At 38.5% G+C, this 144,179-nt stretch overlaps 10 protein-coding genes and 2 long non-coding RNA genes across 27 annotated transcripts in view; 3 read left to right on the forward strand and 9 right to left on the reverse strand.

The window, feature by feature from the left end:
- Positions 1-9,258: 9,258 nt before the first annotated feature.
- LOC307167532 (alpha-2-macroglobulin-like) lies at positions 9,259-31,910 on the forward strand. Its single transcript, XM_079886699.1, has 34 exons — positions 9,259-9,400; positions 9,737-9,917; positions 10,024-10,180; positions 11,055-11,107; positions 11,220-11,240; positions 11,430-11,595; positions 14,277-14,361; positions 14,549-14,648; positions 14,748-14,889; positions 15,011-15,120; positions 15,221-15,391; positions 15,479-15,712; positions 15,820-16,032; positions 16,120-16,269; positions 16,514-16,627; positions 16,794-16,857; positions 17,393-17,492; positions 17,716-17,941; positions 18,012-18,138; positions 19,123-19,244; positions 19,324-19,375; positions 19,787-19,870; positions 19,953-20,129; positions 20,241-20,316; positions 20,448-20,604; positions 20,745-20,819; positions 22,254-22,416; positions 28,269-28,462; positions 28,546-28,758; positions 28,872-28,990; positions 29,715-29,796; positions 29,883-29,966; positions 30,056-30,161; positions 30,283-31,910. Exons 1-34 carry the CDS (start codon positions 9,315-9,317, stop codon positions 30,321-30,323), a joined length of 4,245 nt encoding a protein of 1,414 aa, XP_079742825.1. The 5' UTR covers positions 9,259-9,314; the 3' UTR covers positions 30,324-31,910.
- A 7,421-nt stretch (positions 31,911-39,331) lies between these two features.
- LOC307167666 (uncharacterized protein) lies at positions 39,332-41,371 on the reverse strand. Of its 2 annotated transcripts, XM_079886920.1 has the most exons (3): positions 41,200-41,371; positions 40,829-41,048; positions 39,332-40,499 (listed from the first exon to the last, which is right to left on the reverse strand). In XM_079886920.1, exons 2-3 carry the CDS (start codon positions 40,911-40,913, stop codon positions 39,652-39,654), a joined length of 933 nt encoding a protein of 310 aa, XP_079743046.1. In that variant the 5' UTR covers positions 40,914-41,048; positions 41,200-41,371; the 3' UTR covers positions 39,332-39,651. The 2 variants fall into 2 exon arrangements, with proteins under 2 accessions (XP_079743046.1, XP_079743045.1); XM_079886919.1 differs by lacking the exon at positions 41,200-41,371 and having other exon boundaries at positions 40,829-41,062.
- Positions 41,372-43,853: 2,482 nt separating this feature from the next.
- Positions 43,854-52,390, reverse strand: LOC307166593 (uncharacterized protein). Of its 2 annotated transcripts, none has more exons than XM_079885052.1 (3): positions 52,172-52,390; positions 51,808-52,018; positions 43,854-45,616 (listed from the first exon to the last, which is right to left on the reverse strand). In XM_079885052.1, exons 2-3 carry the CDS (start codon positions 51,890-51,892, stop codon positions 44,598-44,600), a joined length of 1,104 nt encoding a protein of 367 aa, XP_079741178.1. In that variant the 5' UTR covers positions 51,893-52,018; positions 52,172-52,390; the 3' UTR covers positions 43,854-44,597. The 2 variants fall into 2 exon arrangements, with proteins under 2 accessions (XP_079741178.1, XP_079741179.1); XM_079885053.1 differs by having other exon boundaries at positions 51,808-52,037.
- A 2,593-nt stretch (positions 52,391-54,983) lies between these two features.
- On the reverse strand, positions 54,984-68,463 carry LOC307167592 (uncharacterized protein). 3 transcript variants are annotated; one of them, XM_079886814.1, is made up of 3 exons: positions 68,324-68,386; positions 67,960-68,195; positions 54,990-56,597 (listed from the first exon to the last, which is right to left on the reverse strand). In XM_079886814.1, exons 2-3 carry the CDS (start codon positions 68,042-68,044, stop codon positions 55,588-55,590), a joined length of 1,095 nt encoding a protein of 364 aa, XP_079742940.1. In that variant the 5' UTR covers positions 68,045-68,195; positions 68,324-68,386; the 3' UTR covers positions 54,990-55,587. The 3 variants fall into 3 exon arrangements, with proteins under 3 accessions (XP_079742939.1, XP_079742940.1, XP_079742938.1); XM_079886812.1 differs by lacking the exon at positions 54,990-56,597 and adding an exon at positions 64,544-67,191 and having other exon boundaries at positions 67,960-68,176; positions 68,324-68,463; XM_079886813.1 differs by lacking the exons at positions 67,960-68,195; positions 68,324-68,386 and adding an exon at positions 58,941-59,094 and having other exon boundaries at positions 54,984-56,597.
- Positions 59,513-62,565, reverse strand: LOC307167591 (uncharacterized protein). Of its 2 annotated transcripts, XM_079886811.1 has the most exons (4): positions 62,252-62,565; positions 61,897-62,104; positions 60,217-61,130; positions 59,513-60,131 (listed from the first exon to the last, which is right to left on the reverse strand). In XM_079886811.1, the coding sequence occupies exons 2-4, from the start codon at positions 61,979-61,981 to the stop codon at positions 60,063-60,065; spliced, it is 1,068 nt and encodes a 355-aa protein (XP_079742937.1). In that variant the 5' UTR covers positions 61,982-62,104; positions 62,252-62,565; the 3' UTR covers positions 59,513-60,062. The 2 variants fall into 2 exon arrangements, with proteins under 2 accessions (XP_079742937.1, XP_079742936.1); XM_079886810.1 differs by having other exon boundaries at positions 59,519-61,130.
- Positions 68,464-70,751: 2,288 nt separating the features above from the next.
- On the reverse strand, positions 70,752-80,859 carry LOC307167603 (uncharacterized protein). Of its 5 annotated transcripts, none has more exons than XM_079886838.1 (4): positions 76,914-76,996; positions 75,508-75,747; positions 72,331-72,367; positions 70,758-72,225 (listed from the first exon to the last, which is right to left on the reverse strand). In XM_079886838.1, exons 2-4 carry the CDS (start codon positions 75,529-75,531, stop codon positions 71,132-71,134), a joined length of 1,155 nt encoding a protein of 384 aa, XP_079742964.1. In that variant the 5' UTR covers positions 75,532-75,747; positions 76,914-76,996; the 3' UTR covers positions 70,758-71,131. The 5 variants fall into 5 exon arrangements, with proteins under 5 accessions (XP_079742961.1, XP_079742962.1, XP_079742964.1 ...); XM_079886839.1 differs by having other exon boundaries at positions 76,887-76,996; XM_079886835.1 differs by lacking the exon at positions 72,331-72,367 and having other exon boundaries at positions 70,752-72,225.
- Positions 80,860-81,792: 933 nt separating this feature from the next.
- On the reverse strand, positions 81,793-84,218 carry LOC307167580 (uncharacterized protein). 2 transcript variants are annotated; one of them, XM_079886791.1, is made up of 2 exons: positions 83,999-84,218; positions 81,793-83,736 (listed from the first exon to the last, which is right to left on the reverse strand). In XM_079886791.1, exons 1-2 carry the CDS (start codon positions 84,081-84,083, stop codon positions 82,283-82,285), a joined length of 1,539 nt encoding a protein of 512 aa, XP_079742917.1. In that variant the 5' UTR covers positions 84,084-84,218; the 3' UTR covers positions 81,793-82,282. The 2 variants fall into 2 exon arrangements, with proteins under 2 accessions (XP_079742917.1, XP_079742916.1); XM_079886790.1 differs by having other exon boundaries at positions 81,796-83,748.
- Positions 84,219-86,104: 1,886 nt separating this feature from the next.
- LOC307167617 (uncharacterized protein) lies at positions 86,105-119,517 on the reverse strand. Of its 4 annotated transcripts, XM_079886867.1 has the most exons (6): positions 119,366-119,495; positions 106,833-107,026; positions 106,256-106,537; positions 95,474-95,593; positions 93,962-94,160; positions 89,859-90,693 (listed from the first exon to the last, which is right to left on the reverse strand). In XM_079886867.1, exons 2-5 carry the CDS (start codon positions 106,915-106,917, stop codon positions 94,033-94,035), a joined length of 615 nt encoding a protein of 204 aa, XP_079742993.1. In that variant the 5' UTR covers positions 106,918-107,026; positions 119,366-119,495; the 3' UTR covers positions 89,859-90,693; positions 93,962-94,032. The 4 variants fall into 4 exon arrangements, 3 of the variants coding, with proteins under 3 accessions (XP_079742991.1, XP_079742992.1, XP_079742993.1); XM_079886865.1 differs by lacking the exons at positions 95,474-95,593; positions 106,256-106,537; positions 106,833-107,026 and adding an exon at positions 86,105-87,128 and having other exon boundaries at positions 89,830-90,693; positions 119,366-119,475; XM_079886866.1 differs by lacking the exons at positions 106,256-106,537; positions 106,833-107,026; positions 119,366-119,495 and adding an exon at positions 86,105-87,128 and having other exon boundaries at positions 89,830-90,693; positions 95,033-95,970.
- Positions 87,122-89,154, forward strand: LOC307167651. The gene is made up of 2 exons (XR_013822835.1): positions 87,122-87,327; positions 87,544-89,154. It is a non-coding gene; the product is annotated as an uncharacterized lncRNA (long non-coding RNA).
- Positions 119,518-120,493: 976 nt separating the features above from the next.
- On the forward strand, positions 120,494-121,990 carry LOC307167737. Its single transcript, XR_013822858.1, has 3 exons — positions 120,494-120,863; positions 120,953-121,027; positions 121,922-121,990. It is a non-coding gene; the product is annotated as an uncharacterized lncRNA (long non-coding RNA).
- A 5,082-nt stretch (positions 121,991-127,072) lies between these two features.
- Positions 127,073-136,935, reverse strand: LOC307167588 (uncharacterized protein). Its single transcript, XM_079886802.1, has 3 exons — positions 136,771-136,935; positions 129,473-129,671; positions 127,073-129,175 (listed from the first exon to the last, which is right to left on the reverse strand). Exons 2-3 carry the CDS (start codon positions 129,555-129,557, stop codon positions 127,902-127,904), a joined length of 1,359 nt encoding a protein of 452 aa, XP_079742928.1. The 5' UTR covers positions 129,558-129,671; positions 136,771-136,935; the 3' UTR covers positions 127,073-127,901.
- Positions 136,936-139,429: 2,494 nt separating this feature from the next.
- LOC307167623 (uncharacterized protein) overlaps positions 139,430-144,179 on the reverse strand; it is a 15,460-nt gene continuing 10,710 nt past the window's right edge. For all 3 annotated transcript variants that reach the window (XM_079886874.1, XM_079886875.1, XM_079886876.1), the window contains 2 exons: positions 143,959-144,157; positions 139,430-143,661 (listed from right to left, as the gene is read on the reverse strand). In XM_079886874.1, coding sequence (XP_079743000.1) covers positions 139,539-140,510 — 972 coding nt within the window. In that variant the 5' untranslated portion in view covers positions 140,511-143,661; positions 143,959-144,157 and the 3' untranslated portion in view covers positions 139,430-139,538. The remainder of the gene's footprint in view (positions 143,662-143,958; positions 144,158-144,179) is intronic.

Raw genomic sequence — 144,179 nt, forward strand, 5'->3', positions numbered from 1 at the left:
CTGGCGCGAGTCTTTCTGTGCGTCGTGTGTGTGAGTGTGTGCGTCAGGACATTCACAGACAGCGCGGTACCTGCTCATTAACTTTCAATGAGGTATTTTTAGTGTGTGCAAGCGATGTTCCTGGACACGGCTGTGTGCATTGACGCAGGCAGGCGCTCCGTGTCCTACTCGGTCCTGCTCCTCTGTGGCGATGACGGCGTGCGGTTAAAAAATCATAACAAACTAACTTGAAAGTGGGGGGGAAACGAACAGGATTTCGAAAAGAGGGGAGGAGGGGGGGCATGTCCCCCCTGTCCCTATAGGAAATTACGCCCGTGAGTGAAAGGCACACCATTGTATTATCTGCTAACCTTGATTCATTGTCATCCAAACTTTCAAACGCGCATCAGTGGCTCCGACTCCGAACCTGTGCTCTGAACTCTCACTGAACTTCTCACACGCAACTGACGTCTCAGGTGCAAGGTTTTCAGCGAATCAACGATCAGAGAATACTGCAGTGAGATCGCTGTTGGCAGATGTTAGCAACCGCTGTTGGCAACCCTGTGTCAGTCAGAAATCATTAACCGCATTTCCCCTGTACAGACCATGGCTGCGTTTCCGATAACATTGTCTCCTAGTGTGCTACGAAGACTCTTAAGGTATAACTTAACTAAAGGGACTCATGGGATATTATACAAAATCCAGCCTAATAGCCTAGCCAACATATTTTAAAATTGTACCATATATTGCTGCCATGATAACCATTTCAGTTTTTAACGTGCTTTCTTCTCTTTCCCATTTTAGTTCGCTGAGGTGGAGCTGCGATGAAATATTGTTCTTGTAAATACTTTCCAGCATTTCAGTAATAAAAGTGTACATCTTACATAGGCCTACGGTGCTCAGCAGTGATCAAAAAGGAATTAAACAGTGAATTTTGAATCTCTTCTTGTAAACTCAGAGGCCGCCGAAGTCTCAGAGTCTGCGCAGTAGTGAGCGTGAAGTGGAGGCGCGATATCAAGGTCCCACCAAAGCCATAGAGACAGACAAAGCATAGAGACAGAGCGACGCATCATAATCTGAAGACCACGCCCACCGGGGGGAAAACAATCCATCCGTCTGCATTGACTTTGCATCGACACAGCCCGTTCGCTAATCTTGAACATGTTTTATGCTAAAAAATACTTTTGATGGGATTGGGAACGATATTTCGATTTTACTATGTTAGGTTATTTTATAAGGAAAGGCAGATAAGGTAATGTCGCGACAGGCAGGACTCATTCACGGCATTATCATAGTATTTAATAGTAATATTCAGTGATATTAAAAAAATATAATTATATTATAATAGTTATATAGTTATATTATATATATATATTATATATATATATATATATATATATATATATATATTATATATATAACTATATATATATATATATATATATATATATATATATATATATATATATATAGTTATATAATATAGTTATATTATATATTATAATATATTATATTAAAGAGTGATATTATATATATTAAAAAAAAAAAGTAAAAATACAGATGTTTTCTTTCTTTGGCTTTTCAGGTTTTACCAGATATGATAAGACTTGAATTGTAATGACTATTATCACTGCATACGGATATGATATGACGCTGACATTATGCACTTTAATAAATAAAGACAAAATGATTAATGTAATTATAAATATTTTGTTATATTGTATGTTGTTTAATTAAAATAAAACATGAAGTATTGTGCCAACTACTGTGTGCCTAATGATGATGATATATCGCTTTTTAATGAATGATGGTAAAAAATACATTTACTTTTAATGATTCAATGATTCAAAACAGTTTGTATATGTCCACAAATGAGTTACTAGGAGTGCTACTTGGGTATTGAGAGTGTGTTCCTCTGGTGCTCTTCAGCTTGGAGATCCAAAATGTTTCCCAAATAAACAGTAGTTCTGAGGCACTCAAAAGGAATATAAGTTTATAAAGCCTTTATTTAAACTTGGCTATCCATTAAAAAACATGCCAACATGTTTCGGCCTCTGTGGCCTTCTTCAGGGCAAATTCAAAATGGCAGTCTGTAGACTGCATGCTGTATATCTGTATGTGGTCACATGACCTAGAAGCACAGGTGCTCATCTGCACAGGTATCACCTGACAGAGAGCAATTACAACAAGTTACTTTAGATAAGACAAGTCACATTTTCAATATTTTACCAATTCCCACATCAGGATAGTTTAAAATATCAATATAAATAGATACAAATAACAAGAGGTTACTTTATATAAGACAAGTTACAGAAAAAGGTTACATTGTGAAAAAGATTTCATTTCATGCTCTAATAAATATGTGCAGTCTCAGATGTTGAATAATTTTACACTTTCTATATTTTACCACTTTCCACATCAAGATACGATTTGAAATATCAATATAGATAGATACATATAGCAAAACATTGACATGTGCATATAGTCAGTTACAAAAAAGGAGAAAAATCAAATTCCAAGTTTAGACCAGGGTATTGATTAGCTTTTAAAGTATAAATCCAAAAGGATTCTCTTTGTAAAAGTTTTTTGAGTCTATCTCCCCCTCTTGGTGATATTTTAACATGTTCTATCCCAAAGATTTTTAGAGTATCGCTTCTTCCGTGGTTCGCCTCTTTGTAATGTAGAGCCATAGGGTATTGGTTGTTGCTTGTTCTTATCGCATATTTGTGCTCTGCTAATCTTTCTTTAAAGCTACACTGTGTAACTTTTTTAGTTGATTCTTAGCAAAAAACACTTAGTTCTTTCAAAAATATATGTGCTCATTAATGTATATTTACTTCTTTCAAGTAATAAAGTATTCTCTTAAGTTTATAATCTGCCATTGAAAGTACATACGGGTGAGGGGTTCGAATGCCGGTCGCCATGTTGCCCCTCCATCTTGAAACTACTTTAGCCAAAGAGGGACATACCTGTAAATTCAAGCTTCGCCTTTTGCGTTTTTCACTCAGTGACACCTGACGAATGCGAGGGGGAGATTACTCGCGAGCTCGCGAGTGCCGGCAGATTTGAAAGATAGTGTGGTGTGTGTGTGTGTGTGTGTGTGTGTGTGTGCGTGCGTGCGTACTCACATTTGAAAGAGAGAATTAAAACGTCAATGCGACAGATAAATCAGCAAGACCATAGTCAATATTGGAGTAACTTTTCCCAGATGGAAAGAGCTCATGAGGAGAAAATATTTTAAAACGGACGCCGAGGTTGCCTGCTTTCTTCTCGACAGGTAATTCAGCCTGTTGTAATTCATTTGTGTAAATTCGAAGTTTTATAGTTGCTTGTCTAACCATAGCATGGTTGTGCATAACGTCAGAACGACCTCTAGTATAACTTCATCCTCGCGTCAATGGTGAAAAAGTATTGTTTACCTTGTAACATAAATCTGTGCTGCGACAGATCACAGGTAATGAATAGTTTTAAAGGCGCAATTTTTTAAGCTATATAAAAAAAGGACACTGTAAATTTTTGTTATTTTTAATTGCTTTTACTTTGTACACATTGTAACGTTAGCCTAATCTGATTATGCTGGGATAGCCGATTCCAAGGGTGACGTTTACCTCCTGACATCTGTCCTGTAGTTTTATTCATTTTAGACATATTGTTTATTATTGTCATGGACGAAGTGATAACTGGAAGCCATGTTAATCTTGGAATAATACGGCCACCGTAGGAGTTAAAACGCTCTCGGAATTGAGAGGAACAGAAACTAATTTTCACTGGGTAGTCATATACAATTTCACCGCTAGATGGGGGTAAAAATCACACAGTGTAGCTTTAAGCTTATGCTTGGTTCTTCCAATATAAAAACAGCCGCAAGGACATTCAAGTCTATAGACAATGAATGATGTATTGCAATTAATAAATGAGTGTATACTGTATTCACGATTTGATGTCACATCTGTCTTGACCATATTGTTACAGTGATTACAGTTTCCACACTTACAGTTACCTCTTTTTGTGCCTAGCCAGGTTTTATTCTGTACAGGATGCATATAGCTTTTCACAAGACTATCTTTTAGAGTAGGAGCTCCTTTAAAGGTGATAGTAGGTACCTCCGGCAGTGCATCTCTCAAGACGGTATCACTTTTTATTATGTCCCAATTCTTCTTGATTATTTGCTTTATCTTATTTGGCTTGACTACTGTATTGTGTAACAAAATAAACTTGGTTTGGCTCTTGTTATCGCCTCTGTTTCTGAACCAACTGCTGTTCCCTACTAATTTCTTTAACTCTATTATAGGCTTTATCTAAGGTCTTGTGTTTATATCCTCTTTTCTTAAACCTTTGAACCATGTTTTGAGCATTTTTATAAAAAACGTCTTCAGAATCACATATACTGTATGCGTTTAATCCATTGAAATTGGCCAAAAGGGATATTCTCTATTAACCAAGGTGGGTGGTAACTTTCAGCCCTCAGTATGGTATTCCGATCAGTGGGTTTTCTAAACACGGACGTGTGCAATTCACCTTTGTCATCTTTTGATATCTCCAGATCTAGGAAATGGATATTTGTTAATGAGAACTCTAGACTCATCTTCGGATTAGTGTTATTAAGATATGCATGAAACTGTAGCAGCTCTTGCTGTGACCCAGACCATATAAGAACGTCGTCAATATACCTACCCCACCATACAATCTTATTAATATATTCATTTAGACTTGAATAGACAAATGTTTCCTCCCTGTCACAACTGGGTTCAAAAAACAAAACTGAGGACTCAATTGCAGAAAACCAAAATGGGATTTTAATAAAATAGAAGCAAAATACAATGATAAACAAAACTCCCACGCGGGGGAAAACACTAGAATAATATAAACAAACCAAAACACTGGGAAACAAACACAAGAACATTAGACAACGTAACAGCACAATACAACAGACACAAGGAGACTAAACAGGGAGGCAAACAAAAGAGGGTAACGATGACAACAGGTGGAAATAATTAAACCAATAACAAGATAACAAGAAGGGCGGGGCTAACAATGAACACGAGCACATGGCTCAACACAAACACCCAAGTGCAAAACAAGACAGGACAAACTTGTGACATAACCCCCTCCTTAAGGAGCGGCTACCAGACGCTCCACTAGGACAGGAGGGACAGACCAGGGCGGGACTGGAGAAACAAACTGTCCATCGGGCGGCCAGGGAGGAGACGACTCCGCCGGCTCAGGAACTGGAACAGACTCCGCCGGCTCAGGAACTGGAACAGACTCCGCCGGCTCAGGAACTGGAACAGACTCCGCCGGCTCAGGAACGGACGCTGGCTCCGGCTCGGGAACAGACACCACCGGCTCGGAAACATACACCGCCGGCTCAGGGACTGGAACAGACACCACCGACTCTGGAACAGACACCACCGGCTCAGAAACAGACACCACCGGCTCAGGAACAGACACCACCGGCTCAGGGACTGGAACAGACACCACCGACTCTGGAACAGACACCACCGGCTCAGAAATAGACACCACCGGCTCAGGAACAGACACCACCGGCTCAGGGACTGGAACAGACACCACCGACTCTGGAACAGACACCACCGGCTCAGAAACAGACACCACCGGCTCAGGAACAGACACCACCGGCTCAGGGACTAGAACCGACATCACCGGCTCAGGAACAGACACCACCGGCTAGGAAACATACACCGCCGGCTCAGGAACAGACACCACCGGCTCAGGGACTGGAACAGACACCACCGACTCTGGAACAGACACCACCGGCTCAGAAATAGACACCACCGGCTCAGGAACAGACACCACCGGCTCAGGGACTGGAACAGACACCACCGACTCTGGAACAGACACCACCGGCTCAGAAATAGACACCACCGGCTCAGGAACAGACACCACCGGCTCAGGGACTGGAAACAGACACCACAGACTCTGGAACAGACACCACCGGCTCAGAAACAGACACCACCGGCTCAGGAACAGACACCACCGGCTCAGGGACTAGAACCGACATCACCGGCTCAGGAACAGACACCACCGGCTCAGGAACAGACACCACCGGCTCAAGTGTGTGCGTAGCCCACACACACCACATGGCTGTGGCCATAATGGCCAGTGTCGCGGTCACTGAGGGCTCAGGAACAGACACCACCGGCCCAGAAACAGACACCACCGGCTCAGGGACTGGAACCGACATCACCGGCTCAGGAACAGACGCCACCGCCTCAGGAACATACACCACCAGCTCAGGAACAGACACCGGCTGTACGGCCATCTTGTCCAGGGACACCGGCTCAGCAGGCATGACGTGAACAGTTTCTGGCTGGGCAGACACGACGAGAACAGTCTCCGGCTGGGCAGACGTGACGTGAACAGTCTCCGGCTGGGCAGACGTGACGTGAACAGTCTCCGGCTGGGCAGACGTGACGTGAACAGTCTCCGGCTGGGCAGACGTGACGTGAACAGTCCCCGACTGGGCAGACGTGACGTGAACAGTCTCTGACTGGGCAGACGTGACGTGAACCGTCTCTGACTGGGCAGACGTGACGTGAACCGTCTCTGACTGGGCAGACGTGACGTGAACCGTCTCTGACTGGGCAGACGTGACGTGAACAGTCTCTGACTGGGCAGACGTGACATGAACCGTCTCTGGCTGGGCTGACGTGACGTGAACAGTCTCTGGCTGGGCAGACGTGACGTGAACAGTCTCTGGCTGGGCAGACGTGACGTGAACAGTCTCTGGCTGGGCAGACGTGACGTGAACAGTCTCTGGCTGGGCAGGCATGACGTGAACAGTCTCTGGCTGGGCAGACGTGACATGAACAGTCTCTGACTGGGCAGATGCGACATGCACCGTCTCTGACTGAGCAGACGTGACGTGAACCGTCTCTGGCTGGGCAGACGTGACATGAACAGTCTCTGCAGACTCTGGAGTGACAAAAACTGGCTCGATGGAGACAAAGACTGATGCAGCAGTCTTAGCTGCTCTTCTCCTTCTCAACCTTCGTTTTTTAGTTAAATTCGGAAAAACTTGATTCGGCGAAGAAGGATAGGTAAGTTGGTCAATACCGTCAGTCTCTAATGGTGGCAGGATCCTCCAATCCTTGCGATGCCGCAGGTAATTGGTGAATTTCCAAAAGTCCAGGATCCTTAAACCATTCATCTCCCACTGAGGAAGGGGATCATCCAAACAGTGGTTGAATGCCTCTTTAAGAGCTTCATCATGGTAATTCAATCCCCTAGCCATTGTCCAGAAGAACTGGGCGAAGCATCCTATCTCCCAGCCCTGCTGGCGTTGCGATGCCAACGCCTGCTGGAGTTCTAGTCTCTCTTGAGCTGTAGCGGGGGGAAGCACACGAATGCTCATTCTGCTGAGTCCTCAAAATGGCTGTTACGTTCTGTCACAACTGGGTTCAAAAAACAAAACTGAGGACTCAATTGCAGAAAACCAAAATGGGATTTTAATAAAATAGAAGCAAAATACAATGATAAACAAAACTCCCACGCGGGGGAAAACACTAGAATAATATAAACAAACCAAAACACTGGGAAACAAACACAAGAACATTAAACAACGTAACAGCACAATACAACAGACACAAGGAGACTAAATAGGGAGGCAAACAAAAGAGGGTAACGATGACAACAGGTGGAAATAATTAAACCAATAACAAGATAACAAGAAGGGCGGGGCTAACAATGAACACGAGCACATGGCTCAACACAAACACCCAAGTGCAAAACAAGACAGGACAAACTTGTGACACTCCCAGAGACCCATAAACAAATTTGAATAAGTTGGTGCAAAGCAAGCTCCCATTGCTGTACCTTTTATCTGCTTAAAGAATTTGTTTTGGAATAAGAAAACATTGTTAGTTAGTGTCCATTCTGTTAGTTTTAAGATCAACTCTGCTGGGGGCATCTGTTCTGGTGGTCTCTTCTCCAAATAATGTGACAATGCCTTTAATCCTTCTACAACAGGCAGAAAAACAAACATGGTAAATCTTCATCATGGTGTAGGATCTCAAGTAAATATATGTATTGTTTAATTGCTCATCAAAAAGATTTACTTGACTTACTTATTTTAATGATACAATCTTTTCAGACACCATATTAGGAAGGGGTCGAGGGGTTTGCAAATATAAACAAACATTTACTGTAACTCTCTCACTCTCACTGAGTGGGTGTAGGGGATTGTTGACCCTTGATTTCAGTATTGATTGGTTTCAGGACACAGGTCAGTTGCCTGTTTTTTTCTGTGTATAGTTTGTACAGAAGATACACTATATTGCCAAAAGTTTTGGGACGTCTGCCTTTACATGCACATGAACTTTAATGATATCCCATTCTTAATCCGTAGGGTTTAAGATGGAGTTGTCCCACTCTTTGCAGCTTCAACTCTTCTGGGAAGGCTTTCCACAAGGTTTAGGAGTGTGTTTATGGAAAATATTTGACCATTCTTCTAGAAGCGCATTTGTGAGTTCAGGCACTGATGTTGGACGAGAAGGCCTGGCTCACAGTCTCCGCTCTAATTCATCCCAAAGGTGTTCAATCGGGTTGAGGTCAGGACTCTGTGCAGGCCAGTCATGTTCCTCCTCACTATTCTCGCTCATCCATGTCTTTATGGACCTTGCTTTGTGCACTGGTGCGCAGTCATGTTTGAACCGGAAGGGGCCATCCCTAAACTGTTCCCACAAAGATGGGAGCATGAAATTGTCCAAAATGTCTTGGTGTGCTGAAGCATTAAGAGTTCGTTTCACTGGAACTAAGGGATCAAAACCCCTGAAAAACAACCCCACGCCATTATCCCCCCTCCTCCAAACTTTAGACTTGGCACAATGCATTCAGTCAAGTACCATTCTCCAGGCAACCGCCAAACCCAGACTCGTCCATCGGTTTGCCATCGGATAAATTACCTAAATTAATAACTTTTTTACAACAAAAATGAACCATCACTGAACTTGCTTAAACTGGACTGTGACGCTCTTTTCTGCTGTACAGCCGAAACAAACATTGTTGCATTATTTTCCTGTTCTCATTGTAAAGCTGCTTTGAAACAAACTGTATTAAATAATAAATAAATAATAAATAAAGGTGACTTGACTATTTTACTGCATGCTAGACTACTATTTTTTAATATTTGTCGCAAATGTATTTTTAAGGCTTTAGTAGATCTAATTTAGCACATGTTCTTGAACTGCAGTGCCTTCATGGTTGAATCATTAATCAGATGATCAATACACATGTTTTGAAGGACCTGCTTTAGCATGAGAGTCCCTTTAAAAGAGACGGTCCAGTTCATCTCATGCCGTGGATGATCGCTCGTCATCATGGCTCTGAATATTGGCTGCTGTTGGAAAGGGCTCCTTCTGCTCTCTTTCCTCCTGATCTGTGTCAATGGACAAACATCAGGGCCGTAAGTTTTTAACAGTTTTTGCTGAGGATAAATTATTAATATACCAAAAGTCATTTTGTAAGTCTTGATGATTTGTCCTGTATTTATTTAACCGATCTGTGTTGCACAGTAGAGGTTTACTGTTTGAAAGACAACTTAAGGCACACGATTATTTATAATTACTGACAGTGTATTTTTAAGAGCAATATTGCTCTGAATAAACATACAAATTCACACTTTTCATATAATTGATCAATAGTAAATTAACTGTATTATTTTCCCTCCCAGTTTATGTTTTATTTGTCTTATTACATCTAACCACTCAGCCAATATTGTATGATCATTTTCTCTGGACAGATATTTTATGGTGACGTTTCCCGCAGTGATCAAGTCTGGATCTGAGGCCAAACTGTGTGCAAGTCTTCTCAAGCCCAATGAAAGCCTTGTCATGAACATTCATCTGGTTCATGGTGTCCAGAGCACATTACTGCTGCAGGAGAAAACTGAGGAAGAGTTTCATCGCTGCTTTAACTTCAAGGTCTGCCATCAAAACATGCACATAATGAATATTATCAAATATGTTTCATCATAATGCATCTAGTTTTTGTGGCAAGTTGTGAATACAGGAAATTATTTCTCATCAGGCTCCTCTGGTCAAGGCAGAATCAGTGCAGAAAATGAAGGTTGAACTTCACGGAGAGACTTTCAGGACGACTGAAGAGAGAAAAGTCATGTTCAAGCCTTACCATCCTCTGACTTTTATCCAGACTGATAAACCCATCTATACTCCAGGACAGACAGGTGAGCTGTGAATGTCTCAAAGGCTAAAGCTCAGTAAATAATGCTGGTGTCACTGACTTCTAAACCCTGATCACAGCTGATGTAGCACATATAAGTAAAGCACACTATGATCAGGCAATGAGCATAGGTCAAAGATTACAAATGTTGCACAAACCAGCAGATGGTAAAAAAGTATGAAGTAAACAGTTTAATGGATTTACAAACAAAAAGAGGAGCAAATGAAAAGACAAGAAAAGCAGATATTAAGGATGAGTAGCTTTGAATTCTAACAGCTTTGAAACACGAGAATGGTCATCTAGTGTGCATTTGAGCAATCCCCTCACTTTCAAACATGTTCAGCCTAAATACTGTAATTACAAATATGATATCGATACTGATATCAGTATCTGTGCGACTTTATTTTATATGAAATCTATGGATACAATAGATTAGGGGTGTTCTTGGAGAGCCCACAGCCCTGCAGAGTTTAGCTTTAACCCTAATTATTAAATGTACCTGATCAGGTTTTGAAATCAACAGGGTTTGGACTAAACTCTGAAGCCCTCCAGGAGTTTGACACCCCTGCTATATATCGTTACATGTAATAAACCTCATAGCTGTCTGGGATAGGCCTACTTGATTCTAACTGGTCAGCTGGAGCAAATTGTCAGACATTTTTGTAACATTATGGCTAAAACAGGCAGCTGTGACAGCTAGTTGAATTTGGCTCAAAAGACACATTCACCCAGCAGCAGAATACAGTTGTCAGCCCTGTATTTGACACTTAATACGGTTCACACACAGTTTGGTCATTTACAGGAGAGAAATATGACTGTAAGCAATTGTCCCTTACATAAGATACATAAGTTTTCTAATACACATTTCTATTTTACAGTGAACTTCAGAGTTGTTACCATGGATACAAACTTTGTACCCCTTGATCAGCAGGTCTGATGTGTTTATCTGGCATCTTTATTTTCTCTTGCACTGTTGAATACATGTTTAATAAATGAACACATTTTTGGCTTTTGATCTTTAATTACTATTTGCTCTTTCACAGTATAGTACAGTGGTTCTTGAGGTAAGAACACAAAACCTTCTGTGCAGTCATAACAAACACACCTTTTAAATCTGATTAACACTAGAAATTCGGTTATATTTGCAATTATTGTATTTTCAGTAGGGTAATTATATATTTCTTCATTGATAGTCAGGATATGTGTAGCTGACTGTCACAAAATATCTGCACTGTGTCTTTGCTATTAAACAGGACAGTGAAGGTAACCGGATTGGCCAATGGACAAATGTTTCTTCAACAAGGTGGATTTTGCAGCGTTCTTATGAATTAAACCCAGAGGCCCGTCAAGGCATGTACAAACTGAAGGCTTTTATTGGTGACTGGATGATCTCACATGATTTTGAAGTGAAACAATATGGTAAGTCATAAAAAAGACTCGTTATGACTGTAACCTTGGTTTCTCGAAGAGGGAACGAGACGCTGCATCGTAAGTTACGACACTATGGGAACGCCTTTGCATTATTGTGTCTTGAAGCACATGTAAAATCAGTCCAATGGTGTGGCAGAACATCATGGGGGGTGACGTCACAACCAGGAAGGTATTAAAGCACCCCTGAACCAAACAATGTCAGCTTCTGATAGGCTGAAGTAAGTCATAAAGTAAGTAAGTGAAATAAGTTATGGCGGAGCAATGAAACATCTCGTTCCCTCTTCAGGGAACCGATGTTACAGTCGTAACCGAGGCATTCCCTTTCAAGGGAACTGGCTTTGCGTTGTAAGTTACAATACTATGGGAATGTTAATACCTACTATGCCATACTGACCAGTGCTTGTCTAGTGTGAATAATATCTGGAGCACAACTAAGACTGAAGCACCTGGAAGCCAGGGGTGGTGCCCAGGTTAAGGTCATAGAACCTGGCGAATGTGTGCGGAGAGGACCAGCCCGCTTCAGCACATACGTCATGAAGAGAGGCCCCAGAGAGCAAGGCTTTAGAAGCCGCCACACTCCTAGTAGAATGTGTCTGGACAGCCAAGGGAGAAGGCTGACCGGCCAATTCATAAGCAAGAGAGATAACCTCGACAACTCACTTACTCATTCTCTGCTTAGATGCTGGGTACGCCTTTCTGCGACCCAAAGCATTCAAAGAGTTGATCAGATTTACGCCACACGGCAGCTCTGTGGTGGTAAGCATCAAGCGCCCTAACCAAGCAAAGCACATTTAATTTCTCCTGGTCTGGGCGGAGGACAGAAGGCCTGCAGGCCTAATCCTCAAGGTTCCACGGAGGAAACAAGATAATAATGGGTCTCTTTTCAAGGATACACCACTCAAAGGAGTGTGGTAAAAAGGGCCAAATAAACCTTAAGTGTAGAAGGGGATAATCCTGTATAGAAACGCTCTTGCGGAAACTCTAGCACTGTACCAACCGGGCAGTTAACTGGGTCTAAACCTCCGTTGTGAGACCAGCCTCTATGAGTTGGTCAATGACTCAAACCCACAACTTTCATACCTCTGGACGGGGGTTAAATATTTAGCCCCAGCCTGACACAGAAGGTTCCTCCTGATCGGAATCTCCTTAAGGGAGCCATAGAGGAGGGATATCAAGTCCAAAAACCAGATGTGAGTTGGCCAAAGAGGAGCCACCAACAGTAGATGGGCACCCTCCCGGCAAACTCTCTCCATAACTCCCGAAAGCAGAGCGATCGGGGGAAATGCATACAGGCATAATGATATTCAACACTATTGGGGCTGGATGACAATAATATGTCCTCTTATACTTCTCTTCCTCCTCCATAGAAGACCCACTACATCGGGGTAAAGTCTCCATTCCTCAGGCCTCAGCCCTTGTCTCAACCTAAGCGACCACAGATGTGTTGTCTAAATGGACAAGAACATGTCCCCCGTAGATCAGAAAATGCACTTCCACAGACCCTGGGGTGAGTGGCCCTCCAGGACCGCTCCCCAATTCGTGAGAGAAGCATCTGTCATAAGTATCATGTGATGACAAGTAAGTCATAACACTGGGCCTTTGCACAAGAATCAGGGTTTCCTCCACATCGTCAAGGAACAAAGACATCTTCTTGTAACCTTGATCATGTGGAATGGATTGACCCTCGGGGAAAATCCCCTGGTCTTGAGCCACCACTGCAGGGATCTCATGTACAACAGGCCAAAATGTATGATGTTGGCTGAGGCTGCCTACAATCTTTAAAACTGTTTGACAGTGCGTGACTGGCCTAGCTTCAGCTCTTTTAATGCTGAGATGATTATGTATGCAGGAGAGAAACGTGCCTGCATCATCACAGAATCCTACATTACGCCCAAAAAGGTGGTTCTCTGTACTGGAGAAAGAACACTCTTCTTTGCGTTCTGCCTCAACCCCTTGCTCTTTCATATGAGCGAGGACAACATTTCGATGTTAAAACGCCATGTGCTCTGAATGAGCTTGTATCAACCAATCGTCGATGTAATTCAACAGGCGAATGCCCTGGAGTCGCAGAGGAGCCAGTGCAACATCCACGCCTCTCTTGAAAGTGCGAGCTGACAGTGCTAGCCAAAAAGAAGAACCCTGTACTGGAGGGCCCCACAAAAACCCCTGTACCAGGTTGTGCCAATAGACGATGCTCAGTTGATAGATGCGTTCACTGATCAGATGATCAGTGCGCTGATGCGCCGATAGACGATGATCAGAAGAGGATTTCCCCGCAAAAATTTTATAGCGTATCACCCCATTACCAAAGAGCTGCGAGGAAAATAAAAGATTAGTTAGATTAGCTTACTCCTCATTTAAAAAACAACTTGATTAAAACGAAATACTTCTCTCTAATTTTTTCACTACTTATGGGCCACAAGAGAAATATTAAGACGTATTATGACGTTCTGCCACACCATTGAACTGATTTCACATGTGCTTCAAGACGCAATCACGCAGAGGTGTTCCCATAGTGTCGTAACTCATGACACAGCACGAGTTCTCTTGAAAGTGAACAGACAATTTGCAGTTTTGCATGGGAAGAGTTTCAATAATATGTTTGTATTTTAATTTTTAATATATAAATTGAGGACTAATAACTCTGATTTCTGCCTTCTGACTTCTAGTTTTGCCTAAGTTTGAAGTTACTGTAAAAAGCCCAAATAAAGTAAGTGTTGAAGAAGAGGAACTGATAATTGAGGTTTGCGGAAAGTGAGTGGTTTCTTTTTATTTCCTGCATTAAAAAAGCAACGTGCTCTTCCATTCACACTTTCATTTAATTGTTAATTGTATTATTTAACTCTTGGGGTCAATTTCTTACTTTAACCCCCCATCCTAATATATTAGTTGCTTAACTCAACCCTGGGCTGTAGATCAGTTGCTTGTACCTTTTTCACAGATACACTTACGGACAGCCTGTACCTGGTAAATCACGGGTGAAAGTGTGCCGTAATAATTGGTCCTACACAAATCCAGTGTGTTTAGAGGAAACCATTGAGGTATGTGAATTGAAACGCAGTACATTATCTTTAATACATTTATATAATTAAACCACTCTTCTGTTAATAGTTATGTTTGTGTTCATTCATTATAATTAGATAAAAAAGACAGGCTGTGCCATCCATACCTTAGATGCACCAGTCTTTTTTAACGTCACACTGGTAGAAGGTCATAGGTTCCCACAGCATGTGATGCAGAATTCTCTTCACGTTGAGGCAATGGTAACAGAAGAAGGAACAGGTGAGCTGTTCAATTTGGTCAGATCTCTGTTACCTACATTTCTTGTATTTCTCATTTTCTCATTTCTTCAATTTACTTTTATTTGAATAAGTATTTATGTAGGTGTTTTGACTATTTACAGAGATCACCATGACAAAATCTGAATCTGTATCTCTCACTTATGAAATTGGTAAAGTCACATTTACTGACCTGCCCAAAACATATGAACACGGATCAGTTATTGAAGGAAAAGTAAGTCTAAAATCCGTTTGTCTCAGTTTAACACCATTGATATGTATTTATTTATTTATTGATATAGTAATTTATTCCTTCAAAATCTTATTTTCAACAGATAAAACTCTCACATTTCAAAGGTGTACCAATTCAAAACAAAAAGGTCTATCTTATGGAGGGTAACACTTGGTCCCCAAAACTGCTCCTAAATCTCACTACAGACAGCGATGGACTGGCCAACTTCTCTCTTAATACATCCAGTCATTCTAAAAGTGATATTGATCTAATAGTAAGAGAGATTGTGTTCACTTAATTTTCTTTTGTATTGCCTGAAGAGTTTAGATACAGGAGTTATTTCAGATTTTTTGTAATCTAGGCAAGTGTCTATCAAGAGGTCCGTTTTGGATTCGACAACACGCCTTACATCGCTTTCGATGGAAAAACAGTCAAGCTCTTCCCACCTGCCTCTTCATACACCCCATCACAAAGTGAATTGATTATAGAGAATACTGAACAACCATTAAAGTGTGACTCTGAGTTTACTGTCACCATCAAGTATTATTTTGTTGGAGAGACAATTAAAAACTTCAAAACTGACATCGTCTATATGGTGAGAACATGTGCAGTATGTACATTATCACAGAGATGGTTTTGTTTAACAGTATTATTTGGCTGCACTAGTCAGTTTGTTATCAGAGTGTCATCTGTCTGTTTCAGGTCTTGTCCAGAGGAGTGATTGTTCATCATGGATATGAGAAGGTTGAAGTGAAGATTTCTGATAGAGCAAGGGGCTCAATGTCATTCAAACTGTCTATTAGTTTAGATCTGGCTCCTGTAGTGCAGATTCTGGCGTACTGTGTTTTTCTCCCCAGTGAAACGGTTGTGGCCAGTAGCAAAGATTTCAACATTGAAAAGTGTTTCAAAAGCAAGGTGTGCATTGTAGCTTTAGAAAGGAGCCTCTTTAAACTGTATTACTGACTCATTTCTAAAATAAATCCTATTCCCTGTATGTCACAGGTATCTCTGCAGTTTTCTCCTGCTAAAGCAGTTCCCGGTGAGAGAAACACTCTCCAGCTCTCAGCTCAGCCTGGTTCACTGTGTGGCCTCAGTGCTGTAGATAAGAGCGTCCTGATCCTGAAGTCAGGAGAACGTCTGGATGCTGACAAGGTCTAGATGCTTTAAGATTCAGTGATGATTAAATGTGTCTCTTCATAGTGGGAATCTACAGTGTGAATCTAATGATAACAGACTTTACTTATTGCTGCTATGATCCATCAGCTTACATTTTGATCTCAGGAAATTTAGCATTAATCTTCATTCTTTCTCACCAAATTGGAAATACATTTTCGTTGGAAATACATGTATTATTTAGAAATCATACTGATAGTGTGTGAACATGGTCCCGTCACAGATCTTCAGCCTGCTGCCAGTGCAATCGGAGTCAAATTACCCTGAGACTGTTGAAGATGACGAGTGTCCGTATATGCATTTTTGGAGATCCGCATTCACTTATGTATCCTTAAAGGTAACAGTTGGATTATATGTGTGGCAGTGCAGTAGATAATGATTGGGAGAGTATATACTGCACATGTGTAAGTAAATGCATAAAAAACCTTTATGATTATACTGACATTTAAAAGTAATTTGTTTTTTCATGACTTTTATTGTGGTTCATCATTGCCATTTGGCAGAAAGTGGGATTGAAGATGGCAACAAATTTGTTTGTGGAGCTCCCTGAGTGTGAGATGGGTGGATGTAGGTACATGTACTGTTATTACAGTCCAAGCTGTAATGTTTTAATATGTTGGTTCTTATGAAATATATTCAATTTGTGAAATTGTGAAACTCTTAGAGAAAATTATAGAGATGTAGTAAGAAAAGACAGTTTAGTTTTTTTTTTTTTTTGGGGGGGGGGGGGGGGGGGAACTTTGAATCAATGTTAATATTGGTAAGATAAACTCATCTATAAAACTATATAACTTTTGTAAGATAAAATTAACACATTCACTTTTGCAGCCCAAAAATACTAAAACTAAAAATTAAAACTAAATAAACTGAAACGTTTAATATATGTGAAAATATGTGTGTTAAAATAATGATCTACCTTACATTTTCTATTTACTTATGACTGGATATAGAATAGATCATTTTGACGTACTCTTCACATACATATCACTACAAAATATAACTTGTTTTCCAGTTTTATACAGTGTAGGGACCTCACACACACTTAGAGAAGAGTATCTATTTGAACATCACTTAAAGCTGCAAAATATCATTTTTTTTCCAGTGTATTATGATCAAGCATCAGAGGATGTACCTGATTCTCCAGCAGTGACGATTCGAACTGTCTTTCCAGAAACGTGGATCTGGGAACTTGCTGAAGTGGGGTATTTAAAGCATAATCAGTACATTTAACATCATATTTATCTTATTACTTATATTTCATACATCATCTCCTCCCCTCTCGCCCACAGGACAGAAAATACCTTGCTTGCTTTGCAGATTCATATTCCAGTTTTTTCATCATCTGTGTGCTGAATATTGTCATTTATTACAGGAAAAATGGCTGAGTCAGAGTCAAATATGCCTATTGTTGTAATTCCTCCACAGGGACTCTGGATCAGCTCAGGTTCCTGTCACGGTTCCTGACACCATCACCTCTTGGGAGACGGAGGCCTTCTGCCTGTCCTCTGAAGGTCTGGGTCTGGCTCCTCCTGCTCAGCTGACAGTTTTCCAGCCCTTCTTCCTAGAGCTCTCTCTGCCTTACTCCATCATCCGCGGGGAGATCTTTGAGCTGAAGGCCACTGTCTTCAACTATCTGTCCAAGTGCATCATGGTGAGATTTCAGACGCACTCTAATCAAATCATATCAAATATGCCACTAATCATGTGTGTATGATTGACAGGTTAAAGTGACTCCAGCTCCTTCCTCAGACTACACTCTCAAAGCCTCCTCTGATGATCAGCATTCATCCTGTCTATGTGCTAATGGAAGAAAAACCTTTAAATGGATCCTCACTCCCTCTGTTCTTGGTGAGTTTTCCAGTCTGAATCAGTAGCCGCCTTTTCATTACAGATTTGCACAAAACTTTTGGGATGTTTTTGAAATGTCGATAAAAAACGATTGCAAAATGATGGCGTTTCCGTTAACCGATGTTATGCGACTAAAGCGTTATTTTTCCCTCTTGCAAGTCATTTAAAAAATCACCGCTCTAGCCATTGTTTTTAATCAAAGGAGACGTAGACGTGTTATCCAAGCATTATTGGCAAGGGAAGATGTTAATGTAAATGTTAAACATGCAATTTCACCGCGTTTCCATTACCCTTCAAATTGCACGATTTGAAAATGCGAATTGAAAATACACCCATTGGAAAGACATCAATTTCACAAAAACTTCCATTGAAAATACAATGTTTTTATGCTCGCATGAGGGGGTTTTTCAGGCTGTTCGAAAAAGGAATATTTTGATAAATATTTCGCTCTTAAGTATAAGGGGCTTTCCTTGCCATTAAAGCTTGGATAACACGCCTACGTCTCCTTCGATTAAAAATAATGGCTAGTGCGGTGGCTGCGATATACATAAACCTACCAACATCCGTCGCCATAATTTTGGCTTCTCGCAAGATGAAAAAATTATGTTTTAGTCGCATAACATCGGTTAATGTAAACGCCATCAATTTCGCAAAAGTTTTTTATCGACATTTAGAAAATACTGCAAAAGTTTTGCACAAATTATAATGGAAACGTGGCTACAGAGGAACTGTGAATGATCGTGTGAAGAATGAGTTCAGGTCACCTGTAAATGTGAAAAAACTGTTTCCATTGTAGTTTGCGAAAAATTCATTTTTCGAATTGCCTGAAAAACCACCTCATGCGTGCATAAAAATAATTTTTCCGAAATGGATGTGTTTACAATGGGCTTATTTTAATTTGCAATTTGCAATTTGCTCAATTTGAAGGGTAATGGAAACGCGTCTGTTTCTCAGTTGTATATTCACGTATGTCTTGTGTTGTAGGAGTCTTGAATATTACAGTCAGTGCAGAGGCAGAGCCGTCCCAGACTGTGTGTGACAATGAGATTGTGAGCGTCCCGGAGAGAGGACGCATTGACACGGTCACACGAAGTCTGCTCGTACAGGTCAGCACACGTCATCATTTACTCATGATCTTAATGCTGCTTATGTATGATGTGTTGATGTGATTGATTTCTGCTGCAGGCGGAAGGAACTGAAAAGACAGAGACTCGCAGCTGGTTACTGTGTCCAAAGGGTTAGTCTGCAGATATTTCAGATGTTTTGGTGTACAAGCGCTGATAATGCTGCAACCCTCTTTGTCTTCTAAACACAAACTCCAACTTCATGAAAATAAGTACACACTGCATAGAGGACATTTTGAGGACACACCAAATTTGAGGACCAATAGAGGGAGCTAAAATATACTCATATGTATCGGACATTTTAATTGAGAAAGCTGAAATTTGTAAGCCTTTCATGACAACTGTAGTTTAGTTGTTCAGCTGTGCCAATTGTGGCCATTTTCTCCCCTTTTCTAAAGTGCTTGAATCACAATAATTCCTGTTTGTGATTATATTATTATTATTGGGACTTCACATGTGGTATTAAAATGTTTATAGCGTTACTCTGCTGATCACTGATGTGTTTCTGTCTGTCTGGTTCATAGGTGACAGTCTCTCAGAGGAAGTGGCTCTGACTCTTCCTAAAGATGTGATAGAGGGATCAGCCAGATCCTCTGTTTCAGTCATTGGTAACATTTACAAACATGAGCAGAAATGAGGAGATTGGCTTTAGACTTATAAAATGTAGTGTCATTTGTGTATGGTTTACAGGCGACATATTGGGTCGTGCACTGAGGAACCTTCATGGATTATTACGGATGCCGTACGGCTGTGGAGAGCAAAACATGGCTCTTCTTTCTCCCAATATTTACATTCTGGAGTATCTGGAGAACACGGAGCAGCTCACCTCGGCCATCCGAGAGAGAGCCACAGGCTTCCTGCAGAGCGGTGAGAGACAAAATCATGTCAAGAAAATACTGAGACGGTTTGATACCAAATTATACATTATTCAACACTCAAACAAACTGTTGAAGTGTTAACCATTATCACACTAAACAGGATACCAGAGACAAATGAACTACAAGCATTTGGATGGATCATACAGCACATTTGGTTATGGTGATGGGAATACATGGTAAATATATTTTCACTATTACTTTTGTTTAACAGAAATAATATAAGGTAATCTACATAAAAAACCCAATAAACACATTTAAAAATTTGTCTCAGTTCAAATGACTTTAATTATATCTTCCACACCATCAGGTTGACTGCTTTTGTGCTGAGGTCCTTTGGCAAAGCACAGAAATACATATTTATTGATCCAAACATTATTCAGAGTGCAAAGAATTGGTTAATAAGCAGACGGGATTCAGACGGCTGTTTTATCCAACAGGGAACACTGTTCAACAACAGAATGAAGGTCTGTCATCTTCTATCTATCTCTATCTATCGTCTTTATTCAGACTTTCTCAAGCCAACATCACAGTTTGTCTAGATGAACTTTCCTTCAGTGGTTTGAGTGTGTTGATTTATTTATCTTTTATTTCTAATAAATTCTAGGGTGGGGTGAATGATGATGTGACCATGACTGCCTACATTACTGCATCATTGCTTGAACTGGAAACTCCAGTCACAGTAAGTTCATCTGTAGGAAACATGGTACACTGTAAAAATTGTAATCAGTTGACTTAAAGGAGCAGTTCACTTTAAAATGAAAATTACCCCATGATTTACACACCTTCAAGGTATCCTAGGTGTGTATGACTTTCTTCCTTCAGACAAATACAATCTGAGTTATATTAATAAACATTCTGACGCTTCTGAGCTTTATATTGGCAGTTTGCCAGATTGCAACTATCAGTTTGAAGCTCAAAAAAGTGCATCCATCCATCATAAACGAACTCCACACTGCTCTGGGGGGTTAATAAAGACCTTCTGTGGAGCACTTTTATGATGAATAGATGAGCTTCTTTGAACTTCAAACTGATGGATGCAATGATGCAATTCACTGCCATTATAAAGCTCAGAAGCGTCAGGGTGTTATTAATATAACTTTGATTGTATTCGTCATATACACCTAGGATAACTTGAGGGTGAGTAAATCATGGGGTCATTTTCATTTTAACTTTAAAAAAAATTGAGGAAACCTGTTGCCTCAGAATTAAGCAAGTATTAAACTTATGCTTAATCGAAAACATTTTGTAATGTGGAATTGTAAAGTTCACATAACTCTATAGTAAGTTAATTTACTGTAGATTTAAAAATCATTGGTTTCCCCATTATGGTTGAATCACGGAAGCTACACCAGTTACCTTTGCCAAGAGATCTCAATTTATTATGTATCATGTGTCAGACAGAGAGAAACAGGCATATAAGAATAAGGCTACATGAGAGGTCTTCATTCCAGATTTCTCTGTTCCCCATTTCTTTATCTTCTCATCCCATCATGCTAGATGTAAATGGTTTCTCTGGCTACATGTTTCTCTGCCATTAAGTTTCTCTGCCCTCATGCCTCTGTTTCTCTGTTTCTCATGCCTCTGTTTCTCTGAGGTGGTACAGTAAGGTTGAGTTTATATACATTACAGAGCAGCTTCCTTTTATGGTAACAAAACTATGTTGCTTGAGCTTTAAAAATGGAACGTATATGTCATGCGAACACATGGCAAAATTCACTTCCATATTAAGAACTATCTTTGTTGTTTACATCTGCATCAGTTGCAACATGTTACATTGTACACACCCTCTACACAATATAGCTCATCCACCTGTCTCATGTGACATGATCTTCACATGGTTCCATGCTATCTAAAGTCTCCTCATGCACTCAACACAGGCATGAAACTCTGGCTTGACAACATACATTATGAAATTATTAATAAAGAAAAATAATACAAATACATAACATTAAACAGTAAATTTTTAGTCTTCATTTACTTCATAATTTAAAGGCAAGGTTTTCTAAAAAAAAAGGTTTCTAAAAAAAATTAGGTGAACAGAACACCTTTTACAGTGTAAAAATGACACTCACAGCGTTTATTCCTATGTGTTTTTTTTGTTGTTTTTTCACAGGATCCTGTCGTCAGTAAAGGTTTGTCATGCTTGAGGTCCGTCATTGAGAATATCAAAAACACTTACACCACTGCCCTGCTCGCCTACACTTTCAGTCTGGCTAGAGACACGGACACTCGACAGCAGCTTTTCAAGAAACTGGAAGATGTTGCTATTTCAGATGGTAAGAGGTTTGTTTCTGATGACTTTCTGTTGTCTTTTATGACTGTACTATTGTTTTTAGTAACACTGTAGAAAACTGTTCCATCATTAATGAATAACTACACAGGAACAAATGAGTTACACACTATTAATATTCTTGTAACTACATTTAACTAACAAGAAAATCTGATTAACATATTAGTAAGTAATAGGGCTCATTTGAATGTGGTAGTTCTCTATTCGCTAATCAGTAACTACTAATTAGTTCATACCTCCCACTAAGAACTACTGTATACAGGTTCATAATTAACATGAATATTGCATAATTTATAATATAAGGTAACAGTAATCCACTAGTAATGACTCGAGCGTTACTACATCCTTCTAAAGGAACTACTAATAATTTGAATCAATATTCTAAAGTGAAAAAAGCATGATAACTCTCTAGTAATTATGAAGTAACTGTACGCTTTTAAGATTATTGTACGACTTTGTATTTGGTAACACTTTAGTCATTACTAGTGCGTTCCCATGATCTTCACTTTAGAATACTGATCCAAATTATTAGTAGTTCCTTTAGAAGGATGTAGTAACACTTGAGTCATTACTAAATTACCATAACCATATATTATAAATTATGGATTATTAACATTAATTATGAACCTGTATACACTAGTTCTTTGTAGTCCTCTGTGAGTTATGAAAAAGTATTAGTTACTAATTAGCTAATAGTGAACTACCACATTCAACTATTTTTTAATAATTAATTAATCAGAGTTTCTTGTTAGTTAAGTATAAGATAATGTACATCCAGCTGCTTGTTCTCTCAGAATAAACCCGACAGGGTGATCAGGAGGGTCTTGCGTGAGCCAGAAGGGGTTTATTCTGAGATAACAACCGGCTGAATGTGCATTATGCCGCTTATTACACGACTACTTGTCACATAAGTAAATAATTAGACACAAAATATTGATCTAATTCGAAATATTTAACTAGCTCTTTAAATGCAAAGGTGCCGTGGTGAGAGCGATTGCTAGCGCGACAAGTTCAAACTAGACGGACAATTAAGAGATACGGTATACAGTCATACTACTTATTACACAGCATTTCACCACAGAAATAATTATGGGGATAAGAGATATTGATATGAGATTAAGCTGTTTTAAAATCGTACTTGTTTGTTGTCTAATAATCCAACAGTGTACAAAAAAACTATAGCAAATTGGTAGCATCTGCGTTTTAATGAAACAAGAGAGAGCGAGTCCACGAGACTGGATGGCATAATTAAATAACCGTACACAAAATATTGATTCGACTGAGTTTTAATATTTTATTAGCTCACCAAAAGCAAAACTTTCCGCCCCGGAGCGTTTTCCGACGCTCTTACGTCGCATCATTACATATTTGCACACGCCATCTGCTCCTCAGATTTATCTGCCTTCGAAATGAAGCGGTCAAGTTTGCCCATCGCCCTAGAGGTTATCCCGCCGAGCGGCCAGGAAGCGCGGCCTACTGCGGCCTACGCGGGGCTCGTTGACGTACTTTCGCGCGCTACGGAGAAGCTCGCTATTGATTGGCCAGCAAATGTGACTAGTCCAGTGTTTTCTGCAGCCAACAAGCCGGTTCCATTGCCCGCTTGCCTGCACACAAATGCCGTTTTCGTGGCTACCCAGATAAATCCCCAAGAGAGTGTATTTTCTGGTGTCCCGGCCACGGCCGATGGTGTTTTATGTGTTAAAAAAAAAAAAAAAAACCCAGTGCCCATTCCTACACACAAGCACAGCCTGTCTACACAGGGCTCGCGCACTTAAAATCGACTCAGATCGATTGCGCATTAAACGTGGTAAATGTGCCCACTACCCAGTGCCCACAAACACTACGTTCTGCATGTCTCAAGGTTTCTATAAAAACGAAACCAACGTGCATTTGCTTCACTCAAGCGGACAATGTTTTCAGTGTGGTAAATGTGCCCGCTATCCCGCGTCCACATCCACACACAGACATGACAGTTCCTATGGGACTCGCCCAGCCCTCCCCCTCTCGGTTGACCGCCGCAGAGGAGTCGAGCGCAGGCAATCTGCCCACTGTTATCAGCGCGCCCCCTGCCGCAAATGTCATGAGCGCGACGGTTATGTTAAAAAGAATTAAAATAAATAAAAAAATAGGCCTCAACGGAGAAAGCTGCCATTTTCAGTGATCTGCATCACGAGATTTCCAAATCCTGGAAGCAGCCTTTCTCTGCACGCCTCACTAATGCGGCAGCTTGAGGAGACTTTAGCCGACCATCTTGCTCCGTCGTCTGCGCCGTCCTGGAAGTCACGCCCCTTCCTCCCCTTTAAAGCATGTAGGACTACTTCCTCTCATTGGGAAATCCTACATGGCGGCTAGGCAGGCAGGCATAAATCGCACAGTTCGGTTCGGCTACACTCTTCAGTTTTGCCGCAATCCCCCCTGTTTCAACGGGGTCTTTCCTACTGTAGTAGACAGCGCCACTCAGGCTTCTGTACTTCAGCAGGAAATTTCATCCCTCCTTCTCAAAGGAGCAATAGAGGAGGTTCCTTCAGGGGAAACCGAGCGGGGCTTTTACAGCCGTTATTTCCTGGTCCCGAAGAAGGACGGCGGTTTGCGTCCCATACTGGACCTCCGCGGACTGAACTTCGCCCTTACAAAGGGAAATTCAAGATGTTGACACTGAAAGCTATCATATCTCAGATTCGGCCAGGGGATTGGTTCGTGACAGTAGACCTAGGATGCTTACTTTCACATCCAGGTTGTACAGCGACACAGGCAGTTCCTCAGGTTCGCCTTTGGAGAAAGAGCGTTCCAGTACAGGGTCCTTCCCTTCGGCCTCGCTCTGGCCCCGAGGACATTCACAAAGTGTATGGATGCAGCTCTGGCCCCATTGCGGCTCCAGGGCATCCGTAATTACCTGGACGATTGGCTCTTTTAGCCCAATCCAGGGAGCTAGTGACCCACCACAGAGACATCGTTCTGAGTCATATCCAGTTTCTCGGTTTGAGGTTGAACTCGGAGAAGAGTGTTCTTGCTCCGGCTCAAAGCACCGTTTTCTGGGGGGTGAACATGGATTCCGTTCTCATGCAGGCCCGCTTGGCTCCTGCACGGATTTCCAGTCTGACGACATGCTTGGCCCGTTTTTCGCTAGGCCATCATGTGTCTGTGGGCACTTGCCGCAGGATGCTGGGCCTAATGGCCACTGCCTCCTCCGTGCTACCGCTGGGCCTGCTCCACATGAGACCCTTCATGTGGTGGATGAAGCTCTCAGGGGTTCGGCCCTCCGGGCCAACCCTTCGCCTACTGAAGGTATCGCGCAGTTGCTTTCGAGCCCTGTCAGTTTGGCGGGACCCTCTTTTTCTTCTGAAAGGGGTCAGCATGGGTGCAGTATTTCGTCGCCAGATGATTACGACGGATGCCTCTCTCACCAGCTGGGGAGCAGTTTTCGAGGGCAGACCAGCGTGTGGGGTCTGGACTGGCGAGACTCTCTCTTGGCACATAAACTGCCTGGAGTTAAGAGCCGTTTTTCTGGCTCTGCATCATTTTCTCCCTCTTCTGGAGGGACACCATGTAATTGTCAGAACAGACAACATGGCAGTGGTGTCTCATGTGAACCGGCAGGGGGGTTCTCGGTCGCGCACCCTAGACAGGCATGCGCGTCACCTTCTCCTGTGGTCTCAGAGCAGATTCCTATCTCTAAGAGCAGTTCATGTCCCAGTGGTTCTGAACCTCGCAGCAGATTTTCTGTGGAGGCAGAAACTCTGATCAGGAGAATGGATATTGAACCGCCACACGGTGGCCCTGATCTGGGAGGTTTTCGGAGAAGCGGAAGTGGACCTCTTTGCATCTCAAGAGTCGTCCCAATGCCCGTTTTGGTTCTCCCTGAGTCCCCCGGATCCATTAGGGATAGATGCGTTCGCTCACCCTTGGCCAACGCAGAAACTCTATGCCTTCCCGCCCATCAAACTGATCCAGGCGGTCTTGGCCAGAGTGAGAGAGAGCGGAGTCCGCCTCCTCCTGGTAGCTCCGTTCTGGCCGTCTCAGCCATGGTTTTCGGAGCTAATTCCTCTGCTGGAATCTTCCCCCTGGAAGATCCCGGTCAGGGAAGACCTGCTGTCCCAGCTGCAGGGCAGGATATGGCATCCTCGCCCAGACATGTGGAAGCTGTATGTTTGGCCGATCAGAGGCCGTTAGCATTAAGTTCTGATCTCCCAACTGACGTTCAGGAGACCATTGCGAGTGCTAGAGCCCCTTCTACAAGTAGGCTATATTCTTCCAAATGGAAGGTTTTTGAGACATGGTGCTTAGCACATGATAGGAGCCCAGTTAACTGCCCTGTTGGTTCAGTACTGGAGTTCCTGCAGGAGAAGTTTGCTTCTGGAGCAGCTGCTACCACTCTCAGAGTTTATGTCGAAGCTATTGCAGCACATAGGGAATCGGACGAGATTCCCCTGGAGAAACTAAGGTTAGTTTAGGCCTTCATGCGTGGGGTTAAGCGCCTGAAACCGGCCCGCTCCCCTAGAGTTCCCTCATGGGACCTTTCTGCTGTCCTAGAGGGTTTGACGAAGGCCCCCTTTGAGCCCTTGGAGTCAGCTCTGGAGTGGATTCTAACACTCAAGGTTTCTCTTTTGTTGGCTTTGTCCTCATTAAAGCGGGTAGGAGACTTACAAGCTCTTTCTTTTAGCGAGTCTTGCTTGGACTTTGCTCCTGGCTTGGTCAAGGTTTCGTTGAGGCAGAGACCAGGGTATGTCCCGAAAGTCCTTTCCACAACTTTCCGCTCGCAGGTGGTTAACCTTAACGCTTTCCACCCTCCTCCATTTTCTTCTGAGGAAGATAGGAAGCTTAACTTGCTCTGCCCAGTTCGTTCTCTTAAGATATATGTAGACCGCTCAGGCGGTTGGAGGAAATCTAACCAGCTTCTGGTTTGCTTCGGTGCTGGCCGCCGTGGGCTTGCTGCATCAAAGCAGAGGATTTCCCAATGGGTCACAGAAGCTATCTCGTTGGCTTACGAGGTGCGTGGCTTGCCTTCACCTATTAGCATTAGAGCACATTCCACCAGAAGTGTGGCATCTTCTCAAGCTCTTTTTAGAGGAGCACTTTTGGAGGACATTTGTGTTGCCGCAGGCTGGTCCTCTCCGCACACTTTTGTAAGGTTCTATAATTTGGATCTTGATATGACCCGGGGTCCCAGGTTCTTTCTGTTTGAACTCATCTTGGTCGTTGTCTCATTTATGTACCAGTCATGGAAAGCGCTCAAGCTTGGCGAGTTTGGTGGTCCGTTCCCACTGCGCTATCCGCAGCGTTGAGTGAACCTATGAAAGAGAACGTCTCTGGTTACTTACGTAACCTATGTTCTCTGAATAGGGAACGAGACGCTGCGTTAGCTGCCAAGCTCCTCGCGCTGCTGACGGTTTTCTTTTCGGCAGAGAAATCTGAGGAGCAGATGGCGCGTGCGAATATGTAATGATGCGACGTAAGAGGGTCGGGGCGGAGCCAGATTGCGCGGGCGCCATCAGCCAATGAATTGGCGTGATTCTATAGGGCTTCAGACAATCGGCACATTCAGAGAATATCCCACTGCGCTATCCGCAGCGTCTCGTTCCCTATTCAGAGAACATAGGTTGCGTAAGTAACCAGAGACGTTTTCAGTGGTTGTTGTCGAGCAATAACACACCACTGGATGGTGCTATTGACCAATCAGACTCAAGTATTCCACAGATATAATAAAAGTAGTAACTAGAATGTTAATAATGTGTTACTCATTTGTTTCTGGGTAATTATTCATTAATGATGGAACAGTTTTCTACCTTTTTTTGTTTTAATCATGCTCCTTGAGTCACACGTGTGTCTTTTGTCCTTAAGGCTCTTCTCTCCACTGGTCTCAGTCTGGCTCTGCTGATGACTCTGATTCTCTGGCAGTGGAGATCAGCTCATATGTGCTGCTTGCTGTTCTCACTGCAGATTCAGTCACTAGAGCTGATCTGGGCTATGCTAACAGGATTGTTAGTTGGCTTGTCAAACAGCAGAATGCTTATGGAGGATTCTCCTCCACACAGGTTACTCAAACCTCTTCAATCAAACTTATTATTACTGGTGTGAATGAGTAAAAGTGGCATTACTGAACACCTTTATTTCCCAGGACACAGTGGTGGCTCTTCAGGCTCTGTCTTTGTACGCCACCAAAGTGTTCAGCTCTGACGGCTCCAGCACAGTGACGGTACGGTCAGCAGGAGACACTCTCCACTTTAATGTCAATCAGGACAACAAGTTACTGTACCAGGAGAAGCAGCTGCAGAAACTTCCAGCCACATACAGCATTGAAGTGAAGGGCTCAACCTGTGTGTCTGTGCAGGTCTGTAGTGCGTTCAGCTTCATTTACTCACACTCACTTTCTTTCTTGGCATTTTGGTTATTCTGCTGTGAGATGATTTATGAATGTGTTTTTGTTTGTGTTGACTCTCTCAGATGTCTCAGTTTTACAACATTCCCACTCCTACTGAAGCTAAAACATTGAGCATTGATGCTAAGATTGAGGGAGATTGCAAAACATTGGGACAAAATTTCATTTTGAACTTCACTGTCAAGTAAGATAATTTGTATTTAAAGTACTCTGTAGTCAATAATTGTATCCCTTAAAACTCATCTTTAAATTTTTCATGCCTTAAAACGGCTTGAATGTAACTCTACACCCTTGCCTCATTTAGTATACGTGATTCTATGAATATCTAAATGAGCCCCGCCCCCACTCACTCACTCAGCTCAGAGATCCACTCGTTGACGATCACACGTTGATCTGATTGGTTACAAGGTAGTTTGTGACGTCAGAAATGCCAGCGATTTCAAACCATGTTTTTGAGACTGTCTTTGGTTCACTGCAGTTTTAAGGAGAAAATATTCAGAAATGATGTTGACTTGTGAATTTACACATGGTTTTTCTTAAAGCATATTAAAAACACCATATACACATATTAACAACATTAAAAGCTTGATTTTCACCACAGGAGGACTTTAAGTCAAAAGACTAGAACATGATTATGACTTAAGATTAAATAACAAATAAATGTTTTCTGAATATTTTTTAACATCTTAATAAACACAAAAGCAATATAAACTGAAACGGCGTATCTCAGTAGTTAAAACACTACACACTGACTTGAGATACAACATTTTTATTATTGACACATTATGAGTGATGTGAGTGATTAAAACTCTGTATGTGTCTTGGTAATTATTATACTGGCTTTTGTTCTCTCTTATTTGTACATTTATATGAGGCATTTAAGAACCTTTTCATTTGCTGTTTTCCAGATATGATGGTCTACAGGAAAGGACTAACATGGTCATTGTGGATATTAAACTCTTATCTGGATTCACAGCTGATACATCAATGGTGCGTTTGAGTGATTCATCACAAAATGTGTACACATTTCTAGAGTTTCTCTTTTTTAGAAATTAACCAGCACTTTTTCCCCACAGCTTAAAACTTCTTCCGGGACGTACAGAAAACCTGTGGAACGGGTCGATTCTAAAGATGATCGTGTCATTGTATATTTGAATGAGGTGAGAAAACAGCAACATTCATATGATTGTATGTCTTAGGTCTTTATGTCTTTAATGTCCATGACTGATGAGTTTGTTTCCTCCTGTAGATCACACAAAATATTCCAGTGAATTACCAGATACAAACAAAACAGGTTCTTCAAGTGAAGAATCTCAAGCCAGCTGTGATTAAAGTGTACGATTACTACCAAACAAGTAAGATTTAATATGCCAGTGTTGAATGCTTTGATCAAGTGATGCACATTGTTTATTCAGATTTAATCCATGTACATGTTTCCATTGTTGTACGAATGTGAACATCTTCCTTTTCCTCCAGGTGATCAGTCAGAGGCCGAGTACTTCTTCCACTGTGGATGAAGCTGAAGAGCGTCACCTTATAGTTCAGCTTGGATAAAGATGTTGGAACTCTCTAATGTTTAATATTATAATGTGTATTCTTTATCCTGGACAATATTATTTCCAATCCATCAGCCCAAATTTTAACAAATCCTAATCAGTTTTTGGCTACGTCTCTTGAGATCATGACTTATCAATTCACAATGCATATCAAGTCAAGTCAAGTCATCTTCATTTATATAGTGCTTTTAACAATGTAGATTGTTTCAAAGCAGCTTTACAGAGATAAACGTATAATTTAAGGTAACAGAGATTGTTTTGGCTTTATAGCGGTTCTTTAATAAAGTTATTTTCCAGCTAAAGTTAGTTTTGATTGATTTGCTTCCGTCGCAATGATCATTAGTTATTAAATTAGGGGCCGCTAAGACGACACCATTCTCTCTACACAGACTTTAAACGCAAACCTGTGAGAAACGTTGATGGCGTTCACATGAGCATTAAGAATTAGTTCTATAGTTATGTGTGTTTGAATATATGTGCGCAGGTTTGTAATTCCCTACAAACCAAGTCTAAACAAAGTACTGTACGCGAAATTAATTTTCCCGACAACGCTTTATCTGTAGAGTGGTAAAGGGATCCTCCATAGAGACTAGTCGGCACTTCAGCACTGCGTTGTCATCGGGTCCAGGCGAAGGTCCTTCGTCAGATCTGGATACGGCCTGGATCTGGCAGGCTGCGGGAAAACCTCGGGATAAACAAAGACACTAATATTAGCATAGATGCCATTCTTCTTATGATGTAACAAGTACATCAGGATTTATGGGAAGTGTTCTCGGTTCCAGCTGACCTAATCTATGCAGCCTAACATTGAATTATAGAAGTCTATAATGTGCTATGTTAATGCTAGGTCAAAGAGATGTGTTTTTAGTCTAGCTTTGAAAACAGTGTGTCTGCTTCCCGGACATTGGTAGGAAGACTGTTCCAAAGTTTTGGCGGTAAATAGGAAAAGGATCTACCGCCAGCAGTCGATTTTGATATTCTAGGTATTATCAACTGGCCGTAATTTTGAGATCGCAATAGACGTGAAGGACTATAATGCGTTAAGAGCTCGCTCAAGTACTGCGGAGCTAAACCATTTAGTGCTTTGTAAGTAATCAGCAATATTTTAAAATGTATACGATGTTTAATAGGCAGCCAATGCAGTGTTGACAGAACCGGGCTAATATGGTCATACTTCCTGGTTCTGGTAAGAACTCGAGCTACTGTGTTTTGAACTAGCTGTAGTTTGTTTATTAAGCGTGCAGGGCAACCACCCAGTAGAGCATTACAATAATCTAGCCTCGATGTCATGAACTAATTGTTCCGCATTTGTCAATGAGAGCATATGTACATATGATTAATAAAATGTTGAAAACAAGTTATGGTGAGCTGGTTGAACTGTTGAATGTGCAGTAGCTACATGCTATGGCAACATTTCAGAATCAGACGAGATTATTCCAATTATATCTTGTGATTTTTTTTTTTTTTTTTTTTCTCATCTCATCTCGGCTCTGCTTTTTTTTTTTATCTTGTTTTGAGACACTGTCCACCATTAAAAATAAAAGTGCCAAAAAAAAAAAAAAAAAAAAAATTCACAGTGAAAAGAACCTTTCACTGAAAGATTTCTTGAATAACCTTGTTTATGTGACATAAAGAGCCTTTTTTGTTACTGCAAGAACCCACCTCATAAGTTCTTAAAAGATCCTCTAACAGTTCTTCATGTCACTCTATAAGATTCTTTGTAGAACCATTCATGAAAATGTTCTTTATGACCCCATTTTAAACAAACATACAAAGAGAATCCAGGAATAAGATTTAAGTGTTTATTGCCTTTATACATTGTGCCAGATAAAAGCATATGAATACATACAGTAAGGCATTAAACAGGACATTTTAATAAATCAAGCAAATTGCACAATTTTAAAATGTGAAAACAGTAGAAACAGACTCACCAATAAACAGTCCACTCCAAATGAAAACAGTAGTATTAAATGGACAATTCGCCTAAAAATGAAAATGTTGTCATCATTTACCTACCCTCAGGCAAACCTATACGAGTTTTTTTCTTCTGCTGAACACAAAAGAATACATTTTGAAGAATGTCAGTAACCAGACAGTTGACGGTAGCCACTGACTTCCATAGTATTTTTTTTCCTACTATTGAAGTCAATGGGGTCTGTCAACTGTCTGGTTACTGACATTCTCAAAATATCTTCTTTTGTGTACAAGAGAAAAGAGAAACTCATACAGGTTTGGAACAACTTAAAGGGTTAGTTCACCCAAAAATTAAAATTCTGTCAGTAATTACTCACCCTCATGTTGTTCCAACCACGTAAGACTTTCGTTCATCTTCGGAACACAAATTAAGATACATGGGAGTCAGTTTGGTTTGAAATGTGGTGGGGACAGAGACTCATTTGGAAGTGCATTTTCAGAAGTGCTGGGTACAATGACGCATTCATTTTTTTCTCTCTTTCGCGCAGGTTATAAGACGATGTCCTGTAGCTCAGACACGGCCCCACTTTTCAACAGGCCCACCCAAAACTTTCAAAAAAAAAAAAAAAAAAAAAAAAAAAATTAATTGATAATAATTAATAATTTGATTAAAAAATAATCAATAATTATTAAAAAAATCGCCAATAACCTCATAATTTGTGCTAAAATAGTGCTTAGTTTTAAAAAACATTTTTAAAAGCTGGTTATATTTTGATGTTTCTGCGTAAGTTCAGCAGACAGTGAGGTTCGGGTTTGTTCCGATCAGAGTGGAGAGCGCATTTCTGAATATTCCGCTCCGCTCGTCCACTTCGTAAAAGTAATGATTATGAATGCGTCTAAATGTGTCTAAATACGCCGTGAATGTGAATGTGTATCTTTATCACACGCTCAAAAAGCTTAAGCAAATAGTATCAGCCCCCAATCATGCAAAATTAATCAATGAATTAATCTTTTTGAAAATATATTTTATATAGGCTTTTTAATATTTTATATAGCCTATACGTTTTTTTAATATTATATATTATATAGGCCTAATAAGATTTATTTTTGTTAATAGGCTAGGCTATATCTCCATTACCTAGAGATATAATTAAACAAAAAGTAGTCAAAACACATCTAACAGAACATAGACTAAGTTGTTTATTTTTTACAACATTGTGTTCTTATTTTGTTTAATTAAGATGTATAACGGATTGTCACCTTATAAACAGTCCCTTTTTTAATGGAATGATACACCCTTATAATAAAGAAAAAGCTTCAGTGATAAAGAATATGAACGCAATGCATTTAATTATACATTAAGCGTTTTCCTTCCATAGAAACCCTTTATTATTTAAAATAGGTGGCTCTCAACGTGTCTTTCTATGGGAGGATGGCATAGCGGTGCACAGCAAATATTCAATGCATTCGATGAAAATATTCAATGGTATTCAATGCAAAACAAAAATTAAAAAATACAATTAGCCAATAAAATAAACAAATTATTGTGGCATTAATTAGCCCATAAAAAATATTTATTTTAAAGCCTAAACGAATTTGTTTAAAGAAAAACACCAGCGTTTGGCGTTTATCTGTAGCTATAGGCTAAGTGTTTCAGACGCCCTTTTCAAACTGGCGCAAGAAAATGCAACAGAATTTGATTAGTTAAACATGAAGATGATTATCCGTCTGGCATGGCCGCTCGCTCTAACGTTAACCTAAATGTTTGTTGTTATGAAGCGCATATCCGAGTGTTTGTGCGGAGTGTGGAGCGCGCACTATATGACATGGATAGAGGCGCCGGTGCCATCACTCGCATTTTCCTATCAACAGTTGAAACAACTTAAAATACTCCATTTCTGGTCATACAGAAAATAATAATACATCAGTCGCAACTACGTTTACTTGTGTAAACTTACAACAACAATAAAACGGTGTGCCTTTGTAAAATAAAAGAAAACGAACAGGGCGCGCTTTCATGATCTCTGTGAAATGGACCGCGCCTCAAAAATGAACTGACAAACAGTGTATAGACAAGCCTCACAGACATGAGAAATATAACAATAAAGTTAATAAAAAAAATGTCCACCAACGAAAAAAAAATCCAATCGAAAGCAAATACGGTAGCTACCATCTGATTATGTAATCCTGTCCGTATAAAAGGCGCATCTAGGCTACATTACAGCGGAGATGTGGAGATATGTATGCAGGCAGCCTACACTGATTTAGAAAAGACTAGCTCATTAATAAACAATTAAAATGCATCGTTATTTTAAAACGACATAAGATTTCGTTATTAGACATAATTGAGGTGAAAAAATAATATATGTGGCAGCAATGCGTCACCGTATGATTCTGCTATATTTACTTTTTAGCTATATAGGCTATTAAATCCAGGCAATTGGTTCATGAAACACTGATTAAAATTAAGATATAATTAATACAAAACGAAATTCACTTTAAAGAAAGGCAGCTGTTCTGTTTGAGGTGTCTGTGAAAGTTTTAAAGCAGTCTTTTAGTGCCGCTTTCAGACCGCTTTACGTCCGTAACCGTAAACTTTTTTCCCTCATAAATGCGAACATGGAAAATAAAATAAAACGAATATTATAATGTTTTTTTGTTGGGTCAGACAATGATTACCAAATGTCTCTCTCATGCTCCTCACAACCACTGAAAACTGTCAAAAAAATCGAACCAAAAGTCAAATTAATATGGACGGAAGTTAAAAGTGGTGGGTACAAAATGACTCATGAGGAAAACTGGTGGGTACACGTCCCCCCCGTCCCCCCCGAAATCGACGCCTATGTTAAGATCTGAGAGCTGGATCACTCCTCCATAGGCTTCTATGGGATCGAAACTTGCCGGCCCAGAAAGTGAGTAAAGACAATGTTAAAAATAATCCATAGTAACTACAGTGGCTGAACCATATATTTATCAAGCGATGAGAATACTTTTTGTGCGCAAAAAAACAAAACAATAATCCAACTTTATTCAACTATTCATTTTCTTCTGTGTTTCTCCTGAGTGAGTTCACGTAATGTAACAGCGCAGCGCTTCTGTGTTGTACGTCAGAAAAACATAGGCTCACTATTGGCCGACGCTGGTCATGTGTGTGATGCGTGTGACGTACACCACAGAAAACATTAGAAACATACTCTACAATAAACAGTAGACTCCAAATAAAAACAGTAGTATTAAAGAGACAATTCACCCAAATGTTGTCAAATACTTACATTCAAGTTGTTCCAAACCTGTATGAGTTTCTTTTTTCTGCTGAACACAAAAGAAGATATTTTGAAGAATGTCTGTAACCGGACAGTTGACGGTAGCCATTGACATCTAAAATAGGAAAAAAATACTATAGAAGTCAATGGCTACCGTCAACTGTCTGGTTACAGATATATTCTTTTGTGTTCAGCAGAAGAAAGAAACTCATTTTTGAGCGAACTGTTCCTTTAACTGTAAGAATTACAGCAGCAAAATGTCAACAGGCTCATGACCATTAAATGAAACAGCTAGGGAATTAAAAATCATGTACCTAAATTACAATTATGAAAAGAACACATAATAGAGTCTGGCGTGGAAGGTGGAACAGGAACCGACTTCTTGTCACAACATCTGGGAAATCGAATACATACAATTCACTGCAGCTGTTTTACTGGAATCTTTTTAATCATGTAAATAAAGAAAACAATCATTTTATTTCTCAGTTTGTTTATTGTTTAATATTTTACAGTTTCTATTATTTTCTAACTACATCCACCAAATCTGGCGAACTGAAGGTTTGGTACTTCATTGTTCAATAATGAAGGATAAATATGAACTCCAATGTATTTAAATGATACAAGACCTGATCATTCTGTCTGTGATTATTTTAACCCTCTGATGGTTTATGGGGTCTTTTGGGACCCCAAATGACTTTTGCTCAAATAAAAAAAAATGTTCCCTTTGTCCAAATGGTATGAAACCTTCTACGGCTCTCAACACTTTCTAGATCTACAAAAAAATAAATAAAGTGGAATGATATCTGTTTTTATGTTAGCGTGACAAAAATTGTGACACTCGTGGTCTTCGGGGTCTCTGGAGACCCCGCAATCAAAATAGACAAAATTCATCATCAAAATCAGAAACAACGCAGAACACATCGACAGAAATGGCACAAATAAAGTGGCACACTTCCACCAATGCAAAAAACATCCACAATGCTAAATTATATTGCTCACAACACATGTGTATACACACACACACACACACATATAGAGGAATACATTTTTGAGACTATAAAAACTGTTCTCTTATCATTTGTAAAATAAAATCATCCAAAATGCAATACCACCACAAAAATAAATTGGTGACACTGACACATTGAAAATGTACACACGCACACACACACACACACACACACACACACACACACACACACACACACACACACACACACACACACACATTTGTAAGGCTATAATTTGTCAAATAAAATCATCCAAAATGCAGAACCAACACAAATATAAAGTGGTCAAACTGACATCGACAATGTGTACTCACACACACACACACACACACACACACACACACACACACACAGACACACACACACACACACACACACACACACACACACACACACACACATTTGTAAGGCTATAATTTGTCAAATAAAATCATCCAAAATGCAGAACCAACACAAATATAAAGTGGTGACACTGACACCGACAATGTGTACTCGCACACTCTCTCTCACACACACACACACACACACACGCACGCACACACACACACACACACAGGAACATTTGTAAGGCTATAATTTGTCAAATAAAATCATCCAAAATGCAGTACCACCACAAAAATAAATTGGTGACACTGACACATTGAAAATGTAAACACACACACACACACACACACACACACACACACACACACACACACACACACACACACATACACACACACACACACATACACACACAGGAACATTTGTAAGGCTATAATTTGTCAAATAAAATCATCCAAAATGCTAAACCACTTCAAATATAAAGTGGTGTGGTGACACTGGCACATCGACAATGTGTACTCACACACTCTCTCTCTCTTTATCTCTCAGACACACACACACACACACACACGCAATTGTGTGTGTCTAGAATCTAGAATTAGATTAAAAATAAATGATTGAAATAAATGATAAAATCTTAAGACTCCAACATTTCTCTTTGTAACATTTTGTTCAGGTTTGATTCTAATCATAATGTAACATTATTGAAAAACTGGGGGGTTTTTTGGTACAAAAAAATGCTAAACTTTGACAAAAATATTTTGTTTTTGTTATAATTGTGATTTTATAATATTTAGATATGAATCCAACTGAATCCAACTTGTGAAAAGATATCTTTCAGGTAGTCTAATAGCAAATAGCATATACTGGAGCTCTATAGCCATCTAGTGGTTAAAATTATTATTTTTTATTTTAAAACTGCATTTTCCAAAAAAATGGGCAAAAATGTTACATTAAACCATTTAAAATCATCCATGTTATCCCCATGAATGAAAGTTAGAAATCTGGGTCTTTTATAAAGTGAATTTTACATCAAATGCTGTTTTTTTGTAAAAAGGCTATTTAAATATTTATTTATTAATTTATTTATAGAAATTTAAAAAATATCATAAATTCTCCAAAAACTGCACAAATGTTGAGTAAAAACATTAACAAACAGAATAAAATTACATTTGTAAAAAAAAAAAACTATTATCTTGTTACAAAATTAAATGTTATTTTCTGGGGTCTCTAGAGACCCCAAAACCCAGAGTGTAGACATAAATAAAGACCATCAGAGGGTTAATAATACTGTACATCTCAAACTTATTTACTACAGTATTGTGTAGTAAATAAGATTTTAAAACTTTTAAAACTAAATTAATTCTCAGTTAATCATAGCTCAATCAAAACAAGATGTAGATCATATTATTTCTCATGTACAATCATTTGCATATTTCTTTTGGCTGGGTGGTGTCTAGAATATGTTAAAGGGATACTCCACTGTTTTTTCATATTAAACTATGTTATTCCCTTAACTAAGACGAGTTGATGCATACCTCTCTCATCTCAGTGTGTGCACTTAATCGCTCTGGCGCGCGGCGACACTTTGATAGCACTATAGCTTAGCCCATTATATTCAATGGTATCTAACGGCAATGAATTTAGAAGTGACCAAACACATCAACGTTTTCCCTATTTAAAAACAGTTACACGAGTAGTTATACGACCAAGTATGGTGACACAAAATAAAACGTGGCTAAGCGGGTTAAAAAGGATAACTATAATGTATGGCGGAATAGCACTTTTGGGAGTACTTCGACCCAGCACAGTAAAAAGTCCCGCCTGATCCTCTTCCTCTCACTTCTATCAATAGACCAAACGTGACTTTTTACTGCGCCGAGTCGAAGTACTCCCAAAAGTGCTATTCCGCCATACATTATAGTTATCCTTTTTAACCCGCTTAGAAAAGCGCCACGTTTTATTTTGTCACCATACTTGGTCGTGTAACTACTTGTGTAACTGTTTTTAAATAGGGAAAACGTTGATGTGTTTGGTCACTTCTAAATTCATTGCTGTTAGATACCATTGAATATACTGGGCTAAGCTATAGTGCTTTCAAAGTGTCGCCGCGCGCCAGAGGGATTGAGTGCACGCACTGAGATGAGAGAGGTATGTATCAACTAGTCTTAGTTAAGGGAATAACATAGTTTAATATGAAAAAACAGTGGAGTATCCCTTTAATTACTTTACTTTTGCTGTAAGAGTTGTTAACTGGTGAACCTTCAACTCATAAGTCCTTATAGTTCTCAGAGCATTTCAACAAATTCACAAGCTAAACTAAATCAAGCATAGCATTAGTTCTGGCAGGTCACGTTAGTCAAGCTCGCATCAGCTGACCCTCAGCTGATCCACATCTATCAATAGGAATATGACGGCTATCACCGTATACATATATAAGCTCCTTCAGTATTATCAGCAGCTATCACGTTTCTCAGGAGCTAATTACCCTCCTCCATCCCAGTCAGGATTTGGCATTCTGATTCCCCTTGAATCAGAGTAATTCTCGATTATGTTGTACTTTAAAATCTTGAATTAAATATATTTGCAAACTTTCATGTTGGTTCTGTTCTGTTTACCCCAAGGGGGGTTATCGCTGCTCTCCCTGCTCTTATCCATGCTAGGCTCAGGGAGTTCTTGCCCAGAACGGTACCATACCGCCAATCCAAACTGTATGCTTATTGTCAATCGTATTCTGAAGGTAGTGGTCCTGACAGAAATTGTGTCTTTACAATGAAAAAGTTACAACGTATCATGATATTTTTGTATATGAATAAGAAGAAATGATGAAGACAAAAAGATCTCTCCACACTGAGTACAGCGCTTCTCTCCAGTATGAAGTCGCTTGTTATGTTCTTTCAGGTGTGCAGACTGAGCGAAGCTCTTGTCACAATATGAGCACTTGTAAGGTCTTTCTCCAGTATGAACTCGCTCATGTACTCTCAGAGACCAAGAGTGATTGAAACTCTTGTCACAGTATGAGCACTTGCAAGGTTTTTCTCCAGTATGAATTCTTTGATGCAGTCTCAGACTAGATGCTCTAATAAAGCTCTTCCCACAGTCACAACACACATGATCTCTCTCACCGGTGTGTATTTTCTGGTGCTGTTTAAGAGAGTTCAGCCATGTAAAACTCTTTCCACAAAAAGAACACACATAATGCCTCTCATTTGTATGTTTTTTCAGGTGTTCTTTTAAATTTGAGGATACGTAAAAACCTTTACCACAATGATCACAGTTAAATGGTTTTTCTCCAGTATGAATTCGTTGATGCTGTTTCAGATATTCAGCTCTAGTAAAGCTCTTCCCACAGTCACAACACACATGATCTCTCACTTCAGTGTGTGTTTTCTGATGCTGTTTACAATGATCCAGCCGTGTAAAACTCTTTCCACAGAGAGAACACACATAAGGCCTCTCATCTGAATGAACTATCAGATGTTGTTTTAGATTTGATGATGAACAAAAATCTTTTCCACACTGAGAGCAGACGTGCAGCTTTTTGGCTTTTTTTCGTTGAGTTTTTAAGTTACAATGTTTTTCATCCACTTCATTCAGTTTGTGTCTTTGCTCCATCGTTTCCATCTGGTCTGAAATAAACATATTAGGTCAGAATCAGTTTATGGAGAATAAATGTGAAAATTCATGTAAACCTGATTTATTAGCAGAAAGCTTTAGAGATCAGCATCTGTATAATGTACCAGATATTTGTTGTTGCAAAGGATACCTCTGTCATTTGCTTATTAATGCAATCAAAATGTTAATGACAATTGCTATTATTCAAGGTTCAGATCATTTAGACATTATTTATCACACTTACATTGTGCATTATTTTCCAGCCACTAAATCAGTTTAAATTACTGATAGGGGGAAAATGTCACCAAGCTTAAATAATGAAGAATCAAGAATGTACACCAACCTATTTGTTCCTCAGTATCTTCATGTTTTATTCCTGATGGTTCTGGATCAGTAATTTCTTCAATCTCCTCTTTAATAAACTCCATCTTTAACAGTCACACAGATTTCAGCTGATACTCCTGGAGTTTGTCCTTCTCTTGTAGGATGATGGGAATATTACCAGTATTTATTGGTGAATTGTTGTGTGAGTTGTGATCATACCGTCGCCCACAGGACCAGATCTGGCAAATGTGGAAAAAAAATTGTGAATTTATAGAAAATACTTAAATTACATTGAAACATATCTATTAGATTAGAATACAGGGACTTTTTGTATGGTTTTAGACAATACTAAACCAGAGCATGTGTTACGTTTTATATCGTAGTACTTACATCAATTCTGGAGCGGATTAATGCCAAACTCTACAAATTGGGAACATCTCTCACATCCAGACTGTAAATAAACGGCATCTGTCAGTTTTAGCTTGAACTGGTCAGATTTACAGCACTCGTGTCTCGCGCTTCATTCTTCTGCTCTTTCGTTTGTTCCAGGTTTGTTGTTCCTTTGGATTTGTTAGGGTTGCCAGAACTAGCGAAATTGCTAAGCAAAACCATCGGTAAAACCGCGGACTTGGCAACCTCCATTTGTAAAGCAAACCTGAAATCTCTTTAGCGTATTGCTGCCATCTATTGGATATTCCTAACAATTTACCCACACATGGGATATAGTTCTTAATGTCACTTTATAAGATTCTTTATGACCCCATAGTAAATAAACATACGAAGAAAATCCAGGAATAAGATCTAAATGTTTATTGCCTTTATACATTGTGCCAGATGAAAGCATATTAATAAATACAAGGCATTAAACAGGACATTTTATAAATCAGGCAAATTGCACAATTTTAAAATGTGAAGCCAGTAGAAACAGACTCTACAATAAACAGTCCACTCCAAATGAAAACAGTAGTATTAAAGGGACAGTTCACCCAAAAATGAAAATGTTGTCATATAACATTCAAATTGTTCCAAACGAGTTTCTTTCTTCTGCTGAACACAAAATAATATATTTTGAAGAATGTCAGTAACCAAACAGTTGACAGTCGCCATTGACTTCAACAGTAAGTATATATATATATGTCAAAGGGCAGCTAGCTTTTTGAATGTATTCAGTGTTTTCCCCTTATTTAAAATAAGTTATTTTTACCAAATATCCTGTGTTGGAATTGATTTGTCAATAAAGTAATGTGATAAAATGTCAACCCTGTTGTCTCTGTTCTGTATTTTGCTTAATGTATTTGGGCTTTTTTCAATACATTTTTCTTTTGGGACAGTGAGAAATAAAAATTGTTGCTACAATTTAAAATGTTTAATTGGACCAGTAACAGGTTTGGTAAACTACATTTTTCCATTGGCTCAGCATGTTATTTCTGATTGAGCCCATGTGAACAGAATGTTTCCACAACTGATCAAATAAACTGAAATTAAATTAGGCCAGTTGAAAAAATTAGATTTGAACTTAGCAGAAAACAAGAGATCAGGAATCCGTCTGTGTGATTTTCAAGTATCAGATCTTTGATGTGGCAAAGTTTAGCTCAACAATTAAAATGTGTTTGACAACTTCTATACATGATTATGACCATTTAGATGCATTTCTGTATCATCTATCAGTGATACGGATATCAGTTTCCACAGCAATAAACAATGAAGAATCAAGAATAGACACCAATCTGTTTGTTCCTCAGTATCTTCATGTTTTATTCTGGATGAAACATCGCTCACATCCAGACTGGAAATATACGGCATCCGGCGAAAACATTCTGCAAACATTTCTCATATACAGTCAATATGTGTAGATATTACGTTTATTTAATACTTTTAATGTAGGCTAGTGTAAAATAGTGTAGAAGTCACAGTTTAAAACTTTTTATCAGTTTTAGTTATATTTGATTTGTACAGTCTTTACAATTTACTGCAGCTGTTTTACTGGAATCTTTTAAATCATGTAAAGAAAGAAAACAATCATTTTATTTCTCAGTTTGTTTATTGTTTAATATTTTACAGTTTCTATTATTTTCTAACTACATCCACCAAATCTGGCGAACTGAAGGTTTGGTGCTTCATTGTTCATACTTGTATGATACAAGACCTGATCATTCTGTCTGGGATTATTTTAATAATACAGTACATCTCAAACTTATTTACTGTGTAAACACAATTCACTGTATTGTGTTTGAAACTAAATTCAGTCTCAATCAATCATAGCTCAATCAAGACAAGATGTATATCATATTATTTCTCTTGTACAATCAGAATTAGCCTACATTAACATATTCTAGACAATATCCAGCCAAACAAAATATGCAAAAAAGCCTACAAATGACTTTACTTTTGCTGTAAGAGAGGGATAGTTCACCCAAAAATGAAAATTCTGTCAGTAATTACTCTCCCTCATGTTGTTCCAACCCCGTAAGACTTTCGTTCATCTTCGGAACACAAATGAAGATATTTTTGACAAAATCTGAGAGCTGTCTCACTCCTTCATAGGCTGCTAGGTAATTCAAAACTTGTGTGTGATACACATGACCAGCGTAATCCATTAGTGAGCCTACGCTTGATAAACTTAAAGGAACACGCCGACTTTTTGGGACTTTAGCTTATTCACCATATCCCCCAGAGTTAGATAAGTCCATACATACCCTTTTCATGTCCGTGCGTGCCGTAACTCTGTCTGACGCACCCACCGCTAGCCTAGCTTAGCACAAAGACTGGAGGTAAATGGCTCCAGCTAGTGTACTGCTCCCAATAAGTGACAAAATAACACCAACATTTTCCTATTTACATGTTGTGATTTGTATAGTCACAGCGTGTACGAATAACAAGGTCACATGAGACACAGACATCTTCTAACCATATAGATACTGGGAACTATATTCTCAGAAGGTCGAAGCACTGCTACTTAGGGGAGTGATTTGCTCGCAGCGCCTGAGAAGTCCCGTGGTGAGGAGTAGAGTTCGCTCAGAGTTGGAGTAAATCACTCCGCAGAAGTAGCAGTGCTTCGCCTTCTGAGAATATAGTTCCCAGTATGTATATGGTTAGAAGATGGCTGTGTCTCATGTGACCTTGTTATTTGTACACGCTGTGACTACACAAATCACAACATGTAAATAGGAAAATGTTGGCGTTATTTTGTCACTTATTGGGAGCAGTACACTAGCTGGAGCCATTTACCTCCAGTCTTTGTGCTAAGCTAGGCTAGCGGTGGGTGCGTCAGACAGAGTTACGGCACGCACGGAGATGAAAAGGGTATGTATGAACTTATCTAACTCTGGGGGAGACGGTGAATAAGCTAAAGTCCCCAAAAGTTGGCGTGTTCCTTTAAGGTTGAGCCACTGTAATCACTAGGACTATTTTAACAATGTCTTTACTAACTTTTCTGGGATGGCATATCAGTTACCTAGCAGCTTAGAAGGAGTGAGCCAGCTCTCAGATTGAATCAAAAATATCTTCATTTCTGTTCCGACGAAAGTCTTACGGGGTTGGAACAACATGAGGGAGAGTAATTACTGACAGAATTTTAATTTTGGGAGAACTATCCCTTTAACTGGCGAACCTTCAACTTATAAGTCCTTATAGTTCTCAGAGCATTTCAACAAATTCAAAAACTAAACTAAATTGTATATTTACAATGAAAATTAAAGTTATTAAACTTACAACACATCATGATATTTTTGTATATGAATAAGAAGGCTTGATGAAAACAGAAAGATCTCTCCACACTGAGTACAGCGCTACTCTCCAGTATGAACTCGCTTATTATGCACTTTCAGGTATCCAGAATGAGCGAAGCTCTTGTTACAAATTGAGCACTTGTAAGGTCTTTCTCCAGTATGAACTCGCTCATGTACTTTCAGAGACCAAGAGTGAGTGAAACTCCTGTCACAATATGAGCACTTGCAAGGTTTTTCTCCAGTATGAATTCTTTGGTGCAGTTTCAGACTAAATGCTGTTATAAAGCTCTTCCCACAGTCACAACACACATGATCTCTCTCACCGGTGTGTATTTTCTGGTGCAGTTTAAGAGAGGTCAGCCATGTAAAACTCTTTCCACAAAAAGAACACACATAAGGCTTCTCATTTGTATGTTTTTTCAGGTGTTTTTTTAAACTCGTGGATACATTAAAACTTTTACCACAATGATCACAGTTAAATGGCTTTTCTCCAGTGTGAACACGCAGATGATTATCGAGAACAAATTTATTTTTAAAACTCTTCTCACACTGAGTACATTTGTACGGCTTCTCTCCAGTATGACCTCGCTCATGTAATTTCAGAGATGTAGACTGTGTGAAACTCTTGTCACAATATGAGCACTTGTAAGGTTTTTCTCCAGTATGAATTCTTTGGTGCAGTTTCAGATAGTCAGCTTTAGTAAAGCTCTTCCCACAGTCACAACACACATGATCTTTCACTTCATTATGTGTTTTCTGGTGCCGTTTACAATGATCCAGTCTTGAAAAACTCTTTCCACAGAGAGAACACAAGTGAGGCTTCTGACCTGAATGAAGTTTCAGGTGTTTTTTTAGATGTGATGGTGAAATGAACTCTTTACCACACTGATCACAGTTAAATGGTTTCTCTCCAGAGGGAAAACACAGATGTTTTTTGAGTCCAGATATATATGTGTAACTCTTTCCACACTGAGAGCAGACGTGCAGCTTTTTTACTTTTTTTCGTTGAATTTTTAAGTTACAATGTTTTTCATCCACTTCATCCAGTTTGTGTTTTTGCTCCATCGTTTCCATCTGGTCTGAAATAAACATATTAAGTCAGAATCGGTTCATGGAGAACAAATGTGAAAATTCATGTGACCCTGATTTATTTACAGAAAGCAAAAGAGATCAGCATCTGTATAATGTACCAGATATTTGTTGTGGCAAAGGATACCTCTGTCATTTGCTTATTAAAGGGATAGTTCACTTTGAAATTAAATTTTGGTATGTTTTAGCTTACCTCAAGGGCATCCAAGATGTAGGTGTCTTTTTTTCCGCAGTAGTTTCAATTTTGATATTTTTAGGTCAAAACCGTTCTTGTCTGTCAGTCATTTAATGCAGGTCTGTGGTCACTGTCTCAAAGAGCATCCACAGAGTCCAAATTAAAACAGTTCCCCATCGTAAGTACATTGATGGCCTAAGACACGAAACGAGCGGTTTGTGTGAGAAAATGAACAGTATTTATATCGTTTTTACCTCTTATAACACAACCACGTCCAAGTGATCTGAGGGCGCGGGCGCTTCCTGCTGTGTGACGTGTACGCTGACTGGTGCATAGATATATACACTAGATGTCGCATTAAAGACATTCGTTCCAATGAACTGCGGTAGCCAAGGCGACATCTAGTGTATATATCTATGCACCAGTCTGCGCACACGACACACACCAGGATGCGCTCGCGCCCTCAGATCACTTGGACGTGGTGGTGTTATAAGAAGTAAAAACTAGTGGTCGACCGATATATCGCCAAGGCCAATATATCGGCCGATATTTGCCATTTTTGAAATATCGGCATCGGCCGATAAGTTTTTCTGATTGGCCGATATGTTGGAAGCGGGACTTTTATTTTGATGGCGCTCCGGACTTTTATTTTGACGGGCGGCGCTGAGAACACCAGCACCAGAAGAGAACGGCAACGGCAGCTCCTCAGATCAAACAGCGCTCACTCACATTCTCCGTCTTCATTAATTTACGATCTCTGTCAGTCATATCTAATACTTTGTTAGACAGAACTGGTAAATAAAGAAAGTAAATGGTAACTTATGCGAAGTAAGTAAAGTAAAGCGTTTGCTTTTATATTATTTGTAACAGAAAAGGCAAACAATCAGGCTAAAATACTTTCTCATTTGCCGTCAACATTCAGCAAATGCGCATCTACGTCATTTAAACAAATCTCTGAATATCTAATAAACATTTAATTTCACAAACCTTGCAGATTTAATTGAATCCAGCTGTGATATCTTGTGAAGTGTGCATTACTGTCTGCAAGTGACGGTATGTAAAATTAGCGTTACCTTGTCTTTATTTGAAAAAATATGATTACCAGCACAAAATTACTGAGTGCCCTGTTACAGTGTTTACATTCTTTTTATTCACATATTCATATATTTCTAAACAATTACTTTGTGAAAAATACAAATTTAAGAAGTTGCCATCTAAAGTAGCATGTTTATTTAAAAATTTTTTTTATAATTTATTTATAATTTATTAAATATTGATCAAAATAAATATATATAAAAATATCGGCTTTATATCGGCCATCGGCCACCCTGCTATCTAAGATATCGACATCGGCATCGGCCATCAAAAAACCAATATCGGTCGACCACTAGTAAAAACGATATAAATACTGTTCGTTTTCTCACACAAACCGCTCGTTTCGTGTCTTAGGCCATCAATGTGTACTTACGATGGGGAATTGTTTAATTTGGACGATGGGGAATTGTTTTAATTTGGACTCTGTGCATGCTCTTTGAGGGGGTGACCATAGACCTGCATGATATGACTGTCAGACAAGAACGGTTTGACCTAAAAACATCAAAATTGAAACTACTGCGGAAAAAAAGACACCTACATCTTGGATGCCCTTGAGGTAAGCTAAAACATACCAAAATTTAATTTCAAAGTGAACCATACCTTTAAAGCGCAACTCTTGCCAAAATGCAACCTAGGGTCTTTTTGTTAATCTACCCGAGGCAAACTTTTGTTTAAAAGCATAATTAGGATGGAAATGTCACTTTTAAGTTTGACCGTATTTTCGTTTTCGGTCAAATTGCCTTTTGAATGAGGGTGCTATAGGGGCACGACTATGATAGCATCAAAAATTGCTATTTTTAAAACACTAAGTGTAGTGGAGATAATGGGTATACGCTCAGTCTGGGTGCTAATTCTGTGTATATCACCGGGTTCACTCAGGTGTGTCGCCCAGAACACCACTTAAGGCCAAATATTCCAGAGTACGAAATAAAGAGCTGATAGACAGTTCTTATTCTGTTTATTCTGAATGTAAGTGTGGTTTCTATAAAGAGAGAAACAAAATACAAATGAATAGAAGAAACATATGCATACACATTCCTTTTTAAGCACTAATATACATTACCAAACATAAACTAAACAATAATCAGAATATGACTATATATCTCTTAAACTCTAATAATACAGTGCTATGCATAAGTTTAGACACCCATGCTAAAGTTGACTAAAAAGAGGAATAAAAAATCATCTTTTGGAAATTGAACTTAATGCCTTAATTAAAAAAATTAGGAAAAATCCAACCTTTAAGGACACCAATTTTCTTTGTGAATGAATTATGTATCGTAAAAAAATAAATGTTCTTCCTTAAAATACAGGGTGCATAAGTCTGGACACCCCTATGTTAAATTCCCATAGAGGCAGGCAGATTTTTATTTTTAAAGGCCAGTTACTTCATGGATCCAGGATACTATGCATCACCTAGAGATTGGTTGATTGAAATCAAACCAGCTATTAGGCTAACTGAAATAAAACCATGCCAATCTCTAGGTATGGTGAAGGCTATGTGATGATGGGGCTATTTTAATTCCAAAGGCCAAGGGAACTTTATCAGGATGCATAGTATCCTGGATCCATGAAGTAACTGGCCTTTAAAAATAAAAATCTGCCTGCCTCTATGGGAATTTAACATAGGGATGTCCAGACTTATGCACCCTGTATTTTAAGGAAGGACATTTATTTATTTACGATACATTATTCATTCACAAAGAAAATTTGTGTCCTTAAAGGTTGGATTTTTCCTAATTTTTTTAATTAAGGCATTAAGTTTAAATTTAGCATGGGTGTCTAAACTTATGCATAGCACTGTATAAGAAAAGAGAAAGGATTCAAACACTTATTTTATGGGATTCTCAGATTTTCTACCATGCGTTAAGTTACCACTAACGTAGACAGCACTTCCTGTCATCTATGATACGCTTTAAAGCCTTTAAAGCCTAAAATTTTATGTGCTCACATTTGTGCGAGTGCATGGTCATGTATACTCAGTTAAATTCACGCATGAATTTTCCTGCATTGAACTTGTTTTAGCACCCGCCAAAGTGAATTTTTGACCCGCCAAATTTCTTATTTGATCGGTGAGTAATGCAGATGAACTGCTGCGCTTGTGACAGGGCGCATGTTTAACTGAAAGAACGAGCAAAGAGATAGAGAGACCCGGTCGCCCGCGCACTCTCTCGCTTCGGAGCTAGGCGAAAGTGTAAACAAGACTTCACCGTCTCCAAACTAAGCGCTGTCTTGCTCTTTCTCCCTCGCACATATTAATCAAAATATATCGACACGTAACTGACTTCCTAACTGCTGGAATAATCACACAGCGCGCATGACACGTCCAATTCGTGAACTAATGACTCCTTTGAACCGATTAATTTTAATGAATGGTTAAAACAACTGATCTTTCCAACACTGAACTCAGGAGACGTCTGAATCGGTGTATAACTAATCAGTAACAATTTACAATAAGGTTCTATTTATTACATAAATTACATAAAAAGTACAGTTTGCTTACTCAAGCTTAAGCTTTAAAATAAATAAAACCACTTGTTTTTTTGAAAAGCATATGACTACATTTTTCCACACAATGCTATCAAGAATCAATAAGAGAATCGTTAAAGAATCGGATCGATAATCAGAATCGTCAGTGGCATTATTATTGATAAAATCTTATCAATTCTCATCCCTATGTGAAGACAGTGAAATTATAATCAAACATTAAAGAACATACATGTTTTTTTAATAGTTTTTTTGAGAGTTAAAAGATTGAAACATTTTGCTAACATGAGGTCTTGTGTCACTGTCAGTCTTTTTACATCAGTGCAAAACTAGGGTATGCAGATTATGACCACTATTCATCAGCATGCATTGATTAATCCCATGGGCATGTAGCAAAAAAAAAAAAAAGGCGCGACCAAATCATATGCTGGTGCGACCAACTGAGAAAGTTGGTAGCACCAGTGCAACCAGTGGAAAAGTTAGTCTGGAGCCCTGTCTAGTAAAGTACAGATACAGCCTTTTAGTACTTGTACAGTAGTGAAGTAGTTCTACTTCGTTACTATACACATCTCTGTAGCACCCTCATTCAAAAGGCAATTTGACCGAAAACGAAAATACGGTCAAACTTAAAAGTGACGTTTCCATCCTAATTATGCTTTTAAACGAAAGTTTGCCTCGGGTAGATTAACAAAAAAGAACCTAGGTTGCATTTTGGCGAGAGTTACGCTTTAATGTAATCAAAATGTTAATGACAATTGCTATTATTCAAGGTACATTGTGCATTGTTTTCCAGCCACTAAATCAGTTTAAATGACTGCTGGGGGGAAAATGTTACCAAGCATTAGTAGAAGCAAATGAAATGCCATTGAAATTACGGAGAGTTAAATTGTCTTTGGTATTTTGGACATCTTTAAAGAGTTACACTGGAGAAAGTATAGCTAAAGATGTTTTAAATAATTGTTGGGAATACTTAAGTAACGAGAGAGGATATGGATGGAAGATAAATCAGTTAGCAGAGAAATATCAGATTGCTAATATGGAATGTAGTGTGTCACCTGTATGGGGAGAGGTTCCGAAATGGATTATTTCGGAATGGGTTATTTAAATGGGTTAAAATTGGGTTAAAATTGATTTAGGAATATTAGATAAGAAACGGGAATGGGAGGAAATGGGTATGATTAAGTACCAAGTTAATAAATACATACAGGAAAGATTCTATGCAAGTATGCACATCTATACTGATGGATCTAAAGATCCAAGAACAGGGATTACAGGAATAGGAGTGTATATTCCAGAGTTTAAAATATCAATATCTAAACGATTAACATCTAAATTGTCAATATATACTGTGGAAATGGTCGCTATTATAATAGGATTAACATGGGTAGAGGAGGTAAAACCGGACAGAGTAGTCATATGCTCTGACTCTTCTTCTGTCTTAACATCACTGTTTACTTATTGTACTGCTAGAGAAGATTTGATGTGTGAAATATTTTCATTATTATGGAGAATACAAAGGATAGGAATAGAAGTTGGATTCTGCTGGGTGCCAGCGCATACAGGAGTAGCTGGTAATGAATCTGCTGATGAATTAGCAAAAAATGCTTTAAAAAGGGAAGAAATAGATTTTAATGTTTCATTAAGTAAATGCGAAATCAAATCTATTATTAAGGAAAATATTATTAAAGAGTGGCAGGAAAACTGGAATACAGATAATAAGGGGCGGCATTTATATAATATTAAAAAAATGGTAGGTAAGAAATGTATAAATGGTAGAAATAGGAAAGAAGAGGTTATAATGACTAGGATGAGACTTGGACACAAGACTTAACGCATCACTTTTTATAATTGGAGTTCATGAGACTGGTTTATGTGAGAATTGTGGGGAGAAAGAAACAGTAGAACATGTGATATACGATTGTAAAAGGTTTGATGAGGAAAGGAAGGAGTTGATGTCATATTTAAACGAAAGAGGGAAGGTTAATAAGGATTTGGCATATTTGTCAGGTTATGATTTTAATAGAGATAGAGTAGGATACAGAATGTTAATAGAATACATATATACTACAGGTTTAAGTGAAAGGATTTAATATAAATATGCTTTGGTCTATTCCAGATTTCATAGGCCGGTCTGGAGGAGCTGAACACGCAGCGCCAGATCGGATATGGGAGATGGAATGAGATGGAGCATCAAATAATTATATATAAGGATGTGAGGAAGAGGCAAGTGAGAATGAAAAAAGAAAAAGAAAAAGAAAAGAAAAAAAGGAAAAAAGGTAAAACTGACCATAAGAAATCATGACTGCATAACAGCAAAGGTAGGTGGCGCTATGCACTGAGAATGCAATGCGCCAAAAAAACGAAAGAAGAAGAAGAAGAATGTTACCAAGCTTAAATAATGAAGAATCAAGAATGGACACCAACCTATTTGCTCCTCAGTATCTTCATGTTTTATTCCTGATGGTTCTGGATAAGTCATGTCTTCAATCTCCTCTTTAATAAACTCCATCTTTAACAGTCACACAGATTTCTCCTGGAGTTTGTCCTTCTCTTGTAGGATGATGGGAATATTCCCAGTATTTATTGGTGAACTGTTGTGTGAGTTGTGATCATACCGTCGCCCACAGGACCAGATCTAGCAAATTTGAAAAGAACTTAGTGAATTTATAAAATACTTAAATTACATTGAAACATATCTATTAGATGTTAGAATACAGGGTCTTTTTGTATGGTTTTATAGACAATACTAAACCAGAGCACGTGTTACGTTTTATATCGTAGTACTTACATCAATTCTGGAGCAGAATAATGCCAAACTCTACAAACTGGGAACATCTCTCACATCCAGACTGTAAATAAACGGCATCTGGCGTCAGTTTTAGCTTGAACTGGTCAGATTTACAGCACTCGTGTCTCGCGCTTCATTCTTCTGCTCTTTCGTTTGTTCCAGGTTTGTTGTTCCTTTGGATTTGTTAGGGTTGCCAGAACTAGCGAAATTGCTAAGCAAAACCATCGGTAAAACCGCGGACTTGGCAACCTCCATTTGTAAAGAAAACTCTTTAGCGTATTGCTGCCATCTATTGGATATTCCTAGCAATTTACCCACACATGGGATATATAGATATTAAATTAACATCCCAGTGGCAGTGGGCACCTTGATATTTGATGTCAAAAGTTAGTCAAGACTTGATCAAGATACTGCATAACATTTTAAGGTCAGTTTGAAAGGCAATGCCTTCCAGTGGTAATTAGGTGAAAAGAGAAAATGAATACCCACACTGAAATTGGTTTATGTATGCAGGTCAATACTGACATTCATTTAACATCAAACCAATGTCATGGATTGATTTTGACATCAATTTGATGTTTTTTCAACATAAATTGCCCACTGGGATTTTATTGATCTATAAGCATTTAGTTGTTAACGCAATGCTAAATCATAAATCAGATGCATGTACAATAACATTACAATGTCCAGCAATCAATTTAAATAGTAGGGGAGAGCGGGGCACAAAGTAACACTTTTTGACTTTCTCGGTTTGTGTAAATCTACTTATGGTTCAGAGTATTTATTTTTTCCCACATTAATTTCCCACATGTTTAGTACAATTATGTGGTTTTGTTTTATTAATACAGTATATACTTTTTTCTTGATATACCCCGAAAGAATGGAAGTGAAATGTGACAACATGCCCCACAGGTGGGGTACAGTAACATGACCATATGACTGCTTAAAATGTTATCTGATCTAATAAAAAAAATATACAAGACAAACTAAAATATTTTCTAAATAAAATACAATTATTAACTTCTTCATATAAAATAATGGCATTTTTTAATAATTAAATATATACTCATTTTGGAGTTTTACGAACACAGGGAAACACAGCTATACAACATAGTTCAAAACATATTAATAATTAGAACATTGACTCTCAGTCTTTAATCACCTTTTTCTCGTGTTTTCTCAATAGAATTAATAAAACTATAGAATATAATAGCATATTTCTAATAGGGGCACATTGTAACGCAGTGTGACAACATGCCCCACCTGCACAACTGGGGTTTAAACCCTGCTAGTGTCTTCTGCTAGTTAGCAAAGCATTAAAGAACTATCTCAACTGTTAAATAACATATTGGAGATTAAAATAATATCAGATTCATCTAATTTTAAATAAATACAAAAAATAGATATGAAAAATTATCTTAAGTAAGAAATTTACTTTTGCTATGGTTTAATAAATGTCTATGGATATCTTCCAAAAAAATAATCATTTTGGCGCAATTTTTTCTCTATATAGTGTTGATATGGAAACTAGTAAATACACCAAGGTTCGTCATGCTGGCATGTGTGGAAGTATTTAAAACAATTGTGTTACAACCCCGCGCTCCCCTACATTAACATTGGGTTTAATTTGTTGTTTAATGAGGTCTAATATATGTTGTTAGTGAGAATTTTCCCGTGAATAAATAGCCTACATAGAGAACCAAACTTTTTTAAGCTCGATTTGGTCCTGTGGCAGAACTTTTGCCAAGTGTGTCAGAGGTTCTGGGTTCTAATCCGCACTCGTATAGGTTTTTATTCTCTCATCAAAACCGATTATGTTTATCAGTGGTTGTATATCAGGCAAGGACATGTTTGTGTACATTTTGTTTTGTAATTTCACCGGAACGAATAGAGTCTCCACAACGGATTGAAGCGCGCGTCCGAGTGAAGACTGTGCGTGAGCCAAGAGAACACAGTCTCCGCGCCACTGATCGCAGCGGCAATGAGCACTTTGATCACTTGATTTCAGAAACAACACATTTCAGCGCTAGATCACCTATTATTTAACAAACGAACTAAATGAATGCTCTGCAGATGTTTTATTTATTTATTTGTTTGTATTGGTACATTCGTGCCGCGAGATGTTTCAAAAGTGGTAGGGACAATATCGACTTTAGCAAAAAGTGGTGGGGACATGTCCCACCCATCCCACCCGCAAATTAAGCCTATGGTGTCACCTCATAGTTCAGCTTGGATAAAGATGTTTGAACTTTCTAATGTTTAATATTATAATGTTTATTCTTTATCCTGGACAATATTATTTCCAATCCATCATCCCAAATTTGAACAAACCCCCAAATCCTAATCAGTTTTTGGATATGTCTCTTGAGATCATGACTTATCAATTTACAATGCATATGATTAATAAAATGTTGAAAACAAGTTCTGGTGAGCTGGTTGAGCTGTTGAACGTGTAGTAGCTACATGCTATGGCAACATTTCAGAATCAGACGAGGTTATTACGATTATATTTTGTGAATTTCTCATCTCATCTCGGCTCTGCTTTTTTTTTTTTTATCTTGTTCTGAGACACTGCACACCCTTAAAAATAAAAGTACAAAAAAAAAGGGGGGGGGGGGGGGGGGGTTCACAGTGAAAAGAACCTTTCACAGAAAGGTTTCTTGAATAACCTTGTTTATGTGTCATAAAGAGCCTTTTTTGGTACTGCAAGAACCCGCCTCATAAGTTCTTAAAAGAGCCTCTAACAGTTCTTCATGTCACTTCATAAGATTGGTTATGACCCCATAGTAAACAAACAAACAAATCCAGGAATAAGATCTAAATGTTTATTGCCTTTATATATTGTGCCAGATAAAACCAAATGGATACACACAGTAAGGCATTAAACAGGACATTTTATAAATCAGGCAAATTGCACAGTTCTAAAATATGAAAACAGTAGAAACAGACTCTACAATAAACAGTCCACTCCAAATGAAAACAGTAGTATTAAAGGGACAGTTCACCCAAAAATGAAAATGTTATCATCATATTTATTTAGTAAATAAGTAAATGACTTGAATATATCCAATTCAAGTAAGACCTGAATTCGAATTTCTGAGTCCGAAATTTTCTCACGTTAAAAAATAAATACGACCTCACGTTGTGTCAATCACGTTTACACACAGCCTCCGAAACTTTAGTCCGTCATAATTTTTTTTTGGATCGGGTTAAATTTTCTGCGTTTTTCGCAACCGTAGCAAGCATTCTGAGAGGCGTTTTTGACAATTCAGAGCCACCGAATTTTTAAGATGACGAATGTGGAAAAAACGCATATGAAAATTTCGGACTCAGTGTGCAAGGACCTTAAGAGTTGTTGACAGGCAAAACTCGTCACACATTTACTTGAATGTATTTGACATGAAAACGAATGTTGCTCACTTGCCACATTTTTTCATATGAGTGTGAAGGCTTGATAAATGTTTGAAACTCTTCTCACACTGAGTACAGTGGTACGGCTTCTCTTCACTATGAACTCGCCCATGTATTTTTAGAGATCCTGATCGAGTGAAAGTTTTGTCACAAACTGAGCATGTGTAATATCTTTCTCCAGTGTGAATTCTTTGGTGCTGTTTTAGATGACTAGATTTAGTAAAGCTCTTCCCACAGTCCAAACACACATGATCTCTCACTTCATCATGTGTTATTTGGTGCCGTTTAAAAGTGTCCAGCCTTGAATAACTCTTCCCACAGAGAGAACACAAGTGACGCTTAACACCTGTATGAACAGTTAGGTGTTTTTTGAGATATGACAATGAAATAAATGTTTTACTACACTGACCACAGTTAAATGGCTTTTCGCCAGAGTGACCATGTTGATGAGTCCTGAGAGCTTTAGTACATCTGAAACTCTCTCCACACTGAGTACAGTGGTACGGCTTCTCTCCAGTATGAATTCTTTGGTGCCGTTTCAGTTCACCAGTTGTAACATAGCTCTTCCCACAGTCCGAACACACATGATCTCTCACTTCATTATGTGTTTTCTGGTGCAGTTTAAGACAGTCCAGTCGTGAAAATCCCTTTCCACAGAGAGAACACTCATAAGGCCTCTCACCTGAATGAACTTTCAGGTGTGTTTTTAGATTTGATGATGAAATAAAATCTTTACCACACTGATCACAGTTGAATGGTTTCACTCCAGAGTGAACGTGTAGATGATAAACGAGACCTGATTCACCAGTGAAACTCTTTCCACAGTGAGGGCATGTATACGGTTTCTCTCCAGTGTGAATCCTCATGTGCCTGTTAAGGATTCCTTCATTTTGGAAATTCTTTCCACACTGTGAGCAAGTGTGCAGCTTTTTGGCTTTTTTTCCTTGAGATTTCAAGACATGTTTCTCATCCACTTCATTCAGTTTGTGTCTTTGCTCCGTCACTTCCATCTGGTCTAAAATAAACATATAAAATAGTCAGAATCAGTTCAAGGAGGATAAATATGAAAATCCAAGTGAACACTTACAATATAGGCTACATTTTTTTTCAATAAATGACTTCCAAATAATTATATCCATGCAAAAGAGGCATTGTACTAATCATAGCTTAAGGTCTTCACTTACAGTATGTACTTTAAGTTGAAAAAGTAAAAATACACTAATTACACTACACTAATTTAAAAAAAAATAAAGGTTAAATACACCACGCATTACGTAATCACGTTGGAAAGTTCAATCGCGATGTAGACAAAAGAACCATACAATATTTACAAAGCACACGTGCAAAGACTAAGTCAAATGCCCTGTACAAAAAAACAAAAAAAAAAGGTAAAACAACGACGTCGGACGATTTTGAAGTTGGAGGAGAAAACTATATAACTACTGTAGTTTTATCATGAAAAACGTGATAATTTAAGTTGAGAAAACTTAATATCTTTAGGTGTTACCAATTTAAGTAATTTTTTAAGTTGATCCAACTGTTCACTTTTTACAGTGTAAAAACTTGCAAAAGAAAATAAAAACTAACATTAATGACAGAAGTTCCCCTGCATCACTTTTAACGGTGTAGTGCCGCATACCGAAAAGCTTGTTTTCCAAATTCATTTCGGGCGAGTGGAACGGAGAGGGTGTACAAATCCTGTGAGCACAAAGAATAAACTCCAACAGGTTTGTGTTGGGAAAGATATGGAGGCAATAAACCCAAAATTGATTTATAAATAAACAGGTACCAATTGTTTACATCTGCGTATTGATAATGACGACCAAACAACTCTGTTGTACAGATCATAGTGATGAGTATTGTATTTACAATTTAGTAAACCTAAGTGCACATTGATACAATGTATGCAAAGAGCTTAAAAGTTTAGGCCTAGTAGTTGCCGATTTATATGATTATATTTATATTAATGACTGGCATAAAAGTGGCCGAAACGTTGATTTGCCAACTTGTTTCTTTGATCGTGAAAAATAACATTACTTTAGTTTTGGTCTCGTTCAAAGTCAGGTTTAGGTCACAAAGCCTTTGTTGCACAAAAAATTGAAAATTGGCATTACTAATATTGAGATCAAGATTATTCATATAAATGATAAAAAGTAACGGCCCCAGCACTGACCCCTGAGGAACACCCCTCATAATCTTTAAAGGTGCGGATGAATGACCTTCCATTCGCACACACTGTGTCCTGTCCAATAAATAGCTTTCAAACCAAGAAATTGTATGATTTGACAATCCAGTTAGTCTCAGTCTAGTTTTCAGTATACTGAAATCAACTGTGTCGAAAGCCTTTGACAAATCAAATAAAAAGTGAAAAACAATAATGGTCTCTACCAAGCGCTTCTATCATTTAGAACCATCATTGCTTTTTCCTAAAACCTGACTGATTGTGTGATAAGATGTCATGTTCATTCAAACATGAAAACAACTGCTCACTAATAAGAGATTCAAAAACCTTAGACAGAATGCAAAGTTTAGAAATCGACCTATAGGCCTAGTTATTCATATCAGAAGGATCTCCTCCTTTTAACAATGGAATAACAAATGCAGACTTCATATCTTTGGAAATGCATTAAAACTCAGTGAAATATATATATATATATATATATATATATATATATATATATATATATATATATATATATATATATATATATCAGTGTATACCCTTATGTACCACATATGTATACCCTTATTTAAAATAAGTTATTTTCACCAAATATACTGTGTTGGAATTGATTTGTCAATAAAGTAATGTGATAAAATGTCAACCCTGTTGCCTGTGTTCTGTATTTTGCTTAATATATATATATATATATATATATATATATATATATATATATATATATATATATATATATATATGTATATATATTATACATTTTTCTTTTGGGACAGTGAGAAATAAAATTATTACTACAATTTAAGATGTTTAACTGGACCAGCAACAGGTTTGGTAAACTAAATTTTTCCATTGGCTCACCATGTTATTTCTGATTGAGCCCCTGTGAACAGAATGTTTCCACAATTGATCAAATTTAATAAACTGAAATTAAATTAACGTTAGGCCAATTGAAAAAAAAAAATAGATTTGAACTTAGCAGAAAACAAGAGATCATCCGTCTGTGTGATTTTCAAGTATGAGATCTTTGATGTGGCAAAGTTTAGCTCTACAATTAAAGTGTGTTTGACAACTTCCATACATGATAATGAGCATTTAGATGCATTTCTGTATCATTTATCAGTGATACAGATATCAGTTTCCAAAGCAATCAACAATGAAGAATCAAGAATAGACACCAACCTGTTTGTTCCTCAGTATTTTCTTGTTTTATTCTGGATGAAACATCGCTCACATCCAGACTGGAAATATACGGCATCCGGCGAAAACATTCTGCAATCTTCTTTTCATTCATGGTCGTAAAACAGTTATCAGCAACGTTGTTTGAAATACTCTCTTCTGCGCATGCTCAGTCAATGCGCGCGACGTCATGACTTCTTAAAGGGGCCGCACTTTCTAAAGCAAATCCCTGGTAATGTAAATAACACGTTGTAATCGTAAAAATGGCTTTGACAGTCTAGTCACATTCACCCTGTTAAAATTAGGGTTGTTTTTCTGTTAGACATGGTTGCACCTTTACCCTTTGCATCCTTATGGTGTCTTCTTTTGAATGTTAAGTCTATACGTTTATAAACGTACAGAACAGAATAACATACAAAAGAAGAGACGTAATACATATGCTTACTTTAAATTTTTTGGGAATTTTTCATTGTATACATACAATTTACTGCAGCTGTTTTACTGGAATCTTTTTAATCATGTAAATAAAGAAAACAATCATTTTATTTCTCAGTTTGTTTATTGTTTAATTTTTTACAGTTTCTATAATTTTCTAACTACATCCACCAAATCTGGTGAACTGAAGGTTTGGTACTTCATTGTTCATATTTGTATGATACAAGACCTGATCATTTCTGTCTGGGATTATTTTAATAATACAGTAGCCTACATCTCAAACTTATTTACTACAGTATTGTGTAGTAAGATGTGTTTGAAACTAAATTCATTCTCAATCAATCATAGCTCAATCAAGACAAGATGTATATCATATTATTTCTCATGAACAATCAAAAATACATTAACATATTCTAGACACCACCCAGCCAAACAAAATATGCAAATGTGTTTTTGAATGTTCATGAGAAATATGATATACATCTTGTCTTGTTTGAGCTATGATTGACTGAGAATTAATTTAGTTAAAAAAAGAGCAATTCACAAATTCAAAAACTAAATTGTGTATTTATAGTTACAACACATCATGATATTTTTGTATATGAATAAGAAGGCTTGATGAAAACAGAAAGATCTCTCCACACTGAGTACAGCGCTTCTCTCCAGTATGAAGTCGCTTATTATGCTCTTTCAGGTGTGCAGACTGAGCGAAGCTCTTGTCACAATATGAGCACTTGTAAGGTCTTTCTCCAGTATGAACTCGCTCATGTACTTTCAGAGACCAAGAGTGATTGAAACTCCGGTCACAATTTGAGCACTTGCAAGGTTTTTCTCCAGTATGAACTCGCTCATGTACTTTCAGAGACCAAGAGTGATTGAAACTCTTGTCACAGTATGAGCACTTGCAAGGTTTTTCTCCAGTATGAATTCTTTGATGCAGTCTCAGACTAGAAGCTCTAATAAAGCTCTTCCCACAGTCACAACACACATGATCTCTCTCACCGGTGTGTATTTTCTGGTGCTGTTTAAGAGAGGTCAGCCATGTAAAACTCTTTCCACAAAAAGAACACACATAATGCCTCTCATTTGTATGTTTTTTCAGGTGTTCTTTTAAACTTGAGGATACATTAAAACCTTTACCACAATGATCACAGTTAAATGGCTTTTCTCCAGTGTGAACACGCAGATGATTATCAAGAACAATTTTACTTTTGTAACTCTTCTCACACTGAGTACATTTGTATGGCTTTTCTTCAGTATGAACTACCTCATGTTTTTTCAGGGCTCCAGACTGAGTGAAACTCTTGTCACAATATGAGCACTTGTAAGGTTTTTCTCCAGTATGAATTCGTTGATGCTGTTTCAGATAGTCAGCTCTAGTAAAGCTCTTCCCACAGTCACAACACACATGATCTCTGACTTCAGTGTGTGTTTTCTGGTGCTGTTTACAATGATCCAGCCGTGTAAAACTCTTTCCACAGAGAGAACACACATAAGGCTTCTCACCTGAATGAACTATCAGGTGTTGTTTTAGATTTGATGATGAACTAAAATCTTTTCCACACTGATCACAGTTAAATGGTTTCTCTTCCGAGTGAAAACACAGATGTTTTTTGAGTCCAGATATATATGTGTAACTCTTTCCACACTGAGAGCAGACGTGCAGCTTTTTGGCTTTTTTTCGTTGAGTTTTTAAGTTACAATGTTTTTCATCCACTTCATTCAGTTTGTGTCTTTGCTCCATTGTTTCCATCTGGTCTGAAATAAACATATTAATTCAGCATCAGTTTATGGAGAATAAATGTGAAAATTAATGTAAACCAGATTTATTAGCAGAAAGCATTATCAGCATCTGTATAATGTACCAGATATTTGTTGTGGCAAAGGATACCTCTGTCATTTGCTTATTAAAGGTTGTATCAGCGATTTCAGGCCCAAAAAAGGCCCAAACATAAATGATCACATTCATCTAATCTTTCCTAACGATCCGCTAGCTGACCGCCCCATAAGCAGGCCGTCAAAAAAACACGTCTCTATAGGCAGCCTAGGCTCTGAGATCTGCTCAGAGATCTGTTGTGAGGTTTTCGCGTGCAGCCGTGCACGAGCGCAAAACCTCACAACACCCACCCCTGTCGGTGATTGGTTGGAACACTATTTATTTTGGTTTTGAGTGGTTGGTGAAACCAGTTGTTTTTGTGTGCAGATCTCAGCCTAAGCTGCCTACAGAGACGTGTTTTGTTGACGGCCTGCTTATGGGGCGGGCAGCTAGCGGATCGTTAGGAAAGATTAGATGAATGTGATCATTTATGTTTGGGCCTTTTTTAGGCCTGAAATCGCTGATACAACCTTTAATGCAATCAAAATGTTGATGACAATTGCTATTATTCAAGGTTAAGATCATTTAGACATTATTTATCACCCTTACATTGTGCATTATTTTACAGCCACTAAATCTATTTAAATTACTGATAGGGATTTTTTTTTACCAAGCTTAAATAATGAAGAATCAAGAATGGACACCAACCTATTTGTTCCTCAGTATCTTCATGTTTTATTCTGGATGGTTCTGGATAAGTCATGTCTTCAATCTCCTCTTTAATAAACTCCATCTTTAACAGTCACACAGATTTCTCCTGGAGTTTGTCCTTCTCTTGTAGGATGATGGGAATATTCCCAGTATTTATTGGTGAATTGTGTGAGTTGTTATCATACAGTCGCCCACAGGACCAGATCTGGCAAATTTGAAAAGAACTTAGTGAATTTATATATAAAATACTTAAAATAGATTGAAACATATCCGTTACATGTTAGAATACAGGGTGGTTTTATATACAATACTAAAACAGAGCACGTGATCCGTTTTATATCGTAGTACTTACATCAATTCTGGAGCAGAATAATGCCAAACTCTACAAATTGGGAACATCTCTCACATCCAGACTGTAAATAAACATCTGGCGTCAGTTTTAGCTTGAACTGGTCAGATTTACAGCACTCGTGTCTCGCGCTACATTCTTCTGCTCTTTCGTTTGTTCCAGGTTTGTTGTTCCTTTGGATTTGTTAGGGTTGCCCGAACTAGCGAAATTGCTAAGCAAAACCATCGGTAAAACCGCGGACTTGGCAACCTCCATTTGTAAAGCAAACCTGAAAACTCTTTAGCGTATTGCTGCCATCTATTGGATATTCCTAGCAATTTACCCACACATGGGATATATAGATATTAAATTAACATTTATTGATCTATAAGCATTTCACAGATTTATTTGTATACAAATTATAGCCTATATTGTCAGTGCACCAGCTGTAGCCTACGAATGAACTGGGTCTTTATGTTAGATTAGTTATTCTCAGCGTTTCAAACTGATGATAACAGATAGAAAGAGTTAGATTATGCAATCACCCGTTCTGCAAAATTTTCATGGGCGATGCATTTTACACATTTGTGACTACTTGCAACTTCAAATTCAGAATAGCCTACAGGTTTGTGACTATTGTCTGCGAGTGCAAACCTCAACATTCAACTTCAGATTTTTAATTTACAGGTTTTCACATTGGAGTTGTGAGTGTAAATTTTAGTAAATATTAAGTATGAATATTTATTGTACAAGTTCTCAAATCCACATCTACATGCTCTCGAGTTTTGCTACTCTTTTCCAATCTTCAAGCAAAAGGAGCTGGATGAAATTCTCTGAATGATATCAGTCCACAATCAGCCTGGAATCATAACCACACCATGTTTGTTGTTTGGCCAGAGGAGAACTGGCCCGCCGACTGAGCCTTTTCTTTCCTTCTTCTTCTCCGTTCTGTCACCTGATGGAGTTTGGGTTCTTTCCACTGTCGCCTCTGGCTTGCTTAGTTGCTTACTCAAGCTTAAGCTTTAAAATAAATAAAACCACTTGTTTTTTTGAAAAGCATATGACTACATTTTTCCACACCGTGCTATCAAGAATCAATGAGAGAATCGTTAAAGAATCGGATCGATAATCAGAATCGTCAGTGGCATTATTATTATTAATAAAATCTTATCAATTCCCATCCCTATGTGAAGACAGTGAAATTATAATCAAACATTAAAGAACATACATGTTTTTTTAATAGTTTTTTTGAGAGTTAAAAGATTGAAACATTTTGCTAACATGAGGTCTTGTGTCACTGTCAGTCTTTTTACATCGGTGCAAAACTAGGGTATGCAGATTATGACCACTATTCATCAGCATGCATTGATTAATCCCATGGGTATGTAGCAAAAAAAAAAAAAAAAAATCATACCAAATCATATGCTGGTGCGACCAACTGAGAAAGTTGGTAGCACCAGTGCAACCAGTGGAAAAGTTAGTCTGGAGCACTGGATAATGTAATAAATGAAAGGGCAAAACATTCATGTATATGTTTAAGTCTTTCCATTCAAGCATTTCTCAATCAGCTCCCTAGTTCACTAGTCAGGGCCCTGATCAGGGAATCAGCCATTTTAAGAGCTGTCTCAATCGCAAAAACCAATTCAAAATGCACGGAAACATTAAAAAGTCCCACAATGCATTGTGAAAACCAGGGAGCATCGATGCTCACTATTTTCCCTTAACAGAAGTTCTGAAAGGGATGGTTCACCCAAAAATGAACATTTTGTCATCTCTTACTTCACCCTCAAGTCGTCCCAAACCACAAGTTTCTTTGTTCTGTTGAACACAAAAGAAGATATTTTCAAGAATGTTGGTAACCAGACAGTTGACAGCACCCATTGACTTCTAAAGTAGGAAGAAATACTATGGAAGTCAATGGCTACCGTCAACTATTTGATTACCAACATTCTTCAAAATATCTTCTTTTGTGTTCAACTCAAGAAAGAAACTCATGCAGGTTTTGAACAACATGAGGGTGTGTAAATGATGACACAATTGTGGTTTTTGGGTGAACTATCCCTAGAAGAGAGGTCAAAATCAGCGTGGCTGAAAAACCACCAACGCGTTTCGGCACACAGGCCTTCATCAGGGCTAAAATGTGTAGTCAGGGTCTTTACTGTCCTTTCCAGTGGCCGAATTTGTGTACACGACTGATTCAGGACGAAGCTGATTGAGACCCAGAGTCTCGTCTCAAGACTGCTGAAAAACCTCTTTGTCTTATTCCAAAAGTTTTCACCTCATTCATAATAGTGATGTCTGAAAATTGGCACATCAAACACTAAGCATTAAGTTTTATTGGTGTCGACACAATAGGCTGAGATGAACTACAAGATAATCCCTTCTGTAATAAAACTGACTACAATATTATAAAGGAATAACACTTTTCTCAATCACACAAAAACAGATGTTGTCAGTGAAATGCTCATTTCATTTTTTGTTATTACACAGAGCCTATAATTGAAGAGAAATTTGTAGGTAAATATATCTACGAAAAAACACGTTTCAAAAACTCCATATTGAAGTTAAAAGCTCAAATCTTTTCATTTTGTAAAATTTGTTTCCAGTCTCATTTAATTTTGGCACTTCAATGGTTCAATCAAAGAATAAAAGTTTAAAGTGTTCAGTGTTCACACACTTTTGCCACTCTCCAAGAAAGAAAAACCTTTACAAATCTTCTGGTATTTCACAGCAACACTAGTTTAACTACCCATTTAACTGAAAATAATAAATTAATGTACTGAATCTCAAATGATTTTCTTGAACACATTAGATCTGAGAATAACATTTGCTCAATTTGACACATGACAATGATTTTTAATATGAATCCTTAAAGTCGTTGATTGGGTGAAACTCTTCTCACACTGAGTACACTGGTACGGCTTCTCTCCAGTATGAACTCGCTCGTGTGATTTCAGGTTTCCAGACTGAGCAAAACTCTTATCACAATATGAGCACTTGTGAGGTTTTTCTCCATTATGAATTCGTAGGTGCCGATTCAGTTGGCCAGCTTTAGTAAAGCTCTTCCCACAGTCAAAGCACACATGATCTCTCACTCCACTATCTGTTTTCTGGTGAAGTTTAAAACTGTTCAGCCATGAAAAACTCTTTCCACAGAAAGTACAAAAGTGAGGCCTCTCATCTGAATTAACTTTTTTGAGATGTGATGATGATCTAAAATCTTTACCACACTGATCACACTTAAATGGCTTTTCTCCAGAGTGAATGCGCAGATGATTACAGAGACCTCTGGAAGATTTGAAACTCACTCCACACAGAGTGCAGTGGTAAAGCTGCTCTCCAGTATGAAGTTGCTCGTGCACTTTCAGGTTTCCAGACTCATTGAATCTCTTGTCACAAACTGAGCACTTGTAAGGTCTTTCTCCAGTATGAATTCGTTGGTGTCGTTTCAGTTGAGTAGCTGTAGTAAAACTCTTCCCACATTCACAACACACATGATCTCTCACTGCATTGTGCATTTTTTGGTGCTGTTTAAAACCTTCCAGTCGTGAAAAACTCTTTCCACAGAGAGAACACACATAAGGCCTCTCATCTGAATGAACTTTCAGGTGTTTTTTTAGATCTGAAGGTGAATTAAACTTTTGTGAAGCCAAACAAAATATGCACATGACTTTACTTTTGCTGTGAGGAGTTGTGAACTGGTGAACCTTCAACTCATAAGTCTTTTTGTTTCTCAGAGCATTTCAACAAATTCAAAAACTAAATTGTGTATTTATAAAGTTACAACATATCATGATATTTTTGTATATGAATAAGAAGGCTTGATGAAAACAGAAAGATCTCTCCACACTGAGTACAGCGCTTCTCTCCAGTATGAAGACGCTTATTATGATCTTTCAGGTGTGCAGACTGAGCGAAGCTCTTGTTACAGTTTGAGCACTTGTAAGGTCTTTCTCCAGTATGAACTCGCTCATGTACTTTCAGAGACCAAGAGTGATTGAAACTCCGGTCACAATTTGAGCACTTGCAAGGTTTTTCTCCAGTATGAACTCGCTCATGTACTTTCAGAGACCAAGAGTGATTGAAACTCTTGTCACAATATGAGCACTTGCAAGGTTTTTCTCCAGTATGAATTCTTTGATGCAGTCTCAGACTAGAAGCTCTAATAAAGCTCTTCCCACAGTCACAACACACATGATCTCTCTCACCGGTGTGTATTTTCTGGTGCTGTTTAAGAGAGTTCAGCCATGTAAAACTCTTTCCACAAAAAGAACACACATAATGCCTCTCATTTGTATGTTTTTTCAGGTGTTCTTTTAAACTTGAGGATACATTAAAACCTTTACCACAATGATCACAGTTAAATGGCTTTTCTCCAGTGTGAACACGCAAATGATTATCAAGAACAATTTGACTTTTGTAACTCTTCTCACACTGAGTACATTTGTATGGCTTTTCTTCAGTATGAACTACCTCATGTTTTTTCAGGGCTCCAGACTGAGTGAAACTCTTGTCACAAGATGAGCACTTGTAAGGTTTTTCTCCAGTATGAATTCGTTGATGCTGTTTCAGATAGTCAGCTCTAGTAAAGCTCTTCCCACAGTCACAACACACATGATCTCTCACTTCAGTGTGTGTTTTCTGGTGCTGTTTACAATGATCCAGCCGTGTAAAACTCTTTCCACAGAGAGAACACACATAAGGCTTCTCACCTGAATGAACTATCAGGTGTTGTTTTAGATTTGATGATGAACTAAAATCTTTTCCACACTGATCACAGTTAAATGGTTTTTCTCCAGAGGGAAAACACAGATGTTTTTTGAGTCCAGACATATATGTGTAACTCTTTCCACACTGAGAGCAGACGTGCAGCTTTTTGGCTTTTTTTCGTTGAGTTTTTAAGTTACAATGTTTTTCATCCACTTCATCCAGTTTGTGTCTTTGCTCCATTGTTTCCATCTGGTCTGAAATAAACATATTAATTCAGCATCAGTTTATGGAGAATAAATGTGAAAATTCATGTAAACCAGATTTATTAGCAGAAAGCATTATCAGCATCTGTATAATATACCAGATATTTGTTGTGGCAAAGGATACCTCTGTCATTTGCTTATTAAAGGTTGTATCAGCGATTTCAGGCCCAAAAAAGGCCCAAACATAAATGATCACATTCATCTAATCTTTCCTAACGATCCGCTAGCTGACCGCCCCATAAGCAGGCCGTCAAAAAAACACGTCTCTATAGGCAGCCTAGGCTCTGAGATCTGCTCAGAGATCTGTTGTGAGGTTTTCGCGTGCAGCCGTGCACGAGCGCAAAACCTCACAACACCCACCCCTGTCGGTGATTGGTTGGAACACTATTTATTTTGGTTTTGAGTGGTTGGTGAAACCAGTTGTTTTTGTGTGCAGATCTCAGAGTCTAGGCTGCCTACAGAGACGTGTTTTTTTGACGGCCTGCTTATGGGGCGGGCAGCTAGCGGATCGTTAGGAAAGATTAGATGAATGTGATCATTTATGTTTGGGCCTTTTTTAGGCCTGAAATCGCTGATACAACCTTTAATGCAATCAAAATGTTGATGACAATTGCTATTATTCAAGGTTAAGATCATTTAGACATTATTTATCACCCTTACATTGTGCATTATTTTACAGCCACTAAATCTATTTAAATTACTGATAGGGATTTTTTTTTACCAAGCTTAAATAATGAAGAATCAAGAATGGACACCAACCTATTTGTTCCTCAGTATCTTCATGTTTTATTCTGAATGGTTCTGGATCACTCATGTCTTCAATCTCCTCTTTAATAAACTCCATCTTTAACAATCACACAGATTTCAGCTGCTACTCCTGGAGTTTGTCCTTCTCTTGTAGGATGATGGGAATATTCCCAGTATTTATTGGTGAATTGTGTGAGTTGTTATCATACAGTCGCCCACAGGACCAGATCTGGCAAATTTGAAAAGAACTTAGTGAATTTATATATAAAATACTTAAAATAGATTGAAACATATCCGTTACATGTTAGAATACAGGGTGGTTTTATATACAATACTAAAACAGAGCACGTGATCCGTTTTATATCGTAGTACTTACATCAATTCTGGAGCAGAATAATGCCAAACTCTACAAATTGGGAACATCTCTCACATCCAGACTGTAAATAAACATCTGGCGTCAGTTTTAGCTTGAACTGGTCAGATTTACAGCACTCGTGTCTCGCGCTTCATTCTTCTGCTCTTTCGTTTGTTCCAGGTTTGTTGTTCCTTTGGATTTGTTAGGGTTGCCCGAACTAGCGAAATTGCTAAGCAAAACCATCGGTAAAACCGCGGACTTGGCAACCTCCATTTGTAAAGCAAACCTGAAAACTCTTTAGCGTATTGCTGCCATCTATTGGATATTCCTAGCAATTTACCCACACATGGGATATATAGATATTAAATTAACATTTATTGATCTATAAGCATTTCACAGATTTATTTGTATACAAATTATAGCCTATATTGTCAGTGCACCATGCAGCTGTAGCCTACGAATGAACTGGGTCTTTATGTTAGATTAGTTATTCTCAGCGTTTCAAACTGATGATAAGAGATAGAAAGAGTTTAGATTAGATTATGCAATCACCCGTTCTGCAAAATTTTCATGGGCGATGCATTTTACACATTTGTGACTACTTGCAACTTCAAATTCAGAATAGCCTACAGGTTTGTGACTATTGTCTGCGAGTGCAAACCTCAACATTCAACTTCAGATTTTTAATTTACAGGTTTTCACATTGGAGTTGTGAGTGTAAATTTTAGTAAATATTAAGTATGAATATTTATTGTACAAGTTCTCAAATCCACATCTACATGCTCTCGAGTTTTGCTACTCTTTTCCAATCTTCAAGCAAAAGGAGCTGGATGAAATTCTCTGAATGATATCAGTCCACAATCAGCCTGGAATCATAACCACACCATGTTTGTTGTTTGGCCAAAGGAGAACTGGCCCGCCGACTGAGCCTTTTCTTTCCTTCTTCTTCTCCGTTCTGTCACCTGATGGAGTTTGGGTTCTTTCCACTGTCGCCTCTGGCTTGCTTAGTTGCTTACTCAAGCTTAAGCTTTAAAATAAATAAAACCACTTGTTTTTTTGAAAAGCATATGACTACATTTTTCCACACCGTGCTATCAAGAATCAATGAGAGAATCGTTAAAGAATCGGATCGATAATCAGAATCGTCAGTGGTATTATTATTATTAATAAAATCTTATCAATTCCCATCCCTATGTGAAGACAGTGAAATTATAATCAAACATTAAAGAACATACATGTTTTTTTAATAGTTTTTTTGAGAGTTAAAAGATTGAAACATTTTGCTAACATGAGGTCTTGTGTCACTGTCAGTCTTTTTACATCAGTGCAAAACTAGGGTATGCAGATTATGACCACTATTCATCAGCATGCATTGATTAATCCCATGGGTATGTAGCAAAAAAAAAAAAAAAAATCATACCAAATCATATGCTGGTGCGACCAACTGAGAAAGTTGGTAGCACCAGTGCAACCAGTGGAAAAGTTAGTCTGGAGCACTGGATAATGTAATAAATGAAAGGGCAAAACATTCATGTATATGTTTAAGTCTTTCCATTCAAGCATTTCTCAATCAGCTCCCTAGTTCACTAGTCAGGGCCCTGATCAGGGAATCAGCCATTTTAAGAGCTGTCTCAATCGCAAAAACCAATTCAAAATGCACAGAAACATTAAAAAGTCCCACAATGCATTGTGAAAACCAGGGAGCATCGATGCTCACTATTTTCCCTTAACAGAAGTTCTGAAAGGGATGGTTCACCCAAAAATGAACATTTTGTCATCTCTTACTTCACCCTCAAGTCGTCCCAAACCACAAGTTTCTTTGTTCTGTTGAACACAAAAGAAGATATTTTCAAGAATGTTGGTAACCAGACAGTTGACAGCACCCATTGACTTCTAAAGTAGGAAGAAATACTATGGAAGTCAATGGCTACCGTCAACTATTTGATTACCAACATTCTTCAAAATATCTTCTTTTGTGTTCAACTCAAGAAAGAAACTCATGCAGGTTTTGAACAACATGAGGGTGTGTAAATGATGACACAATTGTGGTTTTTGGGTGAACTATCCCTAGAAGAGAGGTCAAAATCAGCGTGGCTGAAAAACCACCAACGCGTTTCGGCACACAGGCCTTCATCAGGGCTAAAATGTGTAGTCAGGGTCTTTACTGTCCTTTCCAGTGGCCGAATTTGTGTACATGACTGATTCAGCACGAAGCTGATTGAGTCTCGTCTCAAGACTGCTGAAAAACCTCTTTGTCTTATTCCAAAAGTTTTCACCTCATTCATAATAGTGATGTCTGAAAATTGGCACATCAAACACTAAGCATTAAGTTTTATTGGTGTCGACACAATAGGCTCAGATGAACTACAAGATCATCCCTTCTGTAATAAAACTGACTACAATATTATAAAGGAATAACACTTTTCTCAATCACACAAAAACAGATGTTGTCAGTGAAATGCTCATTTTATTTTTTGTTATTACACAGAGCCTATAATTGAAGAGAAATTTGTAGGTAAATATATCTACGAAAAAACACGTTTCAAAAACTCCATATTGAAGTTAAAAGCTCAAATCTTTTCATTTTGTAAAATTTGTTTCCAGTCTCATTTAATTTTGGCACTTCAATGGTTCAATCAAAGAATAAAAGTTTAAAGTGTTCAGTGTTCACACACTTTTGCCACTCTCCAAGAAAGAAAAACCTTTACAAATCTTCTGGTATTTCACAGCAACGCTAGTTTAACTACCCATTTAACTGAAAATAATAAATTAATGTACTGAATCTCAAATGATTTTCTTGAACACATTAGATCTGAGAATAACATTTGCTCAATTTGACACATGACAATGATTTTTAATATGAATCCTTAAAGTCGTTGATTGGGTGAAGCTCTTCTCACACTGAGTACACTGGTACGGCTTCTCTCCAGTATGAACTCGCTCGTGTGATTTCAGGTTTCCAGACTGAGCAAAACTCTTGTCACAATATGAGCACTTGTGAGGTTTTTCTCCATTATGAATTCGTAGGTGCCGATTCAGTTGGCCAGCTTTAGTAAAGCTCTTCCCACAGTCAAAGCACACATGATCTCTCACTCCACTATCTGTTTTCTGGTGAAGTTTAAAACTGTTCAGCCATGAAAAACTCTTTCCACAGAAAGTGCAAAAGTGAGGCCTCTCATCTGAATTAACTTTTTTGAGATGTGATGATGATCTAAAATCTTTACCACACTGATCACACTTAAATGGCTTTTCTCCAGAGTGAATGCGCAGATGATTACAGAGACCTCTGGAAGATTTGAAACTCACTCCACACAGAGTGCAGTGGTAAAGCTGCTCTCCAGTATGAAGTTGCTCGTGCACTTTCAGGTTTCCAGACACATTGAATCTCTTGTCACAAACTGAGCACTTGTAAGGTCTTTCTCCAGTATGAATTCGTTGGTGCCGTTTCAGTTGAGTAGCTGTAGTAAAACTCTTCCCACATTCACAACACACATGATCTCTCACTGCATTGTGCATTTTTTGGTGCTGTTTAAAACCTTCCAGTCGTGAAAAACTCTTTCCACAGAGAGAACACACATAAGGCCTCTCATCTGAATGAACTTTCAGGTGTTTTTTTAGATCTGAAGGCGAATTAAACTTTTTACCACACTGATCACAGTTAAATGGCTTTTCTCCAGAGTGACGGAGCAGATGATTATTGAGACTTGACACTTGAGAAAAACTCTTTCCACACTGAGTGCATGTATACGGTTTCTCTCCAGTATGAACTCTCATGTGTGTGTTAAGGTTTCCTTTTTGTCTGAAACTCTTTCCACACTGTGAGCAAGTGTGCCGCTTTTTTGCTTTTGTTCCTTGAGTTTTCACATCACATTTCTCCTCCACTTCATTCAGTTTGTGTCTTTTCTCCATCGCTTCCATCCAGTCTAAAATAAAATATTAAGTAGTTAGAATCAGTTCAAAATTCAAGTAAACCCTAATTCAAAGGGATAGTTCACTCAAAAGTTAAAATACTGCCATCAATCGCTCACCTTCACGTCGTTTCGAACTCATAAGACTTTTGTTTATCTTTGAAAAAACAAAGATGTTTAATTGAAATCTGAGAGGTTTCTGTACCTCCATTGCAACCCAAAGAGGTCAAAAATGTGTCATAAAACAAAACTATATCAATCCATGAATCAAGAGATACAATCACTTTATATCCTTAACAGATTTAATTTAGGGTTATATAGACATAAACTGAACAAAATTATAAACGCAACACTTTTGTTTTTGCCCCCATTTGTTATGAGCTGAACTCAAAGGCTTTTTCTATGTACACAAAAGGCCTATTTCTCTCCAATATTGTTCACAAATCTGTCTAAATCTGTGTTAGTGAGCACTTCTCCTTTGCTGAGAAAATCCATCCACCTCACTATCAAGATGCTGATTAGACAGCGAGATTATTGCACAGGTGTGCCTTAGGCTGGCCACAATAAAAGGCCACTCTAAAATGTGCAGTTTTATCACACAGCACAATGCCACAGATGTCGCAAGTTTTGAGGGAGCGTGCAATTGGCATGCTGACTGCAGGAATGTCCATCAGAGCTATTGCCTGTGAATTGAATGTTCATTTCTCTACCATAACATAGCTGTCAACTTTTTTTTTTTTTTTTCTAATTCAAGTTTTTATTGTGTTCGTCCGGTACATGACAATATCATACAAAGCACAGAATACAGATTTAGGCCCCGTCTACACAACTGCGTTTTCGTTTAAAAACGGAGACCTTTTGCTACGTTTGCACCTCCCGTCCAGACTAAAACGGCAAAAACGGAGACCCAAAACGAAGAAGTTTAGAAACGCTGCCGACCCGTTTTTCGTTTTGAATCTCCGGAGGGTGTTTTAGTGTGGACGGGTCAAAACGGAGGACTTTGGAAACGATGACGTAGTAGAGGCTCACGCTCGGCTCTATGATTGGGTGTCATCAGTCATGGCGTATATCTTTGCTAGCAGCTGTTGTGCAAGTAAATTCTGCATTTTACAATGCTATAACTGCCTACATGCGACGGAGGCAAGCTATTATTCGAGCGATCTGTGACCATTCCCGTGTGCAGCGGCGGTATCAACCGTACATGGAGCATCGGTTTTGGGTTAACCCGGGAAGAACCAGCGCATGGTGGGATAATTTTATCAATGAAGCTGTGTTTACACCGGCACGCGCACATGCCCAGTGTTGGTGAATGGTCACGTGATCCGCGTTTTCAGTCATTTTAATGTGGACGGAGATCAATTCTAATACGCAGCTAAAACGCTGGTGTGAACGGAGATCGTATTCATTTTAATTCTCCGTTTCTAAATGAAAACGCAGTAGTGTGGACGGGGCCTTATACAGATACTGCATGTATGACCAGGATAAATACAGTGGCTGAAATAAGCAATGAAAAATCAAAATTATTGTGTTACATGGAAAGACAGCGTCACATAAGACCAAAAATCTTCCCAAACCAGATGGGAGTTTTCCAGTGCTTCAAGATGACTCTAACCAGCTGTCAACTTTTGAGTTTTGCTTGGAGTGAGATTTATGACGGCGGTGACGGCGGTGGCGGCGGGGAGGGGAGGGGGGTGGCGGGGGGTTAGGGGGGGTGATTGGGGGGATGTAAAAAAAATGATTGCATCACAATAAGTGTATTGTGATTGTCAAAACATTTTAGTAACTAAACTGAATTTCATTAGGTTTAGTGACAACATGTTACAATGTTTACATGGTACAATTTCTGGTAAGCTACGATTTTTTATTATTTCAATTCAATTATTGTGTTTTGATTTAATATTGACTCATTTGGATAAATATTAGATAGGCTACACAAGATAGGCATTAATGTTTCTCAAGAAAAAAACAACTCACCTAATGCTGTAAACATACAGAGAGCCCTATCAGCTGGCAGTATTATATATAAGGTTAAAAATAATTCAAATGAAATATAATGCATTTTTTTATTATAATAACAACTTTATTTAATGATATAAGTAAAAATATAATAAATATGTAATATAGTACACATATTTAGCAAAATACTCTCAATAGCTTTTGTTTTCTAGGCAACTAATGTGCTATAGCCTATATTATGGTCATCAAATGGCATTCCTAAGGTAAATGTTATGTGACATAATTGTTCTCCAGCTTTTTTATTGACCCCTTTGTTTGATTGATTGGTCGATATTATGTATGAGGAATATACATTTCGGTAAGATATACTGTATCTTTCAACATCGTTCACTCGTGTTTATTTACTATTAGCTAGAGATGATCGGTTCACCTGCCGCTAGGGATCTGTCGCGTCACATTTACAAGCGCCAAAAAGGTATTTATTGTTTGAATTTCGTAATAAAAGTGAGATTTTTTTTATCATAACTAACCTGCTCTGTCTAGTCTGTCGGTCTCCGTGTCCTCTTTGCTCCGCAATTTTTCTGTGCGTGAGAAAATGGATGTGTGGATGTGTTTTTTGTACATAGAAAAAGTATTAGATCTTTGCTTTGAGTTCAGCTCATGAAAAATGGAGGATAAAACAAGTATGGCGTTTAGAATTTTGTTCAGTATATAATCAAAGTCACATACATAGACTGAATCAAACATGGTAAACATGGAGACAGTACAACAGAATATTCATTTTTGGGTAATATAACCTTCTACATGCGGAAAGCAAAAGGTATCTGTCTCTGTGATTATCAAGAATTCAAGCACTTTGATGTGACAAAGTTTAGTTCTGTCATTCTCTTGTTAAAGCAATCAAAATGTCTTTGACAACCGCTAGGGCTGCACAATTAATCGAATTTCTAATCGCGATTACGATTATGCATGACACGATTACGTAATCGCTCAAAGCCGCGATTACAAAAGAAAATCCACTCTGTAAATTGTAATTGTAAATTAGTAAGTCACGAAATAAAAGTAAAATACCAATAAATCTTTTTTTTTATTTTTGTGTAAACATGTATTATAATATATATATATATATTCAGTGTAAATTGTGATAATCGTAATTAATAATCGCAATTACAATTTCAAGGGAATAATCGGCAATTATGATTTTTGTCATAATCGTGCAGCCCTAACAACTGCTATACAAGGTTATGATCATTGAAATGCATTTCTTTTTAATTTACTATAGTATATTGCTCATTATTTCACCAAAGCAGTAAAAATGAAGAATCAAGAATGGACACCAACCTTTTTGTTCCTCAGTATCTTCATGTTTTATTCTGGATGGTTCTGGATCACTCATGTCTTCAATCTCCTCTTTAATAAACTCCATCTTTACCATAATATGTCAGGTAGATTGCAGTTGTTACTTCTTTGTTCTTCTCTTGTCGGATGATGGGATATTACCAGCATATGCTGAATTGCTGTGGCTGAAAGTCACTAATGAATGATATCCTGTCGCTGTGAGTGCGGCTTGAAGAACCAGACCTAAGTAAAAAAAAAAGTTTAAAAAAATGATGTTTTTAAAACTGATTTACATGTTTAGTGTTTCAGTTTAATTGATTCCTTTATTTTGTATTTCCATAGTTTTATCTGGGTCATTTCGTGTCAACCACAGGTCCCTGGCTAAATTTTTTGATTTTGATCATTTTTTTGCTGGTGAAAGAAACACATAAATGAAGAAGAAAGCCAAAATATTAAATGTAATGAATGTATATTTACTGAGTAATCCACTGTTTTGTAAAGGGGGTTAAAATGACAATTTTCACCTGAGATTTGGAGCCAAATTACAGAAGGGTAAAAATTACTTTAGAAAAAGATGGCAGCATCATAATTTTATTTTTATACAGAGATTGGTAGGTCTATTGGTAAAATCGGTTGACTTTTTAGCAATCTTTGTTGCATTATAATCCAACAGTGACGGTTCAAAAATAAGAAAAGGCACTTCTTGTGTTTTATGCCCCAAGTTTACATGCCTGTAACTCATAAAGGATTAAAGATCTTTAAATATCCATTTAGATTCTAGTTCCTATCAAACCTTTCTTTTGATATCTTTATTTTAAAGGCCCATTATGGTTCAATCCCAGAGATATGGAGATCTCAATGTGGCTCATAATTATGAGCAACAAACCCTAAACCAAACCCTAACCCTAAGTGTTTCTAACCCAATAAATTAATTCATTCATTCAGTTCCAGAAGTGAATTTAGTTACATATAACTCAAAATAAAATACATTTAATAATGACAAATGAGGACATTCAAAGTTTCTGATAAATTGTATAAATACAGTGAATGAATGAATGAATGAATGAATGAAACTCATAGCATTTACCAATGAAACATTGCCTTTATACAATCAATTCAGTTGGTAAAATAGCAGACACTGCAAAATGCAAAATGTAATGGAAAATGGAATGGAATAGAATAGAAATTGCTCAGATATCGAGGCACTAAAACAACTAACGTTAGCTAACGTGTAACCACAACAAAGTTAGATAAAACAAAAAATTCACACAGTTGAACGCGAATGTTTGTAAACGGCAAGCATCTGTTCAAGACAAAGGGGGTTTTGTTTCGTTTAGTTACGCATCATTTAAAGCGTTAATCATTTAAAGTATCGGTTTTACCTAGTTCTTGTAGTTATTATTGTTTACCTTCCTCGTTCTCTAGCTCTCATCTCGTCTCATCTGCCCCAAACGCGCTCTCAGCTGTCGTAAACACCTACCGTGTGCATTGAGCAGCAGACGCTACTCGCTTGTTTTCCTCCTGGGGTCGCTTTATGATTTACAAAGCCGAAACTGCACTGAAGCGCACTGTTTCACTGTTTGAAGACATTTTACACAACAAAGTACAGAGCTACTACTATCTTACTGTTATTGTTGGCATATAGTGGCAAAATAAAGGAGGAATTATTGATTGCTATTAGGATGTGAAGAGAGTTTCAACCAGTATAACAAAAAGTGTTTATTGTCAAACCACAACAACTCAATCAATTCCCTACGAGAAATATAAAGTCCCGCTACATATTTTCTTGTTCAAGAAGCAATTTCACTCGGAAATATCAAGTTCTCAAATGTATGTCAACTATCGCAACTTCAGTTTCATACTGAATTTAACCAATCACTGTTTTCACCTCATTCATTCTGAGATCTTATGTAAATTTGCAAATTTTTCGAGACAAACTGCAGGGTCACCATTTTAAATCTATTTTCATCTGTTCCTGCCTCATGAACAAGTTAAAACATTTGACTAAATGCTATAAAGGACTATAATGGATTGTCAGTGAAACGTTAATTTTATTGTGTAAGAGCCAACAGATGACTTTTTATATCACAGAGAATATATTTCTATTGCCATCTCATTCTATCTACAGTACACACACACACACATACACACACACACACACACACACACACACACACACACACACACGTTTCACATAACAATAGTACAAAATAAAAATCTAAACACAAAGCCTCAGTTTAATGACAGTCAAAGACTAAATTAAAGTTTAAATTAAATGGATACCTTTTCATGCAGACAAAAGGCTGATTGGGGAACATCATATTCCAATATTTATTCATTCATTTATTTAATGTTACTTTTGTTTCTGGTCTAAAGAATTACACAGAGTTAAATGTAACAGTGCACAGACTTCAATATTCTCATCTTTACATTTCATTCGACATTACTTTGTTAGACAACAAATTACAAACTAAAAACTATTTTACTTATGTAAATTTCATCGCTGTGACATCTTTGGACAGTGGTTTTTCATATGAACCCTTACCCAACTTCTCTCCAGTATGAACTCGCTCATGTAATTTCAGGTTTCCTAACTGAGTGAAAATCGTATTACAATATTAGCAAATGCAAGGTCTTTCTCCGGTATGAATTATTTGGAGCTTTTTTAATTGGGAAGCTGTTGCAAAGGTCTTTCCACACTCCAAACACACATGATCTTTCTCACCGGTATGTGTTTTCTCATGACGTCTTAAACGATTCTACCCATGAAAAACTCTTGCCACAATACGAACACACGTAAGGCCTCTTATCTGCATGAGTGTTTAGGTGGCATTTCAGATTTGTTGAAGAAATAAATGTTTTGCCACACTGATCACAGTTAAATGGTCTTTCTCCAGTGTGAACGTGCAGATGAACACTGAGAGTTGATGCGCCAGTAAAACTCTTCTCACACTGAGTGCATGTAAACGGTTTCTCTCCAGTGTGAACACTAATGTGTCTGATGAGGTGTACTTTTTGTGTGAAACTCTTTCCACATTGAGGACAGGTGTGCGGTTTCTCTCCAGTGTGAACTCTGAAGTGTCTCTGAAGTCTGTTTCTATCTGTGAAAGTCTTTCCACACTGTGGACAAGTGAAGAGCGTTTCTACAGGGTGAATTCTTTTATGACTATTAAGGCGTTTCTTTTCATCAAAACTCTTTTCACAGTGACGGCATGCGAAAGACTTTTTGGCTTTTTATCTTCGAGTTATTTTTCTCTGAGTCTCTGAGTGATTTGTAGATTCTCCTCCAGTTGAAAGACTCTGAGGTTTCTAAAACTCCTCCACTACATTCAGTTCTTCACTTTCCTCTTTCACCTCCATCAGATCTACAAAAAAAAACCCACAAAAAAACCACAGTGATTTATTAAAAGTCAAATCAAGAGCAACAAAGATTAATTATTTATTTGCATGTGTATCTCGTTGAATGAATACATGTAATTCTGTCATTCTGATGTTAAAGGGATAGTTCACCCAAAAATGAAAATTCTGTCAGTAATTACTCATCCTCATGTTGTTCCAACCCCGTAAGACCTTCGTTCATCTTCAGAACACAAATTAAGATATTTTTGATTAAATCTGAGAGTTGTCTCACTCCTCCATAGCCTTCTAAGGGACTGAAACTTGCTGGCCCAGAAAATGTATTAAAAAGATCGTTAATATAGTCCAAGTGACTCCAGTGGCTCAATCTTAAGTTTATAAAGCGACGAGAATACTTTTTGTGCGCAAAAACAAACAAAAATAACGACTTTATTCCACTGTTCATTTCCTTCTCTCTGGGCCTCGGGTCTTTTCACGTAGTGTTTAAGCGTAGCGCGTCTGTGTTGTATGTCACCACGTATCACACACATGACCAGCGTCGGCCAATAGTGAGCCTACGTGGTGACGTGCAACACTAAATTTATTTAAATGTATTTAAATTTAAAATTAATCGCTTACTCACAGAAAAGGGACACTTACAAAAAAAAGGGATAAGGGACACTTACACAATCACTCGTCTCGTTCACTCAAGTTGAATGCTTGTATTGCGCATATTTTTAGTAATTCCCACAAGTTTCGCGCTCACACTAAAACTGCGCACACCACTGATCTATGTAAGTGGCGCTCTCAAACGGCCTCTCAAAAAGCTTGTGAGTGCCAAATTTGACTTGCATTTCATGGCTTATTGCACTTAAATGGTAAATTACATACAAAATGATGTCAAAATGCCAGTTTTGCTAAATATTCAGGTAAAAACAGTCAGTTTTGGAACGTAAATAGTTGAAAAATAAATCTAATGTTGTGTAACAGTATATTGGATCCGTGCATACGCTCTTAAAGTGACAGCAACCTAATATTCCTGCTGCATCTGTAATGTTTATCAAAAGAACAAAAGGCAAAGAGAAAATCTCTCGCTGCTCTTGACTGATTAACTTTTGTAACTTTAATTGCAAGAATTAATCTGCATTTAATTTTTACATTTGATTACTTTAGTATTATTATAATTTTTTTTTAGTATTTCTTACCTGAAAACTACTGTTAGACACACCTGAAAAACTTAAAGCCATGTTAATTTCATTTGTCACTTTATTCCATTGCATTTATTTGTGCTATCGTTTGCAATTTGTTATTTTGTTCTTATTTTATTACTGACTGTTTACTTGTCTTTCTTGTGTAAATTTAAAGATTCAAATAAAGCCTCCCTTTTCTGTGTGTAAGCTATTACAACAAAATTACCCAAATTATCACAAAATGATGAGATATAGAATAGAAAATGATCTGTTTGGTGGTATATATGGCCGTTTTCCCCATGGGATCAAAAATGGTATCGAATATCGATTTTTCTTTCAGAAATCTCCTTGCATTTAAACGGACATATTCAAACAAAATTATCAAAATGCCCATAATAGCGGATCGTTAGGAAAGATTAGATGAATGTGATCATTTATGTTTGGGCCTTTTTGGGCCTGAAATCGCTGATACAACCTTTAATGCAATCACAATGTTGATGGCAATTGTTATTATTCAAGGTTAAGATCATTTAGACATTATTTATCACCCTTACATTGTGCATTATTTTACAGCCAAATCTATTTAAATTACTGATAGGGAATTTTTTTTTTTTTTTTACCAAGCTTAAATAATGAAGAATCAAGAATGGACACCAACCTATTTGTTCCTCAGTATCTTCATGTTTTATTCTGGATGGTTCTGGATCACTCATGTCTTCAATCTCCTCTTTAATAAACTCCATCTTTAACAGTCACACAGATTTCAGCTGCTACTCCTGGAGTTTGTCCTTCTCTTGTAGGATGATGGGAATATTCCCAGTATTTATTGGTGAATTGTGTGAGTTCTTATCATACACCTGACTGATCTAGAGAAGATCTGTGTGGAGGAGTGGGCCAAAATCCCTCCTGCAGTGTGTGCAAACCTGGTGAAAAACTACAGGAAACGTTTGACCTCTGTAATTGCAAACAAAGGCTACTGTACCAAATATTAACATTGATTTTCTCAGGTGTTCAAATACTTACTTGCAGCTGTATCATACAAATAAATAGTTAAAAAATCATACATTGTGATTTCTGGATTTTTTTTTTTAGATTATGTCTCTCACAGTGGACATGCACCTACGATGACAATTTCAGACCCCTCCATGATTTCTAAGTGGGAGAACTTGCAAAATAGCAGGGTGTTCAAATACTTATTTTCCTCACTGTATATATATATATGCAGGAAACTTACATCCCCCTAAACTTGTGCTTTGGTCTGATAAGAAAAGGTCAAACAGACTAATCCATTATGTCATAATTATGATTTAATGATGATTAAACGAATACATAGCTATATAATTCATAAAGAAAAGATTCATAAGATTCATAAGAAAGAATAATTATATATATAAAAAAGAAATAAAAGACATTAACCAAAAGAATAAATTTGAATACACACAATTTCACATACACCAATGACAAATGACTGATTGTAGGTTTTTGTTACATTTGTTTCCGGTCTCTAATTTTACATTTGAAGACTTCATATGCAAAAGCCTCTGAGTGCCATCTGAAATTTTCTTCTAAAATGATCATTTTTATCAAGCTTGTATGTTTAAGTTCAGTTATTTCACGTTAATGACAATTAATAGGTAATTTTCATTGCCATTAAAGTGAAATAACTGAACATAAACATACAAGTTTGATAAAAATGATCATTCTAGAAGGAAATTTCAGATGGCACTTACAGGCTTTTGCATCTGAAGTCTTCATTTCAAACTAAGAATACAAAATCATAAATTAAATGAAAGTGACTGAATACATATTCTGTGGATAAAGTCCTCAGACTGACTCAACATGAAGACATGAATCTCTCACTGACCTTGATTTTGCCGTTGCACAACTCTTTTGAATGTAACATGCTTTTCATTTCAAGGTTTTTACCGTAACCTTTTTGGCTTTCGCCGTTGGGTCACTGTTTTTACACAGTGTGCTGAATATACAGACATTTAACAGGCTATACAATATTCAGTACAATACTATACTTATATATCATTTATTCACCTTACTAATGTAAGTTTTTATTACTACTATACTTTTTTTTATTACTATACATATACATTTTTTATGTAGTGTCTAATGAATGATCTGTGGTGTTTATAATATTTGCTCTAAGATCAGAAAGCATTATTTGATTTTGAGCAACATATTAAATCTGAGAATAACATTTGCTCAGTGTGACACATGACAATCATTTTTAATATGAATCATTAGAGTTTTTGATTGGGTGAAACACTCTCCTGAGTACACTGGTACGGCTTCTCTCCAGTATGGAGTCGCTCGTGTTGTTTCAGGTTTCCAGAATGAGAGAAACTCTTGTCACAATATGAGCACTTGTAAGGTTTTTCTCCAGTGTGGATTTTTTGGTGCTGTTTCAGATGCTCAGCTCTAATAAATCTCTTTCCACACTCCAAACACACATGATTTCTCTCACCGGTGTGTCTTTTCTGGTGTCGTTTACAATGATCCGGTCGTGTAAAAACCTCTCCACAAAATGAACACGCATAAGGCTTCTCATTTGTATGATTTTTCAGGTGTTTTTTCAGATTTGATGTTAATTTAAAATGTTTATCACACTGATGACAGTTCAATGGCTTTTCTCCAGAGTGACAATGCAGATGATGATGCTTGAGACTGGTTTTACTTTTAAAACTCTCTCCACACTGAGTGCAGTGATACGGCTTCTCTCCAGTGTGAAGTCGCTCGTGTGATTTCAGGTTTCCCGCCTGAGTGAAACTCTTGTCACAATATGAGCACTTGTAAGGATTTTCTCCTGTATGAATTCTTTGGTGCTGTTTTAGATGACCATCTGTAATAAAGCTCTTCCCACAGTCACAACACACATGATCTTTCACTTCATTATGCATTTTCTGGTGCCGTTTACAAGTGATCAGTCGTGAAAAACTCTTTCCACAGAAAGAACACACATAAGGCTTCTCATCTGAATGAACTATCAGGTGTAGTTTTAAATTTGATAACGTTTTAAACTTTTTATCACACTGATCACAGTTAAATGGTTTCTCTCCAGTGTGAATGTACAGATGATAACCGAGAGCTTTGGCACTTATGAAACTCTTCTCACACTGAGTGCAGTGGTACGGCTTCTCTCCAGTATGAAGTCGCTCGTGTATTTTCATGGTTCCAGACAGCGTGAAACTCTTGTCACAATATGAGCACTTGTAAGGTCTTTCTCCAGTATGAATTCTTTGGTGCTGTTTCAGATTTTCAATTTTAGTAAAGCTCTTCCCACAGTCACAACACACATGATCTCTTACATCACTGTGTGTTTTCTGGTGCTTTTTACAATGATCCAGCCTTAAAAAACTCTTTCCACAGAAAGAACACAAGTGAGGCTTAACATCTGAATGAGCTTTCAGGTGTTGTTTTAGATGTGATGATAAAATGAACTTTCTATCACACTGATCACAGTTGAATGGCTTTTCTCCAGAGTGACGGAGCAGATGATATTTGAGTTCAGATTTACATATGAAACTCTTTCCACACTGAGAGCATGTATACGGTTTCTCTCCAGTGTGAATTCTCATGTGTTTGTTAAGGTTTCCTCTTTGTCTGAAACTCTTTCCACACTGAGAGCAGGTGTGCTGAGTTTTGATGCTCTGCTGTTCCTCCTCTGCTTCATTTGGTTCGTGTCTTTGCTGTTTCACTTCCATCAAGTCTAAAATAAAAACATTTTGTGTTTAAAAAGTTAATTCTGATTCAACAGAAGAAAACAACAGAGTATCAAGTATAATTTCTTTGAGGTGCCAAATGTTAGTTCTATCATTCTCTTGTTAATACAATCAAAATGTGTTTGACAACTGTTATGATCGTTTAGATGCATTTCTGTATCTTTTATCAGCTCATTATTTCACATCCACCAAATCTAGTAAACAAAAGCTTTGCAACAAGCAAGAATGGACACCAACCTATTTGTTCCTCAGTATCTTCATGTTTTATTCTGGATGGTTCTGGATCACTCATGTCTTCAATCTCCTCTTTAATAAACTCCATCTTTACCAAAGTACGGCACACAGATTTCAATTGTTTGCTCTTGGATTTCTCCTGTTATTTCATCTCAGGACGATCATCTTCTTCTTTTAAGTTTTCTGGTCGTTTGTAAACCGCTTTTAGGCGCATTTGCGCCACCTATTGGAGTGTAGAGCAATTGCGGTGGAAGAGAGGAATAACGTAAGTTCTAATCAGAACAGAAGTGAGTGAGTATTGTCATCGTGGGAACTTAAAAATACTATGAATAATTCCTTATTACGAATTATTTCGAATTTTAGAATGCAGTTAGAATACTTTTCCATCAACCGGTTAAATCTACAACACTGCGCATGTGCTGCGTCAAAGAGACATGCGCACTCGGATGTAAACAACCTCAACACGCTGAATGAAAACGCACATATTCACTCTCTTGACAATAGATGGCGCTTTTAGGAACAGCAGAAATGCTGTCGTTACCCCGGTAAAGTTGTTGTGAGTTATAAAAATTACATGATCTTTCTAGGACATTTGGTCAGTGCGCGCCGTTGTAAAGACTACATTTACATTTATCCCTTAGCCTCGTTAAATTCACTATGGCGTAAACCTGACTAAGGACTATAAGAACAGGTTAAAACATTTAACTTAAATACTGTAATAATGGACGAACGCATTACTTGAAATCAAAGTTAATGAAATACTCTTTTTTTTTAAATCATACAGGGCCTATAGATAACATTTAATTTCAGCTGTTCTGTTTCTCATTCAGTAACAAAATATAAGTGATTTTTAATAAAACTTTTTTAGAAATTAGAAATTATGTTTCTCCAGTTTTGAAATTCAGTTGTCCTGTAAATCCTATTTTTTTTCCAAGCTTACAACTTCGTGCAGGAGGATCTTTAAAACCATAGTAAATAATGCCAATGATCAACAGATTATTTATTGTTTAATATTTACGTGACGTCTATTTTTTTCCCACTAAAAAAAAAAAAAAAAGTCTGGTGAACTGAAACTTTGGTACTTTATTTTTCCTAAGCATTCAATAATAAAGGATACAATTTAACTCCAACCTCTCTGTATGATGATTTGTATGATCTTTTTATGATTACATACTTTTAAATCTGAGTTCTCTTATTTTGAAATGTGGGTTGATTTTACAAGAATACTGTACATCCCAAATATATTAATCACAGTATTTAGATATGTATTTAGTATGTTTAAACTCATTAATATGATTCAAAACAATAGGCTAGATCAATCAAGACAATGTCACACAACTGTAGGAAAAATAGACTTGAATGCAGAGGGAGTTGAATTAACAGTTTATTAAATGTCCATATAGAGACAAATCTGTTCAACAGAAATAATCATGTACAGTTGATTTACAGCTGAGGAAAATCAAGTGCTGGAAATTACCTGGGCTGGAGAATTAAATAATGAATTTGGAGAAAGAAAGGTGCCGGAGTCAGAGTCCACTAAAAAAATCCCAAAACAGTCCAAAAGACTTAAAGGGATAGTTCACTTTGAAATTAAATTTTGGTATGTTTTAGCTTACCTCAAGGGCATCCAAGATGTAGGTGTCTTTTTTTCCGCAGTAGTTTCAATTTTGATATTTTTAGGTCAAACCGTTCTTGTCTGTCAGTCATATAATGCAGGTCTGTGGTCACTGTCTCAAAGAGCATCCACAGAGTCCAAATTAAAACAATTCCCCATCGTCCAAATTAAACAATTCCCCATCGTAAGTACACATTGATGGCCTAAGACACGAAACGAGCGGTTTGTGTGAGAAAACGAACAGTATTTATATCGTTTTTACCTTTTGTACACAGCCACGTCCAAGTGATCTGAAGGCGGGGGCGCTTCCTATTGTGTGACGTGTGCGCAGACTGGTGCATAGATATATACAATAGATACCGCCTTGGCTACGGCAGTTCATTGGAATGAGGCGACATCTAGTGTATATACCTAAGCGCCCGTGCCCTCAGATCACTTGGACGTGGCTGTGTACAAAAGGTAAAAACGATATAAATACTGTTCGTTTTCTCACAAAAACCGCTCGTTTCGTGTCTTAGGCCATCAATGTGTACTTACGATGGGGAATTGTTTTAATTTGGACTCTGTGCATGCTCTTTGAGACAGTGACCACAGACCTGCATTATCTGACTGAGACAAGAACGGTTTGACCTAAAAATATCAAAATTGAAACTACTGCGTAAAAAAAGGCACCTGCATCTTGGATGCCCTTGAGGTAAGCTAAAACATACCAACATTTAATTTCAAAGTGACCTATCCCTTTAAGCTGCGTTCACACTACAAGCGACTTTGTCGCTGCATGTCGCCAGTGGCTGGCGGGGAGGTTGCTAGTGGGCATTTCCACTACTGGTTGCCTAATAATGTTTGTGAGTGACATACACAGATGTTACTCCATGTTGTAGACAACAAATCCGTTTTCTTGCCGCTACAAACAAACATTTTGGAAGGAAAAGTCTAAATATAAATGGAATCAGTACATAAAATGCATAATATTAAAGATTAACGAGAAACAGCGAGTGCTCTTTGCCATCACGCCTATTTAACCTCGGTCGGACTCGGCACTGAAGAGTGACGGATCACGTGCACTGACTTCACTCCTATTGGTTGTCGCTCCTGAAAGTCGCTTTTCATTAGCATAAAAGTTGAACATATCTCAACTTTGTCGTGTCGCTGGACATCCCCCATCCGGTTGCCAACGGTCACTGTCGCTCGTGTCGCTGGAAATCGCCCCCTCTCCATTGAAATGAATGGTATCGTGTCGCTTTGTCACTGGTAGTGTGAACGCAGCTTTACTGAAAAACAAAAACTAGAAAAGGCTTGGCGACAGCAACCTGGCAGAGAGCCATAGCAAACCAGGACCACATGAACAATCTTGACAAAAGACAAGACAAACAGAGGAGTACATATAGGGTGCAGGTAATAAGTAACAGGTGAAGACAATCAGCCTATGACCTGAACAATTAGTGTTGCTATGGAAACATCAACCCAGAAACAAAAGGAAGACAAGACACAACAATGTTTACACGACACAGTTTTCAACTGAAAACGGAAAACCTTTTATGCATTTTGGCCGTTCATTTAAACAACAACGGCATATTGGGGGCCTGAAAACGAAAACTTTTTAAAAAAGGGTTTCAAAGTGCACGGTTTTGAAAACGATGCCTCCGTGTAAACAACAAAAACGTGCATTTGTGAAAACGGTGACATCATGCAAATACGTATTATGGGTTCGCGGGGCGTTCCTTGACAAAGTGACATCAACTACTGGCCTGGCATGCATAATACAGCCTTTTTAGTCATTTTCGCAGATCCATGTAAACGGGGATCGTTTTGACAACACTGTCGTCTGTTTTTAGTACATCGTTGTCGTGTAAACACCCTTGAAAAAAGGTCACAGGAAGGCCAGTGGACAGCCAGAACTGTGACAGACAAAATGTTGTTTCTGTTCTCCAAGCTTTTCACTAAATTCACAAAATTAAAAGTAGGGTAGGCAATTTCTGAGAGACTAGCAATAGCACTTTGAAAGCATGAGATCCCACCCTCTCTTCAGAGTGTCTACAAAGTGTTCGGGTAGACAGTCGCGGATTGTCATCTTGTAATTACGGCTACCACATGGCGTAAACGCAGCATAATCACTTTGTTTTGGTTCAAGAGGAACTGCAAAAATCAGCTGCTGTTTGTTTGCGGCGCTCGGTGACTGACGTCTGTCTACAACTCCGCATAGGCTTAAGGAACGAGCTGATGGCAAGAGATGTCTGCGTGAGCAGATGCGCGGACTCGGAGGTATGGAAATACATATGTTGACAGGCAGATAGGACATCGAATGGCAGCATTCAGACCGAATGCAGTGATTGAAAAAATGTTTGGCCCTGAGACTTCCACAGAAGATATACACTATATTGCCAAAAGTATTGGGACATCCCTCTAAATCATTGAATTCAGGTGATCCAATCACTTCCATGGCCAATGTTGTGTAAAATCAAGCACATAGGCATGCAGACGCTTCTACAAACATTTGTGAAAGAATGGGTCGCTCTCAGGAGCCCAGTGAATTCAAGCATGGTACAGTGATAGGTTTTCACCTGTGCAATAAGTCCATTTGTGAAATTTCCTCACTACTAAATATTCCACGGTCAACTGCTAGTGGTATTATAACAAAGTGGAAGCAATTGGGAACAAAAGCAGCTCAGCCACGAAGTGCTAGGCCATGTAAAATCACAGAGAGGGGTCAGCGCATGCTGAAGCGTACAGTGCGCAGAAGTCGACAACTTTCTGCAGAGTCAATAGCTACAGACCTCCAAACTTCATGTGGCCTTCAGATTATCTTAGGAACAGTGCGTAGAAAGCTTCATGGAATGGGTTTCCATGACCGAGCAGCTTCATCCAAGCCTTACATCACCAAGTGCAATGCAAAGTGTCACATGCAATGTAAAGCACGCCACCACTGGACTCTAGAGCAGTGGAGACGTGTTCTCTGGAGTGACGAATCACACTTCTCTGTCTGGCAATCCAATGGACGAGTCTGGGTTTGGCGGTTGCCAGGAGAACGGTACTCGACTGAATGCATTGTGCCAAGTGTAAAGTTTGGTGGAGGGGGGATTATGGTGTGGGGTTGTTTTTCAGGGGTTTTGACCACTTAATTCCAGTGAAAGGAACTCTTAATGCTTCAGCACACCAAGGCATTTTGGACAATTTAATGCTCCCAACTTTGTGGGAACAGTTTGGGGATGGCCCCTTCCGGTTCCTGACTGCGCACCAGTGCACAAAGCAAGGTCCATAAAGACATGGATGAGCGAGTTTAGTGTGGAGGAACATGACTGGCCTGCACAGAGTCCTGACATCAACCCGATTGAACACCTTTGGGATGAATTAGAGCGGAGACTGTGAGCCAGGCCTTCTCGTCCAACATCAGTGCCTGACCTCACAAATGCGCTTCTAGAAGAATGGTCCAAAATTCCCATAAACACACTCCTAAACCTTGTGGAAAGCCTTCCCAGAAGAGTTAAAGCTATGATAGCTGCAAAGGGTGGGCCAACTCCATCTTAAACCCTACGGATTAAGAATGGGATATCATTAAAGTTCATGTGCATGTAAAGGCAGACGTCCCAAAACTTTTGGCAATATAGTGTTCCATGTTTTAATATTTAGATCACTTCTATTATTGATTCCTATCAGGATGTAAAGAGTTTCAACAAGTATAACTAAAAGTGTTTATAAAAAAATTGCCTACCCTACCTTTAATCTAGATCAGGGGTGCCCAACCCTGCTCCTGCCGATGGACTGTCCTGCGCAGTTCATCTCCAACCCTAATCAAACACACCTGACGCAACCAATTAAGGTCTTCAGGATCACTTGAAAATTAAAGGCAGGTGTGTTTGATTAGGGTTGGAGATGAGCTGTGCAGGACAGTCGATCGGCAGGAGCAGGATTGGGCACCCCTGATCTAGATGATACAGTGCTTTTAGGACAAACTCCATATTTTATCTCACAGAATTTAATTTTGTTGTTAATTACTTGTAACAATTTTTCTTATGAGCATGAAGGCTTGATAAATGTCTAAAACTCTTCTCACACCAAGTGCAGTGGTACGGCTTCTCTCCAGTATGAAGTCGCTCGTGTGATTTCAGGTTTCCAGACAGCGTGAAACTCTTGTCACAATATGAGCACTTGAAAGGTTTTTCTCCAGTATGAATTCTTTGGTGCTGTTTCAGATTGTCAGGTGTTGTAAAGCTCTTCCCACAGTCCAAACACACATGATCTTTCACTTCATTATGTGTTTTCTGGTGCAATTTAAAATGATCCAGCCTTGAATAACTCTTTCCACAGAAAGAACACAAATAAGGCCTCTCGTCTGAATGAACTTTCAGGTGTTTTTTTAGATGTGATGACGAAATGAACTTTGTACCACACTGATCACAGTTGAATGGTTTTTCTCCAGTGTGAATGCGCAGATGAATTTTTAAACCTGTTGAATCTTTGAAACGCTTTCCACACTGAGTGCACTGGTACGGCTTCTCTCCAGTATGAACTCTCTCATGCGTTTTCAGGTTTCCAGACACAGTGAAACTCTTGTCACAATATGAGCACTTGTAAGGTTTTTCTCCACTATGAATTTTTTGGTGCTGTTTCAGATGACTAGATGTAATAAAGCTCTTCCCACAGTCACAACACACATGATCTCTCACTTCATTGTGTGTTTTCTGGTGCTCTTTAAAACTGTCAGGCCGTGAAAAACTCTTTCCACAAACTGAACACACATAAGGCCTCTCATCTGAATGAATTTTCAGGTGTTTTTTTAGATTTGAAGACGAATTAAAATCTTTACCGCACTGAACACAGTTGTATGGTTTTTCTCCAGAGTGAATGTGCAGATGAACACTGAGACCTGATGCTTGATTAAAACTCTTTCCACACTGAGTGCATGTATACGGTTTCTCTCCAGTGTGAATTCTCATGTGTCTGTTAAGGTTTCGTTGATTTTGGAGACTCTTTCCACACTGTGAGCAGGTGTGCATCTTTTTGGCTTTTTTTCCTTGAGTTTTGAAGTCATGTTTCTCCTCCACTTCACTCAGTTTGTGTTTTTGCTCCATCACTTCAATCTGGTCTAAAATAAACATATTAGGTAGTTTGAATCAGTTCAAGGAGAATAAATGAGAAAAGTCAAGTTAACATTTCTAACGAAAAGACAACAAGAGATCAGGGGTGTATTCCAGAAAGCAGGTATGTTAAAGGGTAAGTAAGCGGATAACCTTTAAGCTTTCGGTTCAAAAAACGGAGCAAAAAACTTAGCCATAGCAACTTACTCTTCGAACAGAACCTGCTCCCAATCAGGTTCTGTTCCAGGGTTATTTATTTGCTTCAGAGGTTTTCTGCGCCCCCACTGATAAGGCTCAGTGGACATTTTGCGACCATTTTTCCTGCTGGTGCGACTAACTATAGTTACATCGATATATAAAGCACTATTAAAACAAGGTAATGTTTATATAATTCAAGGTTATGTTTATTATAAGATATATTTATATAGGCCTATATATAATTTGCATATAAGTTGGTCTGCATTCAGATGTTTTTATTTTTGCAACAGGACGTTTTCTATGCTACAATGTATTTCTATAATAAATAAACCTATTAGATATATATCTTACATTTCAAGCATTGTGGAAGCAAAATGACTAAACTTTTACAGCCATGTTATCTTTGCAAGCACAGACTGTTTTGTCTATTTAGTTTAACCAGTCTTTCTTTTTATAATAGAATTAGCATCAAACAAACAATATAATTCTTATTCACATTGATTAAAGATTATTAACCTGTTAAGCTGCAACGCCACTTTTGAAAAATCCCCAGAAATGACATACCCAAACTGAAACAGATACAGTTCATGAACCCTTTGTACTAAAAGCACAAGTATGATCTCGTTTGAAAGCTGACACCTGGCAGTTTATTGTAAATGTAGAATTAATTATTGTCGTAATGACAAAAATTGTTATAAATAGCTTCAAAGTTTTGTAAAGTTATTAGAAATTATTTTTTATGAAACATCCTCATGAAAATAAAATTGAAGTTGGCACTGGAGCAATCTAGAAATGCACTACAGCTAAAGCCACATGTCTAAACATTTTATGTTTAAAATCTGAAGATAATAAGCCCAAAACTCTGTATTTAGTTAAATGTTTTTCAAGACCATGTCATGTGACTAACAGTTAGGGCTAGCTAGCATGTTAGCTTAGCACACCATCAATACACGACAATATATGAGATTAAAACCATGTTTATGCTCAAAACGTACTTTATAACTCAAGCCGAATGTTTTAAATAATCTTCTGTGATCTAATTTAGCTTCAGATAAAAAAATCAGACAGAAAATATATTATTTGATAGTATTATGCACAATGATGAAGTCTATATAGATTAGCATTACATTATAAATATAATATATTATTATGAAAATACCTGGCATGGCTTGAAGAACACAGGCAAATCAGATATCATTGCAATCATGTTTATTGTCTTCAAAACATCTGTATCTGCATTTTACAGCGCGAACTCTGTAGCTTTGTGTGTGTTCGAGGCTTCCTGGAATGTCACATGATCATGGCTCTTCTTCATGTTTCATATATGGACTATATTACTGTGCATATAGCGCCCTCAGGCTATTGGTATGAATTGAAAACACTGTGAATTAGAATACCAAACGCTCATAAAGATTACATTGACGCATTTGGGTATAAATTCAATAAATATTATTCCTGTCTATAGAAATATGATGTAAATCTAAAAGAATCTATCAATATTTCTCCAAATCTGCACATTTTTGAGCTAAAGCCCTGAGGGACGTTGTTTTGTGTATCGCTGTCATGACGACAGCACAGAGTTTTTTATGAATGAAACAGGCTGACGCGCATAATTCATATTAAAGGTATCGACTCATTTTTTCATTTCATAACTCCTGACACAAATTAAGACATAACTGTCACTATGAGTTTCTCAGAATACAATAGTGGTCAAATACTGAAACTTGAGTCTTATATCTTTTTAATGATGTATAGTTTGTCAAGGTATAACATTAAATCTGATAGTAATTTTGAATTAAATAAATAAAAAACGCTTCAGTGCGCCGACGCACTGGTGAAGCTTAACAGGTTAAATGAAAAGATTGAAAATTAATGACGACCACCAAATAGGTGGCAAATTTATGCGTGTAAGTTCAAGTGTGTAAATGTATGTAAGCCATTAAACAAAATAAGAAGAAAGTAGTAGTATGGCGCGCTTTTTTAGCGTCCGTTTCATGGTGACTCGTCATTCGTCGCTCTGTTGAGAATGTCTTGTGTGTTAACCCTGAACATACTCTAGATTGGCTGAATTTACTCCTGGACGCGTTTTTGTAACCAGCATACTTCGAGTAAGCAAGATTTGTGTTAATCAACCGAGAGTTCAGGGTATCTTTGACGGTAACACAACCTTACTTTCTGGAGAAAAAAAAACAGGTAACTGTTAGTATCCCATATAAGATCTTTGATATGAAAAAGGTCAGTTCTGTCATTCACTTATTAATTTGATTCAAATTTGATGAATAATGCTAGAAACAAGGTTATGATTTAGATATGAAGAGTTCAGATGCAAAAGCCTCTAAGTGCCATCTGAAAAAATCATTTTTATCAAGCTCGTATATTTAAGTTCAGCAATTTCACTTAAATGGCAATGAAAATAACCTATTAGTTGTCATTCAAATGAAATTGCTGAACTTAAATATATGAGCTTGATAAAAATGATAATTCTAGAAGATAATTTCAGATGGCACTTAGAGGCTTTTGCATCTGAACTCTTCATATATTCCTGTATTATCCATATACAGCTTATTATTTCACAGCTACTAAAGCAGTCAACCGTAGCTGCATTTACATGGACCCTAATAATCCGATTGTAATCGGATTTCTAGCACAGTCGGAATAAAACAGTCATATGTAACCACGTCAGTCGGAATGAATTGGCCAAATCCGATTAAAATTTCATTCGGATTGGAAGGGGTGGTTTAAACCTTTTCTAATCCGTTCGAGAGGACATGTAAACACTTGATCGGATTGAAAACCGAAACCGGAAAGTACTGCGCATGTGCAATGACGAAGGAATGGTGTAATGACGTATGACACGAGGAACGGGTTGTTCTTGTTGTTGTCATAAATGACTGTCATGTCATTCTAAAATTTTCCTCCCACTTATCGTCTGTGAAGAGAAGCAGGAACCCAATCACTTAATTTAGTGTTCATGTAAACACAACGTTTGGATTCATAAATCGGAATTAATTAATTTCGACTGAAACAAAAGGTGTCCATGTAAACGTAGCTAATGAAGGATTAAGAATGGACACCAACCTATTTGTTCCTCAGTATCTTCATGTTTTATTCTGGATGGTTCTGGATCACTCGTGTCTTCAATCTCCTCTTTAATAAACTCCATCTTTAACAGTCACACAGATTTCAGCTGCTACTCCTGGAGTTTGTCCTTCTCTTGTAGGATGATGGGAATATTCCCAGTATTTATTGGTGAATTGCTGTGGGAGGGACACCAGATCTGCCAAATTCAAAAAGAAGTTACTGAATTTACAGTTTTAATACGCGTTTTCCCTGTTTTCACCTTATTCATTATGCTGATGTCTGAGATCTTCTGTAAAGTGGAACGTTACGCATATTTTATTGGTGTCAACAGTCTAAAACATGGTCAGTGAAAACCTCTCTACCAAAATATTATTACACTATAATTAGTGATATATTACAGGTAATATGAACCACTATATGAAAAGAAATGACATACAAGTCTAAAAATGTGTATGTTAAAACATTCCCCACTCATGGTCATATAGCATTAAGGTTGCCACCTTCAGTGTGGCAAAATAAGGGACACCCTTTTTCTGTCTGTGCGCATTAGTCACTCTGTTAAATGTAAACTCCTTTGTAAAATGTCACAAATTGTATATGACTAGGATTATACTATGTATAAACCCATACACATATGAATTTATAAATTAACATTATAATTATTAAACAATGATCCGTATAATATTGTTTTACAATATTATGTCTACTAAGCTCTTTTAATATATGAAATATCATAATAATAGATTATTCAAATTAAAAACAACTATCATACTATATCGGCTTCTGGAGATAACAGGAATTGATGGGTCTTTTGCCCTTTAGCAAGACATATCAACTATTCCACCGTGAGCAACTGAAAATGATTTTCGCTATTTATTCGCTATATATTCATCATTAGGTACAACCTGGACAGAACCACTGTTACCTTTTTACCTATTCAGCAATTTATTTGCGTTTAACGAGCTAATTTGAGCTCGACACGACGGGTTTACAGCGCATGATCTCACACTCCGTCGCTAGGGAAACAAAGACGCTAAAATGCAAACACACAAATTCTCTACTACTTACTGTTGGTTTTCTCCACACTGCAAAATCCTTACGTGTTTATTCGACTATGTGTAGGTCTATGTAAAATACGTAAAAAAATAGCCCCTCATAAAAAATCGCTACTTTTTATTTTACGTTAGGTCTTGCCAAAATAGCTCCTTGTCACAAAACGTTAATAAAAGTCGCAGCAGCAATGAGAAAGTCGAGAAATTTGGCGACAAAATCCTCAAATTGGCAACACTTTCAGCTTCAACTGCTGAAAGTTTCAGCCAGAGAGCAACAACAACAGTCCATGGTTTTTCAGCACTAGTCTCCTCTCTCGCGTTTCTCTCCTCTGCGCATCCTCAGTGCGCACGGTGTCGTTCTTCTTAAAGGGGCCGCGTATTCTTAAGTAAACCACATCTCCGCAATGTTAAAGGGATAGTTCACCCAAAAATGAAAATTCTGTCAGTAATTACTCACCCTCATGTTGTTCCAACCGCGTAAGACCTTCGTTCATCTTCGGAACACAAATTAAGATATTTTTGATGAAAACTGAGCCCTGTCTCACTCCTCCGTAGGCTGCTAGGTGGCCCAAACTTGCTGGCCCAGAAAAGTTATTAAAGAGATCGTTAATATAGTCCAAGTGACTACAGTGGCTCAATCTTAAGTATATCAAGCGACGAGAATACTTTTTGTGCGCAAAAACAAACAAAAATAACGACTTTATTCCACTATTCATTTCCTTCTCTCTGGGCCTTGTAGTGTTTTTGCGCTGCGCGTCTGTGTTATACGTCATCACGCATCACACACAAGACCAGCGTCGGCCAATAGTGAGCCTGCGTGGTGACGTGTAACACAGATGCGCTGCGCAAAAACACTACGCGAACCAACTAGAGGCCCAGAGAGAAGGAAATGAATAGTGGAATAAAGTCGTTATTTTTGTTTGTTTTTGCGCACAAAAAGTATTCTCGTCGCCCCAATATAAAAAAAAAACACATTTTTTTTTTATATTGGGCACCTTCATGTGAGCAAAATATGTCACACATACGACACACATGCATTATATTGCATTGCATGTGTGCTGGTCAACTTAAGAAACCCTTAGAAAACAGTAAAAAAAAATTTTTTAAAAATACCACAGAGAAAAGGGCTTCTTGTGACGTGCTGTCTTTGCGTTTGAACATTGCACATTTTAAACAGGACACGCATTAGCTGAATAAATGTTAGCCAATACAAACATATTTATAGAAAACAAACACCTGAAAGTTCATTCAGGTGAGAAGCCTTATGTGTGTTCTCTTTGTGGAAAGAGTTTTTCACGACTGGATTGTTTTAAACTGCACCAGAAAACGCATGATGAAGTGAGAGATCATGTGTGTTGTGACTGTGGGAAGAGTTTTACTGCATCTGAATATCTGAAACAGCACCAAAGAATTCATACTGGAGAAAGACCTTACAAGTGCTCATATTGTGACAAGAGTTTCAGTCAGTCGACATCACTGAAAACTCATGAGCAACTTCATACTGGAAAGAAGCTCAGGATACTCAGGATAGGGATGGGTACCAAGAACTGATATTTTTTGGACTGGTACATAAGTGGGTCAATACCGGACTACCGATAAGCTTCAGGACAAATTATACTTTTATCTATACTTGCATTGTTTTATCTCTGTATACTTCTGTGTTATATCATTAAACTGAAAAAAAAAAGTAAAATTGTGATAAACTTAATTTAATGTAAAACCTTTAGCACCAAAGAATTCATACTGGAGAAAAACCTTTCAAGTGCTCATATTGTGACAAGAGTTTCAGTCGGTCGACATTACTGAAAACACATGAGCGATTTCATACTGGAAAGAAGCCCTAATACTGTAGGCCTACTCAGTTTTGGACTGGTACATAAGTGGGTCAATACCAGACTACCGATAAGCTTCATGACAAATTATACTTTTATCTATACTTGCATTGTTTTATCTCTGTATACTTCTGTGTTATATCATTAAACAGAAAAAAACATTTTGTCTTAAAAAACAGTAGAATTGTGATAAACTTCATTTAATGTAAAACCTTTACTTCAGCATCAATTCTGAAAAACACCTGGGTGCACCAGCTGGACGTTCACCCGGTCGTAAGACTAAGCTTAATAGAAAATGCGTTTTTTAAGTCCTACGTAGAATTAATAAATGTTGGACCATCTGGGTGTAGCGCACGTCTGAGACTAAATCTTACGCCTAGACAAAGGTAGGTGTAAAGTGTTAAGTCTTCATTTGTTTTCAATAAAGATAAATAAAAACGTTGGGACAATGGCGCGTCTGGTGTAGGCTACAGGCTACACGATCAGCGGGCTTTCCGGCGTGCATATGATCAATACAAGCAAAAATCAAGGCACATAGGATGCGTTTTTGCGATTAAAACATGAGACGCCCTTAAGTGCAGGTCTAGAGACGTGTTTTTTAAAAGTTATTTTAAAGGGGACCTATTATGCCTCTTTTCACAAGACGTAAAATAAGTCTCTGATGTCCCCAGAGTGTGTATGTGAAGTTTCAGCTCAAAATACCCAACAGATCATTTTTTACAGCATGTTTAAATTGTCACTTTTTGGGGCTCAGAAAAACACGCTGTTTTAGTGTGTGCCCTTTAAATGCAAATAAGCTGCTGGGGCGGCCCAGGGGGCGGAGCTTCATGAGCTCGCGCTCAGTCTCAGGACAATTTCATCTCATGGAATGATGATAATATCAGAAACTCTCAGTAACGGTCTTCATTTCGACCCGGAGTCGGACAATAATGCCTACAGAGTCAGAGTGCTGTATGGAGATGGAACAGGTATAGTTAAGTTTAATTACGGTTATAACGTATTTGTCATCTGCTTGTATGTATCCACTATTAATAGCCTAACAGTTACAAGTCTGCTGTTTCGGACCAGGTCCGAATGATGATCAAACTGATGAGTTTAATAACGTTTATTGTACATCACACAAAAGATGACGTGTCAGTTTTACTCCAGAAAATCACCGTAAGAGCTGAGTAAACACAGTATAAGAAGTGCGTAAGCACATAAACGAATTTCGGTAGAGTTGAGGGAGCATTTTCTTTGAAAACAAAATAATTCCACCTCATCTTCTGCCTCTGATTTTGGGAGTAAATAGAGAGAGAGAGCCATGTGGGTTAATACATCCAGCCACACAACACCTACAACGCTTGGGAGACATTCTCGTCAGTGCAGCAATGGCGGATGTGTACAACTCGCTGTGAACTCGATCAGGGCGGGTCTATGTTGAAACGGCAGTGTCTGTCAACACTCGTGGGCGGGGCCTGTGGCTTTAGTGATGTCACTAAAGCCGCATTCTGGAAACAGGTCTTTGGGAGACACTGCTTATGATTTATGGGGATTAATAAAAAAGGAGTGAGTGGATTTTTATCACTATTGGGTGGTTGTGTACACACACTGCCAACACACATTTATGTCCAAACAGCATACAAAAGTGAATTTTGCATAATAGGTCCCCTTTAACTTGAGTGCCGCGTTTTAGAAAGCCATGTCAGATAGCCTACTCTGCACAAGCTTGGCTTTGCGATGAGAGCGCAACAGTCAATCACTAACCTAACCGTACGTCTAGGTTTATGTTTACAATAAAAATGATGGAAAAGTAGTGCAATGGAATAAAAAAAAAAAAAAAAACGCATTCTGTGTGGCATTTAAAGGGTAACTAAACCCTAAACCAACTTTTTTTAGTTAATGATCTGTAAGAATGGGGCTTTATTAGTGCTGTTCATTGATTCGAGTAACTTTTTTGACATTTGGGTATAAAGTGTTTTAATTCTACAATATATGGTGTAAAAACGTCTGAGTGCTGCCCTCTTCAGGTTGAACGGTGGCTACTGCAGTTGAATTTTCCTATTGGATGTTGCGGTACTGCGTGACGCAAGCGGTACTGCGTGACGTAAGCAGGTTCCAGCTCACCACGCCCTCCCTTGGTACGAGCTCACCACGCCCTTGGATGAGCTAGCGTAGATTTATCTGTATTTTAGTACAGTGGTAGGTGTAGTGTTGCTAGTGGCAACAGCACTGCTGGACTGCATAGCTTTCCTGCAGACTTGGAAATTAGGCGCCAGTGTTTGCATGCACTTGGCCTGGAAGACCGTGAGTGTGAAACCTGCATTTTACGCGGAAATGCTTTTCCAACGCAATAGAGGTGAAAATGGGCTTCTCCACACAGCTCGCGCTGAAAAGCGACGCAGTGCCAAACGCTGCTCCTCTTGCATGGACTCCACCACTGCAGCGGCGTCTTGATGTGAGTGATCATATATATTTTAATCACAATTTATGGTTAGGCTAAAGTTAATCCTCTGGGGTCGACAAACGCGGCAGCGCATTTTGCTGGATTTTTTCACATAGCGGCAAAATATGAAAATGCCTATAGAGAGCGCGCGCTATTGACATCAACTCGATAAAACTCATCAGATGCATGTACTTTACGTCGTCTTGCGACCCTGTGAGTCACTCTCCATTTTAGAGAGTCTGACAGCAGGTCTCAGGTGCACGCCCCCTCCCGCTCACGGTTCGTCCCCTCTATCTCCGCTGGGGTCTGCCCACTTTTCTAGCATTTTTCAAATATTGCCAGTGAGTGGAGTCAGGCTCTCACCAGGGGTTTAGTTACCCTTTAAATTACTATTAAAGTTACAAACATTGTACAAAAAGTTACAAAGCTATAGTAACATTAGGCTTCAATCGCTTTTTCTTTCCAAATGATCACTGGGGAAGAAAAGTGAAAATGTTAGCATCTTATTTAAAGTACACTCACCTAAAGGATTATTAGGAACACCATACTAATACTGTGTTTGACCCCCTTTCGCCTTCAGAACTGCCTTAATTCTACGTGGCATTGATTCAACAAGGTGCTGAAAGCATTCTTTAGAAATGTTGGCCCATATTGATAGGATAGCATCTTGCAGTTGATGGAGATTTGTGGGATGCACATCCAGGGTGCGAAGCTCCCGTTCCACCACATCCCAAAGATGCTCTATTGGGTTGAGATCTGGTGACTGTGGGGGCCATTTTAGTACAGTGAACTCATTGTCATGTTCAAGAAACGAATTTGAAATGATTCGAGCTTTGTGACATGGTGCATTATCCTGCTGGAAGTAGCCATCAGAGGATGGGTACATGGTGGTCATAAAGGGATGGACATGGTCAGAAACAATGCTCAGGTAGGCCGTGGCATTTAAACGATGCCCAATTGGCACTAAGGGGCCTAAAGTGTGCCAAGAAAACATCCCCCACACCATTACACCACCACCACCAGCCTGCACAGTGGTAACAAGGCATGATGGATCCATGTTCTCATTCTGTTTACGCCAAATTCTGACTCTACCATCTGAATGTCTCAACAGAAATCGAGACTCATCAGACCAGGCAACATTTTTCCAGTCTTCAACTGTCCAATTTTGGTGAGCTCGTGCAAATTGTAGCCTCTTTTTCCTATTTGTAGTGGAGATGAGTGGTACCCGGTGGGGTCTTCTGCTGTTGTAGCCCATCTGCCTCAAGGTTGTGCGTGTTGTGGCTTCACAAATGCTTTGCTGCATACCTCGGTTGTAACGAGTGGTTATTTCAGTCAAAGTTGCTCTTCTATCAGCTTGAATCAGTCGGCCCATTCTCCTCTGACCTCTAGCAATCAACAAGGCATTTTCGCCCACAGGACTGCCGCATACTGGATGTTTTTGAGTGTCTACTGTCACGGAGTCAACATCAACAGCACCAGACCTCTACACTCTGCCCACTCGTTCCCTGTCTCCTGAATACTAATCAGCATCACCTGTCACCACCACCTGCCTGCTAATCACCAGCACCAGTCTGGTCTCGTCATTCCACACCGAAAGACTTTCCTGACTCTTCCTACGATTACACTTACCTGTTTTGATGCCATTCTTTAACTGAAGCTCTGATCCAGTTCACCTTATGCTGGGTACACACCAAAAGATAATCGGGTTGATTTTGGGCCGATTTCCGCCTTCCGACAATCCTAGCTATGTCCCGATTATCTTTATGGTTCTACGGATTATCTTGGTGGGTGGGGTGGAGTTCAGGGACCTGGATATTGGATAGGGAGCTGGCCCAAAAAAGGTTGAGAACCACTGGTCTAGTGTAAAAAAAAAAAAGCAATATATTGCAATATCAAATCGCAATACTTGTAGAATTGCAATTCTTAAAAATAAAAATCGCAATCCATATCTTTTCAGCACCCACGTATTATCGAATCAGAAGATACAGTAGGTGTCGTCCCAGACCTAGTTCTGCCGCACTGATGGTTGAGATGCCGTTCGCGTTACTATGGTTACAAATGTGAATTTATTGGCTCCAATGAATAGATGAAAAATTGCAGCTGATTAATTGGTTCATTCTACCATTTGAACCCTGCTGAAACAAAAACCTTCAATAAATTATCTGACATCATATACAGTGGGGAGAACAAGTATTTGATACACTGCCAATTTTGCAGGTTTTCCCACTTACAAAGCATGTAGAGGTTTGTAATTTTTATCATAAGTACTCTTCAACTGTGAGAGATGGAATCTAAAACAAAAATCCAGAAAATCACATTGTATGATTTTTAAATAATTAATTAGCATTTTATTGCATGACATAAGTATTTGATCTCCTACCAACCAGTAAGAATTTTGGCTCTCACAGACCTGTTAGTTTTTCTTTAAGAAGCCCTCCTGTTCTCCACTCATTACCTGTATTAACTGCACCTGTTTGAACTCGTTACATGTATAAAAGACACCTGTCCACACACTCAATCAAACAGACTCCAACCTCTCCACAATGGCCAAGACCAGAGAGCTGTGTAAGGACATCAGGGATAAAATTGTAGACCTGCACAGAGCTGGGATGGGCTACAGGACAATAGGCAAGCAGCTTGGTGAGAAGGCAACAACTGTTGGCGCAATTATTAGAAAATGGAAGAACTTCAAGATGATGGTCAATCTCCCTTGGTCTGGGGCACCATGCAAGTTTCTCACCTCGTGGGGCATCAATGATCATGAGGAAGGTGAGGGATCAGCCCAGAACTACACGGCAGGACCTGGTCAATGACCTGAAGAGAGCTGGGACCACAGTCTCAAAGAAAGCCATTAGTAACACACTACGCCATCATGGATTAAAATCCTGCAGCGCACGCAAGGTCCCCGTGCTCAAGCCATGTCCAGGCCTGTCTGAAGTTTGCCAATGACCATCTGGATGATCCAGAGGAGGAATGGGAGAAGGTCATGTGGTCTGATGAGACAAAAATAGAGCTTTTTGGTCTAAACTCCACTTGCCGTGTTTGGAGGAAGAAGAAGGATGAGTACAACCCCAAGAACACCATCCCAACCGTGAAGCATAGAGGTGGAAACATCATTCTTTGAGGATGCTTTTCTGCAAAGGGGACCGGACCACTGCACCGTATTGAGGTGAGGATGGATGGGGCCATGTATCGCGAGATCTTGGCCAACAACCTCCTTCCCTCAGTAAGAGCACTGAAGATGGGTCATGGCTGGGTCTTCTAGCATGACAACGACCCGAAACACACAGCCAGGGCAACTAAGGAGTGGCTGCGTAAGAAGCATCTCAGGGTCCTGGAGTGGCCTAGCCAGTCTCCAGACCTGAACCCAATAGAAAATCTTTGGAGGGAGCTGAAAGTCCGTATTGCCCAGCGACAGCCCCGAAACCTGAAGGATCTGGAGAAGGTCTGTATGGAGGACTGGGCCAAAATCCCTGCTGCAGTGTGTGCAAACCTGGTCAAGAACTACAGGAAATGTATGATCTCTGTAATTGCAAACAAAGGTTTCTGTACCAAATATTAAGTTCTGCTTTTCTGATGTCATGCAATAAAATGCAAATTAATTACTTCAAAAATCATACAATGTGATTTTGTTTTTTTGTTTTAGATTCCGTCACTCACATTTGAATAGTACCTATGATAAAAATTACAGACTTCTACATGATCTACATGAATCAGCAGTGTTCACCCCACTGTATATATATATTTCACGCCGGAAAGCCCACTGATCGTGTAGCCTGTAGCCTACACCAGATGCGCCATTGTCCCAACGTTTTTAATTATCTTTATTTTCACCATTCACCATTTATCTCTCTATTGGTGTTACTTGATCTTAGTGCTGCATTTGACACAATTGACCACAACATTCTTTTAAATAGACTAGAAAACTATGTTGGCATTTGTGGAATTGCGCTAGCATGGTTTAAATCATACTTATCTGACCGTTATCAGTTTGTAGCAGTAAATGAAGAGATGTCTCATCGATCACAAGTTCAGTATGGCGTACCACAAGGCTCAGTACTAGGACCGCTGCTGTTCACTCTGTACATGCTACCATTAGGAGATATCATTAGGAAACATGGAATTAAGCTTTCACTGTTATGCCGACAATACTCAGCTGTATATTTCTTCAAAACCTAACGAAACTTACCAATTCACAAAATTAACGGAATGCATAGCTGATATAAAAAATTGGATGACTAGTAATTTCCTACTTTTAAATTCTGAAAAAACAGAGATTCTAATTATTGGTCAAAAAACTCCCACACGTAATAACCTAGAATACTGTCTAACACTTAATGGCTGCTCTGTTAAGTCTTCGTCATCGGTTAGGAACTTGGGTGTGCTCTTTGATACCAATCTTTCATTTGAAAGTCACGTGTCTAGTATCTGTAAAACCGCATTTTTCCATCTTAAAAATATATCAAAATTACGCCATATGCTCTCATTGACAAATGCGGAACAATTAGTTCATGCGTTCATGACCTCAAGGCTAGATTAAAGCACTAAAAGCACTAAATGGTTTAGCTCCCCAGTACTTGAGCAAGCTCTTAACGCATTATAGTCCTTCACGTCTATTGCGATCTCAAAATTCCGGCCAGTTAATAATACCTAGAATATCAAAATTGACTGCTGGCGGTAGATCCTTTTCCTATTTAGCACCAAAACTTTGGAACAGTCTTCCTACCAATGTCCGGGAAGCAGACACAGTCTGTCAGTTCAAAGCTAGATTAAAGACACATCTCTTTGACCTATAGCATTCACATAACATATTATAGACTTTTTTTTCAATGTTAGGCTGCATAGATTAGGTCAGTCGGAACCGGGAACACTTCCCATAAATCCTGATATACTCGTTACATCATAAGTAGAATGGCATCTACACTAATTTTAGTGTCTTTTTTTATCCCAAGGTTTTCCCGTAGCCTGCCGGACCTAGGCAGTATCCAGATCTGACGAAGGACCTTCTCCTGGACCCGATGACAACGCAGTGCTGAAGTGCCGACTAGTCTCCCTATGGAGGATCCCTTTACCACTCTACAGATAAAGCGTTGTCGGGAAAATTCGTTTTGCGTACCTACCCCGAAGTGACAAAATAAAATAAAAGTGTATCAAAATTTATAAGGAAAGACCAGTACTTTGCTTAGGCTTGGTTTGTAGGGAATTCAAACCTGCGCACATATATTCAAACGCACATAACTATAGAACCAATTCTTAATGCTCATGTGAACACCATCAGCGTTTATCACAGGTTCGCATTTAAAGTTTGTGTAGAGAGAATGTTGTCGTCTTAGCGACCCCTAATTTAATAACAAATGATCGTTGCAACGGAAGCGAATCAATCAAAACTAACTTTAGCTGGAAAATGTAACCGCACTGGGTATTGAACATTAACATTAGCTCAAATGATATAGGGAATTTTAATAATTAATCAGGAATATGATTAATATATTTCGTATATTACAGTTACATTAAATTATCGAAGTTGAAAATAGATCAATTGTTTATATATATAATCAATCACAACGAATTATAATTCCTCATTCATATATCAATAGTCTTATTTCAGATCGATTATATGAGATAACCCTTAAAGGAACACTCCACCCATTTGCATTAAGCTTTGCAATGTTAGAAACCCAGTCATACTATTGAATGGTCGTGCAACATTTTCTCATTTTCCCCTGAGACGAGAGAAATCTGCATTTACCTCTTTACACTTCCTCCTACAACGACGCAAAAATCTTCATTTTTCATCAAGTTATTGTTAAAAGCGCTATATAAATGAAGATGACTTGACTTGACCATGTAAACAAATGAAGACTTAACACTTTACACCTACCTTTGTCTAGGCGTAAGATTTAGTCTCAGATGTGCGCTACACCCAGATGGTCCAACATTTATTAATTCTACGTAGGACTTAAAAAAACACATTTTATGTTAAGCTTAGTCTTACGACCGGGTGAATGTCCAGCTGGTGCAACCGGCCCCAGGTGTTTTTCAGAACTGATGCTGAAGTAAAGGTTTTACATTAAATTAATTTTTTTAAGACAAAATGTTTTTTTTCTGTTTAATGATATAACACAGAAGTATACAGAGATAAAACAATGCAAGTATAGATAAAAGTATAATTTGTCATGAAGCTTATCGGTAGTCCGGTACTGACCCACTTATGTACCAGTCCAAAACTGAGTAGGCCTACAGTATTAGGGCTTCTTTCCAGTATGAAGTCGCTCATGTGTTTTCAGTAATGTCGACCGACTGAAACTCTTGTCACAATATGAGCACTTGTAAGGTTTTTCTCCAGTATGAACTCGCTCATGTGTTTTCAGTGATGTCGACCGACTGAAACTCTTGTCACAATATGAGCACTTGTAAGGTCTTTCTCCAGTATGAATTCTTTGGTGCAGTTTCAGATATCTAGAATCAGTAAAGCTCTTCCCACAGTCACAACACACATGTTTTCTCACTTTGTGTGTTTTCTGGTGCTGTTTACAAGTCTCCCGCAGTGTAAAACTCTTTCCACAGAAAGAACACATATAAGGCTTCTCATCTGAATGAACTTTCAGGTGTTTCGTTAGATTTGATGATGAAGTAAAAATCTTTCCACACTGAGTGCAGTGGTATGGCTTCTCTCCAGTATGAACTCGCTCGTGACATTTCCATGTTCCCAACTGAGTGAAACTCTTGTCACAATATGAGCACTTGTAAGGTTTTTCTCCAGTATGAATTCTTTCATGCAGTTTCAGATATTCAGATGCAGTAAAGCTCTTCCCACAGTCAAAACACATATAATCTCTCACTTCATTATGTGTTTTCTGGTGCAGTTTAAAATGATCCAGCCGTGAAAAACTCTTTCCACAGAGAGAACACACATAAGGCTTCTCATCTGAATGAACTATCAGGTGTTTGTTTAGACTTGACGATGAATGAAAATTTTTACCACACTGATCACAGTTAAATGGTTTTTCTCCAGAGTGAATACGCAGATGAACTCTGAGAGCTGATGCATCAGAAAAACTCTTTCCACACTGAGAACATGTATACGGTTTCTCTCCAGTGTGAATTCTCATGTGTTTGTTAAGGTCTCCTCTTTGACTGAAACTCTTTCCACACTGAGAGCAGGAGGGCAGCTCTTTGGCTTTTGTTTCTTGAATTTTAAAGTTATGATGTTCCTCCTTAATTTTTCCCAGTTCTTGTCTTTCCTCTTTCACGTCCATCCAATCTAAAATAAACATAACATTAGAATCAGTTTAAGTAAACCCTGATTTAATAGCAGAAAGCAACAGAGATCTAGTATCAGACCTTTGATGTGCCAAAGTTTAGTTCTCACATTCTCTTGTTAATATGATCAAAATGAGTTTGACAACTGTTATAGCCTACAAGATTATGATTAAAAGTACATAAAAAATGACGATTAAAATTATATAAGCATTTCTCTAATTATTCATTCATATACTGATTATTATTTCACAGCTACCAAAGCAAACAACAATGAAGAATCAAGAATGGACACCAACCTATTTGTTCCTCAGTATCTTCATGTTTTATTCTGGATGGTTCTGGATCACTCATGTCTTCAATCTCCTCTTTAATAAACTCCATCTTTAACAGTCACACAGATTTCAGCTGCTACTCCTGGAGTTTGTCCTTCTCTTGTAGGATGATGGGAATATTCCCAGTATTTATTGGTGAAATGGGATGGAAACCAGATCTGCCAAATTCAAAGAGAAGATACTGAATTACTTTACTTACATTTAAATTAATTTAACATATTTGTTTTCTGATAGAAATATAGGGAATTTGGATGCAGTTGCATTTAAAAAAAGGTTTGTTTAATGCTTGTCCAACGTGTGAGAGAAATAACAGGACCATTGTGTTAAACTGAGCTGCTGAAAAGCCTCCAATTGTTCCCTGTTTTCACCTCATTCACAGGGCTCGGTTTGAGGGGGGAGGCAATTAATTTTTAACAATTTTAAAAAGCATAAGCAACATAAGCACTCAAGCTGCTATAGTTCGAAAGTGGCAGTTTTGATGGAGTTTCTGGCTGTTTCTATCTAGAGTATTATTATTTTTAATCAGAATAGAAAGAATGAGTGCTTGTGACTGTGAGGGGTGAGAGAAAGAAAGAGAGACTGAGAAAGTTCATTTCATTCAGAAATGATAACCCTATGATGATAATCGTTTTTACTTTTAGTAAAAATATATATTGATAATAATTAAAGGGTAACTAAACCCTAAAACAACTTTGAGTTAATGATCTGTAAGACTGTGGCTTTATTTGTGCTGTTCATTGATTCGAGCAAATTTTTTTGTCATTTGGGTATAAAGTGTTTTGATTCTACAATATATGGTGTAAAAACGTCCGAGTGCTGCCCTCTTCAGGTTGAACGGTGGCTACTGCAGTTGAATTTTCTTATTGGAAGGTAAGCAGGCACCAGCTCACCTCGCCCTTTGTACGAGCTCACATCTATCAAAGATAGAGATGTCAGTCGTTCTCATGGCAACTCATTATCTGCTAATGTGAACATGCCTACAGAGAGCGCGCGCTATTGAAACGCCGGTCTCAGGTGCAAGCCCTCCACCCCCCCTTTTTGTGACTGGCATTGCACTGATACACACTGTGACTGTGGAGAGCAGTACAGTAAACCTACGTATAATGTTTGTATTAGGGCTGCACGATTTGGGGAAAATGTCATATTCCGATAATAGAGGTCAATATTGCGATTGCGATATGCGATATAATAAACAAATGGTTTCATGTGTCAACTTGCTTGGTTCTCAAGGAAAATAAATGCACACACAGATTAGTGATAATCTGGCTAAAGAAAAAAGTTCTTTAGTCAAGAGCAGTGAGTGTTTTTCTCTGTTCCCTTTGTTCTTTGATTGACTTTAGCGACAGATATAATTAGTGGCTACTGTGTGCTGTCCCTTTAAGACCAGCCGCTGCTGTCTGAGACGCGGCGGATCTCACACGCGCCTCATTCTCTCACGAGTCACAACTCTTCACGTTCATCATAAGATTACTCTTATGTTATGAAGATACTCGACAAAAAGACATTTTGGCATAATTGTGAGTGTTATTGTTCGTTCAAGCTCGAAAGAGAACTGTATTCTGGCATGCTGTTTTGTGCGCACGCACGATATTAGCGCGTCTTTCTGTGTGTCACAGTCAGGACATTCACAGGCAGCGCGTTCGTTTTGGCATTCATGTGTGTGTTGTTCGTTCTACCGCGAAAGAGAACTTCATACTGGCGCGCGTCTATCTGTGGGTCGTGTGTGTGTGCGTGTCAGGAGGACATTCACTGACAGCGCGTTCTTTTTTGTCTTATCGCGCATGAATGGTTTAAAAGCATTTGCATGAATAAGAGCAGGATCATGTAACACTAGCCAAAGGATGCCAAAAATTAACAGATGCTGCGTTAACAGCGCTAATTTGTTTATTTAATATAAAATCGCAGCATTTTGCTCATATAATCGCGTAGGCTTGCGATTGCGATACAATTAGTTGTTATGGGAAGAAGGAGGAGGGAACCAGCGAACCATCCATCCATCCATCTTCTTCCGCTTATCCGGGGCCGGGTCGCGGGGGCAGCAGTCTAAGCAGAGATGCCCAGACTTCCCTCTCCCTAGACACTTCCTCCAGCTCTTCCGGGGGGACCCCGAGGCGTTCCCAGGCCAGCCGGGAGACATAGTCCCTCCAGCGTGTCCTAATCCCCGGGGCCTCCTCCCGGTGGGACATGCCCGGAACACTTTCCTGGGAAGGCGTCCAGGAGGCATCCAGAAAAGATGCCTGAGCCACCTCAGCTGGCCCCTCTCGATGTGGAGGAGCAGCGGCTCTAATCTGAGCTCCTCCCGAGTGACCGAGCTTCTCACCCTATCTCTAAGGGATCGCTCAGCCACCCTGCGGAGAAAGTTCATTTCGGCCGCCTGTGTCCGGGATCTTGTCCTTTCGGTCATGACCCACAGCTCATGACCATAGGTGAGAGTAGGAACGTAGATTGACCGGTAAATCGAGAGCTTCGCCTTGCGGCTCAGCTCTTTCTTCACCACGACAGACCGGTCCATCGACTGCATTACTGCAGAAGCTGCACCGATCCATCTGTCAATCTCCTGTTCCATCTTTCCCTCACTCGTGAACAAGACCCCAAGATACTTGAACTCCTCCACTTGAGGCAGGAACTCTCCACCAACCTGAAGTGGGCAAGCCACCCTTTTCCGACTGAGAACCATGGCCTCGGATTTGGAGGTGCTGATTCTCATCCCAGCCGCTTCACACTCGGCTGCAAACCGTCCCAGTGCATGCTGAAGGTCCCGGTCAGATGGGGCCAGCACGACAACATCATCCGCAAAGAGCAGAGATGAAATCGTGTGGTCCCCAAACCTGACACCCACCGGCCCCTGGCTGCGCCTAGAAATTATGTCCATAAGAATTATGAACAGAACCGGCGACAAAGGGCAGCTCTGCCGGAGTCCAACATGCACCGGGAACAAGTCTGACTTACTGCCGGCAATGCGAACCAAGCTCCTGCTCCGGTTGTACAGGGACCGGATAGCCCTTAGCAAAGGGCCCTGGACCCCATACTCCCAGAGCACCCTCCACAGGACGCCGCAAGGGACACGGTCAAATGCCTTCTCCAAATCCACAAAGCACATGTGGATTGGTTGGACAAACTCCCATGAACCCTCCAGGACCCTGTAGAGTCACACAGAACTCTTTCCACAGAAAGAACACATATAAGGCTTCTCATCTGAATGAACTTTCAGGTGTTTCTTTAGAAGCTGTCACAGTTCTTGAGTTTGTCCACATCATAAAGGGTTTCTGAACCGCTCTTGGTCTGACCTGTCACCTAGGACCTTTTTGCCTTAGGAGACCCTACCAGGGGCATATAGCCCCAGACAACATAGCTCCTAGGGTCATTCGGGTACTCAAACCTCTCCACCACGGTAAGGTGGCAGTTCAAGGAGGGGTACCGGCGAACTGGAAAAACATAAAAGTCCAGGCCTGGTCGTCGCTCCTCCTTTAATGATTCTAAAGCTCATTAGATACGAGGCCAGTGAACAATACTTTTTTCGATACCAATTTTATGAACATTTAATGTTATAGTAGGCAGAGGCTGTAACATTAATGTGAAGAGGAGAAAAAAACAAACAAGAAAGCTAAACTGTTAATGCAGCTAACCTTAAGGATAAGCACAGTTTACAAGTTTTTTTCCCCATTTTAATTTTTCTGGATGGTTAAATTAAAATTGATTAAATCAAAAAGCATGTGTAATCTATTTAAATCATGAAACTTGCTAAATTTAACAGCAATTAATTAATAGTTACATAATAACAAAAATTCTTACATTCTTAATGATTTTTTTCCAAATTCCATCTTATTTTTATCCAGTTCTGTGCTTTACGTTTTATTTTGTCTATATTCCATTTAAATGGTTTAACCAAAAACATATATCATTATTTTAAATCATAAAAACAACTTAATTTATTAATAACAATAATAGGGCCCTAGTAAATGGGTTTTTTTTTTGGTGCATTACATTTTTTTTCTGATAATCAAATTAAGGCATAAAACATTAATTTATCTTTTATTAAAATTAAAATTAAACAAGCCCATTAATTTTTTGGCAAACAAGTGCTACACAACAGAGGTTTACTGTTAAAACATGGAAGAAATCTAGTTTTAATTATAATTGTATTATTATTATTAGTAGTAGTAGTAGTAGTATTAGTATTAGTATACTACTATTAATGACCCTGGACCACAAAACCAGTCATAAGTCGCACGGGTATATTTGTGGCAATAGCCAACAATACATTGTATAGGTCAAAATTATCGATTTTTCTTTTATGCCAAAAATCATTAGGATATTAAGTAAAGATCATGTTCCATGAAGATATTTTGTAAATTTCCAACCGTAAATATATAAAACATTTATTTTTGTGAGTGAATGCAGCACAATCGCGAACATCAATGAACAACTTTAAAGGCGATTTTCTCAATGTTTCAATTTTTTTGCACCCTCAGATTCCCGATTTTCAAATAGTTGTATCGCATCCAAATATTGTCCTATCCTAACAAACCATACATCAACGGACAGCTTATTTATTCAGCTTTCATATGATATATAAATCTCAATTTAGAATTTTTTACCCATGTGATTGGTTTTGTGGTCCAGGGTCGTAGTATTTCATAAAGATGAACATTATACTGTACAAGAGTAATCAGGGCCAGATTATCCATAGACGGGATTGGGCACCAAGTGATAAAAATAATGACTAGACCTTTAAAATATTTCTCATGTTTTGTATATTATTTTGTTGGAAGAGATGCAGATACAAAATGAACAGTTAATGAGACAACATACAGAGAGAATAAAAAATATATGCATGTAAAGAATTGCGATTGGGTCAGGTCACAGTTTATTTCAGTAGCATCTCAATGCAGTCCACAAGATCCAGGGGGCGGAAGTTGGATCCACATCTAAGGGGTGGAGATTGGTAGGTTTAGGGGTGGAGATGGGTAGGTTTAGGTATATGTAAGGTGGGAGGAGTTGGATCTGGATCCAACTCCTCCCCCTGGATTTCATGTTCTGCAGTGAGGACCATCTCGTTTGCCCCCTCCCCCCAGTCAGAGTCGAGCCCGCCAATTTGTAATATTAAATTCAAAATGGATAGGCAGCATCAGCTAAGCGGTTGTGCAAAACTGTGCTAAACTAGAGAATGTAAAAAAACTTTTTAAAAAAGAGAAAATATCACGATACATAGCCACCCTTCAAAAAGTACAATATCAAGAATTGCATGCAGGAAGAGAAAATTTGTTCACCAGGGGATATGTTGAAAATATGTTGAAAATTCTAAAAAAAAAACCAAACAAAAAAACACATGGGCTACAGACTACTTTCCCAAGTGTATGTTGCACTCAGACTGATCTTAACCCTGTCCGTTACCAACTGCGAGGCCGAGAGATCCTTCTCTCAACTTAAAGAGTGAAGAATGAGAATGAGGCAGAGGCAGCTGTCTGCGCTCTCCCTTCTGGCTATTGAATCCGAACTAGTCAAGGGAATTGACTTTGATGATTTGAATTTAATTAATGATTTTGCATGCACAAATTCTAGAAAAAATTCTGCTAAAGGTAAGGCTTATTTACCATTATTTCTGGGCACATATGTGACGCTGTTGTCGATTTGAAATTTGTGGAACAGGATGTTTGTAAAGTTCAGTATGTATGTTTTGCTGCTGTGTGTCTCTGTGGTGCTGAATTCAGCTGTTGATATGGTTGTCTTTCATGGGCTTGCTTTGGTATATGTTTGCAAAAGTTTTTTTAGACATATGGTTGTGCATGCAGTTCTCATACATGCCTTTTTTTGACAGAAATATAGATATTTAGAATGACATTATCATGTAGGGGGCGTGGGGCACTTCAAATGTGGTGAAGTGTTAATCCGGGCCTGAGAGTAATATATTTCTAAGTTAAAACCAAACTTTTATTTTGACGGGTTGCCGTCTAGACCTTTTTCTGCGATGTGATGATAGTTTCTCTCAAATTAAATGTTGTCAAAGTGAGAATATTAAACCGTAAAGGGACTATATTTAAATATGAACCCTGGATGTTCAGCGTCACCTGCGATGCAATGAATGGCCCAGACACGTGGTTTCTTTTACTACACAGCATGTGCGACTCACGCGGTGCTTGTCTGTGCCATTCTGTTACCATCAATCCGACGTAGTCTTTTTTTCTTGATGCTTCGCCACAGCCAGCACTTGATTTGTGCACATCATACATGCGGCATGCTTATTGTTTCACTGACGTTGACAAGATTAACCGCTCAGGCATAGAAATTTGGTACCGAACGGCAAGAAATGTTTTGATATCTCGAAGGAATCGAGGCAATTCGGTCAGTGCCTAAAAAGTATCGTACTCGATACCCAGCCCTACGCGCAGGTGACGCTCGTTAGTAACTACGCGACAGTCATCGCGCCGTTCTCTCTCATGCGTTTTCGCTGTTTCCCCTATTAAATCCAGTCACGCAGCAGCTCTTTTGCCACTCAGTCCGGCTGAGGGGGGTGTGTTTCGGCGGGAAAGTGACGTCAATGCTTATCCTCTATTCGAACTCTGCTTATTCATTATGGGGATGTGATGAGATCTTCTGTAATTGAACACATTTTATTCGTTTCAACAGCAGGGTTCCAGACTGCGACCAAATGATCGATTTTATGACAATTTTTCCTGCCAGTGTGACCAAAATTGTATATAGCTTGCACTAGTGCCACCACAATATTGCCCAGCATTAAATGGAAAACTAAATGAAAGTGGACCGAAACTGTGCTACTCATTTGTGCTTCGCAGACCGTTTATTAGTTCGGACCAATAATAGACAGCACAGCGAGCTACTCGATCACCGTTACTACACATCGCTGGGAGATCCAGTGAAGAAATCCATTGAATTCGCCACAGAATTAATAACATCGTTGCAAGATCCAGTGAGGAAAATTCAGACTTGGCGCAGAGTTCGCTGTTAAACCATAACAGCGCTGACGTGGAAAACAGGAGAAACATTGTGCAATGAATGAACAAGTTATAGAAGGCTCTAAGTTCACAAATCAGCAACATTCATCATGGATTAATGTAGTAACACTAACTGTAACTATGGTATTTGACAGAAATAGACAATGCTTACAAGTACTACACATCCTTTTCCAGCAGTTCAAAATCAATATCATATTGAAATGTTATTTTTAATGTTAATATCCTTCAAAGATTGTCCCTATTTTTAAAATTAAAAATTTCAAGATTTAGGAAGTCACACTTATTTAAAAAAAAAAAAAAAAAAAATTAAATTACCATTGTAACCAGTAGGTGGTTGCTGAGGAGGAGTGCTTTATTTTCACTCCCTTATATCAATTTTTACCCTAGTTTTGCTATTAAATTACTATACGATATTATGAATGAAAATAATTGAAGTAAATTTGATCTACACCTCAAATTAAGCTCAGTGCTTTATTGTCAGCTCAACAGTATTACCACTTTCTGTAGAACTTAGTGGCTCTGGTGCTGCTGCCCTTCAATGTAAGTCTGGACCCCTGTGAACTTAAAATGAAACTGCACATTGTAATTCCTGTTTGTTAAGTCAATTTATTACCAAGGCATTTGTCAGTAATACAGTCAAAATGGGGGAAATGTGAATTTCTGCGTTGCAGGTTGATTTAAGGTGTGCCCCTAAATTTTCCAATAGAGTCTGGCTGCAGACTTGCACTTGCACTCTCAGACTTGCACTCTCAGATTTGCACTCTCAGACCTGCACGCTCAGACACCAGCGCTTCCTCTGCCTGTGACGTCACTTGCAATTGACACAAATTAAATTTTCCCCCAAAAGTTATATCTTGCAGCTTTCGTTCATCGAAATATTATGTTATATTATTTATTTTTTCAGGAAATTAAAAAAAAATTTTTTTGAGTTCATAAACATTGTATAGTTAAAGTTGGTATTATGAGATAAGGCTTTAAGAGCTATTCAAATCTAATGATTGTGGTTACATACATCTTCCTAAACTCCATTTTAAACGTTTAAGAGCTCTATGAAGCAGAACAAAAAACGACGAAGTGACTAGACTGTCTAATGGCGAAAATTAGCCTAATCTGCACGCACTTATCTTCCTGGCTCAATTCCTACTGCACCGAAGCATTACAGCTATCGATTTTTAACAAAACAGGCCTACTCAAATGTATCTAACCTAACTATTTTCACCCGTTATTGTCTAAAAAACATACAGAGTTATCCAAAGATAACGTTAGGCTTACTTGGCACCAGTAACTTAGCCCTTTTTTCTCCCATAAATTAAAACCTTGCTACTTGGGGAATTTTACATGCACAATGACAACTTCGAGTCAGTAAAATAATAATAAATAAAAAAAACAATAACTTAATGCTGGCATTCCAAACCATTTAATTCAATCCAAGTATTATATTAGATACATTTTAAAACTTCAATGCACACGTATAATAAGCCTAGTAATAAGTAGACATTTAAAATACGTCAATAACTGATATCATTTAACACAGATAGAATCAGTTAAGGCTTGCTTTACGTGTTGCTCGACGAGGATTTCTTAATCTTTGCGACCTTCAATCCTGAGGAGACAAAATGCCGTAGGCTCCCGCCGCGGAGTGAAGAAGAGGTGGAGTTACGAGGATTCTCAGACAGTTGAAGTGTCCAATGGAGTTAAGAGTGTTGCTCTCTAGCCAGAGCCATAGAGAGAAAGAGTTGCGACACTCCCATAGACCTCCGTTGTAAAAAATGGCGGCGCTTTTAACCGCCTACTTCCGGGATTTGAAGATCGGATTAGTTCCAAACACTGTCATTTGGGCGTTGGACACCATTCACTTACATTGCTGCGCGTCGAGTTGTTCCAGAGTTAAGTTGCTGAAATATCGACCTCTTTTGAATTGTCAACTGTCTATATTGTATCAGAGGCCCTTTGCGATGCTTATACTGGTCTTCATTTGTACATGCACAGCATAATTATTTATATTTTATGTTGGTTGTTTCAACCAATTTTCAAGCACTGCCTGCTAGCTAGTGCGACTTCGTCAGCTGTGACAGTACGAGTTCGGTAATGAATCGCTACTACCTTTATAGCGACTTTTATTTAATTTAATTTTTTGGGATATACTAACTTTTCATTATGTTTTATTGTCTTGAGTGAAGCGGCTTGTGATAACAATGCTGGACCTCTAGGATTGTTATGGGATCACCAGTCCAGTCTGTTTCATGGATCACCTGCCCCTGGTTTTTGTTTTTCTTGTTCACACACACTCACACGAGCACACATTTTTGTTGTCTGTCATTGTTTGATAAAAAATATTTAAGCGAACTCTGAACGGACCGCCACGGCAGACCTCTTTGCGTGATCACGGTAGGCTAATGGCTGAATCAAAATTTATAAGCAAAATCACGGGAATCAATAGCCTAATACAGCCCAGTTGTGCTAAAATAAATATCATGAGACGTCCATCATCAGATGAATGATATGGAAAAGTTAAGTTAGAGCCGCTAAAGCCAGTGCTACTACCCATGCCAACATGAACACTAAGCTTTTCCCTCCAAAAATATAGCCTAAAACTTATCTCCAAATGCAAAACTGACATTAACAAAATGCAATAATGCAATAACAGCTGAAAAAGTACTTGGGTGTGTGTTTTATTTTATATTTACCATTCAATAATGCAATCGCTGCTGTCTGTCCCATAGAAGAACATGACAGCCAGCGTATGTTTTGGAACTATTGGGGCTTACATGAACCACGTGACAGCCATAGCGGCGACATCAAAGAGTGTCGCAACTCTTTCTCTCTATGGCTCTGTCTCTAGCTATTTTCAACATTTTAGATTGGTTAATAATTTGTAAAAAAAAAATAACATAACAACATGGGGACTGACCAATAGCATCGATTTGTGAAAAAATATGAAATTGACAAAATTTGGACAAGGTTTCCGCCCGACAGCGACAATATATATTTATTTGTATATATACTTACTAGTGATCGACCGATGTATCGGTTTACCGATATTTTTCCCGATATTTAAGCATTTTCCCATAATCGGGTATCGGTTTTGTAATATCGGATCAGTGTTGCCAGATGTACGATAATTATCGTATTTGTACGATAATTTTGACCTCTGTACGATGTACGATCAATAATGGAAAAAATCCTATAATGTACGATAATTTCAGAACTGTGTGACACTTCAAATGATGGTCGTTGTAATAGGACTTCTCATTGATCTAGCTGTGGATTCTACGTCTACCGGGGGAAGAACGTGTAGAGAGAGGGAGCGAGAGACCTTGCGTGTGTGTGCTAGTGTGCCTCACGAAGCGCATGTAAGGACCTAAGGACCCAACCAATCAATTGTAAGTGCGGGCGGGCTTTTATCTCCCGAATCAGAACCGACCCCCCCGGTTGGATATTCCTTGACTCCCAGAAATGACTTTGTGCAGGTTGGGATGTCTGTCATTTTCATGTCGTTGACTCGTGTACGATAATTTTCTTCCAAATACGATAATTTTGAGCTTCTGGTACGATACTTTGACATTTCCAATCTGGCAACACTGTATCGGATTCGCCGATAAACGGCGCCATCTTGTGGCCGTTTTGAGAATTCCGCCATTGCAGCCCGCGTCTGAGGAGATCAGTCAACAACAACTCTGTGCACAGGTAAAACATATGTTCTGCTTGCTTTGCTTTAATTATTCAACTTTATTTAACATAACAGACATGCAGAAATGAGATTCGAGACATGAATGCCTGATATAGTTTATTTGCAGCTTGGTTCTAAAAGTTCTAAAGAATTGAGACGAACTCATGGAGTCACGTAGCGAAATCCGTCATGTCCTGCCCCAATAAAGACGTACATTTACATGGATTAAATAAAACAGACATGAATGAGTGCATGTTGAAAATAAAAGCGCTGAATTCAATTCTCTATCTGTTGTATTTGCTCACCATTAGTCTCGAGAAAAAAGTTCGTTCATATTGCTGAGCACTCACTGGGTTGATGACCAGGAGCACGACCACTGAATGAAACTTTTGACAAGATTATCTTGTTTAAACATCCTAGATTATATTATCATTTACTACGTAGCAATTATTTCGCTAATACACATCTAAATATACCGCTTTGTGGAAATTAATTATTTATTATCTCCACGCGCGATCGTGGTTGAGTAGTTCTGTGTAAAATAAATGCATAGATAAACAGCACTTTGTCAGTTGGCATTTCATGATCTAGATTCAATCTAGATCATGAAATGCCAACTGACAAAGTGCTGTTTATATAGTCTCGAAAAAAAAAAGTTTGTTCATATTGCTGCGCACTCACTGGGTTGATGACAGGAATGCTCAAGCACGGCCACTGCATGAAACTTTTGACAAGATTATCTCGTTTAAACACCCTAAATTGTATTATCATTTAATACATAACCATTATTCGCTAATACAAATCTAAATAAATACCGCTCTGTGGAAATTAATTATTTATTATCTCCACGCACGATCGCGTTGAGTAGCCTAAGTTATAGTTCTGTGTAAATGCATAGATAAACAGCACTTTGTCAGAAAGGATTTCATTAATAACATACTAGTTGGAAAATGCAAATATGCTGTTTTGTTTGTTACTTTCCTGACAATGTTATATTCCAGCTAATATTATTCAGTGAATTAATATTACCCAGTGAATTATTCCTCACTCTTTAAACCTATTAAACGGCACATAAACCTTCTAAAACTGTTTAAAATAAATTACATTTCAATACAAAATACAATACAAAAAATACCTCCAACATGTGGAACCACTTAAAATACATCATTCAACTATCTTTGAATTTATGTTAGAATAATTTTTGTGCTTTATTTTTTACCTCATCAAAGCTTTTATTTTTAAACAAAGACACTTAGTAACAGTGCACTTTATTTTTTGGACTCAGACCCCTCTATTTATTTGTGTATAAATATAAAGTTTTTTTTATGTATTCAAGGAGGGAGTGATTGTTATAAATAAAATTGTTTGTTCAGTTCATTTGTGTTGTAATAATTGTGTCAAAAACAGAAGTATAACAGCAAATAAATATCGGTTCTGCATATCGGTAATCGGCACATAAACATGCAAATAATCGGTATCGGTATCGGTTATAAAAAATCAATATCGGTCGATCACTAATACTTACAGAAACGATTTCTGAACGACATTGGGAGCTGTTCTCAATCCGACACGAACCACACTATGCGTCGATTGCAAGTGACGTCACTTGAGAGTGCAAGTGCAGGTCTGCAGCCAGGCCCTTCTCAAATTTTCAGTCTGTGCTCCTAAAAAAATTCAGTTATGGGCTACAACAGCGTTACTAGTAAAAACAGTTAGTCTGGAGCCCTAAACAGAGTCTGTGAAAACACTCTACTACACTCTAATAATAAACCAGGACAAACAACGTTGACCCTTACACACTCACTCGAGGAGCTGGCTAATGTTAAACTCTGTAATCTGGTAACTTCTCTCACCTGCAGACTGGAAATATACGCATCCGAAGAAAATATTCCACATTTGTCCTTCATTCACGATCGTTAACAGCGTCACTCTCAGCCTCGACTGGTGAAAGTTTCAGCTCGTCTCCTCTCGCTTCTCTCTTCTGCGCATTCTCAGTGCGCACAGTGTCATGTTTCTTAAAGGGGCCGCATATTCTTAAAGTCCCCTTGTATCATTTAAAATCATTTTATCCCTTTAAACTCATCTTTGATCACTATAATCACATATTTAAGCAATTTTTCCTTGAAAAAAAATTTCTGCATGCCTTAAAATAGATTGAATGTAACTCCACACCCTTGTCTCATTTAGTAGGATTTGTATGGTTCTATGAATATTAAAATTAGCCCCAACAGAGCAAATACACTATCGCCATACTTATGACTTCAACAGTCTAGTCACCTGAACTGGATTAATTAACCATTATCAATACCAACAAAAATATTGGTATGGACTAGGGCTGTAACGACACGCGATATGAAACCAAAATCGCAATACTCAGATCCACGAACCTGTGTCGCGGTGTGAGAAGGCAGAATCGAGACACACCCCTGTTCCAACTCCCAGAGTTATCCTTCCCGTCCAGATCCAATGCTAGGCTACCACATCTTTAAATTACTATTGGGCAATTCCAGCGTTATGGACGTGACATTTGCAGTCAAAACTTGAAATATAAATTCTCAGAAAACGCATTTAATACCAATTATTGAAACGTCTGTTTATATATCCATACTCCCTTAATAAAGGAGTCCAGACATTAGAAAAATATCAGTCTACACATGCGTTTTATATTTAATAAGAGGAAAATAGGCTACACGTATGCGTTACGGAAATGACACAAAAAATCTTTAACTTTTAGGTGGCAAAATATTTTTTAGTAATTCTTTGAATTACACTGCACAAACCAAAAGTAATACTACCCACCGGATGAAGAGTTGGCTCTCCGCAGAACACAAAATATTCATTTTATTTTATTTTTCGTGTTCGCATTTTTGAGGAAAAAACAATGTTACGGACGTGAGTGCTCTGAAAGCCGCACTAAAAGACTGATTAAAAACTTTCACAGAGACCTCAAACTATGGAATTAATTTTGATCCAATAATAATGAACGTAACTTTTCAAGAAACTAATTAAAATATAAATTGAAACTGAATAAAATATCTTTGAAACTGAAAAAGAATAAATCGCAGGCAAATTTTTTGACTTCGTTTTTAATACACTGCATGTTTTGCTAACTATTTCTCATATTGCGTTCGCTGATCTGAACTTACAAATGCGCTTCCAGAGATTCCATTTACGCTTCTGAAGTTTTCGTTTACGCTCCCAGAGTTTTCGTTTGCTGTTCTGACACATTTCTCTCGTGGGGGCGGGGCTAGTAGCAGTGTGCTCTTATTGGCTACTGAGTTTTTGATTGACAGCTTCTTCACCTGGAAGTGAAGACGTCAGTGCTGTGTTTATGTGTGGATGTGAGCGTCTGTAAGCGCAGCTTTCTATTTCATTTTAATTATATTAAGTTTATATCTGTATTTTTTTGCTGCTACTCTTGTTGAGATGATTTCTTATAGAAGGAATAGTACAGACGAATTATATCATTATCATTAGCCATCGTCGCTATCAGGATACTGGATAGCCTACTCGTGGTAAGTCAGATTTATTTATTTTTAATCAATACTATAGCCTAGCTGTGTTGTCTTGATTTAACTTAGCCCAATCATAACATGACTTGTTTATCTACATTCGGTTACAGTCTTTGATTATATCCTACAATATATGTACTGTAGCCTACAGTACAAAAAGTACTGTATCAGTCAATGATGCCATTGGACCAGAGCGCTGTCAATCACTGCCTGATTCAACTTTGGCAATGTAAAGACTTTTTTACCATGCCAATAAAGCTATTTAAACCTGAATTTCTCAATTGCTGATTAATTTGCGATGCAGAGTTTTTGAAAGAGGAAAGAAACGACTTGACCACAGACCACGTCTCTGTTCATAATAATAAACACTCAATTATTTTGAAGTATCTTGAAAATTATTTAATTATTTTGAAATTATTTATTCTGATTACTTTTGTGTGATAAAGTTGACTGATAGATAAAGCTATTGTAGCTGGTATGAGTAAATGCTTTTTCTGTGTCCATATTTGACTAATAATAATGCCAAAAATTGCACTTCAAATGAACATTTCTGAGAAAAATGTTTAATCTTTAATAGTCTTTAATAATAAATATATGTCCAAATTAAAACCTTAATACATGCAAGTAATTATAACTGAAAACATCCAGCAACTGGGGAATACACAGCCATGGATATGTTTATAGGGGTATACAGCCATCTACTGGTTACACAACAGTATTACATATGATAAATGCTGCATGACTCCGAGGTAAATATTTAGTACTGTAAAATCCCTTAAAACATTTATATAATTTGTTTGGAAAAAATATTGTACATCTGCAACTTGTTACTGTATGTGGGCATTCAAAGTAGTTTGTATTGTTAGATTATAATACATTTCCTCTCTCATTTTCCAGGAGTGGAGCAACTTTTCCATAAACAAAATTCTGATGCTGACACAGAGGATGGAGTGATAGTACCAGAGACCTGACTGTCCCTGTCAGAAAATAATCTTACTTTGTTCAGACACACCTTTGAATGACTGGGATCTTGATCTTCAGACACCTGATTTATTTTATTTTAATATAAACTAGCAAATATTTTAATTTCCTCTAGATTAAAACAAACACAGTTCACAAGAGGTTGCACTTTATTCTTATTAGTCTATGCTGATCTTGGATTAGCATACCAACAGAATATGAATGTTGAGGGCATAGTTCACCCAAAAATAAAATTCTCACTTATTTTACTCACCCTCAAGCTGTCCCAGATGCATTTTACTTTCTTTCTACAGATAAACACGAATTAAGATTATAAGGAAAGTAATCCATCTCTGCGAGTCCTAAAGACGCTTTAAAAAACACACACAGTGAGCGTGACGGTAATCCATGCGACCTCAGTGGATGAGTCAATGCCTTCTGAAGTCAAACAATAGGCTAGATAAAAGAAATACTAATAATGTAAACTGTTTTAACTATTAAAAATCACTTCCGACCAACTGTCTTACGTACATGGGTTACAATCCACTTGTATTATGGACTCACAGAGATGGATTATTTCCTTAAAAATCTTTGTCTATGTTTATGTGAAGAAGAAAGTCATATACATCTGGGATGGCATGAAGGAGAGTAAATGATGAGAGAATTCTATTTTTTTGGGTGGACTATCCTTGTACTGCTTGTATCCAGTCACTGCAGTGCTTTGTTACTTGTACTGCAACAGGAACTGCTCAAAGAATCATTGCAACATTTAAAATGTATATGAATTTTTAAAATGTATTCTGTATTTGTAATTGTGCATTTTGTATAGTAATGTATATCATGAGAATACTGTGCATTACATGTATATTATGCAGTTAATGTTTTGTGGATTCTGGTCTTTCCTGTCACAACATAATTGCATCCAAGACCTTCACTTCGATACTTGTGTGCATGCTTTAGTGACAATAAAGAATGTAAATTTAATTGAATTCATATTTTCAATTACATTAATTTAACTGGTTGTATAAGTCACAATTGAAATGGTTGATGATTGTTAAAATATATTTACAATTTTAAATCTTAGAAGGTAGTATTAATTAAATTAAATAACTAAATACAATTATCAGTTAAAAAAAATGGCAACAAGAACATTCTTTCTGTGACATATGTAATGAAATGCCCTTTGAGGTCTGTATCATCTCACAGCAGGCCACGATTGTAATTTTCATATTGTTTAAATTCCTCTTATTTAAGTGATAATTAATTTTGATGGTGTAAATGTATATCATGCTAACAGTGAGTAGTGTGATGGCCATGGTTGCCAACCTTGATTACCTGGTTGAAGTTTGACTTTCTTGACGGCTGAATATATCACACACGTTTGCTAGTATTCTCTTTAAATTGTAACAGCTGAACCTAATCAGAGCCTAACATGCAAAAGAATCATCAGGAATAAACAAATATTCTCCGAAAACATTGGACACTATACAATATTTTAAGTATTATATACAGTACTTTAATGTACAATTACACCTGAATAGACTGAATAGATCTCTTGTGCTCCTAAAAGCTTCTGCCGACTAAGTAGCAGCAGCAGGTAAATACAGATAAAAATTAAAAAACAAACCTAACTTAATATCATTAAAATGAAATAGAAAGCTGCGCTTACAGACGCTCAAATCCACACATAAACACAGCACTGACGTCTTCACTTCCTGGTCAAGAAGCTGTCAATCAAAAACTCAGTAGCCAATAAGAGCACACTGCTACTAGCCCCGCCCCCACGAGAGAAATGTGTCAGAACAGCAAACGAAAACTCTGGGAGCGTAAACGAAAACATCAGAAGCGTAAATGAAATCTCTGGAAGCGCATTTGTAAGTTCAGATCATCGAACGCAATTTGAGAAATAGTTAGCAAAACATGCAGTGTATTAAAAACGAAGTCAAAAAATTTGCCTGCGATTTATTCTTTTTCAGTTTCAAAGATATTTTATTCAGTTTCAATTTATATTTTAATTAGTTTCTTGAAAAGTTACGTTCATTATTATTGGAACAAAATTAATTCCATACCTCAAACAGGCATTTTAAACAACAAATATTAATGATTGTCATATCAAGTAAAATAATATTTGATGATTGTTTGAAAATCATCTCCCCCACATGCTCACAGGTAAGACGTTGTTTGCTCAAATCCCACTCCGACATTAAATTGTCTGTAGCCTACTGTAGGCTAATAGGCCTACATGTTGTAGCCCAGTCATTAAAGAAAACAATTTAGTTTCATATTTACAGTGGATATAGAAAAGAATCACCCCCCTTTAAAATCATCACATTTTGTTGCTTTGCAGCCTGAAATGAAAACGGACAAAAAAAAATTGTTTTATTCAGTTGTATTTACAACTTATAACATCCAAGTGAAAGATATAATACCAACTTGTCAGAAAAAAAAATTACAAATTAAAAAACATAATCAGAGTTGGAAAAAGAATCACCCCCCTCCTAAAAATGACTTGTAAACCCAACCAGGTGTAGTTAATCAGTTTCTCAATAACACACAAAGCCAATTGACTTTCAACTGTGATCAGCTGTGGTCATTTTGATTAGCTCAGCATGAAACAAGCTTTTCCTGAAGCATTTCAGTCCTTGGTAAACTGAAGAAAACAATCAACTATGGGTGGCAATGCATTGTCAAAAGATCTCTGGGATAAAGTTGTGGACAGGCACAAGCCAGGAGATGATTACAAAACAAATTCAAAGGCTTTATCAGTGCCTAGAAGCACAGTGAAGTCTATTATTAAGAAGTGGAAGGTATTTGGTACAACACAGACCCTCCCTGGGTCAGGATGTCACTCCAAACTGGATGAAAGAGCCAGGAGGAAACTGCTCAGAGAGGCTACCAAGAGGCCTACAGCGACTCTGAAGCAGTTGCAGGAATTCATGACAAAGAGAGGTCATTGTGTGCATGTGACAACAATATCACCAATTCTCTACAAATGTGGCTTGTATGGGAGGGTTGCAAGAAAAAAAGCCACTCCTCAAGAAAGGCCACATGCAGTCACGACTGAGCTTTGCCAAAATGCACCTTGAAGATTCTAAGGCCACATGGAAAAAGGTGTTATGGTCAGATGAGACTAAAATTTAATTATTTGACCTCAACGCCAAACGATATGTCTGGCGAAAATCCAATACAGCTCACCATCCAAATAACACCATTCCTACAGTAAAGCATGGAGGTGGTAATATCATGTTATGGGGTTGTTTCTCTGCAGCAGGGACTGGAGCACTTGTCAGGATAGAAGGAAAAATGGATGGGGCAAAATACTTTCAAATTCTTGAGGAAAATCTGCTGCTCTCTGCCAGAATGTTGTCAATGGGAAGAAGATTTACCTTCCAACATGACAATGACCCAAAGCACACAGCAAAACTGACCACACAGTGGTTGAAGGAGAAAAAGGTGAATGTCCTTGCATGGCCTAGTCAGAGCCCAGACTTAAACCCCATTGAAAATCTGTGGAATGACTTGAAGACAGCAGTCCACAAACGGTCACCATCAAATTTAACTGAACTTGAGCAGTTCTGCAAAGAAGAGTGGTCAAATATTGCAACGTCTAGATGTGCAAAGTTAGTAGAGACATATCCCAACAGACTAAAGGCTGTAATCAAAGCAAAAGGTGGTGATCCTTTTTCCAACTCAGTGATTATGTTTTCTTTGTTTTGTTTTTATAGTTTTTTTCTGACATGTTGGTGTTATATCTTTCACTTGGATGTTATAAGATGCACTGAGTAAATACAGCTGCATGAAACAAAAACTGTGTCTGTCTTCATTTCAGGCTGCAAAAGCAACAAAATGTGATTATTTTAAAGGGGGGGTGATTCTTTTCTATACCCACTGTATGTTTAAATAATAAAATTATTTTTTAATTTCATCTTTGTTGATTGTATGAAACGTGAAAAGCGTGAGTAAGATCATAATATGCATATCGGGAGACGAGTGGCCAGACATGATTTTGACCACTTCATTAAGTTTGTTTTTGTAGAAAGCCTTTCTTTAAAATGAATTTCGTTTTTTATTAATTGTATCTTAATTTTAATCAATGTTTCATCAACCAATTGCCTGGATTTAATAAATAAGAAGTAGATCTTACGGCAATTCGTACGAATTCTAAGAGGTGGCTAATTCGTACGAATTCATGCGACCTCACTCGTACGAATTAGTACGATTTTTGCTAAATCGTACATATTTTATGAATTGCCCAATTTGTATGAATGCATACGAATGACCTACTCCTGACCCTGCCCCTAAACCTACCCATCACGGGGTTTAGACAAATCGTACAAAAAAAAGGTGGCTAATTCGTACGACCTCACTCGTACGAATTCATACGAATTAGCCACCTTTTTATCACTCGTACGAATTCGTACAAATTGGTCGTGAGATCATGTTGAATATAATCAGGAACCAGAGGCGCCGGCGCGTGAACTGGAGCTTGTCTCATAAATGAACCGAAAATCAGTATAAGCTACTTGCCTCACAGACCTGAAAAATATATCTATAGAAAGCTTGAAATGTGTACTTTTAAACAAAATAATTCAAAATGAAAGAAAAAAGACTGCTCTCTGCTTATGTAGGCGAATCTGTATGAAATGTGCATTTCTCTCTGGCGCGTTCACTACTGAGAATATCGCGAGTCAGCATCGTCAACTTCATCTTTGACACAGAAAACACTTGTTTATTAATAAACAATTGAAATGTCTCCTTGATATATTTAACATATTCATAATCATTACTTTTGCCGGTTCTTTGCGACAGCTTTAAGGTGCGCTTTAGGTCCCTTAAGCTAGGTTTATACTTGATGCGTCCGCACAAGCACGAAGCGGCAAAAATGACGTCATTGGGGTGTGGGCAGTCGTGCGCATTGAGTGCGCAAGACCCCATTTCGCTTGGGTGTGCATTGCTTTTTTTATAAAGCCTTGTTTATGCTTTCGCCTGGCATTCAAACACGATTGAATGAGTACATGTTATTTTATGTGAAACGACGATAAAACCTAATTTGATATGGTTTGTAGCCTACAGTGGAAATGAGGTTAATGATTTCTGACTGACATATAAATGAATAAATCAAACGAGTGCAAACAGGTAAAAGTGAAGCCCCTACCGGACAGAGTCAGTCTAGACCAATAGAGAGTCCGGCTGTGTTCAAAACACAATTTTTTCCACAAACACATATTAAGCTTGTCAACTGCATTAACTTTCAGGTATTTATCAGAAATTATGTTGAAGTAAAGTTTTTACATTAAATTAAGTTCTGTCAGGACCACTATCGTCAAACACTATGGAGAATTATCATACAGATTGGATTGGTGGTATGGTTCTGTCCTGGGCAAGAACTCCCTGAGCCTAGCATGGAAAAGACAAGGGAGAGCAGCAATAGTATTTTAATGTACAACATAATTCGAGAATTTAGACTGATTCAGAGGGCAAACAAAATGCCAAATCCTGACTGAGAGAGGTGGAGCTGGGGAGGAAGGAGGGTAATTTGCTCCTGAGAAACACAATAGCTGTTGATAACACTGAAGGAGCTTATATATGGATGCTGTGATTGGCGTTGTATTCCTATTGGTAGACGTGGATCAGCTGATGCGAGCTTGACTAACATGACCTGCCAGAACTGACATTACCCTTGATTTTTTACATCAAACAATCACAATTCAACAGGTTTTTTCCAAGACAATTTTTGTTTGTTTATTTCCTATAACTGCATACTATCAGAACACAATATAAAGTCTTTCTAGTTATCTAAGCATTTCACCAAATTCACAAAGTCAAACTAGATAATGTTCTTTTGGGAGCAAATCTTTCATCTCACAATATTTAGGCTACTTATTTGACAGTATTTGACATGAAAATGAAATGTTTCTCACTGTGGCGACTTATGATATTTCTTCATATGTCTGAGAAAACTACATGAATGTCTAAAACTCTCTCCACAATCAGTACAGTGGTACGGTTTCTCTCTAGTATGAACTCGCTCATGTGTTTTCAGGTTTTCCAACTGAGTGAAACTCTTGTCACAAGATGAGCACTTGTAAGGTTTTTCTCCAGTATGAACTCGCTCATGTGATTTCAGGTGTCCCAATTGAGTGAAACTCTTGTCACAAGATGAGCACTTGTGAGGTCTTTCTCCAGTATGAACTCGCTCATGTACTTTCAGTGTTCCCAACTGAGTGAAACTCTTGTCACAAGATGAGCACTTGTAAGGTTTTTCTCCAGTATGATTTTTTTGGTGCTGTTTCAGATAACTAGATGTTGTAAAGCTCTTCCCACAGTCACAACACACATGATCTTTCACTCCATTATGTGTTTTCTGATGCATTTTCAAATGATCCAGACGTGAAAAACTCTTTCCACAGAGAGAACACACATAAGGCTTCTCATCTGAATGAACTATCAGGTGTTTTTTCAGATGTAATGATGAATTAAAACCTTTACCACACTGATCACAGTTAAATGTTTTTTCTCCGGAATGAGTAAGCAGGTGATTCTTGAGAGTATATGCTTGAGAAAAACTCTTTCCACACTCAGTACAGTGATATGGCTTCTCTCCAGTATGAAGTCGCTCATGTGATTTCAGGTTTGCAGAATGAGTGAAACTCTTGTCACAAGATGAGCACTTGTAAGGTCTTTCTCCAGTATGAATTCTTTGGTGCTGTTTCAGATAATCAGATGTAGTAAAGCTCTTCCCACAGTCACAACACACATGATCTCTCACTTCATTATGTGTTTTCTGGTGCACTTTACAACTTTTCAGCCTTGAATAACTCTTTCCACAGAGAGAACACACATAAGGCTTCTCATCTGAATGAACTAACAGGTGTTGTCTTAGATCTGATGGTGAATTAAAGCCTTTACCACACTGATCACAGTTAAATGGTTTTTCTCCAGAGTGAACCTGCTGATGAATATTGAGACCTGATGCTTGAGAAAAACTCTTTCCACATTGAAAGCATGTATACGGTTTCTCTCCAGTGTGAATTCTCATGTGTATCTTAAGGTTTCCTTTTTGACAGAAACTCTTTCCACACCGAGTGCAGGTGTGCAGCTCTTTGGCTTTTGTTTCTTGAATTTTAAAGTTGTGATGTTCCTCCTTAAATTCCTCCAGTTCTTGTCTTTCCTCTTTTACTTCCATCCAATCTAAAATAAACATAACATTAGAATCAGTTTAAGTGAACCCTGATTTAATAGCAGAAAGCAACAGAGATCAAGTATCAGACCTTTGATGTGCCAAAGTTTAGTTCTGTCATTCTCTTGTTAATATGATCAAAATGAGTTTGACAACTGTTTTAGCCTACAAGATTATGATTAAAAGTACATTAAAGATGATGATTAAAATGATATAAGCATTTTTGTAAAGAATTTCATTCATATACTGATTATTATTTCACAGCTACCAAAGCAAACAACAATGAAGAATCAAGAATGGACACCAACCTATTTGTTCCTCAGTATCTTCATGTTTTATTCTGGATGGTTCTGGATCACTCATGTCTTCAATCTCCTCTTTAATAAACTCCATCTTTAACAGTCACACAGATTTCAGCTGCTACTCCTGGAGTTTGTCCTTCTCTTGTAGGATGATGTGAATATTCCCAGTATTTACTGGTGAATTGTTGTGAGATGAACACAAGATCTGCCAAATTCAAAGAGAAGTTACTGAATTAGCCTACTTTACTTACATTTAAATCAATTGAACTTATCTGTTTTCTGATAGAAATATAGGGAATTTGGATGAAGTTGCATTTAAAAAAGGTTTGTTTAATTCTTGTCCAACATCTGAGAGAAATAACAGGACCATCATGTTTAACTGAGCTGCTGAAAAGCCTCTTTGTCTCCAATAGTTCCCTGTTTTCACCTCATTCACAGGGCTCGGTTTGAGGGGGGAGGCAATTCATTTTTAACAATTTTAAAAAGCATAAGCAACATAAACATTCAAGCTGCTATAGTTCGAAAGTGGCAGTTTTGATGGAGTTTCTGGCTGTTTCTATCTAGAATTGTAAAGGATCTACTGGAGGCAAGTGTAAATGAGAACCCAAATGCAGTTTATTATAAACAAAACCAAACATGAAACAAAAACATGGCATGGCATGGCATGGCATGAAAACAAAAACCAAAGCATGAACATGAACTTACACAGATTACAGGAAACAATACTTGACAAAGACACATGGCAAACAGGAGGGCTTAAATACACAGAAGACTAATGACTAGACAAGGGACACCTGTGAAAAATGAAACAATGAACCAATGAAAACATGACACATCAAACAAGGGAACACATGGCAGGATCACATGACTTACAAGGGATCACATGACAGACAAGGAAACATGACATGAACAAGCCCAAAAACAAAACTGTGACAGATCCCCCCCAAGGGCGGCTCCCGACGCCCAACAAAACCCAAAAAAACAAAATTCCAGGAGGGTGATGGAGCGGAGGCGGTCCTGGGGGAAGGATGGAGGGCCAGGCCCGTGCAGGGGGACAGGACATGGTACATGGCATGGGCGGACCTGGGCCGTGGCCTGGCGTGGGCGGGCCTGGGTCATGGCCTGGCGTGGACAGACCTGGCAGTGCAGAAAGCCACGGCGGATCCGGCAGTGCAGGAAGCCAGGGAAAATGCAAATTTTCCATACATTAGCTTTTAGCGAAGAGGGTGCCGTTCGGATTTCGCGCTCAGCCATCATACGTCTCTGTTAGAGATGCACCGATTGATTGGCTGGTGACCGGAATTGGCCGATTTTCACGTGATCGGCCATGACCGACGACAGGCCGGTCAGTCTGACATATGCCGATTTTATGCCGGTCAAATGTACTCGGGCGCCGCATGATTAACCTTTTGAGTGGCACAGTCTCATATATAAGATTTTTATTTCTGTGCCCCTGAGAGTAACGTTACGGTGCCACATTTAGAGTGTTCAGTGACGTCGCATAACTGCCAGATTCAAACTGTGCTTTTGCGCGTTGGCTGGCGCTGAGCCAGTGTCGGACGCGTTCAGCGCTGTCATACACTCACCTAAAGGATTATTAGGAACACCTGTTCAATTTCTCATTAATGCAATTATCTAATCAACCAATCACATGGCAGTTGCTTCAATGCATTTAGGGGTGTGGTCCTGGTAAAGACAATCTCCTGAACTCCAAACTGAATGTCAGAATGGGAAAGAAAGGTGATTTAAGCAATTTTGAGCGTGGCATGGTTGTTGGTGCCAGACGGGCCGGTCTGAGTATTTCACAATCTGCTCAGTTACTGGGATTTTCACGCACAACCATTTCTAGGGGTTACAAAGAATGGTGTGAAAAAGGAAAAACATCCAGTATGCGGCAGTCCTGTGGGCGAAAATGCCTTGTTGATGCTAGAGGTCAGAGGAGAATGGGCCGACTGATTCAAGCTGATAGAAGAGCAACTTTGACTGAAATAACCACTCGTTACAACCGAGGTATGCAGCAAAGCATTTGTGAAGCCACAACATGCACAACTTTGAGACGGATGGGCTACAACAGCAGAAGACCCCACCGGGTACCACTCATCTCCACTACAAATAGGAAAAAGAGGCTACAATTTGCACAAGCTCACCAAAATTGGACAGTTGAAGACTGGAAAAATGTTGCCTGGTCTGATGAGTCTCGATTTCTGTTGAGACATTCAGATGGTAGAGTCAGAATTTGGCATAAACAGAATGAGAACATGGATCCATCATGCCTTGTTACCACTGTGCAGGCTGGTGGTGGTGGTGTAATGGTGTGGGGGATGTTTTCTTGGCACACTTTAGGCCCCTTAGTGCCAATTGGGCATCGTTTAAATGCCACGGCCTACCTGAGCATTCTTTATGACCACCATGTACCCATCCTCTGATGGCTACTTCCAGCAGGATAATGCACCATGTTACAAAGCTCGAATCATTTCAAATTGGTTTCTTGAACATGACAATGAGTTCACTGTACTAAAATGGCCCCCACAGTCACCAGATCTCAGCCCAATAGAGCATCTTTGGGATGTGGTAGAACGGGAGCTTCGTGCCCTGGATGTGCATCCCACAAATCTCCATCAACTGCAAGATGCTATCCTATCAATATGGGCCAACATTTCTAAAGAATGCTTTCAGCACCTTGTTGAATCAATGCCACGTAGAATTAAGGCAGTTCTGAAGGTGAAAGGGGGTCAAACACAGTATTAGTATGGTGTTCCTAATAATCCTTTAGGTGAGTGTATATCACAACTAAGCAGTGTTTTTAACCTCATAATGTTTATTTTAGGTTTCAGATATTTAAATACACATAAGCACGAGTAAAACAATACATTTGGAGTTTGTAAAATACACACTGATGTCTGTGGAAGCAGCAATAACAATCTATTCAAATATAATTTCCCGACATGTGTTATTCATATCAGACAAACATAGTGGAAGTAACTATAAAGTTTACTCTACTCTTCTCAGTTCACCGGCCACTTTCTTGCATTTATTTCGGGAGAAACTGATGAATTCACGTGCTGTAAATCCGACTGACAGGACAACATTTCGGCGCCCATCTCATGTTATAGATCAAACGACCAAACACACTCACTTACACGTATTTGAGAATCGGAATATCAGATAGGCTAGTTGATGACATGGTAAGCAGGTTTGTGAATATTTTGAATAAAAAAGGAAAAGCAATATAAAAGCGACACATCTGTCATACAGTATTATTGTGGCTGTGGTGTATCGCGTGGCGCGTCGTGATGGAAACATTAAAGGGAACGTTCGCCTCGAAAAAACTCACTCTGGGGGTGGAGGTGTCAGTTAGAATATTTTAAACTTACGCATGAAAGGGTTAAAGAAAAGATCGAAAATAAATATATGTGTGTGCTGTAAAGTGGTTAGAAAAAATTTTAATCGGAATCGCCTAATTCGGTATCGGCAGGTCAAACTCAATGATAAATCGGAAATCGGAATCGGCCTAGAAAATTATAATCGGTGCATCTCTATTCTCTGTTATGTGCACGTTACAGACTGTCTGGGCACTGCACGTCCGCGCTTCAGAGTTCTGTCAATATTATGCACTTGGAGTGAAAAAAAAAAAACATTTTGAAAATCGTTTTTTGACATTTGTGAATCGATTCAGAATCGTCCACATCGCGATGCATTTAAGAATCTATTTTTCCCCACCCTAGTTGTTATGGGAAGGAGGAGGAGGGAATCGGCGAACCGGAAAAACATAAAAGTCCAGGCCTGGTCCGCTCTCATCCTTCACTGTCGTCGCTCCACCTTTTATGATTCTGAAGCTCATTAGATACGAGGCCGGTGAATGATACGTTTTTCAATACCAATTTTATGAACATTTAATGTTATAGCAGAGGCTGTAACATTAATGTGAAGAGGAGAAAAAACAAACAAGAAAGCTAAACTGTTAATGCAGCTAACCTTAAGGATAAGCACAGTTTACAAGTTTTTTTCCATGTTTTAACTTTTCTGGATGGTTAAATTAAAATGTATTAAATAAAAAAGCATGTGTAATAATCAATTTAAATCATGAAACTTGTTCAATTTAACAGCAATTAATTAATAGTTTAACAAAAATTACATTCTTAATATATATATATATATATATATATTTTTTTTTTCAAATTCCATCTTATTTTTACCCAGCTCTGTAGCCTGGATGCCAGTCGAACTTAGCCCTGTTTCTCTCAAATTAATAAGTTTCTCTCAAATTAAATGTTGTCAAAGTGAGAATATTAAACCGTAAAGGGACTATATTTAAATTAGGGCTGTCAAAATTAGCGCGTTAATAACGCGTTAACGCAAAATCATATTAACGGCACTAATTTTTTTAACGTGCGATTAACACAGCGCGTATTTTCTGTTTGACCCGTGGCCCAACCCCTAGTTGGAGAAATGGAGATACACAGTGTTGCCAACTTAGCGACATTGCAGACCCCTTTAGCGATTTTTTTCCCTTCAACAAAGCGCTCAAACCTTATTTAGTTTCTGAGAATCTACCGGTACCGCCGGTACTGTTCTCTCAGCACGCGCGCGCACCTCTCGCTCTCTCTCTCTGCGTCTCGCGCGGAGGAGCAGCGCTTTAATTCAGTTAAGCACAGATATTATGTTGCTTCTCTATTTTTACAAGTATAGCCGAAATCAGAGCACAGATATTGTCTTTATCCTATGTGAATTTGATTTCACCAGACGACGGCTCAATTATCAGAATTTTTGTGCAGATTAACTTAACATCTTGGAAGGGAGAGCTGGTTATGTCTTAATGGGTCGCGTTTCAGTCACCATTTCAAATTCATTCCGTTGGTTGACAACAGAAACAGTAAAATATACCAATGAAAACAGTTTTGTTGAGAATTTAGCTTCATCAAAATGGGCACAGAGAGAGACAAACTACAATGTAATAGGCTAATAAATAATAAATGTACATTTAGCATTTTCAGAAGAGCTGCCCTGTCATGCAAAAATCTAAACATGTTTGTGTTAGTAAATTGCTCAGTGCAAAGAAAGAGAAGTAATGGTAACCTGGTATTTTTTTGTTCTTTCTATGTGTCTAATAGACATGAACAAGTTCTTTGAAAAACATCTGTGACCTTTGAAACATGTCTCATCCTTATGCTCTATATTGACTATGGTTTCAATAATAAACATACATTTGCATAAAGCATCTATATTTATCCATGCCCATGTTGATTAGAGTATTACAAACTTGAAAAGTATTCATTTAAGGTAAATTTAGAACAAATAAAAAAATGTGCGATTAAATGCGATTAATCGCGAGTTAACTCATGACAATATGCGATTAATCGCGATTAAAAAAATGTAATCGATTGACAGCCCTAATTTAAATATGAATCCTGGATGTTCAGCGTCACCTGCGATGCAATGAATGGCCCAGACACGTGTGCGACAGCATGTGCGACTCACGCGGTGCTTGTCTGTGCCATTCATTGCATCGCGCACTGTTGCCATCAATCCGACGTAGTCTTTTTTCTTGATGCCTTGCCACAGCCAGCACTTGATTTGTGCACATCATATGCTTATTGTTTCACTGACGCTGACAAGATTAACCGCTCAGGTATAGAAATTTGGTAGGAACATTTTTTGATACTCGAAGGTATCGAGGCAATTCGGTCAGTGCCTAAGAAGTATCGAACTCGATACCCAGCCCTAGCGCTCGTTAGTAACCACGCCACCGTCATCGCGCCGTTCTCTCTCATGCGTTTTCGCAGTTTCCCTAAATCCAGTCACGCAGCAGCTCTTTTGCCACTCAGTCCGGCTGAGGGGGGTGCGTTTCTGCGGGAAAGTGACGTCAATGCTTACCCTCTATTCGAACTCTGCTTATTCATTATGGTGATGTCCAAGATCTTCTGTAATTTAACAAATTTTATTGGTGTCAACAGCAGGGCTCCAGACTGCGACCAAATGATCACATTTTATGACCATTTTTTCCTGCCAGTGCGACCAAAATTGTATATAGCTTGCACTAGCGCCACCACAATGTTGCCCAGCATTAAATGGAAAACTAAATGAAAGTGGACCGAAACTGTGCTACTCATTTATGCTTCACAGACCGTTTATTAGTTCGGACCAATAATAGACAACGCAGCGAGTTACTACACAGCGCTGGGAGATCCAGTGAAGAAATCCATTGAATTTGCCACAGAATTAATAACATCGCTGCGAGATCCAGTGAGGAAAATTCAGACTTGGCGCAGAGTTCTCTGTTAAACCATAGATATAAGATCAAACTGCGCTGACGTGGAAAACAGGAGAAACATTGTGCAATGCATGAACAAATTATAGAAGGCTCTAAGTTCACAAATCAGCAACATTCACCATGGATTAATGCAGTAACACTAACTGTAACTATGGTATTTTGACAGAAATAGTCAAATGCTTACAAGTACTACACATCCTTTTCCAGCAGTTCAAACCAATATCATATTGAAATGTTATTTTTAATGTGATTAACAAAAACATTTTTTGTTCATCTTTCAAAGATTGTCCCCATTTATAAAATTAAAAGTTTCAAGATTTAGGAAGTCACACTTATTTAAAAAAAAAAAAAAAAAAAAAAGATTATTGTAACCAGTGGTTGCCGAGGACCGCTTTATTTTCACTCCCTTATATCAATTTTTACCATAGTCTTGCTATTAAATTAATATACGATATTATGAATGAAAATAATTGAAGTAAATTTTATCAACACCTCAAATTAAGCTCAGTGCTTTATTGTCAGCCCCACAGTATTACCACTTTCTGTAGAACTTAGTGGCTCTGGTGGTGCCCTAAATGTTAATCTGGACCCCTGTAAACTTAAAATAAAACTGCACATTCTAATTCCTGTACGTTAAGTCAATTTATTACCAAGGCATTTGTCAGTAATACAGTCAAAATGGGAGAAATGTGAATATATGCGTTGCAGGTTGATTTAAGGTGTGCCCCTACATTTTCAGCCTGTGCTTTTAAAAAATATCAGTTATGGGCTACAACAGCATTCCTAGAAAAAACAGTTAGTCTGGAGCCCTAAACAGAGCCTGTGAAAACACTCTACTAAGTTACACTCTAATAATAATAAACCAGGACACACAGACACAACGCATTCGCATCCTAAACAGAGTCTGTGAATACACTTCTACACTCTAAAATAATAATAAACCAGGACACACAAGACATTACATTGACCCTTAAACACACTCACTCGAGGAGCTGGTTAATGTTAAACTCTGTAATCTTGTAACTTCTCTCACCTGCAGACTGGAAATATACGGCATCGGAAGAAAATATTCCACATTTGTCCTTCATTCACGATCGTTAACAGCGTCACTTTCAGCCTCGACTGGTGAAAGTTTCAGCTCGTCTCCTCTCGCTTCTCTCTTCTGCGCATTCTCAGTGCGCACAGTGTCATGTTTCTTAAAGGGGCCGCATATTCTTAAAGTCCCCTTGTAGTCTTCTTCTTCTTCTTTTTTGGCGGTTGGCACACAACGAAATGGTGCATTACCGCCACCAACTGGTATGGAGTGTGGATCTGAATGACTACTATTTATTTTATTCCAAACAAAATAAAACAAAAACCGAATCAACAAAACAAAATCAACAAAACAAAAATTAAGACTCAAATCCTCTCAATCATATTGATTATTCTTAGATAATGAAAAACGATTCCATATCACTTATCTCTTGAGTTTCATTCTAAGGTTTTGGATCATTTCCAACCTTTTCCCCTCATATTTCTTACAGTGTACCATGACATGTTCTATTGTCTCTTGTTGCCCACAGTATTCACATCTTCCGGTGTCATGTTTACCTATTTTAAATAAAGTGCTGTTTAATCCTTTGTGCCCAAATCTAAGTCTAGATATAATTTTCTCTTTTCTCCTTTTCCTTCCTGCACATCTCATTTCTCCCACTCTCATCTGTATTTTGTAAAACCACCGTCCTTTCCTCTCTTCCTCCCACTGATTTTGCCACCTTTTCTTCAACCTCTGTTTAATAATGCTCTTTATTTCCATCTTACTGATGTTAACTGCCACACCGATGTATTCTCTTTTTGTGGCCTCCTTTGCAGCCTAATCTGCCATTTCTTTTGCTATGATTCCAATGTGCTGGCACCCACAAAAATATAACTGCAATGCCCATCATTTGAATGCTATATAATGTTGGTTGTATTTCTATCAAAATCTGCTCCGCTGTCTGAGTGACTGGTCTGTAAACTGATTAATGATGAAGTTGAATCTGAACAAATAATATCTCTCAATGGTCTTATTTCCTCTATCACTGTACTGCTCACAGAATTGCTAGCATTTCTCCTGTGTATACTGATACTTTACCGCTAATCCTCTTCACTATTGTAATATGAAACTCTGGAACAATAAAATCTACTCCTATCCTATCAACTAAACTCTTTGATGCATCTCTGTAAATGTGGATATAACTGTAGTAATTATTAATATATGCCTGTATATGTGAATTCAAAATAAACCCGCTATCTTTGTTCTTCTTTCCTAATAATGTAATATCTACTTTCACTTCAGGTATGTGGTACTGCTGGCAATGGTACTGTTGGACTGAGTTTTAGTAAGGAATAATTGACGACAGGCCGTTGAATTATTAGAAAAATAATGCACACCCGAGGTGGTAATGCGGTCACGACGCAAAGCGGAGTCAACTCCGCTTCGCGTTGTGACCGCATTAGGAAAAGTGCATTTTTGTGAAACGCACGTTCATTTCATTTTGTGAAATGAACACGAACGTTCGTAAAGTCGCTCGCAGAAAATCCTCGTAAGTGCTAAGATCCATCGTTATCTGGAAACGCAGCCCTGATCAATTCCTGGTGCTCCCCTTGTAGTCAATCATTTTATCCCTTTAAACTCATCTTTGATAACCATAATCACATATTTGAGGAAATTTTCCTTGAACGAGAAATTTCTGCACGCCTTAAAATAGATTGAATGTAACTCCACACCCTTGTCTCATTTAGTAGGCTTTGTATGGTTCTATGAATATTAAAATTAGCCCCAACATAGCAAATACACTATCGTCATACTTATGACTTCAACAGTCTAGTCACCTGAACTGGTTTAATTAACCATTATCAATACCAACAAAAATATTGGCATTGACTAGGGCTGTAACGACACGCGACATGAAATCAAAATCGCAATTCTCAGATCCACGAACCTGTGTTGTGGTGTGAGAAGGCAGAATTGAGACACACCCCTATCCCAACTCCCAGAGTTATCCTTCCCATCCAGATCCAGTGCTAGGCTACCACATCTTTAAATTACTATTGGCAATTCCAGCGTTATGGACGTGACATTTGCAGTCAAAACTTGAAATATAAATTCTCAGAAAACGCATTTAATACCAATTATTGAAACGTCTACACATGTTTTATATTTAATAAGAGGAAAATAGGCTACACGTATGCGTTACGGAAATGACACAAAAAATCTTTAACTTTTAGGTGGCAAAATATTATTTAGTAATTCTTTGGTTTACACTGCACAAACCAAAAGTAATACTACCCACCGGATGAAGAAGGGTTGGCTCTCCACAGAACACAAAATATTCATTTTATTTTATTTTTCGTGTTCACATTTATGAGGAAAAAACAATGTTACGGATGTGACCACTTTGAAAGCGGCACTAAAAGACTGATTTAAAACTTTCACAGAGACCTCAAACAGGCATTTTAAACAACAAATATTAAGGATTGTCATATCAAGTAAAATAATATTCGATGATTGTTTGAAAATCGTCTCCCCCCACATGCTCACAGGTAAGACGGCGTTCGCTCAAATCCCACTCCGACTTTAAATTGTCTGTAGCCTACTGTAGGCTAATAGGACTACATGTCGTAGCTGTAATGAAGCAGGGTTGAATCAAAGGAGGAAGCAGGATCCATGTGCAACAGATTTAATTAAACAGACTCAGAACTTGACAGACAGACTTAGACTCGGGAACAGGATTCGGGAACGGGACTCGGGAACAGGACTCGGGAACAGGACGAACAACATTACAAAGTCAAGAAATTGCGGAGCAGGCAGTGCAGGCAAAGAAGACCCCTTGGGCAGCCACGGCAGAGATGACCCTTCGGGCGGCCACGGCGGAAAAGAGCACTCGGGCGGCCACGGCAGAGAAGAGCCCTCGGGCGGCCAGGGAGGAGACGACCCTTCGGGCGGCCAGGGAGGAGACGACACTTCAGGCGGCCAGGGCGGAGACGACCCTTCAGGCGGCCAGGGCGGAGACGGCCCTTCAGGCGGCCAGGGCGGAGACGACCCTTCAGGCGGCCAGGGCGGAGACGACCCTTCAGGCGGCCAGAGCGGAGCCGGCAGTTCAGGAGACCTTGGCGGTGCGGCCTCCATGGTCTCATCGCGGGACCTACTGCCCCCCCCAAAACATTCTTGGGGGCAGCTACGGGGTCATAGGCAGGAGCAGGCACCGGCTCAGGAGCAGGCACCGGCTCAGGAACAGACAGCGTGGCAGTGGCCATCTTTGCTGAGGGCTCAGGTTCAGGCGTGGCGGCGGCCATCTCTGCTGACGGCTCAGGTTCAGGCGTGGCGGCGGCCATCTCTGCTGAGGGCTCAGGTTCAGGCGTGGCAGTGGTCATCTCTGCTGAGGGCTCAGGCGACTCGGCGGTGGCCATCTTGTCCGGAGACACTGGCTCAGCGGCGGCCATCTTGTCTGGAGACACTGGCTCGGCAGACGTGACGTGAACAGTCTCTGGCTCGGCAGTCGTCTCTGGATTGGCAGACGTGACGTGAAGCTCAGGTTCAGGAACAGGCTCAGACTCGGGAACAGACGCGGCCTCAGGAACAGAAAGAAGCTCAGGAAGCGTGAAGGTGGCCATCCTGGGAACCAGAATTAGGCGTGGCCGCCTTCTTGGCTGGAGACTCTCAGGTGAAGTGGCGGTGGCCATCCTGACAACCAGAATTAGGTGTGGCTGCCTTCTTGGCTGGAGACTCCCCAAAGCTGCTGCTAGATCCATTTGTGGTGGTGGGTTCTTCTGTAATGAAGCAGGGTTGAATCAAAGGAGGAAGCAGGATCCATGTGCAACAGCTTTAATTAAACAGACTCAGAACTTGACAGACAGACTTAGACTAGGGAACAGGACTCAGGAACAGGACTCAGGAACAGGACAAACAACATTACAAAGTCAAGAATCCACAAACACTGAAACAAGACACAGGGTAAAATATAGACAGATAAGCTAAACAAGATAACAAAGGGGGCGTGGCTAATCAGAAACACCTGGGGAGACTAATCAACATAACGGGGAACTGCTGAACACGGGACAGGACAGAGGAACACAAACATAAATCATTACAGTAGCCCAGTCATTAAAGAAAATGATTTAGTTTCATATTTATGTTTAAATAATAAAATTATTTTTTAATTTCATCTTTGTTGATTATATGAAAAGTGAAAAGCGTGAGTAAGATCATAACATGCATATCGGGAGATGAGTGGGCAGACATGATTTTGACCACTTCATTAAGTTTGTTTTTGTAGAAAGCATTTCTTTAAAGTGAATTTTGTTTTTTATTAATTGTATCTTAATTTTACCAATTGCCTGGATTTAATAAATAAGAAGTAGATCTCACGGCAATTCGTATGAATTCTACAAGGTGGCTAATTCGTATGAATTCATACGACCTCACTCGTACGAATTAGTACGATTTTTGCTAAATCGTACATATTTTACGAATTGCCCAATTCGTATGAATTCATGCGAATGACCTACCCCTGACCCCGCCCCTAAACCTACCCATCACGTGGGTTTAGACAAATCGTAAAAATTCATACAAGTGAGGTCGTACGAATTCATACGAATTAGCCACCTTTTTATCACTCATACGAATTCGTACAAATTGGTCGTGAGATCATGTTGAATATAATCAGGAACCGGAGGTCGCAGGCGTGTGAACTGGAGCTCTTCTCATAAATGAACCGAAACTCAGTATAAGCTACTTGCCTCACAGACCTGAGAAATATATCTAAAGAAAGCTTGAAATGTGTACTTTTAAACAAAATAATTCAAAACGAAAGAAAACAGATTGCTCTCTGCTTATGTAATCCGTATGAAATGTGCATTTCTCTCTGGTGCGTTCACTACTGCGAATATCGAGCCATCATCGGCAACTTCATCTTTGACACAGAAAACACGTGTTTATTAATAAACAATTGAAACATCTCCTTGATATATTTAACATATTCATAATCATTACTTTTGCCGGTTCTTTGCGAAAGCTTTAAGGTGCGCTTTAGGGCCATTAAGCTAGGTTTATACTTAATGCGTATACTTGATGCAAACACGATTGAATGAGTACGTTATTTTATGTGAAACGACGATAAAGCCTAATTTGATATGGTCTGTAAGGTGGAAATTCGGTTAATGATTTCTGACTGACATATAAATGAACAAATCAAACGAGTGCAAACAGGTAAAAGTGAAGCCCCTACCGGACAGAGTCAGTCTAGACCAATGGAGAGTCCGGCTGTGTTCAAAACACACATGATTTCTCTCATGGTCTGTATTTTCTGGTGCTGTTTAGAGTCCAGCAGTGAAAAACTTTTTTTCACAAACACATATAAAGCTTCTCAACTGCATAAACTTTCACGTGTTTATCAGAAATTATGTTGAAGTAAAGTTTTTACATTAAATTAAGTTCTGTCAGGACCACTACCGTCAAATACGATGAAGAATTATCATACAGATTGGATTGGCGGTATGGTTCTGTCCTGGGCAAGAACTCCCTGAACCTAGCATGGAAAAGAGAAGGGAGAGCAGCAATAGTATTTTAATGTACAACATAATTCGGGAATTTAGACTGATTCAGAGGGCAAACAAAATGCCGAATCCTGACTGAGAGAGGTGGAGCTGGGGAGGGAGGAGGGTAATTTGCTCCTGAGAAACACAATAGCTGTTGATAACGCTGAAGGAGCTTATATATGGATGCTGTGATTGCCGTCGTATTCCTATTGGTATACATGGATCAGCTGATGCGAGCTCGACTAACATGACCTGCCAGAACTGACATTACGCTTGATTTTTTACATCAAACAATCACAATTCAGTTTTTTCAAGACAATTTTTTGTTTGTTTATTTCCTATAACTGCATGTACTATCAGAACACAATATAACCAAGTCTTTCTAGTTATCTAAGCATTTCACCAAATTCACAAAGTCAAACTAGATAATGTTCTTTTGGGAGCAACTCTTTTTTTTTCATCTCACAATATTTACTTATTTGACAGTATTTGACATGAAAATGAAATGTTTCTCACTGTGGCGACTTATGATATTTCTTCATATGTCTGAGAAAACTACATGAATGTCTAAAACTCTCTCCACAATCATTACACTGGTACGGTTTCTCTCTAGTATGAACTCGCTCATGTGATTTCAGGTGTCCCAACTGAGTGAAACTCTTGTCACAAGATGAGCACTTGTAAGGTTTTTCTCCAGTATGAACTCGCTCATGTGATTTCAGGTGTCCCAACTGAGTGAAACTCTTGTCACAAGATGAGCACTTGTGAGGTCTTTCTCGAGTATGAACTCGCTCATGTACTTTCAGTGTTCCCAGCTGAGTGAAACTCTTGTCACAAGATGAGCACTTGTAAGGTTTTTCTCCAGTATGAATTCTTTGGTGCTGTTTCAGTTCACCAGCTCTAGTAAAGCTCTTCCCACAGTCACAACACACATGATCTCTCACTTCATTATGTGTTTTCTGGTGTAGTTTACAACATTCCAGACGTGAAAAACTCTTTCCACAGAGAGAACACACATAAGGCTTCTCATCTGAATGAACTATCAGGTGTTTTTTCAGAGTTAATGGTGAATTAAAACCTTTACCACACTGATCACAGTTAAATGTTTTTTCTCCAGAGTGAACCTGCTGATGAATATTGAGACCTGATGCTTGAGAAAAACTCTTTCCACATTGAAAGCATGGATACGGTTTCTCTCCAGTGTGAATTCTCATGTGTGCGTTAAGGTTTCCTTTTTGACAGAAACTCTTTCCACACTGAGTGCAGGTGTGCAGCTCTTTGGCTTTTGTTTCTTGAATTTTAAAGTTGTGATGTTCCTCCTTAAATTCCTCCAGTTCTTGTCTTTCCTCTTTTACTTCCATCCAATCTAAAATAAACATAACATTAGAATCAGTTTAAGTGAACCCTGATTTAATAGCAGAAAGCAACAGAGATCAAGTATCAGACCTTTGATGTGCCAAAGTTTAGTTCTGTCATTCTCTTGTTAATATGATCAAAATTAGTTTGACAACTGTTATAGCCTACAAGATTATGATTAAAAGTACATTAAAGATGATGATTAAAATGATATAAGCATTTCTGTAAAAAAATTCATTCATATACTGATTATTAATTCACAGCTACCAAAGCAAACAACAATGAAGAATCAAGAATGGACACCAACCTATTTGTTCCTCAGTATCTTCATGTTTTATTCTGGATGGTTCTGGATCAGTCATGTCTTCAATCTCCACTTTAATAAACTCCATCTTTAACAGTCACACAGATTTCAGCTGCTACTCCTGGAGTTTGTCCTTCTCTTTTAGGATGATGGGAATATTCACAGTATTTACTGGTGAATTGTTGTGGGATGGACACCAGATCTGCCAAAGTCAAAGAGAAGTT

Source organism: Squalius cephalus (genome assembly GCF_949319135.1).
Source record: "Squalius cephalus genome assembly, chromosome: 11".
NCBI lineage: Eukaryota > Metazoa > Chordata > Actinopteri > Cypriniformes > Leuciscidae > Squalius > Squalius cephalus.

Coding starts and splice junctions, on each gene's coding strand:
- LOC307167580 (XM_079886790.1), bottom strand. CDS start 84,083: ATGGAGTTTATTAAAGAGGAGATTGAAGACATGAGTGATCCAGAACCA. Junction 83,749..83,998: donor AGATACTGAGGAACAAATAG/GTTGGTGTCCAT, acceptor TTTTTATTTTAG/ACTTGATGGAAGTGAAACAG.
- LOC307167666 (XM_079886920.1), bottom strand. CDS start 40,913: ATGGAGTTTATTAAAGAGGAGATTGAAGAAATTACTGATCCAGAACCA. Junction 40,500..40,828: donor AGATACTGAGGAACAAATAG/GTTGGTGTACAT, acceptor TGTTTATTTCAG/ACCAGATGGAAACGATGGAG.
- LOC307167591 (XM_079886810.1), bottom strand. CDS start 61,981: ATGGAGTTTATTAAAGAGGAGATTGAAGACATGACTTATCCAGAACCA. Junction 61,131..61,896: donor AGATACTGAGGAACAAATAG/GTTGGTGTCCAT, acceptor TGTTTATTTCAG/ACCAGATGGAAACAATGGAG.
- LOC307167588 (XM_079886802.1), bottom strand. CDS start 129,557: ATGGAGTTTATTAAAGAGGAGATTGAAGACATGAGTGATCCAGAACCA. Junction 129,176..129,472: donor AGATACTGAGGAACAAATAG/GTTGGTGTCCAT, acceptor TGTTTATTTTAG/ATTGGATGGAAGTAAAAGAG.
- LOC307167532 (XM_079886699.1), top strand. CDS start 9,315: ATGGCTCTGAATATTGGCTGCTGTTGGAAAGGGCTCCTTCTGCTCTCT. Junction 9,401..9,736: donor AATGGACAAACATCAGGGCC/GTAAGTTTTTAA, acceptor TTCTCTGGACAG/ATATTTTATGGTGACGTTTC. Junction 14,649..14,747: donor GTTTAGAGGAAACCATTGAG/GTATGTGAATTG, acceptor CATTATAATTAG/ATAAAAAAGACAGGCTGTGC.
- LOC307167592 (XM_079886812.1), bottom strand. CDS start 68,044: ATGGAGTTTATTAAAGAGGAGATTGAAGACATGAGTGATCCAGAACCA. Junction 67,192..67,959: donor AGATACTGAGGAACAAATAG/GTTGGTGTCCAT, acceptor TGTTTATTTCAG/ACCAGATGGAAACAATGGAG.
- LOC307166593 (XM_079885052.1), bottom strand. CDS start 51,892: ATGGAGTTTATTAAAGAGGAGATTGAAGACATGACTTATCCAGAACCA. Junction 45,617..51,807: donor AGATACTGAGGAGCAAATAG/GTTGGTGTCCAT, acceptor TGTTTATTTCAG/ACCAGATGGAAACGATGGAG.
- LOC307167603 (XM_079886835.1), bottom strand. CDS start 75,601: ATGGTAAAGATGGAGTTTATTAAAGAGGAGATTGAAGACATGAGTGAT. Junction 72,226..75,507: donor AGATACTGAGGAACAAAAAG/GTTGGTGTCCAT, acceptor ATTTTATTTTAG/ACTGGATGGAAGCGATGGAG.
- LOC307167617 (XM_079886865.1), bottom strand. CDS start 94,046: ATGGAGTTTATTAAAGAGGAGATTGAAGACACGAGTGATCCAGAACCA. Junction 90,694..93,961: donor AGATACTGAGGAACAAATAG/GTTGGTGTCCAT, acceptor TGTTTATTTTAG/ACCAGATTGAAGTGATGGAG. Junction 87,129..89,829: donor AGATCATGTGTGTTTGGACT/GTGGGAAGAGCT, acceptor TTCCGTTTTCAG/TTGAAAACTGTGTCGTGTAA.